Below are 144,179 nucleotides of genomic sequence, written 5' to 3'. Positions count from 1 at the left end.
AGCTCTATTTACAATAGCCCAGAGATGGAAACAACCTAAGTGTCCATCATTGGATGAATGGATAAAGAAAATGTGGCACATATATACAATGGAATATTACTCAGCCATAAAAAGAAACGAAATTGAGCTATTTGTAATGAGGTGGATGGACCTAGAGTCTGTCATACAGAGTGAAGTAAGTCAGAAAGAGAAAGACTAATACTGTATGCTAACACATATATATGGAATTTAAGAAAAAAAAATGTCATGAAGAACCTAGGGGTAAGACAGGAATAAAGACACAAACTTACTAGAGAATGGACTTGAGGATGTGGGGAGGGGGAAGGGTAAGCTGTGACAAAGCGAGAGAGAGGCATGGACATATATACACTACCAAACATAAGGTAGATAGCTAGTGGGAAGCAGCCGCATAGCACAGGGATATGCATAGCACAGGGATATCAGATCGGTGCTTTGTGACCGCCTGGAGGGGTGAGATAGGGAGGGTGGGAGGGAGGCAGATGCAAGAGAGAAGAGATATGGGAATATATGTATATGTATAACTGATTCACTTTGTTATAAAGCAGAAACTACCACACCATTGTAAAGCAATTATACTGCAATAAAGATGTAAAAAAAAAAAAAAGAATGAAACTAGAAGGCTCCCTAACACCATACACAAAAATAAATTCAAAATGGATTAAAGACCTTAATGTAAGACCAGATATTATAAAACTCTTAGAGGAAAACATAGGCAGAACACTCTTAGACATAAATCGCAGCAGCAATATCTTTTTCAATCCGTCTCTTAGAGTAATGGAAATAAAACCAAAAACAATCAAATGGGACCTAATTAGGGGACCTAATTAGGGGACCTAATCAAATGGGACCATTAGATCCTAATGGGACCTAACTCAAAAGCTTTTGCACAGCAAAAGAAACCATAAACAAAACAAAAAGGCAACCCACAGAATGGGAGAAAATATTTGCAAACGATGTGACCAACAAGGGATTAATCTCCAAAATTTACAAACAGCTCATACAGCTCAATATCAAAAAAACAAAAAAAAACAATCAAAAAATGGGCAGAATGGATGGGAGGGGCGTCTGGGGGAGAATGGATACATGTACATGTATGGTTGAGTCACTTTGTTGTGCACCTGAAACTATCACAACATTGTTAATCAGCTATACTCCAATATAAAATAAAAAGTTTAAAAAAATGTGCAGAAGACCTAGATATTTCTCCAAAGAAGACATACAGATAGCCAAGAGGCACATGAAAAGATGCTCGACATGGCTAATTATTAGAGAAATGCAAATCAAAACTGCAATGAGGTATCACCTCACACCAGTCAGAATGGCCATCATCAAAAAGTCTACAAATAATAAATGCTGGAGAGGGTGTGGAGAAAAGGGAACCCTCTTGCACTGTTGGTGAGAATGTAAACTGGTATAGCCATTATGAAGAACAGTATGGAGGTTCCTTAAAAAACTAAAAATAAAGCTACCATATGATCCAGCAATCCCACTCCTGGGCATATATCCGGTGAATAACATGGTTCGAAAGGATACATGCACTCCAATGTCCATTGCAGCGTTGTTTCCTGAAGCCAAGATATGGAAGCAATCTAAATGTCCATTGACAGATGAATGGATAAAGAAGATGTGGTACATATATACAATGGACTATTACTCAGCCATTAAAAGGAATGAAATAATGCCATTTGCAGCAACATGGATGGACCTGGAGATTATCATACTAAGTGAAGTCAGAAAGAGAAAGACAAATATCATATGACATCACTTATATGTGGAATCTAAAAAAAGTGATACAAATGAACTTATTTACAAAATAGAAATAGACTCAGAGACTTAGAAAACAAACTTATGGTTACCTAAAGGAGAGGGATAAATTGGGAGTTTGGGATTGACATATACACACTAGTATATTTAAAACAGATTAACAAAAAGGACATATTGTATAGCACAGGGAACTCTGCTCAATATTCTGTAATAATATTCTGTTATTCTTTTCCCTAAATGGGAAAAGAATCTGAAAAAGAATAGATATATGTATATGTATAACTGATTCACTCTGCTGTACACCTGAAACTAACACAGCACTGTAAATCAACTATAGTCCAATATAAAATAAAAATTTTTTAAAAATAAAAATTTTGGGAATTCCGTGGCAGCCCAGTGGTTAGGACTCCATGCTTCCACTGCAGGAGGCACAGGTTTGATCCCTGGTTGGGGAACTAAGATCCCGCATGCCGCATGGCATGACCAAAAACTAAAAAAATAATAAATAAATTAAATAAAAATTAAAAATAAATTTAATTTAAAAAAAAAGAGTAGGTAGTTCAGCTGCCCCAGGCTTTCCTTTTCCAGCCTAACAGAGACTTATGCTGATTTCTCCACTGTGGGCTCCTAAGACAGAGTCTCTGGGACTCATTTCTGTGCCCCTCTGGAGTCAGCATAACACTACGAACACACCAGGTGCTTTCTCAGCGTTGATGTGAATTGTCAGATGGCTCTAAATGTTGGGAAATTAGTCTTTATACTCAGCCCAAATCAGCCTGTCCTTAAAGCAAGTGGCCTATTCAATTCAGGACACCACCTCACCCACTTAAGACCCTGGCATGATTACAGTTCAGGACTCCCCAGATGAGAACTCTCTGCGTGCCCTTTGCACCTTCTCTGTCACTTGGCCTAGCTGCCTTCTCCTCCTCAGATCATGGAAGCACTCTAGAGCATTAGCCAGTGGAGATCCTTTGTAAGAGTGGTGGGCTTTCAGGAGGGATCAATTTTGGCCAATTTCAGGGATAGTCTTGCCTGGCACTGCTCATGGTAGGCTCAGTACAGCGTGGAGGGGAACCAAACAGGCTTGGGAGTCACCTGTGTTCACATTTCTGCTGTGTTCCTTCTTATGTGAACTTGGGCAAGTAACTTGGGCCTCACTTACTCAACTGAAAACTAGAGTCAGTAATGGCACTGAACTCAGAGCGCTGTTACTATTCATGACATATAATAAATGCTCAATATATATTAGCTACTTCTGAGCACTGGATACTTGATACTGTACAGAGTGTCATTTGCTACCCTGTCATTTAAACCTTTGCGTGCCTTGTGACTGGGTATATCACCCGCCTTTTACAGATGAAGACACTGAATGTGAAGTGGCCACATAGACAAAAAGAGGCAGTGCCAGGGTTTTTGAACCCAGAGTGATTTCTGAATGTCTTCCAGATATTCATGTAGATGAAAAAGCTTTCTAGGGCTTCCGTGGTAGTGCAGTGATTGAGAGTCTGCCTGCCGATGCAGGGGATACAGGTTCGTGCCCCGGTCCGGGAAGATCCCACATGCCGCGGAGCGGCTGGGCCCGTGAGCCATAGCCGCTGAGCCTGCGCGTCCGGAGCCTGTGCTCCGCAACGGGAGAGGCCACAGCAGTGAGAGGCCCGCGTACCACAAAAAAAAAAAAAGCTTTCTATAAATAATGTTGTATAAAAATAACATGAAGTCTTTTTTGCACAACTGAAAAATACACTGAATTTTTCCAGAAGGTGAATACCATGTAAAATAAGAAATGAATGTCCTTGCTTCATTTGGGACAATACAAAGATTTGGTCAGCATTTCAGAAGAGTGTATCTTGCAGCAGTGCCACCAAAACAATGGCCTGAATTCTGCTTTCACAAGGATTCTGCAGAAGGGGTGAGCATCCCACTAGTTATGTCTTCCAGTTTAACTGAACTTGAGCGTCTATTGAAACATACGTCATTTTATTGCAAATTTTTTCTTTCACTCTTTTTCAGATTTATAATTAGAACATTAAATGCAATATTTTGATTACCTATGAATTTCATTCCAGAATAGTAAACAGATATTATAAAATATTGGTTATAAAAAAGAAATTCAAGTTCTAATTGGATTGGGAACTCCACTGCATTACAGTATACACTTTCTAAAGCCTGGTAGGATTTAACTAATTAAGTTTCCACTCACCCTGTGTCTGGGACCATGCAAGATTGTCCATTTGTTCATCTCTAAGCCACACCTCTGTTCCAGTAAAAGAAACTGTGTCCCTTGATTCAACACATATGCACTAAGTGCCTACACCCAAAAAAGAGCAGGTAGCAACTACCTCTAAGATAGGTATTATTATTCCTTTCTTTATAAATGAGAAAACGGAATCTCCCACAAGTAAGAAACAACTTAGGTACAACTTCTTAGAAGGAAATCATATTTTAAAGAAAAGCATTTTCAGAGGGAAAACTTGTTGAGGTTTGCACAGCTGGAGGAACATGCTACGCAGACCCCAGAGCTCTGATTCTGCTACGTGATTCCCAGGGAGGCAAGGCCTCAAAGGGGTAGGGAGAATATGAAAATGGAGAAGCCTCAGTCCCTACCTCAAAGGATCTCACTGTCCACGGGGAGAGAGCCAGCCACACAGACAGCTCCAAAATGTGTGAAAAGTGCTCTACTAAAGGTATCAAATTATAGGGAGCAATGAATGGGGGCGTCACCCACGTTGCCCAGGAGAATCCCGAGAGGGACTATTTCAGCTTTTGAAAAATGAATAGATTGGGACTTCCCTGGTGGCACAGTGGTAAGAATCCACCTGCCAATGCAGGGGACACAGGTTCCAGCCCTTGTCCAGGAAGATCCCACATGCCGCGGAGCAATTAAGCCCGTGTGCCACAACTATTGAGCCTGTGCTCTAGAGCCCGCGAGCCACAACTACTGAGCCCGTGTGCCACAACTACTGAAGCCCATGCACCTAGTGCCTGTGCTCCGCAACAGGAGAAGCCACCGCAATGAGAAGCCCATCCATGGCAACAAAGAGTAGCCCCCACTTGCCACAACTAGAGAAAGCCCACATGCAGCAACGAAGACCCAACGCAGCCAAAAATAAATAAAATAAAATAAATTTATTTAAAAAAAAAAAGAATAGATCAGCAGGTGGAGAGGAAGAAGGAAGCCATTCTAAGCCCACAAGTCCCATCTTGAGGATTTTATTCTCTCTTGGCCCTACCTATGTCCATTCTTCCCAGGCAGGCTGTCTCTGAAAACCACATTTTGCAACACTTCCTGTTTTCAGTTTCAGTCATTTTCTTTAAATTGTGAGCACCTACATTTCTTGCGTTAGTCTCCTTCCTCCATCCTGGTCTTTGCTGGCAGTTTTATCACGGACAGGCTGCCATGCTCAAATTTACCCTTAATACAAGCATGATACCAAAACCCAATTTGTTAAAGAATATCTATGAAAAACCCAAAGTTAATATCATACTTAATGGTGAAATATTAAATGCTCTCCTCCTAAGATCAGAAACAAGGCAAAGGATGTCCACTCTCACCATTCTATTCCACATTTTACTGATGGTCTCAGCCAAAGCAATAAGGAAAGAAAAATAAGTAAAATATGTACATATTGGAAAGGAAGAAATAAATCATCTTTCCTTGCAGATAACGTGATTGCTTATGGAAAAAATCTTAAGAAACTCTTCAAAACCAGTATTGGAATTAATAAGTGAATTTAGCAAGATCACACAATACATGGTCAACATTTAAGTTCCGCTCTATTCTTACAAAGTAAGAGCAAGTAATTGGAAAATGAAAATTTGAAAACAGTTCTATTTACAATAGCATTAAAAAATGTAAATGAAAACCGATTTAAAAAAGGCAGACGCTTTCTTCATTCTAAACTACAAAACATTGCTGACAGAAATTAAAGAAGACCTAAAAAAACGGCAAGCTATGCCACGTTCATGGGTTGGTATTCAATATTGTTAAGGTATCAGCTTTACCCAATTTAATCTATAGTCATTAAAATTCCAATTATAATTCAAGAAGGACATTTTTTTTTAAAAGAAATGAGTTGATTTTTTGGGCTTCCCTGGTGGCGCAGTGGTTGAGAATCTGCCTGCCAATGCAGGGGACATGGGTTCGAGCCCTGGTCTGGGAAGATCCCACATGCCGCGGAGCAACTGGGCCCGTGAGCCACAATTACTGAGCCTGTGCGTCTGGAGCCTGTGCTCCGCAACAAGAGAGGCCGTGATAGTGAGAGGCCCGCGCACCGCGATGAAGAGTGGCTCCCGCTTGCCACAACTAGAGAAAGCCCTCGCACAGAAACGAAGACCCAACACAGCCATAAATAAATAAATTAATTTAAAAATTTAAAAAAAAACTCAAAGAAATGAGTTGATTTTTTAAATTTACATGGAAAAGAAAAAGATCTAAGAGTCAAAACAAATTTGAAAAAGAAAAACAAAATTGGGGGACTATGACTGCCTGAATTGAAGACTTACTATCAAGCTATGGTAATCAAACTTAATCAAACACAAACTTTACCAAACTTAACTGTTCCAATTACCTGTCACTGTGTAACAGATCACCCTAAAACAGTAGCTTAAAACAATAACAATCATTTATTTTGCCCATAAATCTGGAGGTTGACTGAACTCAGCTGACCAATTCTCACTCAGGGGCTCTCTGAATGAAGATGTAGTCAGTTGACGGCTGGGGCTGGAGTCAACTCCAAGGTTGCTTCACTCATGTGTCTGGTACCCAGACTAGGACCACTCAACAATGAGGTTCCTCAAGCATCTCTTTCTATGTGGTCTTTCCACATGGGGGACTCAGGGGACCAGACTTCCTACAGGGCAGCTGAAGACTCTACAGTGAATGTCCAGAGAACCAGGTGGAAGCAGTAGGAATTTAATAATCTAGACTTGGAAGTTAACCAGAGTTGCCTGCTCCACCTTCTACCCATTAGAAGTCAGTCCCCGAGGCCAGCCCATATTCATGGGGAGAGGAATTAGACTCCATTCCTTGATGACAGGAGTGCTCAAAAAAATTGCAGACATGTTTTAAAACCACCACATGAACTAAACAAGTGAAGAAAAAATCACTCTTGGCCTAGAAGAAAGTATGGTAGAAACACAAAAGCATCTGACAAAATGATGGGAAATACCATCCGGGACTTTTTGAGCTTCCTGAAGCTCCTGATGAGCTTTATCAGCATGACAGGCAGGTAGAAGACAAGAACCCAGGTTGGGAGAGGGACCTGTCCCCACCTCATACAAAGTATTGGCCTCAACTAGATGAGGTCTCCAAATTTCTTGGGCCTTCTCTTTCATTGCCAGGCCTTTCCAACATGCTGTTCCACTGACTAGCATGCCCTTCCTCTTTCCTATGACTACCTCCTACTCATTCTTCAGGTTCAGTTTAGGAATTTGTCCCTGCAGGAAGCCCTCCTTGACCCCCAAGCCTGGGTCAAGGCTCCTCCCATGGGGTGCCATAACTTCCTATACTTTGCCCCTTCTCAAGGCTCATTAGTGTCTTGTGGCTACTTATTTACTTATTGATCCCTCTACCACTTACTAGAGTTGAAGTTCCCTGAGGGCACAAGGCAGTACTTTGTACTCTGGGAAGGCTGATGAATGACTTAAGTGAGGGTGTGGAATATTCCTGATCTAAAATAGGACTCAAAGCTACACAAGGAAGTGGCTGCGAGATCTCTTGCATCACCTCCCTGCATAGGCAAACTAGAACTGGGCAGAGCAGATCTGACAAGAGTGACTAGCTCCCTCAGTGTGAACAGCTGACACTGCAATCTGCTCAACCATGGCCTCCCCTCCAGCCTCCCCAAATCAGCAACTCCCCTTCCCAGCTCCTCTCTGAGAGTAGATCGACCTGCTTCCCACTAAAACCATAGATGCGATAATAGGAGGAAAAAAAGAGGGTCGAGGTTAGGACAATTGGTGGCAACGAGATGAACACAGATTAATGACGAGGACCTCGCCCTGGCCACCCACCCCAGCCTGGGCTGGCGAAGGTTCATAGTTGATACCCATTAAAGGGCTTAATTAAATAATTATAATTCACACCCCAGAGCATCAAAGAATCAATACCGGGGAACTTTGGGCCACTCTGGGGGTGGCATCCCACTGGCTTCACAGTTCAGCACAGCAGGCAGAGCTGGTGGAAGTAAATGCAGTTGACACGGAAGTTGCATTAAAAGAGGGCAATAACAGATTAAAAGCTGCCAGGATCCTGGCGACTGGCCATCAATATCCTTTATTCCCTACCTCGCCCCAATTCTGCCCCCTCCACACACTATTAGCCCAAATCGATGGGCTGTCAATTGACAACACCAGCTCCAGCATTAATGCGAGCTCACAAAAGAAGCCCGGCCCCATATTATCACTTCTCTTGCTTCCAAATTACCACATAATGCAGGCCGCGGGCAGCTTGTGACATATTAACACCATACACGATTTGTTGGGATTGGACTAAATATTTCATGGCTAAAGATTTCATCAGAGACTTGATGACAGAAATAAACTGCTGCCCACAGGGAAATCACTGGAAATAACAGAATTAGGCATTGTTGGAAAATCCAGAGGAACCAAGGGCTGGTAAAGGGATAGAGAGGAACACTGCCCACAGCTGGTGACCTGCGGTTCAGGGAAAGAGACTGCAATGAAAAAGCCTTTTTATTGGTCCCACAAAAGAACAGGTATTTCGATTTCGTCTCGTTTACTTTCTATTCTTGTGCAAAAGCTGGGGAGGAGATTCCTCTTCTTGATAACAGGGAATGTGATTGTTATGGGTTGAACTATGTACCCCCCTCCATTAAAAAAAAAAAGTTAAAGTCTTCATCCCCACAACCTCAGAATGTAACCTTATTTGCAAAGTCTTTACAGGGTAATCTAGTTAAAATGAGGTCACTAGCGTGGGCCCTAACCTAGTACGACTGGTGTCCTCATAAAAAAAGGAAATTTGGACACAGACGTGCACCGAGGGAAGACAATGTGAAGACACACAGGGAGAAGACAGTCATGTGACTGGAGTGCTGCATCCTTAAGCCCAAGGACACAGGAGGCCACCCGAAGCCAGAAGGGAGGCACAGGGCAGCTCCCTCCCTGAGCATGCAGGGAGCATGGCTCTGCCAACACCGTGATTTCCGGCTGCTGGCCTCCAGAACCACAGCACGATACACTTCTGTTGTTTAAGTTTTTGGTACCTTGTTATGGCAGCCTTAGGAAATGTTAATATTATCACTTAATTCATTTAATTAATAGTTAGTAACCCTTACTAGCACGTACTCTATGCGTCAGGCACAGAGCTAAACTCTCCACATACCCTGGCTCACTTAATCCTCATAACACACCTAATGGCTGATTATTATAATCCTCATTTCATAGGTAAAGATAATCAGCTTCAGAAAGAATAATTCACTGAAGGTCACACAGGTAGTAAACAACACAGCAGGTCCCAGACACACGAAAAACACTGAATCAACAAATAAATAAGGTTTCTGATGAATATTTGCAATGTCTGTTTTGGTTTTTTTAATGTGGCTTGATCTAATTTTTTTTTAAATTTAGTTACTTTTGTTTGCGCTGGGTCTTCATTGCTGTGCGCGGGCTTTATGCGGTGAGCGGGGCCTACTCTTCGTTTCGGTGCGCCTTATTCTCATTGCGGTGGCTTCTCTTGTTGCGGAACACAGGCTCTAGGTGCACAGGCTTCAGTAGTTGTGGTACGCAGGCTCACTAGTTGTGGCGCACGGGCTTAGTTGCTCTGCGGCATGTGGGATCTTCCCAGACCAGGGCTTGAACCCGTGTCCCTTGTGTTGGCGGGCGGATTCTTAATCACTGTGCCACCAGGGAAGTCCGTTCAATGTATTTTCAAGTGGTTACTTGCCTGCAGCCTGCTTTCTTTTCAGCCCAATCTAATTTTTTCAACTCTTGGGTTTGGAAGCTGTATCAGCTTGGTTTGAGAGTCCACAGTCTCAAAGGGATGTGTAGACATTAGAAGGCAACAGCATAGGGCAGTGGAGAAATGGGAGGATTTGGTGAAAGGGTACACACTTCCAGTCACAAGATGAGTAAGTTTGGGGGATCTAATAATGTACAGCCTGGTGACTATATTTAACAACACTGCATTATATACTTGGAAGTTGCTGAGAGTAGATTTTAAATGTTCTCACCACAAAAATAAAACAGTAATTATGTGAGATGATGGAGATACTAATTAACCTCATTGTTTCTTTAATTGGAGTATAATTGCTTTACAATGCTGTTACTTTCTGCTGTGCAACAGGAAGTGAATCAGCTATATGTATACATATATACCCTCCCTTTTGGATCTCCCTCCCACTCCCCCACCCCATCCCACCCATCTAGATCATCACAGAGCACCGAGCTGAGCTCCCTGTGCTATACAGCAGGTTCCCACTAGCTACCTATTTTTTATATGGTAGTGTATATATGTCAATCCTAATCTCCCAATTCATCCCACCCTCCCCTTCCTTCACTGTGTCCACATGTCCGTTCTCTATGTCTGCATCTTTATTCCTGCCCTGGAAATAGGTTCATCTGCACCATTTTTTCTAGATTCCATATATATGCGTTAATATACGGTATTTGTTAAGTCAGAAAAACTAACCTTATTGTTGTAATCACTTCACAAAATGTATCAAATCAACACTTTGTACACCTTAAACTTATACCATGTTTTATGACAATTATGTCAATAAAGCTGGGGGATAAAACGGAAAACCACCGCACAGCCAATGTTATTACTTACTTCCTTGAGAGTAAGAATATGGTTTCATATTCACATACATTCTCTCTCCCCCCACTTTGGGGAAGCCAGCTCTGCAGCCTCCTTCTTTTCTAACTCAAAAAAGATTTTTAAGCGCTTTGTTGAAATACTATTCATATACCACACTATTCATTTTCATCTATTTAAAGTATGCAATTCAATATTTTTAGTATATTCACAGAACTATGCAACCATTGCCACAACCACTTTAGAATGATTTCACCATCCCAAAACCCCATACCTGTTTGCAATAACTGCATTTTCCCCCAACTGGCCTTTCCCCCAGCCCTAGGAAACCACCTCTATCTCAAAGGATGTGCCTACTCTGGACATTCCACATAATCATACAATATGTGGGCTCTTGTCATTGCCCTGTTTTCAAGGATCATCCATGTTGTAGCATGTATCAGTACTTCATTCCCCTTTACTGCTGAATACTATTCCATTGTATGGACATGCCATGTTTTATTCATCCATTTGCTGATGGACATTTGGGTTATTGCCACTTTCCGGTTATTATAATCCTGCTGTGAACATTTGTGTATAAATGTTTGTGTGGATTTATGTTTTAATTTCTCTTGGGTACATAACTATGAGTAGAATGCCTGGGTCATATGTTAATTCTAACTTTTGAGGAACTGCAGACTGTTTTCCAGACCGGCTGCAGCATTTTACATGCGCACCAGCGGTGTATGAGGGTTCCAATTCCTGCACATCCTTGCCAACTTGTTCTTGTCTAGGCATCCTAGTGGATATCAAGTTCTGCCTCACTGTGGATTTGATTTGCATTTCTCTGATGGCTATTGATGTTGAGCTTCTTTCCATATGATTATTAGCTATTTCTGTATCTTCTTTTGTCCATTATAAACATTGGTTTCTCTTTTTTGAGTTTTAAGAGTTTTTGTAATACATGCTGGATAGTACTACTTTGTTAGATCTATGACATGCAAATATCTTCCCCAATGCTGTAGGTTGTCTTTCTTCACTTTCTTGATGGTATCCTTTGAAGCACATTTTTAATTTTTATGAAGCCCAATGTTTTCTTTTGCTGCTTGTGTTTTTGGTGTCTAATGCAAGGTCAAGATTGGCAGCCTTTTTCTTAGGGTCCTGGGGCTGGCTGCATCCTGAGTGTTCTGTGGCCCAGCTTTAGGCTTCAGTTCTCCTGGCAAGCCCTGACTGTCGTCTCATATTGCAGAGACTATGTACACTACTTCTGCTCATCCCACTCACGCCACACACTGCCCAGATCTCAGGGGCAATCTGAAGACTGCAGGTGCTCCTTTAGGTCAAAGACTTGGACAGTTCTGTTACTGCCAACTTTCATTTGGCTAGAGCTGCTCTGGGCTTGATCGTTTCCTCATCTCATGCAGCTCTAATGTTGGCTCCCCCACCCTGCAAGGAGGAACTGTAGTGGAGATCTGCAGGGAGCCTGAACTCAGCCAGCCAGCCAGCCTGCCTCTCACCACTCCAAGAGCCATGACCATAGCATCATAAAGCCCAAAGGGAACACATTCGATCACTAACTTCTGGGGTGCCTGCTCCATCCCTTCTCGTTCATTCACTTGACATTGTATGTTTACAATGGGCCAGACACTGGCTGGAACTGTAGGAGTGCGTGGATATTCTTGCACTCATGAGTTTCAGTTTGGTGAGGAATTCAAACATTTCATACAAGTCATGAGTCTCAGGAGTCGGAGTCAAGGGTGATGAGGGAAATAACAGCGTTTTAAACTAGAAAGAGCGGATCAGGAAAGACTGTTTTCTCTTCCCGGGGAGACTCATCTTTTTTTCCTGCGTATTTCAAAGCTCTGTCTGTATTTAACCTGTCTGTCCCAAGTACCCTAAAAATCTCTCCTCAAACCCATACCCCACAGTCAAGACACTTGCTCAACTTATTCAGCCGGGAATGATTTGCCTGGAACGTGAACATTCGGAGCTTTCTTTCCTCAGCATTTACTGTGCTTCTAGTTAGGCAACTTGTGAAACAAAAAGCACAAACCTTAGTGAAAATGTTCCAGCAGCCTCTCTCAGCGACCCAAGTAGTTTTCTAAATAGCTTACTGCCATCTAGTGGATAAAGATGTCCTTACAGCCATATACACCAAAGAAAAGAAAATCCTCAGCCTTTCCTATTTATGTCCCACCAATCACCCATTTCACCTTAACAGAACCCAAAAGGCTATTTTTCCTAAGAAAGTATATTGTAGGTACTCAATATTGTTTCAGCAAAGAATTGTTTGCAGGCATCGTTTTCTTTACAGTACATTTTAAGTACATAAATAACTGCAGTAATGTTACTGGGAGTAAATGTACTGCTGTGGCTTCTAAGACGAAAATTATTCCCTTAGTAGTTTAAAAATTACAATTACTGTCTCTCCACAAAAATACATTTTTAAACATAACCATGTTATTGCTAAGTCCAGCTGAAACCAGCATGTAACTCTTAAAATTGGGCATGGAGATTGAGGGCCACTGAACTTCTTTGCTCTCACTTTCTGCTCCAATGGTGCCCTGTGCAAAATTTAAATGCCAGGCATCCCAGGGCCATGACCTTAGATTTATAACAATTCATTATAATAATCCACACAAAAGTGAAATTGCTTTTGTCATCACCCTATACAGACTTACACATGCACAGCCAGACGATCCAACCATCACTCTCAAGGTTGTTAGGATAATCAAATAGAGTAAGACAACTGAAAACCATTAAACTATCTAGACTGAATGGAGAACTGTAAATGCTGTTCTTATGGCCACCTTCTCCACATCTTCTTCTAGGCTGTAATAAACAATCTAACTTACACTTACTGCCATTGTTTCCCCGCAAAAAGAGTGCCATTTTGTAACTGTCTTCATCTTGTGAATGTCAGTCTCTCCTATAAGGCTGGAACACATCTTCCCCAGCTTCTGTATCTACTCCTGCAGTCAGGGCTTAGCCCACAGCAGGAACTAAAAAATAAGGCAAAGTGAAAGACAAAAATTGACTTTGAGTCATTGGGTTCAAATCCCCAGACTGTTTAGACTTCTCGCAAAAGGTAAGTCTCCAAGTTTGAACACCCAAAGGACTGATGGGGGGAAAGAAAAACGGAATTATCTGAAGGACACTGGGACCAAGTTCTTAAGTACGTAATTGCAAGTGTTTTCAGAAGCAAGATTACAAATTCCCTTGGTTTAAAGAAATCCCTTCCAGTACACATGAACCCCAGGCTCTGCATTGAGATGAGCCAGTACTTCATAATTCACTACACTGGGATGCAGGAGGAAACATACAGGTCTTGGAATAAGTCTACCCCAAATTCGAATGCTTGGCTGGCTCCCCCCCCTCCACTGTATAATTAAACCTAGCAAATTGTTAACCTAATCCGTAGCTCCTCCCTGACCCCACTTATTTTCTACTATACAGGCCCAGCAATGCATTGTTTCTCCCACCTGTGTAAAGGAAAGTTTTATTTCACTGATGAAACTTACAACTTATGTAACTGTTGAAATTCAACAACTTCCAGTAATGGCTACTACTGATAACCTTCCACTAGGCCTTGTGCTAATCTTCACCATCACACTTGATCTTCAATTTTCTTACCAAGATCCCATGGTTCATGCACGAGACATGTTACTTCCTTGAGAGTGGTCTCAAAAAACCACCACACATGGTTTGCTCCAGGTTCACAAACAATGCAGTAAATACTAAAACACAGGTCAGATTCCCACTCGCTTGAAAACAGGTGGAAAACAAGAGTATATCAACTATGCTTTCATTTGTAACCCTTGGAGAAAAATCGGGTGCAGTGCTATAAACTCCTGGAGAGTTGCCAAACATTAACACACACCTAAGGCACTAAACTTAGTCAATTTGATGTATTTTTAGAAGAAACATCAGCTGTTTTACGAATTATAGCCTTTAGCTATACCCACTAACCTGAACAAGGGAGGGTCAACGCTAGGTAGTTATTGGGGAAACTCTTGTGAAGCTCAACTGTCATCTGCATTATGCTAGTTGGGTCATCCAAGAACTGCTACAGAAAGGTGAAGGAAAGCTAAAGCAGAAACTAAGATTGGGTCATTCTGCTGAGAATGAACTGTGACCCAAGACATCCCACCATACCAAAACTGAGAATCTTCCCAAGTGACCACTAGGTGGCTGGTTGGCACTAAGCAGGCCCATCTCACACAAACATGACTTTACAGGATTCACTCTCAGGTGCAATACCTTCTGGCCCGTCAACTCAAGCTAACATACCAATGGCCCAATGAACAAAGAACCAATGAGAAGGCCTTTGCTCCTAAGCAAGCTTACCTAAAGACAGTCCAGCGTAATTAGGCTTGGTAAACACAATTGTTCTGCCTGAAGTTGCTGAGTTACGGTTGGCTATGATTTAAGATGAGATCAGAATTAGACAATTTCCTTAAAGTCTGTTTCAAAGGGGTCAAGGGACATAACTATGCCAACCTTACAGCTAGCTCCATTAATTCCCAGCCCTTAATACTCAGGTGAGAAAACAGAAAAGCCTCTGCCCACAGATTAAAGGATTTCAAATGGACACTCTACCTGAAGTCACCTGTGTATACCACATGTTGTTACTTCTGACAGGATATTTCCTTGTCCTAATTTTGGCCTCAAATTTATCCTCTTTTGAACCCTGAGATGGTTTCAAGTATACCACATGGAATACTCAAAAATATCTGGGATGCCCCTTTCCAGTCTAACAAACACTGGAAAGCACGATGACCTGCAGTTCAAACTACACTAACACTTATGTAGACTTAGTACTAAATGAGCCTAGCTAGCAAAAGGTCTACACATTTTCCCATTTTTTATACCTTAATTTAAAAGGTTCAGGCAGTTGCCTAGACGTAACAATTTGTCATTGACAACCCAGATGCTGTTGTAATACTTACTAGGCCAGAAAGCTGTTCAACCCCCAAACCCGAACACTACCTTACTGCCCTTGTAAACAGAATCAAAACGATTTTATGGTGCCAATTTTAAATACAGTTTTATTTAAGACATTGCATTTTCCACTTACAATACAGTGCTTGTAAAGTGCAATGTTATTTGCTTTCCCTGTGCACACGTTCCATGTTCAAGTATCAAGAATGCCCAGTTTACTACAGCAGCTCAACTTTAAAACTGCCATGGAATTTGCTACAAATTTAGGTCCTTCAATGTTGTGTGGAACAATGCTAAACCTATGCTAAGCTGGCTTAATCAACCTCTTCAATGGTGGGCCCAGAGGAGGCACCACCAGACGGAGGCGCTCCACCACCAGGGAAGCCCCCGGGCATTCCTCCTGGCATGCCTCCTGGCATGCCTCCTGCGCTCTGGTACAGCTTGGTAATGATGGGGTTGCAGACTTTTTCCAGCTCCTTCTGCTGATGTTCAAATTCTTCCTTCTCTGCAGTCTGAGGAAAATAAAAATATTTTATTACAAGTTCTTCAAATAGAAGACTCTAAGCCTGATGTAATCAATCTGACACACTAGACACACAACAGCACATGAAGTTACGTTTAAGATCTTGGGTCACTCAGACATCCAAGGAAGGAAGTTGCCAACATCTGTAGTTCTGGTGGAAACCGCGAATGTTTTGAACCATTCTCATCATCGTGACCCTACAAATTTGTAAAACCCACCCCCCCACCTAAGCTTTTGCTAAAGCCCTTTACACCCAACCCCGCACCCTCAAATCTTTGGCAACAGAAATTACAAACCTGGTTCTTATCAAGCCAGTTGATTATTTCATTACACTTATCAAGAATCTTCTGTTTGTCCTCATCATTAATCTTGCCTTGAAGTTTCTCATCCTCAACAGTAGCTTTCATGTTGAAAGCATAGGATTCAAGAGAATTCTTCGAAGACACCTTATCCCGCTGCTTCTCATCTTCAGCTTTATACTTCTCTGCTTCCTGAACCATGCGTTCAATGTCTTCCTTGCTCAAACGGCCTGTAAAATTAACCAACCTTTTAGGCACGACAATCACCTGCAGTTCTGCACCATCACCCTGCAACTCCATTTAGCAGCTAAGTATGATCTCCGCTAAATGCCCTTGGAGTAGGAGTAGAAACACTTGGAAAATAAAACCATTATGAACCAAATTCTGCCTCTAAAAAGCAGGTAAGAGTGCCACAGGGTCCAGGGTGCCACAGAACAAGTCAGCATTTGATTCTTCAAATCAGGTATGGATGACAGATACAGAAATCGATTCCCTCTACGAAGGAGTCAATCTCAATACTGGCCTGGGTGCTCAAGAGTGCGCACTTAGCACACTCACAGAATACTGCCCAAACTTACCCTTGTCATTAGTGATGGTAATCTTGTTCTCTTTTCCTGTGCTCTTATCCACAGCAGAGACATTGAGGATGCCGTTGGCATCAATATCAAAAGTGACTTCAATCTGAGGAACACCACGGGGAGCAGGAGGTATGCCTGTGAGTTCAAACTTGCCAAGCAGGTTGTTATCCTTGGTCATGGCACGCTCACCTTCATAAACCTTGTTATGAAACAGAAATAAATTCAAAATTACAATAAAAACACAAAGACAAGAAAGAAAAATCACAAATATCTGTGCTACTTCAGATTTGTATTAGCTTGATTAGGAAAGACTGATCGCTCAGACATCCAAGGAAGGAATTGGCCAACACAGGATTTCTGGTGGAAACTACGAATGGTTTTGGAATCCATCATCACAGCGGAACAAGTCTTCCCCAGTTTTACAGGACCTCAAGTAATCTAGGCCACAGAGAAACATACCTGAATGAGTACACCGGGCTGGTTGTCCGAGTAGGTTGTGAAGGTCTGCGTCTGCTTGGTGGGAATGGTGGTGTTGCGCTTGATGAGGACAGTCATGACTCCACCAGCAGTTTCAATTCCAAGGGAAAGAGGAGTGACATCCAACAGCAGCAAGTCTTGAACATTTTCAGATTTGTCTCCAGATAAAATGGCTGCCTGGACAGCTATATGATTAAAAAAAATTTAAATAAAGCACAGTACTAAAATAACTCATTATGTAACTAACCGTTCTCAATCACTCAGACATCCAACAGTTTTGCCATCATTAGCTACAGCTTTTGGTGGAAACCACAAATGTTTAAATATCATTCATCAGTTAGCTAAGGCCTAACAGGCTGCCTGTTAAACTGTTTAACTAGAATAGAAAGATTACCTGCACCATAAGCAACAGCCTCATCAGGGTTGATGCTCTTATTCAGTTCTTTCCCGTTGAAAAAGTCTTGTAGAAGTTTCTGAATCTTGGGGATGCGGGTTGAACCACCCACCAGGACAATATCATGGATCTGAGACTTGTCTAGCTTGGCATCCCGAAGGGCTTTCTCCACAGGGTCTAGTGTGCCACGGAACAGGTCAGCATTCAGTTCTTCAAATCGGGCACGGGTAATTGAGGTATAGAAGTCGATTCCTTCATAGAGGGAATCAATCTCAATACTGGCCTGGGTGCTGGAAGAGAGAGTGCGCTTAGCACGCTCACAAGCAGTACGAAGGCGACGGACAGCCCTCTTGTTCTCACTGATGTCCTTCTTGTGCTTGCGCTTGAATTCTGCAATAAAATGGTTGACCATCCGGTTGTCAAAGTCTTCTCCACCTAAGTGGGTATCTCCAGCTGTAGATTTGACCTCAAAGATTCCATCCTCAATAGTGAGGATTGACACATCAAAAGTGCCACCACCTAAATCAAAGATCAGCACATTTCTTTCTGCTCCAACCTGCAATTACAACACAAATTATTCTCATATCTATTGTGGTGACTCAAACTAATCTCGAGTGACACATACATAAAACATGGTACTTACCTTTTTGTCTAAGCCATAGGCAATAGCAGCAGCAGTTGGCTCATTGATAATTCTAAGTACATTGAGCCCAGCAATAGTTCCAGCATCTTTGGTAGCCTGACGCTGAGAATCATTAAAGTAAGCGGGTACTGTGACAACAGCATTGGTAACAGTCTAGGAAAAAAAAGATTAAAACTTAACCACTATATCATCTACTTGGACACACAAAGATACATCCTCAAACAACGTTCTGGTTTTACCACCCATTTTGATAGATTTATCTACAGCTCACTCTTACGCCGCCATTATCAGGACACCTGGTAATCCCCATCTATATCCTCCCCTGCAGTACTGTGCACTACTCACCTTCCCAAGATAGGCTTCTGCTATTTCCTTCATCTTTGTCAAAACCATGGATGACACCTCCTCTGGATAAAAACTTTTTGTCTCTCCCTTGTATTCTACTTGAACCTTAGGCCTGCCTGCATCATTCACCACCATGAAAGGCCAATGCTTCATATCAGACTGGACAACAGCATCATCAAATCTTCGTCCAATGAGGCGTTTGGCATCTGCAAAAAGTATCAATACAAACGTTACCTTGAATTTCATTACACTACACCCGTTCCAAGACCAGATGCCTATGGATTCAAATTCTGAATGACCAAGATGCCGCAAACCTTAAGCCTTAAAAGGATAATCACTGAAGTTCCCTACAGAAAACTTTTCCTATCCTTAGGGCTTTCGTGGCCGCCTCACATTTAACAACCTTCTGAGACAACTTCTCAGATTACACACTGCCGAAATCACTTAAATTCATACCATGAAGATTTGCTGGCTTACCAAAAACCGTGTTGGTGGGATTCATCGCAACTTGGTTCTTTGCAGCATCACCGATCAATCGTTCGGTATCAGTAAAGGCGACATAGCTTGGGGTAGTTCGGTTCCCCTGATCATTGGCAATTATTTCCACCTTTCCGTGCTGGAAGACACCCACACAAGAATAGGTGGTGCCAAGATCAATGCCAACTGCAGGTCCCTTAGACATGGTTGCTGGGAAGAGAAAAAAAAAAAAGTCCATGGTTTGAAAGGCGGCTCAAGCACTTAGAAAACGTTTACCAAGTCAACGCGACCAGATACGACCACTCCGCAAATTAGGCTTAGAACCTCGCCCCAGAAACTGCTCTTGTCGGAAATAACCACGCGGGAAGGTCAGAGCAGGCATGGCGTGCTGCAGTAAGGTTGCCGTCCGAACCGCAGAGCCCGCCGCAGACGGAAGCACGCACCTGCCAAGAGGGTCTGCGCCACACCTGAGCACGTGGTCCCATGCCCCGGGCTGAACCTTAGCCCTCCCCTCCCCCCCCCGCGCCGTGCTCAACACAGCAAGGCCTGCAAGGGTCCGAAGCCCCCTCCCCCACTTTGGGCGCGTGCCAATTATGACTTCCTCCTTTAAGAAAAATGGGTCCTGAAACAAGGAAATAGGGCACGACAAGCTCTAAGGCGCCGGTTCCACGCCCCGCAAACAGGCGCGGCCTCTTCTCCCTCCGGGCGGCCCGACCTCCGCAGCCCACGCCTCCGTCCCGACTGCACCCCAAGGAGGCTGCCTCCCCTCGGAAACAAAGGTCCCCAGCCGGGCAAAGGAATCGCCACACGCACCCTGCCTGACACACTCAGAAGGCCCCCGGCCGCTGCAAAGCCATGCAGCCTGAGCAAGGCGATAGACTCCCGAAGGGCCGCCAAAAGCCTTGGAAGACAGAAACCTTAACTTACCTGGAGCGCAGGCCCGGGTCCACTGGAGGAGAATACAGCAACCAACAGAGCTGCCGCCGCGTTCAACGAGACCGGTTTCCGTCCTCCGCCCCGTCTCTTATACCCTGCCTCAGAACCTTCCAGAAGGGGCCCGCCCCTGTCAGGGCCCATCACGGCTCTCTCGGCCAATGGGCGCGCGGCCACCTCCGCAAGCCCCAATGACGAACCCGGCTCTACCTTTCGGGCCTCCCCTCTCCCGCCCCAGCCCGCCCCGCCTAGCGATGACGCACTCACCGCAGCGTTCTGGAACTTTCATTCTCGCCCCCGCTGTCCGAAAGGCCCAGGGGAAAGGGAGGGTGGGGCCGACGGAGCCCGCGCGCGGGAGTCCTCAGTCACCCCGGGCGCGGGGGAAGGGCTCGTCTGCCTCTGCGCATGCGCCCCAGAAATCGCAGGCAGGAGGGACGAAGGAGGGGGAGGAAGAGGGGCGGGCCAACTTGGAACCAACCAATGACAGCAGCGCGATCGGCGATCTGGCTCCTGCGGAACCCCCGGAGCGAGAGCGCAGGGCCTGCAGGGAGGGGTCCGGCGCCTGCAGCCCTGGGGAGAAGGCGGAAGTGGAGCGAGGACAAGATGGCCGCGAAGGTGGTTGCGCCCCTCCCCCACCATCCTCTTTCCCCTACTCCCACCCCGGCCTTGTAGATGGTCTTCTAGGCCCTCCGGGATTCCACACACCCACATAGCCAGCGTGGCTCTGTCCTAGGGCTGACCCCGAGCGACGGGGCCGAAGTTTCCGACCCCAGGGCGCTGCGAGGGTAACTTGCCCAGTGGCACCCAGATCTGGGGATGGAAGGAGCCGGCCGGCCGCCGCGGCGTCTCGCTTCTGCGCGGGATACGACAGGTTAGCCGGGCAGGCCCCCGGGACCCTCCGTTCATTGTGGTAGCTGGAGGCCGGCTGACCCCGACGCAGAGTGCGGAGAGGCCCAACTTCTCAACCTCCAGGGTCCCGATGCTGTGTCTGTATCCTTAGCGAAATAGATGGCTAAACTCGCTTCTTGGAGCCCGGATGCCTCCGTCACCCCCCCAGCGCCCACCGAGAACAGACTCGGCTTCTTGGCTCGGCCCCTTCTCCACCCGCCCGGCCCCCCTCACTTCTCAGTTATTTGTTTAAAAAAAAAGAAAAGCTAGGGAGCTCTTTCCTTGTAAGTGAACCAGGCGTAAGGAACCTGGGTTCCGGTAGCCCAGTGTCCTTGATTGAGACTTCCTGAACCTCTTACTTTCAGTAATTTGAGGTAATATCTTTACTGCCTTGACTTTCGGCAAAAACTAAGCGAGAAACCAGGCAGAAGCGCCTTGAGAATATTACTGAACGAGTGGAGTGCACAAAACAGTACCTAGAATTTCAAATTGCGGCGCATGATGCGATGTTTGGGGCCTTGTCATTCTAAGCCTTTCTCAGCACGTTGAATGCTTTCTAGTGAGCGCTTTCAAACAGGCTGGGCAGGTAGTATTCCTATTGAGTAGATGAGTGGGCACAAATAGGGGAAAAGATTTTTTTTAAGACCACCTAGCAGAATTTTTAGTGGCGTGGCTGGAATTAGAAAGGTCTCCAGACTTCGAGAAGGGCCGTCAGACGAGAGATGCCTTGTCCTTGTCCAAGCCAGTAAAGCCTAGAGACAGATTCGAATATTGGATCAAAGGATGTCCTTTCTGTATTTGCCTTCTGGAGGAAAATGTGAGCTTGAGTCCTTGGAGGTATGTACCTAACTTCTCCCCACTTCCCAAGGAGTTCGTTTTATATGATGCTTTCACAGGGTACAAAGTGCTTTCATTTGTTATTTCATTTAATCATCAAAACGATTCTCTGAGAGAGAGATCATTCATTCCTGTGTTAGGAGAGAAATGAGGTTCAGAGATGTTATTTGTGGGAAGTTAAACATCTGGCTGAGCTACAGTAGAACCCAGCTCTTGATTCCAGAATCTTTGGTCTTTTTTTATTAGTAATTTCCTTCCTGAAAACACGTGTAACACGTGTAACTCGAACTGCCGAGAAAGATGTATACTTCTTGCAGTTTTCTTTAGCATCTGCAGACTTCTCTCCCCACCCAGTTTATCGAGTACAATCTCTGAACCACACCCTACATTTTGCAGCTTTTTAAACTAACCTCTGAACTACCTACAAGATTTGAACCGGTGGAAAATAGAACGGGTGCCTAAATCCACGGGTTTGGGGTATCCCACCTAGTAGCAGTATTTACAGAAAGCTAAACAGATAACCTTCTCTTCTGGTCACTTTCAAAACGCGTTCTAGGATTTGAACTATCTTCTTATCGACTAGAATGAGAGTTTATGTGTTATGTATAAAGTTCAGATAATGATAAATGTCTTGTCTCCACCTCTTTAAATGCACAGGGTTTCAAACCCACTCAGGATCTAAAGTTAAAGTTTGGGTGCCTGGGGCTCCAATCCGAGGCCTAGAGTTTCTGACTAGGGAAGAGGGTCATGATTAACATTTTTTGAGTGCTTGTCACAGGCCAAGCACTGTTCTAAGTGCTTTGCATATTATTACCTCATTTAATTCTGTGAAATTTTTTTCAGATTTATTTAAATCTCATAGTGTTTACTTTTCAGATTTCTTTGAACCCCTTAGTGTGTACTTTTTTACTGGCACTTCACCTTGATATAAAATACTGACTTAGTAAATATTTGTTATTTTGATAAAGTCCTTAAGGTCGGAAACTGTCATGAACTTTGTCGTCACTTGGTTTGTCCAGGACTACTTAGTACCTCGCCTTGTGAGAAAAAAGTGCTTGGTATATTTGTGACTGGAATCAATAAATAATAGATCATATTCAGTCTGAGTTCTTCTGTTCTTCAGTTGGCTGCAAGCTAATAAATAAATTTCCAATGCAGGTTATATGAGCTTCAGCCTCTCCTACAGTATCACCTTTACTTATTTATTTTTAAATTGCCGACACAGATGCACCTGTAATAAATACTTGGTTTTTGTGATCAAACACAGTCCCATTTACAAGGCAACTTAGAAGTTAAAATTGAAATATAAACAGCTTAACACGAGAAATGAAGCAGAATTATATATGTCTTTTTCGCAACGGCAGTTTTGAAATTGTTCTTATACAGGGTAACAACAAAGGCATTACTTCATTCTTTTACAGTTCTAAGTTTAGTGTGTGCATTTTATTGAAATGGTTATTTTCTAAACATCCGCATCATTCCATCTGTATCTTCTTCCTACACTTTTTCTTCCACCATCTATTTTATCCTTTTTTGTTTCATATTAAAGAATCAAATTTGTTTGACTTGCAAGGTTAATGGAATATGGTTTGAAACCAGTAGTGGCTCAAACTTTATCTTAAACCCAGAGCCTGTCATATCTGAACCCAAAAGCCTGACTGAAAGAGAAGCACACTATCACTAAGACTTCAGCACCTTATCTCTCAGAATCTTCAATTCCTAGAATTTCTCAGATTTCAGGTAATAATTTGTTTTGTGACATTTTTTGTAGATATCCAGTATGAATGGACTTCCAAAATAATATGGATATTCAATTGGTATTTTAGTCTTCTAATAACTAACCTGTTTAAATAATCAAAACCTTTTCACGCAAAGGGGACTGATTCCTGCTTGCAGAGGCATAGACAGGAAACCTTAGGTTCAAAGGTAATAAATAATGATAAGAGCAAATTTCTAGTGATGGTAGAGCTGCAGCTGCCACAGCATACTCATTTGGCTCAAGTACTCTAGGAATGAGAATTCTCAGAATTACAGAGCAGATGTGTTATGTTGCCTGGACACCATACTACCAGAAGAATAAGGAAGTGGAGGAAGGAGTTCATGTCTTACAATGAGGCAGTGTTAGTATAAGAAGCATTCCAAATGTGCTAGCCCTCTTAAACTAATGGCAGGCATTTTTTACATTACTTCCTCAATGTCTCTTATGTCCCAACTTTTTTTGGGGGGGGGGGCCAGGGGCCACGCCGCGTGGCTTGCGGGATCTTAGTTTCTTGACCAGAGATTGAACCCATGCCCTCAGCAGTGAAAGCATGATGTCCTAACCACTGGACTAACAGGGAATTACCCCCAGTTTTTTTTAGAGGAAGACAAAACTCAAGATGAAACTTTCACTCAAGGATAAAACCCTATTTCTTAAAGGATTTTGGAAGGAAATGCATTTGTACTATGTGAGAATTAGATGTAAAAATGAAAATCAGAAATAGGACAAAATCCCAGATCAACTTTAAGGGCCTGATTCCCATTTTAGGAACAGGGCTTTTATCACCACATTCAGCACTACTTTTTCTTTCCTATAGCCTGCTGCCTTTTTTTTTAAAGACTTTATTTTAATTTATCTATTTATTTGTTTATTTTTACTTTTGCAGGGCCTTAGTTCCCTGACCAGGGCTTGAACCCTCACCCTCGGCAGTGAAAGCGCAGAGTCCTAACCACTGGCCTGCCAGGGAATTCCATGTCCTTTTAATAATAAAAAATATTTTGCTCTACCACTGGTGATCTGTTGACACTTGCTTCAGAGTCTTTGAAGGGCTATTTCAGGTTTAGCATTCTTGCCATAGGATGAATTTGACTAGCAGAGTCATGAAAACTATTAAAAAGACAAGTTGTATTGGAGGCTGCTTTCTTTTTATTTCTCAGACACCTGTCTTCTCCCATGTGTCAGCTCTTCTGAGAGCTATCCTGGTAAATCATTTCTGCTAATTCTTTCCAAGATGCCAACAGTATTTAACAGGCACTAACCTAGATCCCTCCTGCCACCCACTAGTTATCCTCACCATCTCTTCCCTAAATGTTAATATCCTATTCCTTCCAGCCCAGAGCTAGGCTTCCTGAGAGGCTAAACTGGGAAAATACTGAATTTCCTCTGTCTCCACCTCTCAGGAGGGAATGGTGTGGTGTCCATGCAGTGCCATCAGGAAAGGCGGTCAAGTCCCTGAACTTTTTGATAATTTAAGGCCTAGAATCAACAAAAGTCCCAGGTTCACATCTTTCTCCGAAAATGAAAGCAATGGAGGAAGCTCCAAGTTTGGTGCAATGCTGAACTTCTGATGCCACTCCTTGACATATTAAGAGAAAGCTGATCTAATCTCCCTTTTTAGTCTAGTCAGTCTTGAAATCCTGATTTCATATGTTCACTGAAAGAAGAGACTGTGGTTGGATGATCTTCCAGCATTCTGAAAAGCTCTCTTTCTCTAGAAGACTTCTTTCTAAGGAGATTGTTAAATGACACCTAATGATTGTTTTCTTGCTCCAGAGATATCCAGCAGGGAAGTCCTTAGAGACATCCAATTTGAGGGAAAATCCACAATTATTCCAGCATTATATTTCTGATATTTGTCAGTGGCCCTCTGAACATCAAGATGGAAAGCTTTTCAGTCCCTTGTTACACATTTTGGACTCCCTTTTTTTTTAGTTCAATATAAGTAGGAAGATTAGTAATGAACAGAGTGGGAAAATCTCAGTCATTCTCCATCTCCCACTATTTCTCAACTCCTCTTGAAATTAATATCCAAACTTTCTGGTAAATAAAGTCAGGTCAGGATGGAAGAGACTTGTTTCCTTTTTTGGAGTTTTTCATGGTGCAGATAAGTGTGATATAAGGCTGTGGGTTCTGCTTGACTCTGAATAATCATAGCAATCCAGTAGGTTTGCAGAAATGCATAGAAAATTTATGAACAACACCTCATTTCTTAACAGTGGTGGGTCAAAGTGTTGACACGAAACAGCCCAAGTGAGGAATTCTAAGTGTGTTCACTTCCCCTCTCCCCAGCCTTTCTCACCACAGGTCCTGGTCCCCAAATGCACAGATTTGGCCCCCGCTCTGGTCTAAAGGCACAGTGAGATGCCTTTTTGGAGACCATCAGCTTACATCCTTTTCCTTGTTTGGTGTCATATGAGGAAAGTGTTCATTTGAATCTCTCCCATGCAATGGCCACTGCTACTTAAACGACCTCTCGTTTGGTCCGAGGCGGTTGTGTGGCTGGTGACTGGGCATCAATGACGAGAAGAGTCCTGACTCCTGGGAAAGGATGGGAGTCAAGTCCGCTCGAACTCAGACAGTTTGGAAGGCTCTGCTCTGGCTGGGGATCGTGCCAGGAGTGCTCTCTGCTTTGGTCAGGGTAGCGTGGTGGACTTTCTTTGGTTCAGACCCTCTTGCCTCCGGCCCCACGGGACCGTAGGTGTGGGTAGCCAGCCCTGGCCGGGGCGCCGCTTCCGAGGACGGTGTCCGCTGGCTGCGGGAGCCGCTGTTAGCCGTGGAGCGCGTGGAGGAGGAGCCCGAGCGTGAGCTCCGAGAGCCCGAGGAGGAGGAGCTGGGCTTCACAAGGCGGGCTTTCGGGGCTTCGGCATCTTCTCTGAAGAGGAAAAAGAGCAAAGATAGATTTTAGGGCCGCAGGACTGTGAGAGCTTCCGCTGCGCTGCTGCTTTCTGAGGTTGCCCGATCAACTCCTCAAGGTGGAAACCTCGAGCTACCACGTAGGGAAACAGGGACTCCCCCTGCGTCCTGAGCCCTTCCGGCGGGCTTGGGCGGGTGTGCGGCCCCTTGGCCGGGAGGTCCACCCTGTTACTCTGGGGGAATGGGCACCCCCTACTGGATGTCTAGACAGCAGTCCCCTTGACTGGGAGTTTGTCTGCAGAAGCCCTTTCATGGCCCGTAGGCTAGGCCCATTCTCTATTGCATGGCCTTTACAAGTGGAAGGCAATGAGAAGGAACGCAGAGTTTAGCTATTAAGTCCCTGTTGCGGATAGTTTCACAAGAAAGCCAAGGTAAACCAGTCTTCCTGCCCCTAGGCTGGAGCTCCTTACCCACCAGAATAATCCTTTTAACAGATTTAAGGTTAAGAGGAAATGGGACATTTTTGTTGTCACTAGGGAGCTGGGGAGCTGGCAGTAGAAAGGCAGCCTAGGTGAGGAAGGGGATTTTGTGGGAGGTTTACCGGATTTCATTCGGTCTCTCTTCCTCCTCGTATCTCTCTTTGTCTTTCCGTCGGATTAGCAGCCACACCAGGAGGAAAATCAGCAGGGCTCCAGCCACCATACCTGTCACCGCTCCTGCAATCATGCCGATGCTTTGTACATCTGTTTTCTCAGAAACAAAAGCAAAAGTAAAACCAAACATAAGCTAAGCAACACATAGACTTAAAAAACATAAGCTCTGGACAAGATGAGTATTTCCAGATCTTTGTATCTATCTTCCTGAGTTCCCCATATACCCTTTCTTGGTGTATGACTGTCCCTCTTGATATTGAAGGGGAGCAGAATACGACACCCCAAAATATGCCTCGTTGACATTAGGATTATTTTTAGCTGATTATTTTTGAGAAGCAGCAGACACAAGAGAAGCTCTGAAAAGAGTAGACGTCGCCCTTTGTAAGGGTATATCCATAAAGGAAACCTCCATTTGGTTTTGGCCCCTCCTGGACATAATAAATTTCTTTAGGGGGCTGGAAAACTCACACATACTGTAAATACAGAGTTAGCTACAACTGTTGAACAGTCCTTGGTAACTACTGAATTTATTTCAGTGATAGCCATGTTCTTCTGTAGATAAAGATGTTGACCTTACTCTTACTTGTGATTAAAAACATTTTACGCTGAACCACTGCAGAGACAAAACCAAACCAACCCTTTGCGTACTTACACTGAACAGTCACTCGCACCACACAGCTCTCCTTCCCGGCCTCATTGCCCGCTGTGCACTGGTAGAGCCCAGAGGAGGACATGGTGAGATTCTGCAGCAGGACGCGTCCAGGGTGGTTGTAGTCTACACAAGCAGAAAGGTGACTGTAATCCCCTAGTGACAAGGTCTATATTTATCGTTTATTGTGTCACTGACCTAAGATTCTATCAATATAATACAGTTTGGTAAGGATGAGGTGAGAGAATCGATCCCTTTTTGGAATGTGGGAAGAAAGGTGAACATTCCTTTAAACTGCAGTGCATCCTCAAAAGTTACAAAAGATTCTGAACATTTAAGGGATACTAAACACAATAATTAGATATAATGAATTTACAGAGTACATTTATTCCTAATCTCCTTACCACTTTTATTTTTGCCATTTGAGAAAAGAAAAGACAGATTTTTCTGTCCCCGTTTAGGGATGAAAAATGGAAGTTCAAAGAGGTCCAGCAGTGTGTTCAAAGTCACCTTGTGAGTTGCTGACAAAACCAGATTTAGAATTCATGGAGAGAGTACTGTCCTGCTATCTCAATAGACCGGTAGAAAGGTGACTTACCAATCCTAGATTTGGGAGGCAAACGTTCATCCTCTCCCTCCTTTTCCCGGATTCGCTGCCAGTAATACACAATGGGCTTTGTGCCAGAGGATGACTCACACTGTAAAGTCAGGTCACTTCCTTCTGTCAACTCTCCTTCCAATTCACACTTGGGTTTTGATGGTCTCACTGGCAAAAAAAAAAAAAAAAAATCCCCAAACACCCGATTCAGTGGAAGAACTACATCCTGTTGACTTGTTTTTCCACCCATATGGTCAACTTTTGAGTGTGGATTCAATAGTACTTTTTTACCTCGCCATGCTTTACACCACTCTCCAAAATATACCCACTTCCATCCCCTGCACACATATACACCCAACTCCAGCTGTTTCCAGTGGTGCTGTTGTAACTTTTAGAGACTGCCTCAGAAACTCTCTCATCACTTCTCAAAGAAGAGAAACTTATAATTGGAAATTTTAAGAAAGTTGAGTGTGATTTTACTAATACTGAAACAGGGACAGAAGTTCATTAACTTGTAAGCAATTAAGAACTTAGTAGTTCTTGCTATCACAAAACAGAGAAATGGACTTGAAGCAGATCTGAGAGATTTGTTAAGTATGAGGATACTATTTAAACATTAGAGGATATTTAAATTTTGTAATGGGCTACCGTGGAAAACTGTGATTATTTTTTCTTCTTTCATTACGACTAAAATACAAAACATACACACTTCTTCCCAGGGAACTGGACTAGGTGACGTCTGTATAATACGAAGGATTGAACAAGAAGTTTTGTACCAGTGTGACACATTTGCCTATCCGTCACCAAGACCTTATTAATAAGATGTAGGCATTTACGAGGGCACTCTGTCTTACCTAAGACTTTTAAGATGACGTGGCTCCACACATAGCGCCCTGAATTCTTCACCTTGCAGGTGTACCGGCCCTCATCGCTGGGCTTCAGAGGCTCAATCTGCAGGGAAGCATCTCCTGCCAGGAAATTGGAAGCAAAGGCCACTCGGCCCTTCTGTTCCTCAGTCAAGTTATTGTAAACATGACGACTGGAGTAAGTGATCACCTGTGGGACAGACGGAGGCAGACTCAAGTTGTGTGGCTCTCAGCCTTGCCCTCTAGCTGAGGTCAAGATGAAGAAAGGATGGGAATTCCTGGTGGTCCAGTGGTTGGGGCTCTGTGCTTCCACTGCAGGGGGCGCGGGTTCATTGGGGAACTAAGACCCTGCATGCAGCCACGTGGTGCGGCCAAAAAAAAAAAAGACGAGCAAAGGAAAGGAAATGGAACAAAGCAGTCAAGCCTGGGGGTGATTCTAAGAGTCCAAGAGATCTGTTCTAAACAAACCTAAATACACTATGTTTGTCTAGGCCTTCCTTTTTCTAAGAATACGAACACCTCATATTTGTGTAGCATTTTAACTATAAAGTAGTAATTGTTGCATTAAATGCTCAGAACTTTTCTATTTTACAGGTAAGGAATTTTATTAAAAAATTTTTTATATGTGTATTTTTTTATTGAAGTATAGTTGATTTAGAATATCATGTTAGTTTCAGGTGCACAGCACAGCAATTCAGTGATATATATATGTGTATATATATTTATGTATGTGTATATATATACACATATATATACACATATATACATATATGTGTGTATATACACGCATACACACATATACACACATATGCATATGTATACATATACGCATATATACACACATATACATAATACATACATGCACACACATATATGCATATATATACATATACGCATATATACACATATATACATAATACATATATACATACACACATAGATATATACACACATACATGCACACACATATATACATACATACATATATGAATATACATACATACATACACATATATACATACATATATATATACATATATATATAAAATCCTTTTCAGATTCTCTTCCCTTATAGGTTATTACAAAATAGAGTATAGTTCCCTGTGTTATAAGGAATTTTAAATTTGAGTTACAGACTCAGGTTCTCACAGCTGAGTCCAGGAAAGAAGTAAATGCACAGAACGGTCCCCAGAGTTGACTCTGAGGGGAATTGAGAGAATGGAGGCTAAGGAGGGGAGAAGACTTACCTTTCCCCTGCATACCTTCCTCACTTTTGCATTTCCTACCACTTGCACATGATCTGGTCAAAGTACATACACTCCTTGTGTTAAGTGCTTTTACATCTAGTTTATTTCTCACAGTTTTTCCAAGTAGGCGTTATCTATCCCCATTTCACAGGCACATAGCAGAACCAGGATTTGAACACGGCAGTCTAAAGCCATCCAGTTCATTGTTTTGCTTACCACAGTTACCTCTCCTTGTCCCACCTGCACTCATTTCGCTGCTCAGAAACTGCTGTTCCAGAAAGTTTGGAAATGAAGGAGAAAATGTGAAATGAAAAAATGTGTTTTGTTTTTACAAAAGTTTCGAGCCCAGCTGAAGTTAAGGAGTAGAAGTTTATGGTTAAAATCTAGGTTTGATACTGAGGGATTCATTGTTGGCTTTCCTTCTTTGTCTGGCTTCGCTGTGAAGTAGTAAGTTAGGTGGGAAAACATTGTGTCCTTTCCTTCCATAAAATACACGTGAGCTTCATGTCTTTGTTTTCCCTGGTAGGGAGACCAAACTTCAGATTTCCCCAACAGGAAAAAACAATCATGATTTTTACTGGATTTTCATCTGCCTGCAACACCACCTCTAGTTCTTGAAGCTTTTCCTGGTTCTCTTAGTCCATCACCTCCTGGTAATCACGAAAACCATGCTGATCTTGTCTACCAAGACCTCAAGCCATATAACTTCAGTTCTGTCCTCCCCGCCACTTAGCAATCATATTCCTAAAATTACTTGATTTAAACATCAGCAAACATTTATGGAATGACTGCTCCCCATCAGGTCAGGAGGAGGCTATACAGATGAAGTAAAACCCCCTTCTTATCATCGAGTAATTTATAATCTAGCAGGATTAACAAGGAGAGAAATGTAAACATAGAAAAAGGAATGACTAACTTGAAAGAGTATCAAGAGACAATGTCCCAGAAGAGTTGGTGGCATTTGAGTTAGGCTTTGAAAGATGAGTAGACTAAATAAGAGATTAGAGAGGCAGGGAGAAGCCTGCTGGAGGGGGCATGCCAGATACACAGAACAGCACTAAAAAAAGGCCGCAAGCATATGGGAATCCCCCAAGCACATTTCTGGCTGCAGCTGTTCCAAATTGTTTCACTCTACTTTAAGCCCTTAACCCTACTGTCAATCACGTGATGCTCTGCAGCAAGGAAATGCTTTCCTGAAAAGATACGAAGCCATCCAATAAAATGGCCATAAATGCTCTCACCATTATATCAAAACTTTTCAGTATCATCCATTTTGCCCTTACCACCTCTCTGAAAAAAAGTGCTTTCTCCTTTTTCTGCATGTTCTTTTTCTTCAGCAAATATTTATTGAACGCATCTGCCGGGTGCTTTGCTGGGCACTGGAAAACAAGCAGGAAGAAGACACAGTTCCTACCCTGGGGCCTCACAGTTTTGTGGGGGAAAAAAATGGGGGAGCAGCAAGTAAGAAAATTAAGGTAAACACTGTAATCGATAATACACTTAAAACGTTTTCAGTATTCAATTTTGTCCCCTCACTTCAACCAACACCACAGTTGTGATAATTCTGACATCTTTGTCACTATCGCCAACATATTTTTGAGCTCCAGTTTTATATTTCCAGCTACCTGGCCCCTATAGATGTCTGTCTTCTCCAGTCTACCTTACATAATAACGTAAGTTAATGCCAAGTTAATATTAATGTAAAACTCATGCTAGCTCTTTCCCAGATCAAAAGCCTTTCATGGCTCCGCGCCACCTCTGAATGATGACCAGATTCAGACCAGGGCCATCAAAATGATCTCTGCATTACCTTCCCAACCTCGTTTCCTATTTAGTCCCCCTCACATTCTTGAGTGTAGTCGCGGTACATTTCCCTTGCTTTCACGGGAGGTGCGCTTTCTTTATGCTCACATGCCTTTGCCCACTGCATTTTTCCACTTAGAAACTCCCCTTTCTCCATCTCTCCACATAAAGAATCCCTATTCATTCTTTTAAACCCCAAATCAATGTTAATTGCTTATGAAACCTTCCCTGATAGGACACTCAGACTAAGAATGCTGTCATCCATAGCATGTCTTGGCACCATTTTTTTTTTTTTTTTTTTTTTTGCGGTACGCGGACCTCTCACTGTTGTGGCCTCTCCCGTTACGGAGCACAGGCTCTGGATGCGCAGGCCCAGCGGCCATGGCTCAGGGGCCCAGCCGCTCCGCGGCATGTGGGATCCTCCCGGACCGGGGCACGAACCCGCGTCCCCTGCATCGGCAGGCGGACTCTCAACCACTGCGCCACCACGGAAGCCCCCTTGGCAGCATTTTTATGTGAGGAGAAAGTGTGAAAGACAAGACATTGGGCAAACAGGTTGCTGGATCCTCTTTCTATAATTCTGGGCATTGTCTGGGAGATCCTTCAGGCCACTGTGATTTTATGTATGTCTGTTGCCCTCGACTGTCTTTGGCTAGGCAATTTTGCAACCCGGCAATCGTTTATTTAATAAACACTAATTGAAAACATACTCTACACTTGGCACTCTTCTAGAGATGATAACAATACAGAGAAATGAATTTTATAAGTGTTGTCAGGGACCAGGACATGCCACCCCCAAACATGCCACTTTGCATATGCATAAGGATAAGTTTCAGCAGAAGTCACTTAAGCTCCTGAAATCCCTTCTCTGCCCAAAAGCAGAGCCTCGCCAAAGAATCTGTGTCCATAAATCCCCTTTCCCAGGGCAACTCTAACCTTCCCTTCTGGGAGATCAGAGGTGGGCATCACACCCAGACATTGTCACAAACTACCACATCTCCCATCTATTCTTCTAAGGGCCCATTTATCTTTCCAAAAGGTCATTTGCTTTACCATAGGTGCCCTTTCCACCCCTCCCTTCCCACACTAAATTAGGTGTACTCTAACCACCTCTTTGAGTTACTCATTGCTGGGTACTCCCAGGTGTTACTTACACAATGCATGGGTTAATAAAATGTTTGCTTTTTTTCTTATTAACCTGTCTTTTGTCAATCTAACTGACAGTGCCCCAGCCTGAACACCTAGGAGGGTAGAGGAAAAAATATTTTTTTTTTCCTCCCTTACAGTTTTAAAGAACAACTTTTTTTTAAAAAAAAAGGTGAAAAAAAAAAAAGGTGAAATCGCGACTCTCATATACGTAGAAAATAAACACGTATCAAAGATTTTACTTAACTCGTTAATTAATGATGGAACCAGAAAGCTGTTACAACAGGTTCACAGGAGAATTGGACTAAAGAGTTTATATTCTCCTTTGGACAAAAATTCATTTGCATCTCTATGAACAGGAACCATTTCCATCCTATGGATAGGAAGCTTGGCATCACCATCAGCATTCCCCAAGTTAACTTCCATTTCTGCAGAAGTTAATACGTGAGGAAAATTAGACCCTAATTCATCTCCAGAAAACTTGGACTCTAAGCATAAAGCTGATGTTCAGGAGGCACCTCCCTATGGTGTATTGCAGGGAAGGGCCAAGTCTTCAGGCTCGAGTATGGAGAAAGCCACTTTGGTATGACAATGAGGGGAATTAGATCCCTTGAAGGCCATTTCCCGTGCGTTCCCGCTCCCCTACAGCTGCCTCCCTTAGGGCGTGGTCTCCAGGTTCAACTCGCTGAGTCTTTACATTAGAGAACCTGAAAGGTTACTGGGAACAGCACTATGGGGGTGTCTCCTTCTTACTGGGATGAGGGTGGAGGGGGAATTGGGGCAGCTTCGCTAGGACAGCACCATCAGGCTGCTCCCTAAGACTAAGGTGAACTCTTCAAAGACATCTTAAAGCAAATTGGGGGAGTCCCCTAACCACGTGGTCCAGTGGTTAGGACTCTGTGCTTCACTGCAGGGGGCACGGGTTTGATCCCTGGACAGGGAACTAAGATCCCACGTGCCACGTGGCACGGCCAAAAAAATAAAACAAATTGGCAAGCATGGCCAGTTAGAGCATATTTAGGAGAGCGAAGAGAGGGTAGGAGGGAGAGTCATCCATAGGTAAGGCTGGACATGTGACCAAAGGCTGGACTTGAATCTTAAGCTGAAGAGATCCAAGATGACAGTCATTCATTCAACACATTTTGAGCCTCCACTGTGCCAGCACCTTTTTAGGCACTGGGGAAATATCAGGGAACTCAACATGTAAAAATCCAGCCCTTGAGAAGCATATATTCTAGTGATGGAAAACAGACATAGAAGAACATTATATGGGAGACCTGACAGCGTGAAATACTATGACAATACAGAGCGGGGGAGGGGGGTTGTGGGCCAGGAAGACAGACTGCAATTTAAATAAGGTCATCAAGGTAGACCTCACTGGAAGGTGAAATTAGAGCACACACTTGAAGGAGACACAGACTTAGCCTTGGAGTTATCTCGGGGCAGAGAGGCCTAGGCAGAGGAAAGAGCCAGTGCAAAGGCCCTCAGGTGGGAGGGCGCCTGGCATGTTTGAGGAACAGCAGGGAGGCCAGGTAGCTGGAGGACAGCAGATGAAGTCAGGCACTGGGGCCTCATCATGTAGGGCCTCATGGGCCACTGTAAAGATGGCTTTTACTCTGAGGGAAATGGGGGGCCACTAGAGGGCTCTGAGCAGAGGAGTATCAAGACCGATTAATGTTTTGAGAATAGGCTGTAGGAGGCCAAGGGTGGATACAGGAAAACCAGTCAGGAGGCTATTGTAGTGAAGATCCAGGCAAGAGATACGCTGCCTGGAAGGGAAGCAATGGAAGTGATAAGTCATCAGATTCTGAATGGACTTTGAGATAGAACCTACTAGATTTCCCAATAGACTGACTGAGCAACTTATTGAAATGTTTGTGGCATGAGAGTGTGAACTAAAATTCGTATTTATGGCAAGACAAGAACGATTTAAACATAAAGATTCTTCTTTGCCCTTTGCCCCCACCCCGCACCCCGCTCCACATCGTGTGTCTGCATTTTGCATTGACCACACCCCCCATCAGCAGGAATGCCTGCTCAGCTGTAAAAAGCAATTCTCCTAGCCTCAGCAAGACAGCTCCTTAGAGATAATATTCCTTCTTGATCTTATAAAGGGTCACATGACCCACCACGATGGTGCTTAAATCTGAATTATGTAACCTGTTGATCATATGTCATTTAATGTACAGCCCTCTGGCTCAAAAAATGTATATAGGGCTTCCCTGGTGGCATAGTGGTTAAGAATCAGCCTGCCAATGCAGGGGACGCGGGTTCGAGCCCTGGTCCGGGAGGATCCCACATGCTGCGGAGCAACTAAGCCCGTGCGCCACAACTACTGAGCCTGTGCTCTAGAGCCCGCGAGCCACAACTACTGAGCCCGTGTGCCACAACTACTGAAGCCCGCGTGTCTAGAGCCTGTGCTCCGCAACAAGAGAAGCCAGCGCAATGAGAAGCCCGTGCACCACAAGGAAGAGTAGCCTCCGCTCGCTGCGACTAGAGGAAGCCCGTGTGCAGCAACGAAGACCCAACGCAGACAAAAAATAAATAAAAATAAAATAAATAAATACATAAAAAACATTATAAAATGTGTCTTGACTTCTAAGGGGCAGAACAGTTCTCAGAGCTTTCTGAGACGCTCTTCCCGGGTTACAGTCCTCAAACTGGGCTCAAATAAAATTTTCCAATTCTTTCTTAGATTGACTGATTAATTTTTCATCGGCAAGAGAAAGAGGAGTCCAGGACTACTCCCAGGTTTTTGGCATGAGTCCATGCAGGGAGAGAACTGCCCTCGACCAAGAGAGGGAAGACTGCACAGAGCAGGTTTGGGGTCAGAGCATGAGGAGTGGGGAGGGGTCAGGAGTTTAGTTTTGGACTTACTCCATTTGAGGTACCTGCTGGACACCCAAAGGAGGTGTGGAGGAAGCAGCTGCATACTTGTGAGTCTTCTGTGCCGGGGTGAGGCCTGGACCGGAAATAGGCATTTAGGAATGACAAGCATGTGGTTGGTGTTTAAAGCCAGGAGACTGGGTAGGATCGCTGAAAGCATGAATAAGAGACCAGGAACACAGAAGGGAGAATGAGGCTATTCATATAGTGGATATGGAAACACAAGAACGAGAACTCCAGTAAAATACCAACAACCTCAGAGTAAAACGAATGACTGTCATCTTGGATTGCTTAATATACAAGTCCCGCCTCACCTCTGGATGACAGCTCGTCTTCCTCCCACCCTCTCTTCCTAGAGGCTCTCTGAGTCACTGGTGAAGTCTCAGTGAGACCACAGACCAGGAGGAGGCCTTGGAGGCATGGGGGCGGGGAAACAGCCAACTGGAGAGCTAATTCTCCTCATTGTCATACCAGTAGAGGCTCTCTCCCTACTCCAGCCTGAAAACTGCCACCTGCACAACTTACCCTCTAGGGAGGTGCCTCCTGAACACCGTCTTCAAGCTGAGGAACATTCCAGAAAGTACAGGAAATGCATGGGGAGGGGCAGAGGGCTTTAACTCTAGGAACCTTGGGTTCAGATCCGAGCCCTGAAATCTATCGGGCAAGTCCTTCATGTTTGCAAGTCCGAAAGGTTTAGAGTCCAAGTTTTCTGGAGATGAAGTAAGGTCTCATGTTCCTCACATATTAAAAGAAAACTACTGTAACAATCCTTACCCTACCGACTTCACAGGCTTATAGGAAGAATTAAATTTAAGATGGGAGTTCCCTGGTGGCCGAGTGGTTAGGATTCTGGGCTTTCACTGCCATGGCCCAGGTTCAATCCCTAGTCGGGGAACTGAGATCCCGCAAGCCATGTGGCGTGGACAAAAAAAAAAAAAAAAAAAGTTTAAGAGACGACGTTTGAGAATGGGCACAATTCCTTCCCTCGATAACCATTTAGCAACTCCTCTGCCAGCACAGTGCTTGGCTCTGAGATCAAGCATGTGAATTAGATGTAGACACGAAAATCCACCAACACAATGCAATACACCCACTCAGGGTTTTTTGTTTTTATTTAACAAACACGTATGTGGTATTTATTTTGTGCTGGGCACTGTTCTAAACACTTAACAAATATTAACTCCTTGCATTCAAGAAAAATTAAAAAAAGGCAGCAATATACAGTGAAAAGTTTAAGACAAGATGAAGGAGATTAAGGAAGTAGGCTCTCCCGTACACTGCTTAGATTTAAGGCCTTTCTTTTGTTTAATAAATATCTGTAGAGTGCCTTCCATGGGGTGGGTACATATATCTTTAACCCGAAACTGGGGCCCTGCAGTTGAATCCTGCTAGAATGGGGTAGTTCTTTTGGGCCCTCCTGTAGTTGCTAATTAATAACTGCATTTCCCACTGAGGCTGGGCATCCCAGGGAGGAGTTCTTAGGACCCGGGAGAGGTTTCTATCCTATTCTTATCCCTTAAAAGGCAACCAGCCTCATGTGCCAGGAGGTGGCCAGCAACATTTCTGAATCATTTCTTCATCCCACCTCACTACTTTTTGTTTTTCTCCCAATCAGATAAAACCTATGAACTCTGACCCAGAAAAATGTACATGACATCTTATTTTGCAGATAATTCCTTAGGGTTCCTGGTGTTCAACTTAAAGCCCTGTGCCTTAGACCCAGACCAGGAGGAGCTAGGACCACATCCTCCCCATATTGTACTTGTTCGTTTTAAATGTTCGCAGGGTTTTCTTGCCTCACCTCCTGTTGCGCTCCATGGGAAGAACAGGTTTCTTACAGGGCAGAGGAGCTGCCATAGAAATGCCAAACCAGTGGGACAGTGGGGAGAGGATGAAACACATTAGCAACAGGAAAAAAGTGGAAGCTTTAGCGCTCACCTCCTCTCTAAGAGGGAGTAGCGGGGGCTGATGTTTGGAGATAGAACAAGTAAGCGTGGAACACTTACTAGGCACTCGATGTTATTTTCTCTCTTTCTGACTTTTTCATATTTGTGTACATTTATGTAGGTGCACATCACCTATGTGCTTCCTAAGAAGAACAAAGAGACTCTAAACCTAGAAATCAGTACGGAGCTGGGTGATTTTTAGGGACTTTTGGGTTTTGTGGGCTGTGGGAGGTTGGTGACCCTTTGTGGTCTAGGGAATTTCTTCCTTGTTCATTTTAGTATCTGGACTAATATCAGGAGATACATTTGTCTCAAAAGGTACTTTTGACTTCGGAGAGCCTTAGGAGGTGTGGTCCAGAGTTGAATCTGACTGCTTTGGACTGTCAGAAGTTCACTACCGTAGGAGCTTTGTAACGTTTTGAACAGGCGCACACTAAGAAATACATTTTTCTTCCTGACCCAGCACACACAGAGCGTATGCACATATAACTGAAACATAAGTTTCATGAAACAGTGTACGTGCCACATGCCCTGATACTTTCTAGTCTGTGTTAAAACAAAATGTCTTGTTGCTTAGGATCCACTACTGAGTCCTAATTTTGAGAAACGCTACTGGCTGGGAAGTCGGTAGTCCTCTATTCCAATGAGAGTTCCTCCACCTACAGCTGTGTGCCTGGGCTCAACTAATGAACTTCTCTAAACCTTAAGGTCCTCAACTGTCACACAGGGACAAGCCACTTCATAGGACTTTTGTGGGATGAGACAGTAAGCGTTCATGATCACTTTTATTAGGCAGATTCTGGGTTCAAGGAAGCCCCTAAGGTTTCCAAACTGTTCAGCCCATTCATTCCATTCATTTCTATAGTGAAGCTCTCCTGGCTAAAAGCCTCCGTTGTTTCCCATCACCTGTGAATGCTGTGGTCTAGGGTTTGACCCTCTGAATGTGGCCCCTAAGGCTAGTGCAGCCTGGACCACACCTCAGCTTTGACCCCTGCCCTCACATCTCTGAATAGCCTAGTCCCCAAACTTGAGTCCCTTGATTCCGAACAACGTCCTCTGTTGTGTCTTTGTCTTGAAGCATACAGTCTTCTCCTTCTGAAATGCCTCTCCTTTTATTTTTACCTAAACAACACCTACACAGGTCTCAGGATCAAGCTGAGGGTCACCTTCTTGTATACAGGCTTTCCCGGTATATTGCTTTTCCCTCCCTTTCCCCCAAATCCCGTCCTAATATTAAATGAAGAAAAAAGAGATAACTACAGGTAAGTATTTAACATCTTTGGGAAGCAGAGATTATGCAACTTCAAAATAATTTTTTTTTTGGCCACGCCACCCAGCTTGCAGGATCTTAGTTCCCAGATCAGGGATCGAACCGTTTCCTCAGCAGTGAAAGCGCAGAGTCCTAACCACTGGACAGCCAGGGAATTCCCCCAAAATAATATTAATAGGGACTTTTCCGGTGGCTCAGTGGTTAAGAGTCTGCCTGCCAATGCCTGCCTGGTCCGGGAAGATCCCACATGCCGCAGAGCAACTAAACCCATGAGCCACAACTACTGAGCCTGTGTTCTAGAGCCCGCGAGTCACAACTACTAAGCCCGTGTGCCAAGCCCGTGTGCCACAACTACGGAAGCCCGCGTGCCTAGAGCCCGTGCTCTGCAATAAGAGAAGCCACAGCAATGAGAAGCCCACGCACCTCAACGAAGCGTAGCGCCCACTCGCCGCAGCCAGAGAAAGCCCACGTGCAGCAAGGAAGACCCAACGCAGCCAAAAATAAATAAATTTATTAAAAAAAAATCTTAATATAATTAAATAACCCTTATTTAATATGAGAATTTCACAACACTTCTGACATGGGTTGGGGCTCAGTTACAGCCTTGCAATTTGACTCTTTTTTTTTTGTTCAGACACACACTGAATCTCAGATGCTTGTGTGCCTCTCCGTTTCATTTTGTTTTTTAATTCTAGGGGATGTAGTGCTGAGACTAAGCCATGGATCAATAGGGGTGTGATGGGAGAACAGTGAATAAATTTAATCCTTCTGCAAACAAACAAATTAAATATATGAATCGCAGCTGTTGTAGGGCTGTTTGTCTTATGACATTCCTGGTGGACCTGCTCCGGATGCATTTTTAGGGAAAGAAGGCAGGACAATTTGTTAGGACTCCAGTGGAACAGCGCAACTTTCTGGCAGTTGCTCTGCTGTGCCAGGCCCTATGTAGCAGTTGCGAAACTGCCTTGAAGGAGATGGACGTAGACCCCTCTCTCTATGTTTTAGATCAGGATTTTTCTTGCTTAAAGCCAAAGAGAAAGGGGAAAGGGTGAAAGAGTGGCCAAGAGGGTTGGCATGGGAATTGGAACACTTCTGTCCTGATTTCTCCAACTGAAAAATAGAGGGGAAATGTTGTGAGTTCCTGACTGACCTTGGGGGAGGTGAGCACTCTTACTTTGGAAATTCTACCGTGTTTCCATCCTAGAACCAGGAGGAAAGCTCCAGGTTTCTAGTGGCCACGCTCTCTAGGTTGAAATTCAAATATTCCTAAATGTTCCCTGCACATCTGAGAATCCTAGACAAGAGGGATGAAAGTGTTTCTGCTCAGATTGAAAGGCAAAGCTAAGCTTGGGATATAGGTCATTGGTTAGCCTCACATCCGGGAATTCCCTGGTGGTCCAGTGGTTAGGTCTCTGAACTTCCACTGCAGGGGGCACCGGTTCAATCCCTGGTTGGGGAACTAAGATCCTGCAAGCCGTGCAGTGCGGCCAAAAAAAAAAAAAAAGAAAAAGAAGCACTGCGTCTGTTCCAACCCTTCCTGTATTTTCTTCCTTGGTCCCCCTTACTCTCACTCCCAACCCCCTGGCAATTAACCAGCTCTGGCAACGGCACCCACTGCTTGGTATCCCAACTCTCCATGACTGTAGTTTAAGCCCTTATCGTATAGCTGGAAACTGTTCAACTGACCTTGTTTCTACTGGAGTCCCGCTTAGATCAGCCTCACAGAGCCAGAATGCATACTCTAAAATGCAAAGATGCCCTTTTCACTCTTAAAAGCCTTCAAGAACGCCATGACCTTGTAGGGAAAATTCTCAGCTCCCTGGTATGCGAGACAAGACCTTTCAGTTTCTGGTCCTGCAACCCCACAGGCTCACACTTGCACTCCTTGAGAAGCACACCTTGACCTCTCCCCTCCTTCAAAGGCTCTCAGCCAGCGGCTCCTCCTTTGTTTTCCTCTAGAACACTCTGCTTATCTCTATCATGATATGTATCTCTTGAAGTAGCTCCTTTATGAGAGAGGGTATGTGTGTTTAGTGGGAATCCAATATTTATTATATTTAAGTAAACTGATTTTTGATATTTCAGAACTTCCAATAGTGCTCAGCTTTTTCCAGCAACAGAGTCTCTGCATAATTAATTCTGTCTGGAATAATTTTCTCCCCATATTCTCCTTATTTCCTATATAGCAGCACATTTTCTAATTTCAAATTATTTATGAAGGTGACATAGCTAGTGGTTAAGAGCCCAGGTACCGATGTCAGCGTGCCCAATTTCAAAAATGGTGACTTTAAGCAATTTTCTCACTTTGTATGTGTATATGCACGTGCCTTAGTTCCTTATTTGTGAAATGGCACCAATAATCCTGGTTATGAGGAATAAGTTAAGTGAGATAGTATGCGCTAAACATCTGTGCCTGGCATGTAGCTAATATTTATTGCTCGGTCTTTAAAAAAAATTTCTTGGGGGAGATTGGGACTGACATATATACACTAATATGTATAAAATAGATAACTAATAAGACCCTGCTGTATAAAAAAATAAAATAAAATAAATTTTAAAAAATGTTTTTAAATTATTGGATGACATTTCGCTTTAAGCTCCAAGAAGGCAGGGATGCTGCTGTCTTCTTCACTATTGTACCCCAGTGCCTACCGTAGCATACAGTAAGTGCAAAATAAATTCATGCCATGTGAATGACTGAATAAATGGCAATCCTTACTTCAGAGCATTCACTGAAGATAAGTAGGGAACTGTGCCTGCTTATCAGAGTGATAACAGAAGCCGTATCAGTGGCCTTCTTTAATCAACCCTTATGTTCACTTGGCTAGATAACCAAGCAACTCTTTTTTTCTTTAGTTTAAATGAAATCCCTTGGGTGAAAGTTAGATGAGTGGTGTCATTCTTGGATTTTTATTAGAGGAACATGGCCTCTTATTTACTTCCTTCAGAACTGAGAGTATCATGTCTAGGGTTGATTATGAAATTGTTGGAATAAACATGCACAGGTTAAGGTGACCTTGCTCTCGAGAGAACAGAGTGAGTCTTGGGATGATGTACTGTGAGAACAAAATGACAAGCAGTATCAAAATAACGAGGTAATGTAGGCAGCTCTGTAAGCAAGTTAAACTCCGACCGTGATCCTGGATTTTCTTTTCAGCGAAAACCTTTGCTTCTCCCTGCATAAACCACCTTATGAAATTAGTAGTATAGACAGAGGAGAGGAAAGGACAACTTTGCACTTTTTGTAGGGAAAGAAGTAAAGTTCTGAAAACGAAGCAAAGTCTAAAGTCAGCTTCCTAGGTTACAGTTTTTTGTTTGCCTGTTTGTTTTTTTAAAATCACAAGACTTTCAACAAAAAGATTTTTAAAAATAAGCCAATGGGTAAAGGGAGTAAGAATAGTTATGCTAGAAAACCTAGGTTGAGGCAAGGTACAGTGGCTGAGTGCAGCCAAGGCAGAAAGGATGGTAACAACAGGATACCTACTTCTCATTCTCTAATGAAGACCAGACCAGGGGGTCACCAGGAGCAGAGAGTGACAAGTTCTGTTCACACCGCCAGAAGTTTGTAGAAACCAATGGACCACCCTGGTGGTCCTACAGAACCTGAGCACTGCAGACCCAGGGCCAGCTCCTTTGTTTTCCAACTCTAGAACCAGTACCAGTTCTTTTGCTAACCAGTTATACATGTGTTAAACATTTCCATTTATGTCCTGTACTTGTTCCTCTGTATCCTATATTGTTTATCATATTACACAATCTTAGAGTTCAGAAGGCATGAGTGCGCAAAGCTTAAGCATCGGCAGGTGGGGACGGTTTCAGAGGAGAAAGAGGAGCAAGATTCCCAGTGCAGGTGTGGCTCTGGCCCATCAACCAGGCAATCAAGCTACTTCATCCTAGCCCCCTTCATAGGAAAGACCCTACTAGGGCAGCTTCCCTCCTTCGGCAAATGATAGATGGCTTTCTCGTAGTTCTTGCTTGCCCAGGAAACATAGAATCTCTTATCCTCACAACCCAGTACCCTTTCTTGTTTATAGTTTTGCATCTGGAAGACTCTAGCCTTTTTCTAGCTAGAAAAGCAGTTCTAGCCCTTTCTGACACAAGGAGAAAGGCCAGGGAGGATGGGGGAGAGGAGGCGGGGCTCTAGCCGGCGCACACTCACCACTTTTTGGTTCCCTTCATGATCGGTGAGCAGCCATTCGATATCCAGGGTGTCTTTTTCTGGGAGCCCCAGTTGATGGTGACAGGGCAAAGTGACCTTTTCCTCTGCCACTCTCTTGATCTCAGTGTGAGTCCCCAAGGTTCCAACATAGTAGGAAACTGGAAGAGGAAAACCTCTGATGAATCACGCAGAAACTGGATGGCAACGTGCAGGAAGCAAATATTACAACTAATAGTTATTGGATGTTTCTGTGGGCAAGGGGCGAGTCAAAGTGTTGGAAGAATCCTGGACCAGAAGTAATGGAAGTCCTGGGTCTCACACTGGCTCCTCCATATTAATTGAATTCATCATATCTTCCTTAACCCCCCAAATTACAGTCCAACTAATGCCCACCTTTCCTACCTTACTGGGTTTTTAGGAACAATGAAATAACTCAGGTCAACAACAGCTTTGTCTTTTGACCTTTCTCTCCTCTACTAGCAAAGGCCTCCAAAAGAACGGAACTTAAAAGGGAAGGCAGGGTTGGCCTCCTCCCAGAACAGGCTCCAGATACCGGTTCACTCCTGAGAATCTTCTTAAGGTCAGGCTGCCCTCACAGAACTCTGAGTAAGTGCAGCATTGCCTCTGGGAACAAGTGGGCTCTTACAGGCAGTCCCTGCTCCCTTGATGGACACACATTCTCCTACCTTGCCACCCCCGCCAACTTCTCTCTTTCATTCTCTGTAGTTTCTTTCTTTTTTTTAAATTGAGTTATAATTGATATAATATTCTACATAAGTTACAGGTGTTCAATATAGTGATTCACAATTTTTAAATGTTATACTTCATTTATAGTTATTATAAAATATTGGCTATATTCCCCACGTTGTACAGTATGTCCTTGTAGTTTATTTTATACATGATGGTTTATACCTCTTAGTCCCCTACCCTTTTATTTTCTCTGTAGTTTCGTATCATAGGGCTTCAAAATATCAAGCAGCACTTTCTATCCAAAGCAGAATTCCAAGTTACCACATTTGGATCCTGTCCCTTCATCCATCCAATATTCCTCTGGCCAACAGGAATTCAGTTCCACTTTTGCTTTCTTTAACTGTCATCTTTTTCCAGGAATGGTATGGTGTCAGCAACTTTACAGCCCAAGTTCACCTTCTCTCCTTCCTATTCATCTCTTAGTACCTGAGTTTTTTTTTTTTTAACTTTTTGGCTGCACCACACGGCATGTGGGATCTTAGCTCCCCAACCAGGGATCGAACCTGCGCCCCCCTGCAGTGGAAGCTCGGAGTCTTAACTGCTGGACCTCCAGGGACGTCTCTCTTAGTACATGACTATTAAATCTACAGTATTGATGACCGATAAATTGATATGATGAAACCTCACCTGATTCTAGGTATGTGTCTGGCATTCAAGGTGTGCTTTAGCTCTGATCCTCCTTTATCTCCTTACACAGTGATAAAGCAGCTCAGTGTCAAAAATGACCTCTTTCAAGCCATTCACGATGGAACAGAATCACACAGCCTCTAAGATGGAACAGCCCCCAGTGCCAGGGCTTGTGTGAAGCCCTCTCGCTGGCAGAGAACTCACTTTGTCACTTTAGAAGGGTGTTAAGCACTAAAGACCAAGAGTCGTGACCAACAGAAGCATATAAACTACCTCTCTCATTCCCTGTTCATTTCCCCAAATTGATTAGCAGCAAATCTGTAGGAAGGAGAAGGGCCTGTCTTCTTGCCTGCAGGGAAGTGAAACAAGGAAGAAGGGAGCAGAGGAGACTGTGGTTCTCGCTCGGGGGGCTGACGAGCTGAAATGCAGGGGCCCTCGGAGGTAGACCCCAAGAGAAGCGGCAGGTGGATTCCCAAGCTCCATGGCCAAGAAAGGAGACTAGAGAAATCTGCTGAGCATAAGGAGGGGCCTCAGAACCAAAAGACAAGCCCCTCGTGGGGTCTAACAGACATTCTCAAGAAGCTTTCCGTTATCTGTTTAGAACTTGACACTGCAGTGGGCGTGGCCGCCATGTAGTGAGCACTTCCAATGGTGTGGCTCTGCACGGAGCAGCCACTCTATAAAGAAAGGGTTATTGTCCAAAATCACTGAGGAAATGTAAAGAGGGGGTTAGCAACTTGCCCAATATCATACAGCTAGCGCAGTGTGGCGGTGCTGGGCTCCACCCAGATCTGTCTCACTGCGAAGCTCACACTGACAACCATGCTATGCTGCACATGCCCTTTGCTTTTTTTTTTTTTTTTTTTACAGTTTGTTGGTATTTTCATTTTCAACATCTGAGTGTTTTATTGGGTCTCTACACAGGTGACCATTTGTGTTTGATCTCTACACAAATGACCATTTCTCCAGTGCTTTTTCTGGAGAGACGACAGAGACAGCAAGGTCTCAGTTACCTGGCAGACACAGGGCAGTACTTGATGAACTGGGGGAAGAACTCTCCAGGGCTTCTTCATCCTCCTCTGTCTGATTTTCATTCTTTTTTTTTATTCTGCTGGTGGTAGAAGACTAGTATCATTGACTTCTTCCCTTTCTTACATTTTTCCACACTCTGCCAAAGGGTTGATCTTACCTTCACGACTATCTTCCGTACCTTCTCACTTTCATAGTCCTGGAGTTGATCTCTGAATCCGAGTTAGGCTCCTGTGGTTTCTCAGTGACCTCTGCCATGTTGTAGCAACAGTGTGATCTCGTGCCCTTTGTTTTATGTGGCTTCCTGGATGTCTGGTTCTCCCATTAGCCTCTAAACTCCTTGAGATCAAGTTCTGTTCACCACCGCATGCCCAGAGCACTCAGCCTGGGTCTCACACGCTGCAGGTGCTCAATAAATATGTGTTGGACGGATTTGAATCTAACCCACACAATGATTTTACCAATGAGCAACCTGAGGTCTGGGAATAAAGGAGTCGGCCCAAGGTCCTACTGTTAGGGGAACCACTGACCAAAAGTGCCCTTCCTGGTCAGACACGACAGTAACCACTTGCATGAGTTATCTTACAACAGGAGGTCCTGGTAAGGAACTCGGAACTGACAAGCTACCACCAGTCGGAAGAATTCAGGAAAGGTCAAAAGGAGAGAGGCGACGCCAGTCCGTATGTCCTACCAACCTCCCAGAATCCTTCTCGCTGGAATCCATCTTGGCTGAGCGATGCACATGTCACCAGGAAGGACCCTGAGTCAGAATGATTGGCCAGAGCCAACCCGGACACTAAAACCCGAGACTGTGAGCCACGTGGCAGAGCCTTTCTCCTGGGTTCCCTTACCCTGCTGCTCTCCCCCCGGGGACCCCTTCCCCATAAAGTCTCTTGCTTTGTCAGCACGTGTGTCTCCTCAGACAATTCATTTCCTCGTGTTAGACAACAGCCCACTCTCGGGCCCTGGAAGGGGTCCCCCTTCCTGCAACACTACAACTCATTTAGTGGCAGAAATAACCCATAGAAAACCCATCCTCCCTCAGTCCCCACAAAGCAGAGGCGGTTTGCACTGTACTAAGCTAAGCTTGTAAGAAGGAGCTCTGGCTTCCATCCCTGATCATTCCACTGGACACGACAATGTTCAAATGAAGCACTCCTGGCAAAGCTAGAGAACCCAGTACCAATTTGGTGCATACAGCAGGCACTCTATACCTTGAATAAATTGCAAAGAATCAGCTATGTAAGTTGCCGATTTTAGCCACTAGAGGGAATCAAAGGCTCAGATTTGGTTGCTGTCCCACAAGGAAAGGAACGTAGTGGTGGGCGGCGTGCTTTACCAGAGCCCCAAGTTCTATTCATACCACACCCAGAATTAAACACAGCAGTGCAGGGAATGGCCACTCAGTGAATACAAACGGCTTTACCAAGGCAGGGGGCCTCAAGATCAGGGTGCACGCACCTTGAGTCTTCCCTGAACCTCAGTTCCCCAGGACCCCTGGAGATTTCTCAGGTCCTTCTGTGCTTTTAAACCCACACTCATGTTCTACCGTGCAAATGCAGTCATGGATGCTGCGGCCGCTCCCTAAGTTGAAGCCTTTGCCTACAGCTCCAGCACTTAACAAAGGACCCCTGTGAGCTTGGGAGAATTACCCTCTCTGAGCCTTAGTGTTCTCATCTGCAAAATGGGAATTAAGCTGGACCACCTGGTGATGGCACATAGGGGTCTCCCCCTAAAATGTTCTTCTCTAGTACAGAAAGGAGCTTCTCCTCAGATGACGGCTGCCTACATTCGTTAAGATTAGTTTAAGGTTTTATTCTCTAAAGGGCATTTACATTTATTAAAGATTCTCTTGAACCTTCAAGACCTCCTTCAAAGAGAAGGGGCAGGGGTAACTTTATTTTTTCAACATGAATACTTGTATATGACTGAGGGAAAATAAGCCACATATTTTGAAGATGAATCCACTGAGGAGATGAGTCAGTTTTTATTAATTAATTAATTTATTTTTGCTGTGTTGGGTCTTCATTTCTGTGCGAGGGCTTTCTCCAGTTGTGGCAAGTGGGGGCTAGTCTTCATCGCGGTGCGCGGGCCTCTTACTATCGCGGCCTCTCTTGTTGGGGAGCACAGGCTCCAGATGCGCAGGCTCAGTACTTGTGGCTCACGGGCCCAGTTGCTCCGCAGCATGTGGGATCCTCCCAGACCAGGGCTCGAACCCGTGTCCCCTGCATTAGCAGGCAGACTCTCAACCACTGCGCCACCAGGGAAGCCCGATGAGTCAGTTTTTAAAAGGCGATTTCTATAACCAATTGACTATTCACATTAAAACACTCATAGTTGACTATTCTACTCACATAAAACATTCACTCTCAAATCGCCTTTCTAAAAATGTTATATATGAAGAGCTGGCATTGTTTCAGTGGTCAGGTAGACGCCTTGGACAACCCTTTCAAGGAAGCTCACTTAGGCCAAGTAAGTGAAGCCTATAGTCTTCAAGCCCTGACAAAAACACTGTTTCCCCTCATATACTGAGGCCCTATTTCTGGATCAGACTGTATGGGTTCGAGAGATGTGGCAGGAGTGAGAACCCTGGCTGAATTTTCTCAGATGGCTCTCCTAGGGCTGCCAGTGACCCATCTTGCTTTCACAGATGCAAAAAGACAAATGGCCAGGGGTAAATTTTAATAGAAACCAGGATGCTGCATATAAAATATCTATTTCTCTTTTCTTTCCCTAACAGAGAAATTTTCTACTTCTCAAATACTTACTGAATGCCTACGGGGTACAAGTTGCCCAGGGTCTGCTTGCTACTCTCTCCAAAGAATGGATCCTCTATGCTGCCCTCATCCACACAGGTCATGCACACTATTTAGTGTACAGCAGGGCACCTGCTAACAGGCTATGGAGGGGTGCAAGCACCCGCTTCCCCTCGGTGATTACACTCTTTTCAATGGACCTGTTCTCTTACCTGAAGAGGAGGAGAATTTTCTTGTGTTTTGCTTTACATGGAATATTTGAGAAAGCCTCAAGAAAATCAAAATCATCGAACGTCATTTAGCAAAATTAAAAGGATTTTGGAAATTTAAAAATAGACTTCTCTTAATTTATAGATCAAGAAATCGAGGCTTAGAGAGAAGTGACTCACCCAAATTCCTTCTGATTTCTAAGACTAATATATATATATTATATATATATAAAAATTCTGTAGGGGTGTGTGTGTGTGTGTGTGTGTGTGTGTGTGTGTGTGTGTGTGTGAAGGCGTGTACCTTCCAGACTGTATGGAACACTGTATGCAATTCAAGTTACAGCAGGATGCAACAGAAAGAGCATGAGTTTGGAGTCAGACAGATGTGGACTTAATTGGCTCTAAGACCAGTTAATTCCCTGACTGCTCTTTTTTCCTTCTCTGTAAAATGAGCATAAAAACATCAACCATGAAAGGTGATTTTAAGGGTTACATTTGATGTATGTAAAGTGTCTGGCACTGGCACATGGTATACAGTACATACTCAACATGTGTTCACTGTTATTATTAATAGTTGTACACGCCATGCTTTGAAAGACAAGGAAAACCAGAAAAACATGCTGAGGAGGTGAAGAAGAATTGTGAGGAGTCTGAAAGTCATTTTGCTAGATAACTGTTAATATTTGCCATATTTGCTCTCTCTCTCCATATATATATATGTATCTGTGTATATATGTATGCATATGTGTATATATATACATATATGTATGTATACATGTATATTTTGCTGCATATTTTTGCTGCTATGTTTCAACATCTTGATTACACCTAGGAAAAGTGATCATATTGTATGGAAGATCAATCATTTCCGACAAGAGTGGTTAAGGAAGACGCCAAAGAGTAAGTGGGATTAAGCTGGTTCTGGAGACGACAGGCTTTTCCTGCACAGACCCCAGGGAAGGCAGAGAACATTCCTGGTGGAGAAGTAGCTTGAGCAGAGGCAGCCTCTCTCCTCTCATCAGCCTCTCAGGCGCCCTTGCTGTGAACCAGGCAAGTTTCTCTTCTCTCTATTTTGCTTTCCCAGTCCAAACCCAGCATCTCTCCAACCAGCTGCCTTTATGAAGTGTTCGGAAAAGGAAAACCAATTCACTCTGAGCTGCTAGATTCATCTCAATGTCTTCTCAGAGACAAACGTATAATTGATATTTAGAGAAAGCCTGGAGCTGAAGGAACGCAGCTGTGGTTATCAGTGGAATTTCAGGCATCTGGGAATCAGTGTGGTGCCTTGTTTTTTTCCCCCAGGAGGTGAGCATTTGTTCCTGTAATCCTAAAATTAATGTGGGTGCAAGGACCAAGATGGCAGCCTTGGGCTTCAGTGGCGAGGTGGGAGGTGGGAGTGTATAGAGCTTCCTCTGGGTTCCCAGCCTGGGGGTTGGTTTCAGAGGAGGAGAAGGAAGGCAGAAGGAAGTGGGGAGGAAGATGGAATAAAGGAGGAGGGAGGGAGGGAAGGAGCAGGGCTAGATGTAGGGGGGAGAGGAGAGGGGAAAAGGGAGAGCCTTATGCTGCTAGAAGATAGTTGAAGAAGTTTCCAGACTAAACACAGGCTGATTAAAAATTATCAACTCATGGGCTTCCCTGGTGGCACAGTGGTTAAGAATCCGCCTGCCAATGCAGGGGACACGGGTTCGAGCCCTGGTTCGGGAAGATCCCACATGCCGCGGAGCAACTAAGCCCGTGCGCCACAACTACTGAGCCTGCGCTCTAGAGCCTGCGAGCCACAACTACTGTGCCCGCGTGCCACAACTACTGAAGCCCGTGCGCCTAGAGCCCGTGCTCCGCAACAAGAGAAGCCACCGCAATGAGAAGCCGGCGCACTGCAACAAAGAGTAGCCTCCGCTCACTGCAGCTAGAGAAAGCCCACACACAGCAACAAAGACCTAATGCAGCCACAAATAAATAAATTAATTTTAAAAAATTATCAACTCACCTTCCTTCCCCTCTGTGAAAAACTGTCTCAATATGTACTTTGTGTGTATTTATCCACATTAAAAAATTGTACGGAGATTTTCACCTATCAGGTATAAAGGGAACACATAAGATAACAGTTTCTCCTCCCTCCTCAAACCATTTGAAAGCTAATGATTAACAATACTATACATTTATTTAGCAATTAACAATTAACTCAGCCTATTCAAATGCATCATCTCACGTGGCCCTATGAGCACACGATGAGCTCATGTTATCACCTCTGTTTCAGAGAAGAGAAAACAGAGGACCACACAGCTGAGGCCACACGGCTGATGGTTGGGACTGTGGGGACATGGGCCCACCTCCAGTGTTTATTCTAATCTCTTTCCCACACCAGAGGTCATTGCCTTTGCCTTGAAATTGGTTGGAAACACGGAGGTCATGTTTATTAAATATGGGTGGCACAGAGCTAGGTAGCTGAGCTAATCTGAGTGAACACATTTAAGATATATAATTATCTTGCTAGCTGAGATTCTGAGCCAAAGGCTAGATGAAATTTAACAGAGACAATTGTTAGAAGTTATAGCTAGGCACAAGTACAGGGTGGGAAAGACCTGGAGGACCTGGGGGGCTACAAGATTTACACTGACCAGTAGTATGATATAACTGCTGAAAACGCACGGAGTTTGGGTTGCAAAACCGCTCTGAGGAATAACTGCTTCATTGTCCTCTATCCTAGACAAATGAGCACACCCAGAACGTCTGTGGTCAGTTCTAGAAGCTGCACATGAGAGGGACATTGACAAAAAAGTTGGTATCCAGGGTTGTAACTGGGAGATGATGGGATCTAAAAACATGTCATATGAGGAATAGTTGACACAATTATTGGTGAAAAGGTAGCAAGACGGAAGACTAAGGGGCAACATGGTAGTTCCTTTCCAACATTTAAAAGCCTACAAAACAAGTAATAGGCTTATTGAGTGTTGTTCCAGAGAGTAGAATTAGGTCCAGATGGTGTAATAGATTCAATCATAAAAGGATAAACTGGGAGATCTCCAACACCTCTTTCCAGTTCTGAAATGATATGATTCTCTTACAAAGGATCTATTCCATTTGGGCTTAATATCTTTTTTAACTGAATTATAGTTGAATTACAATGTTGTGTTAATTATTGCTGTACAGCAAAGCGACTCAGTTATACATATATATATTCTTTTTCAAATTCTTTTCCATTATGGTTTATCACAGGATACTGAATATAGTGCCCTGTGCTATACAGTAGGACCTTGTTGTTTATCCACATCTGGGCTTAATATGTCGATAGACTTCCTAACAGTTAGTCCCTGCCTGATCGGAGAATGCACTGAATCATTTAGTGAATTTTCCATTCCTGGAGTCACTCAAGTGTGGGTATGTCAGGGGCTGTGAAAGGGATCCTTATGTGTGGATGTTAAACTCAATATTTCATGTCCTTCCTAACATTCTATGAAATATTTTTCCAACGCTTGATATAGTCAAGGCATGGTCCTCGCATACAAAGTGTGAGATACAGATGTATACTATTAGCTGTCAATGTATTTTGTCATCACCTATCAGCTCTTACACAATTTATACAAATAGTCTAGTTTTGTTCCATTGTAACATTACTTTTCAAGATCACTGACGGGCTCTTTGATAGAACTAAAAGGAACTGGCCCCATGCAACTGTAGCATTTCTTTCCCAGCTGTGGATATTTTAATCCACAAGGGGGCAGAATTTGCTTAGCGAGATTAGCCAAGCCTCACCTTATGTTTTTATAATAGTACAAAGGATTAAAATTGACAAAGAATTATAGACGATCTTGGATTTAAGCTTGAAAAGCACTTTGTTGCCATTTGTGGTTATATGCTAAATTTCAAACTGTATGCATTTAGTTTCCAAGGGCCATGGAAAAAATGGAAATCTTAGAAAATATGATCAGGCATCTGAGAATAACGTCATTCAAGAAATAGAAACACACACTTTTAAAAAATAACTTAAGGTCACTGGTTTAACTTTTTCCAACTGAAATAGGTGTTTACTTTGTCTAAGACCAAAAAAACTTATTTTCATTGCAGAACTTTTATGAAACAAATCAATTACTCAGGTGCTGTGAAGTACCATCTTCAGAGAGTCGGTGAGGGAAGGAACAAAAATCCATCCCAGGTGGCTTAGAGGGGAGAAATCAGCAGAAGAACCCTCAGGGTCCTTTACATCTTGATGTTTAGCCTTTGTTTTAGGTTGGTAATTTACTGAATTACAAAACCCTAGAATGCTCTGGTTCTCTGTAATCTAGAATCTCAAGCTTGGGAAGGCCCCGAAGGTCATCTTGGTCATTATCCTGCCTTCAGGTCAATTTCACATTTAAAACTAATCTGCTAAAACATACGAAGTTGTTCATAGTCTCTCATTATCACTGAGGATCTGAAATCACAGGAAAACTTTTATAAGTTGACAGGTCTGTTAGTATCAAATTGTTTATTATTGTATTATCATAAGATATTCAGGAATACTGATTTCTATAGCATTTCCTTAAACATCTTATCCACCATGCTTCAGATTCTGGGTGCCACAAACTAACGGGAACATTGACAAAATAGTTGGCAGCCAGAGCTGGGTAACCAGGAGTGCGCAGTTGTTCAAGCAATATGAGTAGCACTCCTGTCACCACCCTAGATGGTGCCGGGCTACAGAGATGAACGACATTGTCTTTTGTCTATGAAGACGTCCCAATAATAGAGAAACAAAAGAGGCACCCAACAGATCCAGTTCAAGGCAGTGTGTGTGATAAATATGAATGTGAGGGTCAGAACATGCTCTAGGATTTAGAAGAGGAAGATCACCAAGGCGATCAGGGATGACTTCATACAAAAGGAAGTATTTAACCTGGGCCTGAAGAATAGGTTGGACTTTTAGCAGCTCTAATTCATAGGTGATGACATTCCAAAGACTGGGAATGGCGGCCTGACTGCTTAGGAAATGAGTTGTCAAGCTGACCTCAGTGTTTGGCAGATTAGAACATCACTGTGGACCCTCGATCCTGGTGAGGTCTCACAGACTGGTCTGTAGTATTACAAAATCAGCATGTAAGCTCTACCTACCACTGTCCTACACCTGGGGGTTGGCCATCTGGGAGTAATGGTGTACCCTGATTTCTCCAGTACTAATTGTCAGGGTAAGGCTACCAATCTAGTCTACAGGGATCACTCTGCTACTAAAAAACATACCAGTTATCCCTCAGAATTCTGTTCTCAGTAGTAGGATTGTACATGTTCTGTGCATGTATTCATGTCCACATATGCAGCACCACACACACACACACACACACACACACCTGTCTAGAGACCCCTACAAGCATGCCCGTGTCAGTATGCAGATCAGACAAGAATGTATGCCTTTGATGCTGAGATTCCAAGAGCTAACCTGTTTCATTGACATGCCTATTTATAGCCTCTATCGCATTCCAAATGCTAAGTCGCTTTCTAAATCTAAATCTTTTATTACCTTCAGCAGAGATTTGACCAGAGGGAGGAAATTAAAAATAGACACAGACTGGCTACTGAGAAAGCAGTAGTCAATTTTTAGGGATTCACAGCAATGGAGACTTGAGATTATGCTTATAATTAAAATTTATTGATAAGTTAAAGCCTCATTTCAGCCTTTAACTTTATCCTTCCTCCTCCACCTTCCCATCAAAGCTAATTACAAAGAGAAGATGCCCAGTCTGAACTTCATCTGTTTCCCTCTCCATCACCCACTCTAGGGACAGACAGAAGAGCCAAGAAACAAAATGACAGTACAAATTGGTCACCCAATATATGTTTTAAAAACTCCCGATGGAGGGCTTCCCTGGTGGCACAGTGGTTGAAAGTCCGCCTGCCGATGCAGGGGACACGGGTTCGTGCCCCGGTCTGGGAGGATCCCACGTGCCGCGGAGCGGCTGGGCCCGTGAGCCATGGCCGCTGAGCCTGCGTGTCCAGAGCCTGTGCTCCGCAACGGGAGAGGCCACAGCAGTGAGAGGCCCGTGTACCGCAAAACAAACAAACAAAAATACCAAAAAACTCCCTATGGAAACATTTATCAATAATAGCTAACAATTTTTGAATGCTCATTTTGTGCAAAGCATTGCACTACTCTATTTATATTTATTTATTTATTTTTAATTTAAAAAAATTTTTGGCTCCGTTGAGTCTTCATTGCTGTGCGCGGGCCTTCTCTATTTGCAGTGAGCGGGGGCTTCTCTTCGTTGCAGTGCACGGCACGGGCTTCTCATTGCAGTGGCTTCCCTTGTTGTGGAGCACAGGCTCTAGGTGCACGGGCTTCAGTAGTTGTGGTACGTGGGCTCAGTAGTTGTGGCTCACGGGCTCTAGAGTGCAGGCTCAGTAGCTGTGGTGCACGGGCTTAGTTGCTCCGTGGCATGTGGGATCTTCCTGGACCAGGGCTTGAACCCATGTTCCCTACATTGGCAGGCGGATTCTTAACCACTGAGCCACCAGGGAAGCCCTCAATTTATATTTATTTCCATTTTTAAACTTCTCAACAATCCTGTGAGGCAAGCACTAGTATTATTCTCATTCTATAGACAAAGATGCTGAGGCACAGAGAGATTAATTTGCCCAGATCACACAGTTAGTAAGGAGTAGAGCCATGATTCTAATCCAGGCATGTTATCTGCAACACCCATACTCTTAACAGTGTATTATACTGCCTGTCAGTATATATATATTTAACAAACATTTTATTGCTCTAGAGTTCTGCTGGAATTCTTGTGAATTCCTGCAGACCTTCTCATCATCTTCTTTTCTACTCTTGGTCATATACAGAGATGCTTCTCAATCTTTCTCTATTATGCTCCCATTTTTACATATATATCAACTCACACTCTTCTTTACTACTATTTGGAATAGATTAAATACTGTAATTAAACAATGGCATTTTAGAGCAGGCCTTTAAAAACTAGACAAGGGGAATGTACTGCTGACCCAAAGAAGGTAGACACAAAAGAGTACATGCTACGTGCTTCTGTTTATACAAGGTACAGGAACAGAAAATTCATCTATTCTGTTAGAAGTCCAGATGGTGGTTACCCTTTGAAGAAGGAGGAATGGGTTGATGGGAACATGGGGAGGCATCCAAGGGGCTGACTAAGTTCTATTTCTAGATTTGGGTGCTTGTTAACTCGGGAGTGTTCATTTGTGAAATTCATCAAACTGCACACTTATGATTGTGCATTTTAGGTATGTATCTTATACTTCTTTACTAATTTTACTTCTTTCTGCATAACAAATCGAACTTATTCCAAAACTTAGCAGTTAAGAGTTTCAAACTCATTCCAAAATTTAGCAGCTTAAAACAACAAACATATTTCATAGTTTCTGTGGGTCAGGAATCTGGGCACAGCTCGGCTGGGTAGCTTTGGCTTAGGGTCTCCCATGAGGTGCAGTAAAACTGTTGGCTGGGGCTGTGGTCTCATCTGAAGGTTTGACTGAGGTAGGGCGACTCCATTTCTAAGCTTACGCACGTGGCTGTTGGAAGGTCTCAATCCCTCACTACATGGGCCTCTCCAAAGGGCTGCCTCATCCCATGGCAGCTGGCTTCTCCCAGGGTAAGTGACCCAAAAGAAAGCACAAGAAAGTGTCGAAGATGGAAACGCAGAGAAGACACCTGTTGCCATATTCTTTTGATATTTGTTATAAGTGATTACATTATTCCTGCCCACAATCAGGCAGAAGGAATACTAGGAGGGAGGAATTCTGGAGACAATCTTAGAGGCTGCCTACCACATCCTTTAATAAATGCTTAAAAAATTATGCATTAGCTTCCTCTACCTCCCCATTGACAATGATAATCACCGTCTCATAGAATTAAAAATGTTTTAACTATTCACAAGTTTTTTGGTAACCACAACAGTCCTAGGAGTAGGTTATGACATGAATTCTTCATTCTGTTTTATAAAAATGTAATGATAAGCTTGATATTACCACTTTTATGTCTGCATAGCACTTTTTAGATTTCACAGTTCTTTCCCATATATTTTGAGTTTTGTTATGCAGAGTAGGTGGGAATTGTAGTTTAGTGTTAGTTTATCTGAAAGTACTCTGCAATCATAAAAATGCTTTATAATATTAACAATATCTAACATTCATTGAGTGCTTACTATATGCCAGTTACCGTATGCTGAGGAATACATACATATATATACATTTTATATATATAAATTCATTTAATCACTTAACCCTATGAAGCACGGTTTACCTCATCTTACAAAGCAAAACCTAAGACTCAGAGAGGTTAAGTAATTTGCTAAGATCTCAAAGTTAATAATTTCAACTCAGTCTGACTTCAGACCTCCCATGCTCTACACATGATATAAACTATACTCTTCACGTCATTCCGGTAACACATTTTCCTGGACTATGTCATGGGGAGATGTTTACAGAAGCTGTGCCATCCTAGTATCATGGGGGCAAAAAGAAATCATCTTCAAAGGTTACGGCAGGTAGAATGTGGAAGACAGTAATTCCCCCAAATGGCCTTTGTATCCAAGATTCAAGAATATAATCCTCCTGCCAATGCAGGGGACATGGGCTTGATCCCTGATCCGGTAAAAGCCTGCGTGCTGCAGAGCAACTAAACCCGTGTGTCACATCTACTGAGCCCATGCACCACAACTACTGAGCCCACGCGCCTAAGGCCCAGGCTTCACAACAAGAGAAGCCACCACAATGAGAAGCCCATGCACCGCAACAAAGAGTAGCCTCTGCTCGCCACAACTAGAGAAAAACGCGAGCGCAGCAACAAAGACCCAACGCAGCCAAAAATAAAATTAATTAATTAAAAAAAAAGGATATGGTCTTTCTCCAAGAGGCTGATGCTACTGACCTATTATCATTTGGCTAAAGTGCTGGAATATATTCTTACTAATATGCTCATGAAAAGGTGACCATTCATTACCATTTAACACAGATTCTTATTTATTTTCTTACGTGGCTTAGTGTTATTTTTTTTAACATCTTTATTGGCACATAATTGCTTTACAATGGTGTGTTAGTTTCTGCTTTATAACAAAGTGAATCAGCTATACATATACATATATCCCCATATCTCCTCCCTCTTGTGTTTGCCTCCCACCCTCCCCATCCCACCCCTCTAGGTGGTCACAAAGCACCGAGCTGATCTCCCTGTGCTATGCGGCTGCTTCCCACTAGCTAGCTATTTTACATTTGGTAGTATACATAAGTCCATGCCACTCTCTCACTTTGTCCCAGCTTACCCTTCCCCCTCCCTGTGTCCTCAAGTCCATTCCCTACATGTGTAACACAGACTCTTCTAAAAGGGCTTATAAATCACTACTGAATTAGGTAAGTTCTTAAGGACTGCAATAAGCTTTCATATGCTTCCTACATCAAGTACGTGAGCAGAACTATAATCAGACTTAGCTCATGCTTCACAAGAAACATCTCAGAGCTTCTCTTCTCCCAGAGACAGAGAATGGCAATTAAAAATCTGGACCTTGATCTGTGTGCTACGTAATGATGGTATACAGCTAAATCAGCTAACCCAGACTTCAACTTCTCATGTTGAGGTGGCAAGAAGAGACCTAGCGTTGCAGTCTGGCTCCCTACACCCAATATACATCCCTGCAGAAAATGTCAGGTCTCAGCAAGGGAGGATTTACAGTGCCAAACAATTTCCCCTAGCTTTACTTCCTTCCTCTCACTCACCCACACCCAAATGACTCAAATGGCTGCTTCATGCTCATTTATCCTTTCATTCACTCCTGTATTTATTCAAATGACCTAATGATGAGTCTTGGCTTTGGCTCGCCAGAGGATTGACTTCCAGAAGATCTTTGCATTTTCACCAGTGCAGCAAACAGGTTCTGGCTGACCTCCCTTTCTCCCTGCCTACTCCATGCTTACAAGAGAGGAGTGGAGAACTGGTAATCATCCAAGGGCTTTTGGTGGCTTCCAAATTTAATTAACTATTGGCATCACTTAAAAGTGATTTCTTGATTCTAAACTTTTTGGAATAATGTGATAAGCATATGGTAAACATTCACACAGAACAAAATGGTCCACAGTGACAGGTAAGTCTGTTACCCACACCTAGCCCTCAGTTTCCCTCCTACAGGTGACACTTGTTACCAGTTCCTGTGCATTCAGTGTCTCACACTTAACTCCTGGCTTGGTTGCTATGGAATATTAGGTTGGATACAGTTTTCTCAATTCCAGAAGGCATTGCTCCATTCACTTCTGGCTTCCAGAGTCACTGTTAAGAAGTCTGATGCCAGTTTTAATTCCAATCTTTCATAAGTGACCTCTTTTTTCTCTCTGAAAGTTTTTAGGGTTTTATCTTCATCCTTGGAGTTGTCAAATTTTGCTAAGATGGGTTTTGGATTGTACGTCTTTTTTTTTTTTTCCCATTCATTTATTGTTAGTAATCTGAAAGCTCATTTAAATGTAAGGCAATGTTATTATACTATTTAAAAATAATTCCTTCCATTTTCACTTCTTCCTCTTTGTATACATATGTGTTAGACGTTGGACCTCCTGGGTTGATCCTCTCATTTTCTTACCTTTTTCTCATGTTGTCTGAGTTGTTCCGAGAGTTCTTTTCAAAGGATCTCTTAGAGGTCATTAAAATCAGCAACTCAAATACATTTAGTACATACTCCTTTCTGGTTATATAACCTCTGACAAGTTTCTTACCTTCTCTGTGCCTCAGTTTTCTCATCTATAAAATAGGGGAAATAATTGTACCCAACTCATGGGCATTTAATGAGGATTGTTGATTTATACACACTACTATATATAAGATAGATAACTAATAAGAACCTACTGTATAGCACAGGGAACTCCACTCAATATTCTGTAATGGCCTATATGGGAAAAGAATCTAAGAAGAATAGATATATGTATATGTATAACTGATTCACTTTGCTGTACACCCGAAAGTAACACAACATTGTAAATCAACTATACTCCAATAAATTTTTTTTAAAAAGATGTGGTATATATATATACACAATGGAATACTACTCCCTATTAAAAAAAACCATAAAAAAAGAATGAAATTTTGCCATCTGCAGCAACATGGATGGACTTGGAGAGCATTATGCTATGTGAAATAAATCAGACAGAGAAAGATAAATACTATATGATACTGCTCATAAATGGAATCTAAAAAATACAACAAGCTAGTGAATATAACATAAAAGAAGCAGACTGACAAATATGGAGAACAAATCAGTGGTTACCAGTGGCGAGGGAAGGGCATTATAGAGGTGGGGGAGTGGGAGGTACAAACTGTTGGGTAGAAGATAGGCTCAAGGATGTACTGTACCACATGGGGAATATAGCCATTATTTTGTAATAACTGTAAATGGAAAGTAACCTTTAAAATTGTATAAATTTTTTTTAAATTTTAAATTAAAAAAATGAGGATTAAAGCATGTAATGAGGATTAAGTTAAATACATGCCTGGTACATAGTAAATGTTCAATAAATATTGTTATTATCATTATTAATCTGTTCCTTTTGCATAACATTCTACAATTTCTTCTCTTATGTCCCTTAGGATATTGATCATAGCGCTCCTTGCACAGTCTCTGTTTCTATTTGTTTTCCTCTTACTTTTCTCAAATGTCTCATGTTAGGGAGAGAGACACCAAAAAGCTCTTTGGAAGTGCTGTGAGCCAACAGGGCTTTTTGTGCCACGGATTTCTCTGTAGGCTTTTTCACTGCGGGATTCCCAAATGTCAGCATCCGGAGGCTTTTTCTTTGAAGCTGTTCTCTTTCTCCAGAGAATTCTCAAGTCACCCATCTGTCAGTGGGAGGTGAGTAATGGCTGCCAGTGATCTCTGAGCTGGGTGGCCAGGGGGTCGGAGGGAGAGTCCTGTTCAGAAATCCAACAGCCTCAAAGAAAAGGCCTCCAGACCTTGACTTTGGGAAGCCCCATGTTTGCAGTTTGGCCCTTTGCTCTTTGCTGTGTCTGATGTCTCTGTTTCTCCAAACTCCCTTCTCCTGTAGGGTGGGGGAGGAGTTGGGGCTTCTCTGTGGAGGGTGCGGAAGGAGAAACTTAGATCTTTTTAAACAGACTGTCACCTGATCCCCCAGCGTTAAGAACATGCCTTCAGCTCATCTTTTTGCTCCAGGAGCCGGCTGCCCTCTACAAGCAGCAGGTTTCAGCCACGGGGACCTGGTGAGTCAGTTCTTCCCTTCATCCAAATGTTTGCCGACATTTCTCTTGCCCCTCAATTTCCTCCCCTATTCTCTTGACCTTGGTGGATTTACAGCCGTTTTATTCCTTTACTTTCATCTTAATGGGATTTGGGGAGGACACAGAGAAAAACACCTGTGTTTAACCCAATAGGGGATTGGGGGCGGGGAGCAAGCATTGTCTTGCCCTAGACATTTTCTCTGCTCCATGTTTGAGACCAACTAACAACTTGATAACACCTGTGGCTTTTTATCCTCCCACTTCTCCCGTTCAACAGATAGGCATCTTTGCAGGGTGTGTCCCTCGACTGTGACACTGATATCTAACCCTGTGCCCGATGGGACAGTCCTTTGGGAACAGAGCTGCGTGTCCTTTTCCTCAGGCCGCTCACGTTGGTGTTGGCGACAGGATGGTCACACCCCTGCTGGAAAGTATTTCTGCTGCAACCTCCTTTGTTCAGCCTGATAGGAAAGGAGAAAGGACGCTTCTGTCTTCTCCATTGGACCTTGCCTGAAGAGCAGGGTACCAGAACAATGTGAAAGCAAGTCTTATCTTGTTTTTTCTTTCCTCCCTCCCTCCCTCTCTTCCTCCCTTCCTACCTTCCTTCCCTCCTTCCTGTTCACCGGGCATGTTGTATTTCAACTATTTTGGTTCAGAGTGGGGAAAAATGAATCAAGGTTTTCAGAACGCATTGAAGCAGTTCAGAAACCCTGGGGATAAAGCCATCCTGCCCAACATAAAAGCAGCCCTGTTCTGCCCAGCACCCTCCTTCCTCTGCCCTCACCTCTTTTGCTGCGTTTGCAGCTTAGAAACCCTAGGAGAGGCCGAGGCCCTCCCAGGAAAAATATTTGTTTAAAGTTCTCATTTTCTCTGTGGTCTTTGAAAGCCACTGTGGTTCTTAGTCCCGGAATCAGCTTTTCTGGGCATATCACACTGGTCTCCATCTGTGACCTTTCTAGGGGCATGAACTCTACAGAACTCTAGCAGAGATCTGAAGGTTTTTGTTCAGGAGAAATTGGTGGCGAGCCCTGCAAGGAGCTGCTTGGTACATGCAAGCAGATTTCCTTGACCACTAGCTCCTGTGTCAACCAACAGCGTGAGCATGTATTATGTCCCCACTGTGCACAGGGATTTTGTGAGAGATACGGGAGTAGGATTAACACAGGATTCCTGATTCCTGCTCTCAAGGAGCATCCAATATAGTTGTAAGTGGTGTGCAAGAATCAGAATGCCATGAGACAGTACAAAACGGGCAAATCCTGGGACTTCCCTGGCAGTCCAGTGGTTAGGACTCCACATTCTCATTGCTGAGGGCCCAGGTTCAATCCCTGGTTGGGGAACTAGGATCCCACAAGCCGTGCGGCGAGGCCAAAAAGAAAAACCAAAAGACGAAACAAACAAACAAAACCCCCCAAATGGGCAAATCCTGCAAAGTCTCAGGAGCTCCGAGGAAACAGTAACCCAGGGATGGTGACAATCAGTAGAGGAAGTAACGCCTGTGGTCTGAAGGATCGCAGCATTTCAGTGGGTAGGACGGGTGACAGGTAGAGGGGCACTTTGCCAGGTAGAGAGTTGGGAGTAGAGTAGTGCTGGATGTTTGGGTGGGAGTGACATGATCACTCAAAGTTGGGTTGCAAGGGAAAGAGAAGAGGAGGGCGCAAGTCATTGGGCGGCGAGATTCAGGATATGGAAGCTTCTAGAGAAATACTACTTAAATTGGCCCGCAGAGCACAGCTCTAATTTTTCTTTTGATTGTTTTTAGTTTAACAGTGGTCTCAGGTTTTTATCAACAGTTTTCCGCCTGACCTGGTTTACTGTTCTCTGAGGTTAATCCAGAAGCAGATGGAGACTTAATTTTGCCCGCTCTCCACCCCGTGAACCCCTCTTAAATCTCCAGGCTTTTGCTGGGCTGAAGTGTCACAGGTGAGTAAATTGAGATAAAAAGGAATTTAGATACATTTCATTCAGCACCACAGGCCTATCTGGCAGCAGAGGCCTGAAGTGTCCCAACCCCACTTTTCTGGATCGTGCCTCTGAAATAACCTAGCAGGCATCTGCCCATATCGTTTTTAGGATATCTGGGGGTCTGAACATGACAAAACCCACCCCTTTCCATGACCCACAAGAAGTTGCTCACTCTCTATTGCCTCACCTTCCCCGCCTGGAAAATCTCTCTCCCTCTCTCATGGAAACAGCCCAGGTAGGTGGCTTTGCCTAAACAACATGGCTTTCTCTTATCCCCTTTCCCACAGTACTCAACAGACACCTATTAGAGTCTTTATATTTTGTTGTGCCTGAATATTTGTTCGTCTTTTCTCCCACTAGACATTAAGCTTCCCAGGCAGGGACAGTTTTGTACCCATCTTTGTAGTTATACAATGCTTGTCACAAAACAGGCCTTCAGTGAAACGGAGCTAATTTTTCAGAGGGACATGCAAATTCTCTGGGAAGCTCATCTGAAAGCATTAATTTATTCATCATCTCTCCATTCATTCATTAAATACTTGCCAGCTTTCTACAACTGAGCCAGGTTTGTGAAGATAATAGTAAGGAAAACAGAATTGGTCTCTTCCCTCATGAAGCTTATATTTGTGTGATAAAGACTCACAGGAATAAAAGAAAAATACTTAATCGTAAGTATTAAGTTATATTAAATGTGATCAATTAAATAGAATTAAATAAAATCTGTAGAAGTAAAAAATGTTTTAAAGGAAAAGTACAGGAAGCTATGAACATATATAATTCCTTTTTTTTTTTGCGGTACGTGGGCCTCTCACTGTTGTGGCCTCTCCCGTTGCGGAGCACAGGCTCCGGACGCGCAGGCTCAGCGGCCATGGCTCACGGGCCCAGCCGCTCCGCGGCATGTGGGATCTTTCCGGACCGGGGCACGAACCTGCGTCCCCTGCATCGGCAGGCGGACTCTCAACCACTGTGCCACCAGGGAAACCCTATAATTCCATTTTGAAATATACTTTGAGTTCTTAATATTCCACACAATTATATTGTTTGGATTATAGTAGAATTCTTCTTCCTTTTAAAACCTTTCCTTAATTTGTTCAAGCACTTTTTGAACTGTATTTATAGACTGTTCTACCCCTTGAGATAATGACTTCTCTTCCATTTTGGTAAATAAGACTCTTGTGTAGGGAAGGGGAGGGTTGAGAGGAACATTTAAAAATCAGAGCTAAACCTTCCTGGAGAGAAGGAGTGAGAGTAATTCTACACAAACTCTTTTAGAAAACAGAGAAGGAGGGAACACTTCCCAAAACATGTTATCAGTATTACTCTGGTCCGGAAAACCAGATAAAGATATTATACACACGCAAAAGAAAATCAGACCAATATCCCTCATGAACATAGATGCAGTCAGCTCTTAACAAAATCAGATCATGCAATATATACAGAGAATAATGCATCAGATCAAGTGGGTTTTATCCTCAGAATGTAAGATTGATTTAACATTAAAAAATCAATCATAGTGGGCTTCCCTGGTGGCCCAGTGGTTGAGAGTCCACCTGCCGATGTAGGGGACACGGGTTCGTGCCCCTGTCCGGGAGGATCCCACATGCCACGGAGCGGCTGGGCCCGTGAGCCACGGCCGCTGAGCCTGCGCGTCCGGAGCCTGTGCTCCGCAACGGGAGAGGCTACAACAGTGACAGGCCCACATACCGCAAAAAAGAAAAAAAAAAAAAAATCAATCATAGTAATCTTCCATATTTATAGAAAAGGAGAAAAGAAATGTCATTTCAGTAGATGAAGAAAAAGAATTTAACAAGTTCGACACCCACTTATGATAAAAGAAAAAAATTATTGGCAAACCAGGAAAAAAGGAACTTCTTAAAAAACGAAAAAACAAAAACAAAATAGAACTACAGTGGGAAGTCTGCAGCCCGAAAGAGGGTCCTCACCTGACCATGCTGGCACCCTGATATCAGACTTTCAGCCTTCAGAGTTGTTAGAAATAAATTTCGGTTGTTTTTTTAAAATATAGAACTACAAGTAAAAAAGTGAACATTACTTAAAAATTTAATCATCAATGACCTTTTTTGCAAACTGAGTCATAAAATGTAGAGGTGAGAGGAGCCTTGTGGGAATTCTATGCTAATAGCTCTTTTTTTTTTTTTCCCCGACCAGGGATTGACCCCTCAGGAGTGAAAGCGCGGAGTCCTAGCCACTGGACCCCCAGGGAGTTCCCACTAATAACTCATTTTATTGATCACTTCCTAAGAACCCTACGAACATTATCTTATTTAATCCTGAAAACCACTCTATAAAATAGTTTCAATTTTTATTCCCATTTTACAGATGATGAAACTGAGGCTTGGAGAAATCAAATAAAGTGCCTAAGGAAATGCAACTAGTAAATGGCACAGCCAGTATTTGAACCATGGGTCTGTCATTTGGCATTCGTGGTCAGCACTCATTTAGCCACTTTACCTTATAAATTAAGCAACTGAGTGTTGGGTCACACTGATGCAGGTTACTGGCAAATTTAGGACTAGAACCCAGGCCTTCTGACTCCAGGGGCACTATGTGTTACTTTCACATCTAATCCTCCCACTCCTTCCTTTTCAACAAAACACACGTTATTCCTCCTTGGAAACTCCAGGCCCAAAATACTAGAGAAATAAATATAATTTAGAGAGCCAAGAATTGCATTTCATCTCCCGCTTTGTTTAGCATTCAAAACCACTAAGCCACATAGAAGATTCTGCCCACGGTCAGAAAAGAGCAACTTAAAGCAGGATCGAGTGGAATCCTCCCTTCATAGGAATGCAGATGGTGAGAAAGGAAATGTATTAAAGGGAAAAGGAGGTAAAGAAAGTTAGGGGTGAGGGTAGAGAATGCTCATGGTTTTCATCTCTCAGAGATTTGAGACTCTGTCCCCCACCCCCGCCCCAAGAACAGAGGAATGCAGACTGTGTAAGTGCCCCAGGAGACCTCAAACTGGCCCTTCTGTGACAAAGATCAGTTCCCATCTTCCTACTCACAGCCCCCAGGACTCCTTAGAACCATCTGAGAGGTGCTGGGAAGTGGTCCCAAGGGCATCAAGTCTCTGGAGCTTTGCTCTGCCCTCTGGAAAGGTTTGGCAAAGATAAAAAGGTTTGGCAAAGATAAAAAGAAAGGAAAAATTCTTTGCAATTCAAGAAATGTGAATTAAGAAGAGAAATGGTATGGGCTGGATGGTGTTGAAGCAGGTCAGGAGGGAGAAGAACAATGTCAGCATCCTTCCTTTTAGATGGGCTGAAGTTCCCTAAATGATGCTCTCATCCGGACAGAAAGGAGCCCACCTTCCCTGTCTGGCACCACCCATCGTGACCAGCATCATTCCTGTGTCCTGCACTACATAGAGGAATGTGGAGCAAGCATTTTGAATGATGAGCACTGAGCTGTTGAAAATGGTTGCAGATTTCTTTCCAAATTATAGCATATTTTCAATATAGAGGAAATTAGAATGAAGGAAGTAAAAACCACCCATTTCTTATATCATCCAGAGACAACCACCGAATTCGTCCAGAATTTTATTTTTACTTTTGTTAAAACTTTTTATTTTTAAATAAAATAATAGTGCATCTATAATCCTCATAAATATAAGTGATCTCCCCCTCCACACTTGACTTCCCAATTTTTGTTCCCCAGGGGCAATCACTCTGAATTATTCTAGCTATTTCTCTGTCATATCCCTTTATTAAAAAAAAAAAGTTAGATATTATCTGCTGACTTTCTCCTACGGAAGATGAAAGTTTATACTCTTTTTTTCCTTCCCACTCCTTGCCTCTCAAATACACACTTCCCCTCCAGCAATGATCACAATGGAGTTATATCACATTTCAATATGTGTATTCAGCATATATATTATTGTGACTGTGCAAATAATACAACTGAGCCACGCAATTAATTCTGATTACATTTTCTTTATTGTATGATTTTTTAGTATTGAATGCTGTTAATATTGAAAAAAAGAAAAGAAAATGGTTGCAGAAAAAAAAAGTAGTTCAGGAGTCAGAAAATATTCACAAATCTAAAACTTGGTTGAAAGTTGTTTCTAAACACATCATGGTACACATGTGCATATGATCTTCACTCAGAGCAGAAAAAGTGTGCCTAAGATCTACAAAATCTTTGTTATTCTTCCCCAGGTGGATTTCAAAACTAATGTACATCATTCCAAAGTAGGATGGATGTACGAGATTGTTCTTCCTTCCCCCAAAATAGTTTGATCATTTAGTTTTTGTTCCTTGTTCTCCTTCCTCAAACGCAAAGGAATAGGGGCTTCCCTGGTGGCGCAGTGGTTAAGAATCTGTCTGCTAATGCAGGGGATATGGGTTCGAGCCCTGGTCTGGGAGGATCCCACATGCTGTGGAGCAACTGAGTCCGTGCGCCACAACTACTGAGCCTGCGCTCTAGGGCCCACGAGCCACAACTACTGAGCCCACGTGCCTAGAGCCCCATGCTCCGCAACAAGAGAAGCCCCTGCTCGTCGCAACTAGAGAAAGCCCGCGCAAAGAAATGAAGAGCAGAAAAAGTGTGCCTAAGATCTGCAAAATCTTTGTTATTCTTCCCCAGGTGGATTTCAAAACTAATGTACATCATTCCAAAGTAGGATGGATGTACGAGATTGTTCTTCCTTCCCCCAAAATAGTTTGATCATTTAGTTTTTGTTCCTTGTTCTCCTTCCTCAAACGCAAAGGAAGAGGGGCTTCCCTGGTGGCGCAGTGGTTAAGAATCCGTCTGCTAATGCAGGGGATATGGGTTCGAGCCCTGGTCTGGGAGGATCCCACATGCTGTGGAGCAACTGAGTCCGTGCGCCACAACTACTGAGCCTGCGCTCTAGGGCCCACGAGCCACAACTACTGAGCCCACGTGCCTAGAGCCCCATGCTCCGCAACAAGAGAAGCCCCTGCTCGCCGCAACTAGAGAAAGCCCGCACAAAGAAATGAAGACCCAACACAGCCAAAAATAAATAAATAAAATATCACTTTAAAAAAACATAAAGGGATAGAAATTTCACTTGCCCATCAGTTGCATTAAGAAATATTTCCTGGTAGCCACAGAGGTTAGAAAATAAATATGGAAAAGAATATTTTGAGTCTTGGAGGGAATTCTTAACTTCTCTTAATTTTATGTATTTAAGATTAGAAGCAAAACAAAACAAACAAAGGACAGTAACAATAAAACAAGCCCCCACTTACTTCCTCCAAAGTCTTAAAATAGTAATTTTAAACACAGCGTGGAGAGTGGTCACCCAAGCGGGCTTGGGTCAGGCTGAGTCCTGATCCTGCCTTTCACTGGCCAATACCATGTGGCCTTAAGATCCTTAAACTTGTCTAGACCTGATTTTATTATCTGTAAATTATATAGTAGTAGTCCCTTTTCCACAGGGCTTTTGTAAGGATTAAACAAAGGAACGCTTGTTTTAAAGCACATGAATGCTTTAAAATATGAAATATGTCTTCGCTGCTATTATAAATAGTACAAAAGTGGAAAGAAAGTAGTCATTCTAGGGAGAGGGAGGACATATATGTAAGAAACTTCTGAGGAAGGAGCAAAATTGACCCTAGGTACTGAGGCAGGGCCTCTGCTAGGACAAACAGCACCTTTTTTGAGCAAATGGCAGAAAGACGATTTATATCTTTCTGTGGGCTGATTTGTTCTGATGCCAGGGCACATGGCTGGTGAGTGGGCAGCAGCTCTTATTAAGGGATTCAGCAAAGGAATGATTACTCTGGGGAATTGTCGAAGACAAATACATCACGATCCCACTTATTTGTGGGATAGGGAAAGCTTTTTGGAGCGTTGCTGTGGAGAAGGCTATTTCCTAAATAACAGCTTCTCCAATATTTCCTATTTCTCTGTGGGCTCTCAGGTTATAATTGCGGACTAAGGAATTCCAGAGTTGTTGGGATGACCTGGAAATATGTTCAGGGTAAGATGAGAAATTTCCAGGAACTTCAGCATAGAGTTGACGGGACCTAATGACTGGATATGAGCTGCAAAAGCAGGATAGGGCCAGGCCAGGAAAACTCTGCCTGACATACTAAGAAGACTGGAGTTTATCCTTGATGCATAGGTAATGGGAAGCCATAAGAGTTTTTAAGCAGGAGTGTTTCATGCTAAATTTATACTCTAGCATGAGAACTCTGTTTACCTGTGTGACAAATGGACCCTGCACGGGGAGGGCTTGGTTCATGGAGACTGGGTGCCATAAATCCATGAGCAGCAATAAATAAATTAACAGCTTTTGACCTTGTGAAAATTCTCCTTTCTCCTTATTCGCCTTGAGGACAACAGAATACCTGAGAAACTTGTCAAACATCCTTGTAATGTTTGTACTGACAGTCTCCAGAGTAAAGTATTTCTATGAAAATGACAATCCTGACTTATAATATCTGTAAACTACATGCATGTAAGGTCAAGGCTAAGGACTGAAAGTTAATGTCCCAAGAGGGAAGAACAGTGAAAAAAAAAAAACAAAAAACCTGAATGAGGTGTCTGTCATAGATGTTTTTCAGGAATGTGGGATGGGTATTGAACTGTTTGAAGCAAGATGATTACCCATAGGTTTTCATTTCCAGTGTAACAGTTCATGGCTGGAACCTAGCTTATTACTTTTAAACAATACATCTGAAATGTAGGCCCGAAATGTAACTTTAATAACTTGCCATAAGTGGAATCTTACTTATGGGCTGGCTAACAGCCTCTGGTTTTAGGTGTTACAGGCTGCCAACACAGACGGACAGGGTTTATCCTCATTCCAAATTGGGTAAGTAGACCTCCGGTGCTCAGTTGCCTGAGCCCCAGAGAAGTTTCCAGCCACTCTTCTTTACTGGAGAACCAAATTAACTTCCCATGTTGGAATGCTGAATTTTCCTTGCAGTCCTCTGTTTTAAAGTTCACCCAGTGGTATCAAATTCAGAGGAAAGCATCTCAGAGGGAGGGAGGGGGAGGAAGTGAGAGAGGAGGAAGGCTGGCCGAGCCCGCAGGGTCCCAGAGGGGAGATGGCCATCTCCTAAGAATAAACTGTTTCACCAGAGGCTGCGCTGGGGACATCTGCTGGCTGTTTGCTTTGGACAGAGCCGGCCAAGAGGTCTCAGGGTTAGTGGTCCCCAGAGATCCCGAGTGGCCCCAACCTAGCAGCCCGGCTCCCTGAGCAGCTGCCCGAGCCTGCAGCCTGTTGCCTGAGGCTGCCCTGCGATTTCCGGAATTTTACAGAAGGGGGAAGGCCGAGCCCCAAGACGGCTCTGAGGGCAGCCACCCTCGCGGGGTCCAGCTCCTAGCAAACAAAGAAGTCAGATGGGCGCCCGGAGCTGGAGCTGCCGGGCTTCTGCTCTGTGATTGAAGCCACGTGGGCTGCAGGTTTTCGCGCCCCGGCCCAGATGCCGGGGAGCCTGCGGCCTCCTTCTCTCTGTTTCCACAGTCAGATGCTCTAAGGGCTCTAGACCCCCAGTATCCCAGCAGAAAGAGCAGTAAGTTGCTTCCTCTTTTTCTTTTTTTTTTTTAAATGTAATGAACGTAATGTAATTCCACCCCCTTCCCCACCCCCAAATGACTAGAAACCCCCAGGGGCCCACGGGCCTCTGCCTCGAAGCACTCTCCTAGATTTCCCTACCTACAGGAGACCTCAATTCCCTCGCATAAACCAGCAAGGAGGGGTGGATTTCTGTTTCTGTTGTTGTTGATGGTGTGGGAGGGGGTGGTGAGGCATATTTATCAAAATAGCATAAGATACACAATAACCTTTTTTTTTGCGGTGTGTGGGCCTCTCACTGTTGTGGCCTCTCCCACAATAACCTTTTTAAAGTTTAAAACTTTATGAAGTTCTAAGACTAATACATAACTGTAGTCTCACTATAAAAAAAAAAAAAAAAGGAAACACTTCAAGGCTTCCCCCCGACCCATTCTTTTTAATCCTCCTCCTCTCCCCCAGGTAATTCATAAAAGCTATTACTTTGGGAATTCCCTGGCGGTCCCATGGTTAAGGCTCCATGCTTCCACTGCAGGGGGCACAGCAGGTTCGAGGCCTGGTTGGGGAACTAAGATCCTGCATGCCATGCGGCGCGGGCAAAAATATATATATATTACTAATTTTATGAATATTCTAGATTTCTTCTTTCCAGGTTGAAGTCCCACATTTCACCTTTGGGGTCTCCATAGATCCAGGAAGGGGCATGTCAAGAAGCCAGTAGAGGCTCCTGGCAACCTATTTCCTGTGTGGGAGCACGGCTGAGTTCTAGGTGGTCTTATTTCTAGCTCCTACTCCCCAATTTTTTTGCAAGCTGCCTAAATGTTAGGGAACCATTGACTGAAACTGCCTGCCATGGCCAGGCAGGATAATATAGTAACCACTTGCATGAGTTATCTCACAACAGGAGGTCCCTGACAAGCCAGAAGAATTCGGGAGGGGCCAAAAGGAGGCAGGAGATGCCAGCCCATAATATGCCCTGCCAACCTCCCAGAAACCCTTACGATGGAAACCATCTTGACTGAGAGATGCGCACGCCACCAGGAATCGGACCAAATATGGGCACAGGCAAGATGACTGGCCAGAGACAACCTGGAAAGCTAACCCCATTACCATAAAACCTGAGACTGAGAGCCACACAGCTGAGGAGTTCTTCTGGGTTCCCTTACCATGCTGTTCTCCACCCGGGCATCCCTTCCCAATAAAGTCTTTTGCTTTGTCAGTATGCATCTCCTCAGACAATTCATTTCTGAGTGTTAGACAAGAGCCCACTCTTGGAACCTGGAAGGGATCCCCCTTCCAGTAACAAAAGGGCAGGACCCATGTCTCACTGTACCTATGTGGAAGAAGGGATACTGGCCATGGAATCAGAACACATGGACCTTAGTTCCCTACAACCTAGTCATTCTCCCCAACCCTCACTGCCCACCTCTGTGAAATGGGGATAATACCACTGTAGTGACAGAGCTGAAGGTGGCCCGCATGCCCCCACCTCCTGGTGTTCATGTTTTTGTGTAATCACTAGCCCTTGAGTGTAAGTGAGACCTGTGACTTGCTTCTAACCAATAAACATGGCCAAGGTGATGACGGGCTGTCACTCATGATTATGTTAAATTACAAAGAACTCCCTCCTAGTGGACTGGAGTTAGAAGTACTCCTGCTGGCCTTGAAGAACAAGCTGCCATGTCGTAAGCTGCCTATGGAGAACGGCCCATGATAGGGACCTGGGGCTGGTCTCTGACCCATAGCCAGTAAAAAATGGAAACTCTCAGTCCTCCAACCACCAATAAACTGCATGCTGCCAACAACCATGTGAACAGGTACATACGTCCTTCCCCAGGTGAGCCTTCAGATGAAAACCTAGCCCTGGTTGACACCTTGACTGCAGCCTTGAGAAACTAAGCAGAGGGTCCAGCTAAGATGTGTCTGGCCTCCTGACCTGCAGAAATTGTGAGATAATAAATGTGTGTTCCTGTAAGCAGCTAAGTTTAGGCTAATTTGTTACATAGCAATAGATAATAAATACACCTCTCCCTTTGGTTTGTGTGTGAAGAGCTCTGTAATCTGCTGGGCACTGTACGTGCGTAAGGCTTTACTGGATCCAATATCTAGCAAGTTTCAGGCACGCTGTACTCGCAGTAACTACTTGTGCATGATGACATTAAAATGGAAACCAAGGTGAGCATCATGACAGAAAAGAAGTCGTACAGAGCAACAGACTGAGTTTTTTTCAGGGCAGGGAGTCCTCCACCTTGCAGATTTATGGGCTGATTGCACATGGCCCTGAGGTTACCAGCTGGTGGGTCCCCCTCGACCCCATCTCTCTGGCTCTGTGGGGTCTGTCCCCATTCCACTGCCTGACTGGAGCCTGGAGGGACCCTGACCGTCTCTGCTGTCCCAGCCCCTCACACTTACAAAGGCTCTAGAGCTATGCCAGCCACCCAACCACACTGGGCACTTGAAATGTGGCTAATTGGAATTGAGAGGCACCTTTGTATAAAATACACACAGATTTTGAAAACTTAGTGCAAATAAAAAGAGTGTAAAATATCTTGCTAGTAATTTTTTATATTGATCACAAGCTGAAATAATCATATTCTATACATTTAGGGCTAAATAGAATATATTATTAAAATTAATTTCACCTATTTCTCATTGCTTCTTTTTGACGTGACTACTAGAAAATGTTAAATTACAAGTGGGTTTGCGTTTTATTTCTGAATTTTTTATTGGGCAGCGTTGCTCTAGAGCAGGGGTCCCCAGCCCCAGGGCCATGGCCCAGAAGCGGTCCATGGCCTGTTAGGAACTGGGCTGCACAGCGGGAGGTGAGAGGCGGGCCAGCGTGGGAAGCTTCATCTATATTTACAGCCTCAGGTTTACCGCCTGAGCTCCGCCTCCTGTCAGTATTATGGTGAGTTGTACAATTATTTCATTATATATTACAATGTAATAATAATAGAAATAAAGTGCACAATAAATGTAATGCGCTTGAATCATCCCGAAACCATCCCCTCCACTGCCGCCCCATCTGTGGAAAAATTGTCTTCTGCGAAACTGGTCCCTGGTGCCAAAAAGGTTGGGCACCGCTGCTCTAGGGTAACATTAAAGGTTAACTTTGTGCTCTGATCTAGACTGGCTGGTGGAGAGCTGCTGCCCAAGGTAAGGGCTGTCTTAGGTCTGGGCCAGGGAAACCCAAGTTAGAGGACACCCTTTCCCTTGTGCACCTCGCGCTGCTCCGGGAGTGGGTTCAGCTCCGCTAATGGTGTGAATGTGCTGAGTGAGCTGTGCTCCTGACCGGGTAATGCAGGGACGACACAGCGTTTCCGCCTCCGAGCCCTAGTGAGCCTGATGAATGCACTGAGAAGCAGCAGCTACTGCATCGCCATCGTTACTCGGCATATCCGCTCCTGCCCGTCAACTCACACCTATAGCCCTCCCAGGGGGAGAAGATTCACGGCCCCAGCAAGCCCGGTTCTGGGCCAAGCGCAGGGAGCTCCCAGCTGCCTTAGTTTCTCCCACTCGTTAAATGCACGCTCACCACGCCTAGGGGAGGCTCTCGGGCAAAACCCCAGCATTATTTCCTCTCAGTTCTAATAGACTTATAATTCTAGCCATTCTTAAAGGTTTAAAGATTTCTTTTCCCCTGGGAGGGGTAATGGATTCAGCTTTTGTCGATGGGCAGCATCACATAGTGGTTAAAAGCAGGGACACTGGAGTTAGACTGCCTGGGCTTGAAATCAAGCCCCACTGCTTAATAGCTGTGTGACTTTGAACATGTTTCCTAACTTCTCTGTGCTTCACTTTTCTCACCTATAAATGCAGATAAGAAGGTAATGTACCTTTTTTTTTATTGTGGTAAGAACACTTAACATGAGATCTACCCTTTTAAACTTTAAAATGTTAAAAAAACAAGGTCCTACTCTATAGCACAGGGAACTATATTCGTTATCCTGTAACAGATCATAATGAAAAAGAATATACATATATTCAGTTACATATATATATTCAGTTATATATATGTATACATATATATACGTGAATCACTTTGCTGTACACCAGAAACTAACACAATGTTGTAAATCAACTATGCTTCAATTAAAATAAAATAAAACATACAATAAAGTCCTCAACAATTGGCACAACATTGTACAGCAGGTCACCAGGATTTATTCATCTTGCATGACTGAAATGATGACTGTTGATTAGCAACTCCCATCTCCCCCACCCCCAGTCCCTGGCAAGCACCGTCGCACTCTTGGATTCTAGGAATCCGACCATTTGAGATCCTCATGGAAGTGGAATCATGCAGTGTTTGTCCTTCAGTGACTGGTTTATTTCACTTAGTATAATGTCCTCAAGGTTTGTCCATGTTGTCTCACATTGCAGAATTTCCTTCCTTTTTTAAGGCTGAATAATAGCCCATAGTGAGAGAGAGAGAGAGAGAGAGAGAGAGAGAGAGAGAGAGGGAGAGAGAGAAGAGCATGTACCTAACAGCACAGATGTGAGGATTAAATCAGATTACCCACGCAAAGTGTTTAGTGCTTGGCACATGTGTACACAGCAAGCGCTGGCTCTTCTCACTTCCTTACTCCTCGTGTATTAAGTGCTTGCTATTTTGGGGAAACAGAGATGAAACAGGCCCAACCCTGTTCTCAGGTCACAGCCTTGGTGGGGAGGTGATGTGTAAATAAGAAGTCGGCCCACCCCTCGTGGGTGACATGTGCTCATTTCTAGAACTCTGCCTTTAGCTTGTGTGACACGCCGTCTCTGGGTTTCCTCCTTCCTTGTCCCATCATTGGGTCTTCCTCTTGGGGATGTCCCATGAATGCAGGCACTGCCCCAAGGCCCCTCCTTCAGCTCTCTTTCGTCTCTCCCTGTGCGCTCCCCTGGTCTTCGGGGGCTTCCACGCACCTAAGTGCTGATGACTTAACTTCCTATCCAGCCCTACCATCCAGACCTCTTCCCCAGGGCCTGCAGATGCAGGGAAAAGAGCTCTCCTTGCATGTCTCACAGGCTCCTTGAACTCAGAGGGAGGGTCCCAAACTCAGAGGGAGGGTCCCAAACTCAGCGCTGTGCCTCCCATTTTCCTTATTTGATTGAATGGCCCCTTACTTCCAGAGCCAGAACCGGGAGTCACGCTGACCCCTTGCTCCTCCTTTACTTGACGTTCACCCCACGCCCGTCCTGTGCATTCTGCCTCCTGACACCTTTGACTCTGACCCCTCTCCATCCTCGCTGCCCTGCTGTAGTGCAGCTGCCCAGGATCTTCACTGAGTTACCTCCAAAATGAACCCCTTGCTTGCAGTTTTATACTTTCCAATTCATTCACTACTGTTTTCTGAAATGCTATTTTTTTCTCTCAGGTTCAACCTCAAATTCAGTACAGTAAAAGACCCTTGGAGATCTGACTTTGCTCTCCAACATCCTCCCTTGTAACCGGTCCACCCCCGGTTCCAGCCACATGCGACGTTCCAGCCACAGCGAACTGCTTCCTATTCTGCACGTGAACTGTTATACCTTGGTCTTTGTTGCACCTTTGTCGCGGCTTCCTTCATCTAGAGGGCCTTCCCTACCCTTCCAGCCTGCCTGTGGCCTCGCGGTCTACCCTCCACTGGTCCCTTGAGACTTAGGGGGTCACATCTTCCTCTCTTGATTGCTCCTCCTCTTGGTCCCCTAGTGCTGTCTGCACACCTCTGACCCAGCCCGCTGAGTCACGACATCTCCCCCTCTAGATTGTCAGTGCCTGGAGGGTCAAGGCTGTATCCTTCCTCACTGCATCTTCAACACCTTGTGCAGAGCTGGACAGAGATGGCGCTCAGGAAGTGGCTGCTGAAGAAATAAATGAAGACAATGTACCTGGTGGCAATGTCAACTGGTGCAGCCACTGTGGAAAACAGTACGGAAGCTCCTCAAAAAACTAAAAATAGAGCTGCCACATGATCCAGCAATTCCACTCTTGATTTAAATTACAGTTATACCCCAGGGGAACATAAGAAGGAAGGTCATGTGATTCCAACCCACCTGGGACCTCTCGATAGACGCTGAAAGGAGAAAAAGTCACGCTGATGTATTTGGTTCCTTCCCTCTTATCGCCCCACCTTTTTCTTTTTATCCTTCTTTTTTTTTTTTTACTGAAATGTAGTTGACATACAATATTATTAGTGTCAGGTTGCTACATAGTGATTTGACATTTGCATGCCTTATGAAATGATCACAAGTCTAGTAACCATCTGTCCCCACACAACGTTATTACAATATTATTGAACCTATTCCTTACACTGCATATTACATCCCTGTGGCTTATTTATTATGTAAATGAAGGTTTGTACCTCTCACCACCTTTCTTTTACAGGTGGACTTGTTCATTCAGCATGTGTTTTGGGGGCCCCGCTGATACGCAGCAGGGGTGGCAGCAGCAGGGAGGACAGGAGGTCAGCCAGGAGCTTGCGGGGAAGGACCCTGGAGCACTGACGGGCTGAGGCCATGGAGAGGAAACCACTGGCTTCTGCCCATAAATCTGTTCTTTGAAATAAGTTATTTCACGTCATTGGTGCCATCTCCCTAGCAATTCTGTACAATAAAGTCCATATGTGAAAAAGTCTGCTGCCTGCAGTGAGCTGGTGGGCAAAACCACTTCCTTGAAGTTTCTCGGTCTTAAGAGAGATGTCTGTTAGGTCCATTACCTGACTGCAGAGGAGGCTGTCCTGGGGACCCCTGTGAAGTTACTGACACTTGCCCTCAAGGTCCTCTGCCTCTGCTTTTTATGCTCTTTCCCTCCTCTGTGTCGGTGTCCACCTGCTCACTCTCATTCATTCATTCAAAAAGTGTTTATTCAGCTTCTAACTACGGAAATGTTTTACTAGGTACTGGGTATGCAAAGATGAATAAAATACTGTCACTTTCCTAGCGGAACTCATGGGCCAGTGAGGGAGCAGACATATGAATATAATTACAGTGCAATATACTAAGTGCCTGTAAGAGACACACAGGAGCACAGCTGCACTGGCGTCCTCCCTGCCCCTGCTCACCAGTCAGGGAGGAATCTGATCAACTAATTCATGCTGGGAAACAGAAGCCTGATGAAAACCAAATGTGTTACCCTTCCCAGGGGCATTTTTGCTAATCTCGTAGCAGCTTCGTTCTTAGCATGTTTATTAATCAGAACCAACATAGTATGTCTGTTTAAATTATCCCACTTCTGGTACCAGAATTCCCCTAATTCAGGCTTTCATCACTTCACTCCTGTTCTGATTTCTAACAGCTCCCTGCCCCTGCCTCTTCGCACCCCAAAGCCTTCTTCACAGCCTGTCAGATTAATGTGCCGACAGCACAGTTCTGATCGCAGCCCTTACATCTGCTGGTCAAGCAATTTAAACTCTCGCCACCTCAATCTCCTCATTTATAGGATGGTTATAAAGATGCCCTGCTGATTTCGTTAAATATCTGTGGTGAGGAAATGGGATAATGTATATGAAAAATCTTAATAATTGTAAGAGGCTGTTCACATGTGTTATTATTGTTCTCGTTTTACTACCAGTTTAAAAGCCCTCAGTGGGAAACAGTCTCTCTGCAGCCTAGCCCTCCACGCTTGAGTTTCAGCTTATGTCCTCAAGCTCTTCTCCTCTCCTTTCCTATAAAATGGATGCTCCAATCTTACAGGACCAGTGTAGTCAACATCCTCTGAGCACGTCTTCTTAGAGCCCCACCTAGACCATTTCCCATGCTATTCCACCTGGAATGCGCTCTCCTCCATCCAACTCCCTTCCTCCACTCTCATCCAAGCCTTACTTTCCTCTCTAGCTAGTTCAGTCCCATCGACACATGAATGGATAAAAAAGATGTGGCGCACACACACACACACACACACACACACACACACACACACACACACACAATGGAATATTACTCAGCCATTAAAAAGGATGAAATAATGCCATTTGCAGCAACATGGATGGACCTAGAGATTGCCATGCTGAGTGAAGTTAAATACCATATGATATTGCTTATATGAGGAATCTAAAAAAAATGATACAAATGAACTTATTCACAAAACAGAAGCAGACTCACATAGAGAACACTTATGGTTACCGGGGCAGGGGTGGGGGATGGGTTGGGGGGAGGGATAGTTAGGGAGGTTGGGATTGACATGCACACACTGCTATGTTTAAATGTTTAAAGTGGATAACCAACAAGGACCTACTGTATAGCACAGGGAACTCTGCTCAATGTTATGTAACAACCTAAATGGGAAAAGAATTTGAAAAAGAATAGCTACATGTATATGTATAACAATCACTTTACTGTACACCTGAAACTAATGCAACATTGTTAATCACCTATGCTCCAGTATAAAATAAAAAGTTAAAAAAAATAAAAATGAAGGCCTCCTCAAACCACTCAGGCTCATGGCAATTCCTCCATCTCCTGAGCTCCTTCGTAGTAGCACACACCTGGCAGGTAGCACAGCCGCCTAATTGATAGATTAACATAACTTTTCACATGGTTATGAGTTGTTTCTTCCTCTAACCTAAACATCCCTTGTTATGGACTGAATTCTGTCCCACCCAATTCATATGTTGAGGCCCTAACCCTCAGTACCTCAGAATGTGAAGGTATTTGGAGAGAGGGTCTTTACAGAGGTAACTGAGTTAAAATGAGGTCATTAGGATGGGCCTTAATCCAATATGACTGATGTCTTTACAAGAAGAGGAGGTTAGGACCTAGACAGGCACAGAGGGAGGACCACGTGAGGACATAGGGAGAAGACAGCCATCTGTAAGTTAAGGAGAGATGCTTCAGAAGAAACCAACCCTGCTGACACCTGAATCCTGGGCCCCTAGTTATCCAGAACTGTGAGAAAATCAATTCCTGTTGTTTCCATCACCCAGTCTGTGGTACTTTGTTACGACAGCCCTAGCACACTAGTACTCCCATGAAGGAGCCCCTGAAGGGCAGCCACTTTTGCTTTTCTCCAAAGCTCAAATTAGGGAAATATTTGCCAAGTACCTTGTCATCTTCCTTTGACTCCATCTTTCCCTCTGTATCCTTGCATGTTGTATATCATGTATGTCCCAACCAGACTGTACATTCCGAAAGCTCGGGGCCACGTCTTTTATTGTACATACTCAGTAGGGCCCAATAAGGGACTTGGAGCACAGAGGTTTTGTAAGAAATGCCTGAAGGGGAAGCATGTTAAAAGTATTTCACCACTGGGCTGATACAGACTGCCCTCAAAGGAAGTTGATTGAGGACATTTGTTCTTTTTTCTAAAGGTTTTCTCTAGGAAACGAAATCTCTTGCCTTGAAACGCATCTGGCTGAGAGAGTCCAGAGCAATGACATTAACCGTAATTGACATTAAAGCATCTCCCTGGACCGCTGTTGAAGGGGCTCCCAAGGTTTCAGGGCTCGTGTTGCAGGAAGCACTGACATTCAAGCTTGCCCATCGTCTGGAACACTGAACTCCTCTCCTCTCCCCAGGCACAGAGCAGCCTCCAGGGTTTGAGCAAATAAGAGCTTCAGCTATTTTCTCTTTATGGAGGAAGGCACAACTGAAAACTTTTATCTGATCTTTTTCTCTGAAGTTCCTTTTTTCTTCTGCCAGCTTTTCTCCTTTGAGTCCTATTGCCATGACCACATCTGTCCCCAGAGATTTACCTCTCCCGCTTAAAATTTTGGCCCAAGTATGGAAAATAGAACATCTTCTCTCTTCATGTCCACTAATAAAGCGGAGGCAGGCAGGAACATTCAAAAGGAACTTTACTGTGAACTAACAGGGGAGTGAACATATGTGTTTATATGTAATACATACATGCAATAACATACGTGTGCATATGAGCATAACAACATTTATGAAGTATTTGTTTTTAAACAATTGGCCCACTTAACATGCTCATAGGCATTATTCTTTCCACCTCTAGGCTGAGGAAATTCCTCTGTAATTCTTTGGCTTTTCTTCCTTTGGTTCTTTTCTTTTCCCTTTCAGAGAAGGTACTGGAATTAAACAGTTGTCATATACTGACCTGCTGGTCAAAAAGTGGGTCGCAGGAATTCCCTGGCAGTCCAGTGGTTACAACTCCACGCTTCCACTGCCGAGGGTCCGGGTTCCATCCCTGGTCGGGGAATTAAGATCCTGAAAGCCGCATGGTGTTGTAGTGGGTCGCAGGCCCACCCCAGATGAATGCGGAACCCTCCACTTCTCAGCTCTCATTCTCCACAGCAAGACAGAGGGCATGCAGAACCGCGCCCTCCCACCGCCTCCTCCATGCAGATATTGTAAGGGATGACGTCACTGCCCCATCCTGACTTCTTTTTTTAAAATATTTTATTTATTTTTTATTATATTTGGCTGCGCGGGGTCTTAGTTGCGGCGCGTGGGCTCTTCGTTGCGGCGCGTGGGCTTCTCTCTAGTTGTGGTGGGCAGGTTTTCTCTCTCTAGTTGTGGTGCGTGGGCTCCAGAGCACGTGGGCTCTATAGCTTGCAGCACGCAGGCTTTCTAGTTGAGGCGCACGGGCTTAGTTGCCCCGCAGCATGTGGGATCTTAGTTCCCCTACCAGGGAATCGAACCCGCGTCCCCTGCATTGGAAGGAGGATTCTTTACCATTGGACCACCAGGAGAGTCCCCCTGACTTGACTTCTATTTGTCAGTGAGAAGCTAGTTTCTCTTTGTGATTGGAGCGTATCAGAAAACTTGAAGACACAAAACTAGCTCCCTATCCAAAAGCTCTGATTAAATAGCCTGAGAACTTACAGGCATATCGGCTAGTGAGGCAGCCTTCCATGGAGGCCACACAGGCAGTAGCCTGTTCTGGGGTATTTACGGGCCCACAGTGGTAGGTTTGGAGGTCTTGTTCATTTGTGCTATTCATTCAACCTGAGCCCCGAGAAGGATTTTTTATCCTGGATTTTTATGTTAGACTGAAAAACACCATAGATCTCTTATCATGTCAGATATAATGAACTATAGCACAGCACATCAAATAAATAAGGTGACAATTTAGAATTAGGGGACGATCATTGGTTTGGAATTAGGAGGTCCAGGTTTGAGTCCTAGTTATATCATTAACTAATACAAATGACCTTTCATCTCTCTGGGCCTCTAAGATGATAATTGCTTTGCTTTTCACTGAAATTTTATCACAACTCAGTGTGGAAACACTGATGGTCTCTCACTGATCAGAAGTTCTGATGGGCAGTTATATATGCCTTTGATGAATTTAATGGGAAATGAAATGTGTAGTTAATGTAATTTAGGGATCAAAAGTATTTCAAACTATGGGTCTCACTGGGAGAAAAAAAAATACAACCTTGGCAGTTAAAAAAATTGGGATTATTAGACTAGATTATACAGAAGTCCTTCTAACTCTGACAATCTAGAATTCTTGTCTGTGTTGCCATTGTACAGGAAAAGTATGTGACGCCTGGGAGAGCGCTGGAAGTGGGAAGAGCAAGGTGGTGAGAGACGAGAGAAGGCTGGGGAGGGAAAGAGTATTTACTTGATAACCACAGTTTGTGACTCAGCACATCTATTCTCTCCCTTAAGACAACCATCCTATGAGGAAAGGTATCATTAGCCTATGGTGGAGAAACAGGCTCAGAGAGCTTTAGTGTTAGCATAGCCCTCAAGTGGTGGAGCTGGGATTTGACTTCGGCTCCAGGTCTGCTTGCTGTACTTGGAGATGAAACCTAAGGTTAAGTGAGGTCATACAGGCAGGGCCCTGATCTGACACAAGCAGTGTCCTTATAGAAGAGGCACCAGAGCACTCACACCATCTCTCTCTCCCTCTCCCTCCCTCCCTCTCCCTGCACCCATGAGGTCACAGTAAGGAGGTCCACCTGCAAGCCAGGAAGAGAGCCCTCAGAAGCAACCAATTTGCCGGCACCTTGATCATGAAATTTCCAGCCTCCAGAACTGCGAAAAAATATATGTCTGTTTCTTAAGCCACCCAGTCTGTGACATTTTGCTATCACATTAGCCTGAGCACGCTAATACCAAAGAAACAGATCCTTCTGTCTCAGCCAAGCCTTCGGATGACGGTAGCCCCAACGTGACTGCAAACTCAGGATCCCAGGCCAGAACCACCTGGCCAAGCCTCTTCGGAATTCCTAACCCACAGAAACTGTGAAATAATAAATGCTTCTTGCTTAAGCCACTTAACTGGAGGGCGGGATAATTTTGTATGCAGCAATAGACAACTGACGCAAAAGTGAGGGAGAGGGCTGTTGATGGCAAGGCAGTACCCGTAGGGCATTTTGCATAGCCAAGGAAGGAAGCATCATTTGTGAGACTTTACCTGTGGGACAGAGCCCAGCTATGCTTTGTCCCACAGGCAAAGTCTCAGACGATGCTTCCTCCTGTGGCTATGCAAAGCGGTGGAGAGATGTGGGAGAGAGGTGGCCAGCTATGCACCACCCCACAAATAACATCTCCCAAATGACGCTTCCTTCCTCTCAGAAACATTTGCTGAGCATCCCCAGCAGCAGTGCATACAGCTCCAGGGAAAAATCTCCCCAAATGTCACTACTTGGACACTTGCTTTCCTGGACACTGTCTTTTATTTTGCTAATAAATTATTTTGGTTAATATTTCTATTGAATGCTGAAGCTTATGACCAAATTAATGTTTAAGAGTTTTAGGAGCAGATACACTGAGGGATACAGTTACAGTACTTCCAGGAGAACACTGGAATCATGGATGGTAAATACCTGGGAACAAATTAGCAGCTGGCTCTGTATTCCAAAATAAAATTCAGAGGAACTGGGAGAGGTCACAGTGGCGGAATATTCTGAGAAGGTTTAGGATATCAGGCCTAACCTTAAATCATCCCAGTTCAGGAGAATCTGAGAATTTCAGAGCTAAAATATCTTAAAAATCACCCAAGATAAGCTCTCTATTTCACGATAAAGGAGAAATGAAGGCCCAGCAGCTGAGTCACTTGCCCAAGCGTACGTGATGTGCGTGTAAATAATGGAGCAGAGCCTGGAGCTCTGGCCTTTGGATTTTAGTGCAGGCTGTTCTGTCCCAGGGTTGGGAGGAGAGCGCCAAACCACTGCTTCTTCTAAGGGGGATCTTGACCACTTCCCTCCCTGCAGCCATTTCCTCATTAGATGATTTTTTTCCTGCTCCTTCCTGCGTGATCCCTTCTACACAACCCCCCCAGGTCTGCTCTCGCAGGTTTCCACACATAGATCACTCAGCCTACCTCAAAGTACCCTCTGCTGCTTTGCTAGAACTCTGATAGCCAGCAAGCCTTTGTCAGGTAGGAAGGTAGGGGGAAGGGAACGTGCCCCGGACGGCAGGGTGAGGGACTGGGGCTCCAGTATCGATCGGCCACCAAAGATCGGCCCTGGAATCTTAGGCAAGTCACGTACTGCTTCTCAGCCTTGAAGTGCCCTTCCAATTATAGCCCGCCGCCCCATCAGTCAGAGAGAGCCATCCTTTTTAATGAGCTAGCCAGCTCTCAGTGTGCCTACATAATGGAATGCTGCAGTCCTGATGAAATGCCTCTCTCCTGGAGAAGACTAAGAGAGAGAACAAAGGTGGAGAATTCAGACATTGTGCAAGCTGCTAGAAATCAGCCTCGGGGAACCCAGGGACAGTGCTGCCTCAGCCTGCCTGCTTTGGACGGACCCGGGCACCTAGCTGGGCCTCATCGTCTCCCCCTTGAAAAGGCACTGCTCATTATTTTCTCATACATGTTATGCCGTCGCGTATATGATTCTAGTTTTGCAATAAATCACAAAACCAGTAGCGTAGTTGAATATTTCAGTCCCTAAAATCAGAGTCAGTTCAACTCTAGTCCTCATTTGTGCAGTATCAAACACACGGGCTTTGGAAATAGACAGACGTGGATTCAAAATTGGCTTTACCACTTCCTGGCTGTTGGACTTGGGCAAGTTACTTCCCCTCTCTGAGCCCCATGCTGTTTCCTTCTACCACGTGTGGGGCTAGTAATCCACAGCCCACCAGGTGGTTGTGAGGGTCACACTAAGATCCTCACATAAAGGTCTTCACGGTGTGGCACCGAGAAAATGCTCAGTGAGCTTTAGCTATGACTCTTGCTGTTCTGTGCCTAATTCTCTGAGCTCCTTTATGTGCCAGGAATTATACTAATCACTGGGGATTCAAGTAAAAAAGACAGTCGTTCCCTCAAGAAGTTCATGAAGTAGCTGCCTTGCGTGCCTGGTTCTAAGACATTTGGAAAATGTGGAAAGCCCAAAGATCTGTCAAAGCATTAAAAAAATGAATGTGCTTAAATATGGATGGGTGTGTGTTATTTAAACAAATGGTTACAACAGTGTCTGGAAAGCCCAGCAAAAACCCAGTCTCTCCAGGGAACCATTTAACCTCTATTTTGAATGAGAAGATAAGTATCAGGCTATGAACCTTCCAGAAAGTGCCCCTATCAGATTCCCCATGGGCCACTGTGCAAACAGAGCTGCGTGGCCCCCCATGGGGCGAGCCTGGGCAGGGGAGGGAGGTGCAGGGAGACACCAAGACCCAGTGGTGAGACGGGTGAATGGTGTCCCTGGTGTCTCCTTTGGGTCCCCACTCCGCAGGCAACAGATGCTATGGGGATCACCTGAGTGTGTGTTGCATCTGGATGAGAACATGAGAACGTGGAGCATGCTGGATGCTGAAACAGATGCTGAAAATCTGTGGGCTGCATCAAGTTTAATTTACATTAGCTTCTCTACTGCTTCAATCTTGAGATAACTGTCTCAAGCATAACAGAATAGGGGCTGGTCAGCTGACGTGACGAGGCAGTGAGGCAAGTGCTATCATGGTGGCAAGAGGCTGGGCTGTGCTGCGGGCACAAGGTAGGGGGTCACAGCGTGCGGACCCCAGAGGACGGCTGGGATGCCTGCCCCGAGTCTCCGTGGAGGTGTACCCATAATTCTCCGCAAATCCTCTGGATTAAGAATTGCTGTTCTAAAAAATTATTTTAAATTTCTAGCCCTAAAGGGAAAAAATGAGGAATTCATCCATTTTTTGCTTAAATTTGCCACGTTTGTTTGTTAGTAACACCTCCTGCCTAATGGTGATGATGGTGATTTTATAACAAGTTATTAAATGTTCTGAGAACCACAAAACAGACCCTGGTGATAAGAATTTATCTCAACAATCCAGGTATACCCTCATGAACTTATTTTTTTTCCTGAGGAGGTAAATAAATACTGACATTTTAGGAAGGACAGTCCTTAGAAGCATGTTTTCCTGAGCGGCTTCTCTACGTGTTTTAATGATTTCCTAAATGCTGGCTCACATGAACACTGTTTATTTTAAGGAAAATCAGAAAGCAGATATGCAGCACCACAACCATTGGAAGAGGGGCTGAATCGTGCTGAATTAGTTGGGATGGTTTGGGTTAGAGACATGTCTCTGATGTGCTGATTTCCTCAGACGCAGAGGATGCGTGGGCCTGCTGTAGTCCTCTTGTTTAGAAACCTCCACCCCTGTAAACATCTTAGGCATGGGCGCTTCAAAGAAGTTGACAAGGAACATGCCCTCCTCCTATTCATTGATTGAAATGGGGAATTTGAGGTTTCCTTGGCTTTCCTGTGACAGCAATACTGAAAAGGAACAGGAAAGGCTGCTATTCATTCAAAGGTATGTATTGAGTGCAAACTTGGGGCCTAGCCCTGGGCTCTGCCTGATGGAATTTGCAAGAGAAGTAGTTGAAGACTTGGTCTCTAACTGCAAGTTACTTATATAATCTATTTGGGGAGGTAGGACCAAGGTAGATGGAGCAAAGAATTTGATCCACTAAATAGTTATGAAGTCCCTACCGTGTGGTAAGCCCGTCACAGTCAGCCCATGAAAAGCTCTGTGGCTTCTTTTCTTTCTTTCTTTTTTTTTTTCTTTTGCAGGATCTTAGCTCCCTGACCAGGGATCGAACCTGCACCCCCTGCAGTGGAAGTGCATCTTAGCCTCTGGACCGCCAGGGAAGTCCCTGTGGTTTCTTTTCTTTAGATACAGAATGGCTGGGCCTCACCCCCAGAGCAGTGGTCCAAGAGTCATTTTCAGAGCAGCATCAGTCATCTGGGGACTTGTTACAAATGCAAATTCTTGGTCCCATCCCACAGTCTCCAGGGTAGGGCCCAGCCAGTGACGTTTTAACAAGCCCTCCAGGTGCTTATGACACACACACACACACACACACGCATATCTGAGAACCATCTGATTCAACAGGCTTGGTGTGGGGTGTGGGGCTCTGGGCTCCTGAATATTTCCAAAGCTGCACAGAGATGCTGATGTGAGGCCAGGATTGGGAACCACTGGGCTGGTGATATGAGAGACACAGGGATGCTGAGAGCACGGCCCCTGATGTGAAGGAGCTCACAGTTCAGTGGACGGTATTAAACTAGATGCTACTGGAGGCCACGGAACAGCTCCATCTTGGGTCGGGGGGAATTCCTGGAGGAGCTGGAGCTCACCCTGCACCTTAAAGTTGAACAGGATTCCAAAGAGCTGCAGGGGGACCTTTTAGAGGGACAGATGAGCAAAAGGTCCAGAGGCAGGAAGGAGTGGGAAGGGCAACAGCAACCTGCTCTTTACTCGGCCCTGAAGCAAGCATCCATTTATTCATTTTACAAACATTTCCTGAATGTCTACTCTTATGGCTGATTATTTACGATCTCTAGCTCGCCAATTTCCAAACAGGATTTGAGGTGGTTTACAATGTTAAAACACATCTCACACAGGATCATAAATAAATGCAAATGGAACAGAGTCCCATTAAAAGGAACTGGGAAACAGATCTTTCAGGCACTAGGATGTATTAATCGAGGGCTGGCTGGGAGCAAAGCCCCGTGAGAGGTGCTATGGGGTTTGCTGAGAGAGATGAAGGACCCCACCAGGGAAGATGAAAGTGCACATAAGTGACCATATTTTAGCCAAGAGCTGTGGCACTTTCGAGATCATTCTGAGCTGGGGAAGGGGGTGTCCGTGCTTGAAGGAGGGAGAGGATTTGGGTGCTGAGATCAGGGCCACAGTTGGAAGCGGGAAGGGGCATCAGTGGGAGGAAGAGAATCCACAAGGCCCCTGAGGCAAAGAAGTGCTGGAGAGAAAGAGTAGGGTAAATCAATGGGAATCGTGAGGCCTCTCACACTACAGAGGCGGAGGCTGAATTCGAGAAGGTCTTGACTGCAGCCGGAGGGATCCGTGTCCCGTGTCCTAGTTAGTGGGGAGTCGCGGGAGGCGTTTTACAGGGGAGCAACCTGGGGGCACTTATGTAGGATGGAGTGGAAGTAGAATGTGTAGGTGGGGAGGCCACTGAGGAGGCTGGGTCTAACCTAGAGGAGGGAGGATGGCCTGAGCTGGGGGTGGCAGCAGCAAGAGAAAGGCAGGTGGTTGAAAGAGAGGCGTGGAGCTACAATGGACAGCTCGCTACTCCTGGGACTTGCAGTACCAGCTTCACCCGGGAGCTTGGTGAAAATGCGACCTTAGGCCCCTCGCCCGACCTCTACTGAGTCAGAATCTGCATTTTAACAAGAGCCCCAGGTGATCTGTATGCACAGCAATATTAGAGAAGCAAGGGTTACCAGGACCAGGCAAGTTCCTTAATGCAGGGAGTAGGGGAAGGAGAAGATTCGAAGATATCATCAGATTTTTTTTCCTTTTTTTTTTTTTTTGCGGTACGCGGGCCTCTCACTATTGTGGCCTCTCCCGTTGCGGAGCACAGGCTCAGGACACACAGGCTCAGCGGCCACGGCTCACGGGCCCAGCCGCTCCGCGGCATGTGGGATCTTCCAGAACCGGGGCACGAACCCGTGTCCCCTGCATCGGCAGGCGGACTCTCAACCACTGCGCCACCAGGGAAGCCCCATCAGATGTTTTGAGGACTGGACCACAAGGGGTTGGGGGTCGGGTCAGAGTAAGTTTGACTTGAGGCTGAGAGGACCAGACTACTGACCGGCTGTGGGTTCAAGGGCCTGTAGCTGGAGGCATGTGTCGGGAGCCAGAGTATTTGCTTAATTTGTTTACTCCAAATCATTGTATGGTGGAGTCACTTGAATCATATTTTGTAAAATTTTCTCTGTAAAATGGAGAAATAACAATATCGTCCAGCTTCTATAAATTATGTAGGAAAAGATCCACATTAATTCGCCAAATGTTTGCTAACAACAATAATAGTGATGATAATAACAGCAACATATACTACCATTTATTAAGTGCTTGCTCTGTTCCAGGGAAAATACTAAAGCATTTACTACTACGCAAATCAATAGTAATATGCCTACCAAATGTTGCCCTTGATTGTTATAGATTTTTACCTCCTTTGCTCCATATAATTTATCTATTTATCTATTTATTCATCTGTCTCCCCCATTCAACTCTTCTTAATTTTTCTAGTACTTAATATAGCGCCTTACAGTGAACTCATTGGGGTTTTTTAATGAATGAAAAACCAGTCGAGTGAGACTAGCTATGTGTACGATGCTTTAAACATCTTGATGTTTAGTCACACGTTACATTGCACTTGATAATGCATCTGCCTCATACAGGAAGAGACAAACTTAGTCATTCTCCTGTTCCCAGTATTGAACCACTGTCAGGCACACAGCAAGTACTCGATAGATCTGGATGAATGAATGAATTTGTAGTTTGCACTAAAAGGTTTTTAACATGTGACAACAAACCCCTAAAGTTAATAAAAACAGGACCTCAGAATCCTCGGATTTGAAACTAACCAAAGAATGTTGTAACATAACCAAGTAGGTTTTCATTTAGCCGAGGAAGAAAGGATGTCATCAGAGAAAGGTCATGATCTTTACAAAGTTCTAGAAAAATGAACCAGAAAAATGAGATTGTGACAGTGTCATTCCACACTGCGCAGGGGACAGACTGTTCTGATAAAAACAGACACCTCTTCAGACTGGAGACAGTGTCTCAGCTCCTTCAGCCTGATGGAAGGATCCTCGTATCCACTACAGCAACTTCTGGTCTGTCCTCTGGCCTCCCGAGCACGTGTAACTCCCACTCCCCCTATGGGAGTGTCCTGAACAAGTAACTAACCTTCAGCTGCTGAAAAGGCCTGACAGAGTAGAAAGAAGTTGGAATCCCAGCTCCATCACAGGCTAAGTCTGAAACCTTGAGCAATTTACTTGGCCTCTATGAGACTTTAGTTTCTTCATCTGTAAAATAGATTGAAACTGACCTCTCAAGATAATGAACATTAAAAAATAAATTAGTGTATGTAAAGCACCCAACCCAGTATCTGGTACCTAGGACAATAATATCAATGCTCCTGTCCATCCCCTGCCTCTGCCCATCCCTCACCCCTGCTCCCCCCATATCCCTATCATGGTGAACAAGGACATTATTACTATTTTGCATTCCTACACATGCACGCAGGCCCGTGGTGACCACCTCAAAGTGCTGTTTTCCTGTGGTCTCGGCCCCCAGTAAGCCTTCCCCTTTTATCACCATTACCTGGAGTTTCCCGTCTTGCTAGCAATTCACCCAGCTGGCTTTGAGGACAGTGTCCTTTTTACCCAACCCTGACTCCGCAGGACTGTTTCTAAACGCACCTCTTCATCTTTCATCATCATAGGCACCAAGAGAGCGCAGGGTCTACCTAGGACCCATGTAATCTAGTGCCGTCCCCGAAGCTGATGCCACGGAAGTCACAGTAATAGCAACCACAGCTCACTGTCCAGACTGAACTGTGGATGCTGTCAAGCCGTCTTTCCCTTTCCCAAGCTTCGTTAAAGGTGTGCTACTTCCAGTAAAAGGGTCTTGAATTACATTTAAGGGAAAAATCAAAGAAAACTTCAAGGGGCACAGGGACTGGATTCCCTGCCACAAAACCATACGGGCTTGTCCTGCATTAAAACTCGTGTGGCCACGCTCCTTCGATCCTTCGGTCCCTTCCACCGTCCGACCTCCCTTCAGCACTGGCCTGCTCTTACATCTGAGGCCTGAAGAAGGAACAGCAGAGCACGGGCTCTGGGAAACGTGTAGCATGTGGAGGTAGGGAGGTGTTTGTAGTGACCCCCAGCCTCCCCACGGCCAGGTGCCTCTCCTCCAGCTTCATCATTTTCGCCCAAGCCCAGGGCTACATTCGCTTCAGAGGGATTGACTATAAATGGTCATCAGGGGGAAGCGGCCAGTATGCCAAGAGCTACAAGCCTGACAGAACTTGTGTATCAGCCTGACAGCTTCAATAGCCCAGAGCCTACATGGAATCCCAAACAGCCCTTGTTTCTTCCTCCCCAGCCACAGGCCTCCTGCCTGCCTCCCTGGCTTTATTTAAACAAGATGAGAGCAGGCTGAGTCTGGACCAGAAGACCAGAGACCTTCCCCCAGCACCAGAGGGCAGGTCAGCGAGTCAGGGCTCAGACTTTAAGGCGAACTGCTCTCCTGCCTTTAGGTCCTCTGACTCGTATAAACTGGAGACCATAGGAACTCCATCATCTCAGAATCAAAGGTGAGGCATGTCCGTGACCAGTGCCGATGGCTGGGGTCTGCGTGTGGTAACAATTACGGCGCCGGGCTCAGGGCGGGGTGGGGCGGGGCTGTGGTAATGCCTGTCCAGTGCTCAGCACGGCACATATGGTATACAGTAAGTAGTCAGTAAGTGAGAGCTCTTACTATCAATAATCAATAATCTTACAGATCATCCTACGAAGACGTATTGTTATTCATTATTACCCTTTTTTCTTTTTTTTCTCTTTTGTTTTTTGGCAGCTGCGGAAACAGACCCTCAGAGACGTTCAATAACTTATTCCTGGTTTCATCGCATTCAGGTCAGGGTGTAAAGCCAGACATGGTACTGTAGCCTCTGTTCTGTGTCACTTCTCACCGTGGGGACAAGACGACCACGTATTATACTCCAGCTCTGAAGAAGTCACCTCCTCACTCTGGGCTTGACGTATGAGTTGAAATTAATGACCCCTAAGGATCCTTCCCGTGTTACCTGCTGTGACTTCAAGTTGAAGATCTCAGGGGCAGGGGAACTCCTCCCTAGCTGAGAAGTCTGTCTCCTTCCCCATCCAAGAGAGGCTGCAGTGATGGGAAGGGTGACTGCGGTCCATGAGAAGCAGATGCAGAGCCTGGGCTCTTTTAGGCCCAAGGAAGAAAGATGGAGAGAAAACTAGGGTGAAGGATGCTTCAGAAAGCAGGATGCTTGTTCTTAGCCTCACTGAGGGACACCAGGTCAGCAGAGGAAGTGGGACTGGAGAAACCTTGTCCAAAGAATCTGAGCTAAAAATGCTGTCAGAGGTTGGAAATCTGCCACCATAATTTCCTCCTTCCACTTCATCCACTGCCCTCTTCTAGTCCTCTAAGGGACACATGTGTTTTCTTTGCAGAGCAAGCTGTAGAGGGAGAGTCATGTATCTGGCCAGGGCAGAGCTGTGACACCACATCCCACAGCTGGGGCTAGAAAACACCGAGGCACCCACACCGGGCTCTCCCATACATATCGGGATTCCACTGGCTTCACTTCATGGCTTTTCTCTGCAAGCCCTTCTTTCCTTCCAGACTTGGAAACAATTGAGGTAGCTGGGCTAGTTACCTTGGAATGAGACGGGGCTGTTTTTGGGAGTCTGCGAACCTCCGGAGCTGCTGTCTCTCTGCCGATTGCCCTTCCGCACCCCTGGGTGGGTGAAGGGCAGCCGATCAGCTGTCCCTGCCCAGTAGTCAGTACCCTTCCCAACTCCATCCTTTTCCTGTCAAAATTCACCTCCTCCAAGAAGCTCTGAGGTTGGATGGAGCCAGACTTCCTTCCTGCCCTGCCCCCTCCTGGGAGTTTACAGGCTTCACACACTGCTGATTACCTTCTCATTTACATCTCCCTGCGGCTGGTACTATGTCTCAGGTTTCCACTTTTTGATTTTCCTTCTCTGTTTTGTATATTCCATTAGACTGGGGGCTGTTTAAGCACAAAAAGCCCAGAGTGTCCTTACTCCCTCAGCTCTGCATTTTACAGCACCAAGTCAGGGCTCTGCCCGGGGCTGTGCTGCATCCATGCTGTGGGTTCACTCTGCCTTCTGGTGTCCAGGATCTGGGCTGTGAGACGGACAGCAGGGAAACCCCTGGTCTTCAGAGACCTTGGACCACCACAAGGGGGGGTGGGGCAGAACAGAGCTGGTCTCCCAAAGGGCCAAGTGTCTATTTTTGCACCCCGAAAATGAGCTGTTGGGCCCCTGGGCCAGGGAATAGCCGCACAACACTGGGCTCCCCGGAGGCAACTGGGCTCAGAAAGCCCAGGAGGAGGTGCAAAGCGGGAGAGATGTTACTTTGGCTGTGAGGGCCTCTGGGACTCCTGGGTGAATCCACAGGCCTCATATATATTTATGTGAACTTAAGATGCTAATGAATGGTGTGGAGCCAAGGGCCCTGCTGGGCTCTGTGAGCAACTGGCTTCACTCTTAGCAGTCTTCTTTGTCTGCGGGCCTTCAGGTTCAAATTGCAGATCTGGGTTTGGAAGTACAGCTGACATGGAAACCTGCCCGGGGCTTAGAGCAGAATCACAGCGGGCTGGGGAGAAGCGGGGGAGCCTCCCACCCAGCTTCTTCGGACAATTCGCTGAAGCCTGGGTCTGGCTGAAGTCCCCTTGTCCACCTTGCAATCACAACCCCTCTTACACAGGGAGGTTTCTACCCTCTTCTGAAGGCATCTCCTTACCCCAAACATTCATCTATTCCAGTGATGGCAAACTGTGCAACTTTTTTGGCTAACTTAAATCTGTTTGGCTGCAGTGGAATGAAGGTCAGTTCACCGCCATATTACACAGATGACCTCCTTGGCTTTAGAACCCCCTGCTGCCTCCTCTGGTCCAGCTCAGTCACCGGTTTTCTTACCTATCCATCCCTGGACTCTGTGCCAGTCACCGGGCATACCAAGATGAATGAGTCTCAAAATTGACCCTCACAATCATATGGTCTTACATAGGGAGGAAGTTGAGGGGGAGCAGGATATATTAAAATACATTTATTATGATAAATTATATTTGCTAACACAGAGCTATAGGCAAAGTCTTTGGGGACAGAGCCAATAGCAACCAGCTCTGCTTGGGACTGATGGGTAAGATTTCATAGAGGGGCTCACCTCTGAGCTTGGCCTTCGTGGCAAGTAAGGCTTTCCCAGGTGGAGAAGGAAGGAAAAGGGTGTTCTAAGCAGAGGGAAGACCATGCATGAGGCCAGAAGATCTGAGAGTCTGGTCTGTGTGGCTGAACAGCAAATCATACAAAGGAGTTTGAACCCTACCTTCTAGTCTAAAGGCAACAGGTAGTCAGAGTCTGTATTAGACCAACGGTATTAAACCTGATCAGCTTGGAGTCACAGAAGACGACCCTGGAGACAGTACAGGCTGGGCTGGGAAGCGGGTAGGATGGGAGGAAGGGGTGGCGGTTGGGAGGCTGCTGTACTTATTCAAGCAAAAGAGAAAGCCACTTAAGGACAGCACTTAGAGATTTCAGCAATTCTAAAAATAACATTTAAAAAAACAGAAGTTATATGTACTTATTATACAAAAACTGGAAAACAGGGACAAAAATAACAGAAAATAACAAACACCTATAAAATTTCCTTCCAGTCTTTTTTCTATGCATACATACACACACACACACACACACACACACACACTACAGATTTTACTATATACATAGTTCTGACGTCTTTTTATTGCTTTTTATATCATGAACATTTATACAAGTCATGAAAGTTCTTGGTTACCCGTTTCACTAACAGCATTATATTCAATTGTATGGATTCATGAATTGTAATTTACTTAGTCACTTTCCTATTCTGGGACACTTAGTCTGTGCCAGTGTTTTTACTGCAGTGCACATTCTATTCAATTATCTCTTTAGCATAGGTTCCTAACAATGGAAGTATTGGTCCAAGGCTATGACTGGCTTTAAAATTCCTGAAGCAGACTTTTAAACTGCTCTTTAAAATGGTTTGTGTTATTAGCACCCCACTAATTATGCATGAGCATTGCACCCTTGGGTGCAGACCAGGAGTTCACTCCCTCTTTATCATTTCCTCAAAGTCCACACTCTTTTTCCCAGACTTCCCCAGAAGAGTGATCAGTCAGAGCAGATATGGTGTTTGCTTTAACCTCTTAGAAAGAGCTCATTTCTGAGGTGGGACGAGGCTCATCCCAGAGCAAGGGGAGTGTCACTCATGCTGGGAAGATCAGAACTGGCATTAGAGCGCGAGCAATCGTCTGTGACCCAGGATTGCTTTTCCTGTGGCTGGAGCCACCGCCAAGCCTGGATTTCTGGGACAGTCCCTGGGTTTGCCCATTTATTCTTAAAGTATACTCATGCTGGTCAGAGCACGAAATGGCTTCTGTTTGTAAAGCACAGTCTGACATGAATGTCTTCGTGGACACATGTAGAAGTGGGCTGACATGTCTGTTTGCACATGCCAGGTGGAAGTCTGTGCCTAATAGCCACCAGGGATGATTGCACAGTACCTGACTCATTGCAAACATTTCAGTGCCTATGATCTCATCTTGGTGTGGTTAGGGAAAAGAGCACAGGTTTTGCAATAAGATACCTACTGGGCTGTGACTTTGGCCAAGTTTATGAATCTCTAAGGTCCTTACCTTCCTCCTTTGTGAGATGGGAATGCGTATCCTCATTCTGCAGATAAGGAAACTGAGGCTCATGGGTAAGTGACTTACCTAAGGTCACAGAGCTGATAGAAAATGGAGCTATCACTATCCGGGGCTATCCCCAGCTCCCACCAGATTTTAAAAATTCCAGCCCTATGAGTCTAAACTTCCGTGACATGGAGGCTAGGACTCGCCCTTCAGATTAAGTTCTTCTTACACTTACTTAAATGTCCTTTCTACTACATTATGCTTCCTCACGTTTCCCTCCAAATCTAGTTCTTCGGGAATAAGAAGTAGTTTGAAAATTTTTTGTTGCGTTCTATCTATAATAGGAAGTTCCAACTGTGTCTTTCTTTCTTATTGGGAAGCAAGATGGTTAAGGGGAAGGGATGAAACAAGCAAAGATCATCTGGACTTAAACCACTTTCTATCCTGAACCTGGCTCCCTTTCCATCTGGATATTAAAGCACTGTCTCCGGAAATGGAATATTTCACATCTAGGTCTGACACTGGGTCTCCTTGAGCTGATGTGTTAAGCACTGGAAAAATAAATAAAAGTGCCTCCCACTTGCTTCCTCCTTTTGAAGGTGTGTCTGGTCTCCGGGGAGACTTAGCAATGGATGACCTTGCTGGCCTGCCCATCTCCTGAAGAAGGCCCTTAAGTCTAGAGGCAGCATCTTAAGGGCCTTTGTATTCTCTTTCTATTTCAGGCCTCCATGAATTTCCTTAATCCAGAAATTAGGAAACACTTCGGAATTTTTTTTTACATGGCTGTTTAAGGGTTGTTTAACTCATACCCTGTTACTCAACCTAGCCTTTTTTCCCTTGGCTTTAGCCATCTGGTTTGTATTCACTGTGAAACATGATAGCGGGATATTTTTTTCAAAGTACAGGCAAGGAAAGGGGAAAAAGGCTCTGTCTTGCAAAAGTGGTAGCTTTTCCTTCATCTCTCATGACCCAAAAATGTAGTTGGAAGCATTTTATCTTTGGCTGGGTTGTGATTTACTTGGGTCATTGCATTTGTAGATAAAAGCTGCAAGCTTGAGTCTCCGCTGCAACTGGGAACGGAACTCGCTGGGTCCCACATCTCAAAGAAAACTTCAGAGGAAGATCTTTGTCATCTGGATCCCGCATCAAGCGCTCACCCTGAAGGGTCACGTCCTGGCCTCTGCACCAGGCAGAAACTTTAAGGTTCATGGGAGTTTGATTCCTAGGGCTGTGAGTGACCTCTAAAAATTCTCTCAGCTAGTGATTCCCTAACTCTCGGGTATAAACTGGTACCATTGGTCCATGATGAAATTTTCATGGTTTCACAGGGAAGGAAAAATGTAGATGATATAATATGTATGGAGTAAGATGATAAAAGTAAAATACTTAGAATGGCGCCTCGCATACTGTTAGCACTCAGTAAATGTTAGCGGAGACAGACAGCTGTCTGTGTACGGCTGTCAACTGCCTTTTTGTTTCTATTATTGTTTTTTGCTGTTGAAATGCCATTTCTTTTTAGGAATAATTGTAACAGGATGGTAGTTTACATTTTTGTCTAACGTCAATAGTCAGCAATATTTAAAAAGTGGGCACCTGATTTCGTATCCAAATTTATTTTTGAACTTTCACTGGTCTCTGAAATCTAAAAGTCTGAGAAAAGGTAATCTAGGCGCACCTATACTTCGAATCAAATTTTGTCTAAAACATGAATGGATTCCTTTCCCAGCGACCTAAGGCAACTAATCTCTTGGGCCTTGCCCCGTCTGTCCACAAGGAACGGCTGTCTCTGGACGGGGAATTGGACTGGCAGCCCACAGGTACCAGGAAGCTGTAGACTTCTTTCCAAACGGGACCCTAGTTGCTGAGCCCCCCACCCCGCCTTGCTCAGAACTACTCTCTCCCGCTTCAACCACCTGCCTTCCCCTGGCTCATCAGTACCAGCTGGAAGCACTGGAGGCGGGAGCCACGTCTCCCTCGGAGACAGCCTCACCAGCGACGGCAGGCTGACCAGTTATCAGCAGCCCGTTTCCTTCCGTGAGCCAAGCCTAGCAAGCTAAGCCTCACCTTTGCTGAGAATTAACAGTGTGTGCAAAGATGGTGGATGCATCTTTCTGGCTCTGTTTATGTCACCCGAGTGAGAATCACATTTTGTGTGCAAAGGTGTACGCATCTTTCTGGCTCTATTTGTATCACCCGAGTGAGAATCACATTTTGGGTGTAATATACCACTACTCCATGTGTGACATCTGATGTGCGAGACACTGGGATAATGCTAGGCTCAGCTCTGAGTCCTGCCTAAGCAAAGCGACACGGCTCTTCCCTGAGGTTTAGGACAAGGTGGGTCATTCATTCCTTTGTTCAACGAGTAGCATGTGTACTATGTGTTAGACACTGCAGGGGATGCAAAGACGGATCAAACCAGGATCATGCCTGAGAAAGCGTACAGTCCAGAAAGTGAATAATTATATTCTAAGGGTAGAAGGTGATTGGTGACACAATGATAGTTTTGGGAGTTTAGAGCAGACAAAGGTTACTTCAACTGAGGGAAATGAGGACGGCCTTAGAGTGAAGAGGGTATTTAGGCCATTGAGCTATCCCAGAGCAAGCCTCTGTCTTTGCATTCAGAGTCCTTCCCTGGAAGGACTTAGGGTGTCTTTGCTCCCTTTAATGCAGTGTGTATTTGGGGACGGGGTTTCAGGAGGCAGGGGTGAGGTAAGAGGGGCAGCAGGGAGATAGGAATTGGACATTGACCCGGTGCCTCCTATCTCCTGGAGACTCGGATGGGCCATCTCGTCATTACTGAATCTAGAACCCTGAAAAGACGGGCCCCTGAACTGGAGGACCAGCCCCATTGGGTTCCATTTTACTTAATTTTTCAACCCCAAGAACTTGATAGTTAACTTATTCCTGAAAGGTTCACGGGAATCCAGAGAAGCCAAACAGGGCTGGAGATGTGGGCTCTGGCCTCAAGGTCAAAATAAGTTGGAACACTGCCAAGTAGTATGAACATCTAGAAGCAAAGGGAGCTGGAGGCTCCTGCAGATCTGGACTACCGCTGACCTCAGGTCTAAACCTTCCACAAGGCTTTCCAGGGATTGGAGATGGTTTGCGTCCTTCCTGGGTCCTTATACTAGACCCTCCATGAAGATCAGAACCCCCCAAATTCATAAGTAGGCATGTCATCCTTCTGGATTTATGACATATATTTAAAATATCTTGATGGTGGTGATGGTTTCGTGGGTGTATATATATATATGCCAAAACCTAACAAATTATATACCTTAAATATATGCAGTTTATTGTACATCTCAATAAAGCCGTTGGGTTTTTTTTTGAAGTACTTAGAATGGGTGTGAAGTAACCTTCTCAATAACAAAGCCCTCAATAACTCTCAACCTGCACAGATGCGGCTCCCCTGAAGGCCCAGCTTAGTACGTGGTTGTTGTGTAAGGGAGGCCATGCCTGCCAACACAATAAAGATAGTTATGATGGGAGAATGTCCAAGTTTGCATCATTTCTCACCCGAATCCCACTGTCCTCATTCCCTCCCTTCACCCAGCATTCTTCTCATTTTTACAGCCTACGAGGCCCAGGCTCAAATCCTCGCTTTCTGTCACTTATTAATTAAGTGACATTGGACAAATTACTTTTCTGAGTTTCAGCACTTTGCTCATCTACAAAATGGAGATGTCTTAAGGTTCTTGTGGAGATAGATTCAGTCTACATACTGGGTCCCTGGCTCATAGCATGGCTTCAGTTAATGATGGTTGTAATAACTGGGGAGTAAGGTTAAAGGAAATAGGAGTGTTTAGTTTGTAAAAGGAGAGAGCAGGATAGGAGACAAACATGAAAGAACGTTCTTCAACTATTTATAAGGAGGATGGGCAGCTATGATGCAGTAGAAATGACATCGGCCGTCTGTCTTGAGACGAGTCACTGAATCCCTCCCTCAGTGTCCATATGTCAAAGGGGGATTGATCACTACATACTTCAGGGTGTGCTTGTAGTATTACATGAGGTGACGTGTGTATGAAAATGACTAGCACAGTACCCATCACAGATAAATGCTCTTAAAACATCACTTTACAAATTGGAGGGCCCTTTACTTGTAAGATTATGGCAGTCCTAATCTTTGTAGCCTTGGGAGGTGGCAGTTTCAAGCATCTCCAACTGAGAGCGGAAAGTCCCTCCCCGGGTTAAGAGCTGTCCTGGAGCGGATGGGGCTCTGCAGTTTCTGAGTACCCTGCAGCGTGTTCCACTGGAGGATGGACGGTCATCTTCCAGAGGGACTTCTGCTGGGTGGGAGGAGGAACAGACCGATGTGTAAAAGTGTTCAGAAATTGAATCTTCTGTGTCAGGAGGGCAGGAACTGGGAAGGCTGGGGAAGGGTGGAGGCGGCTCAAATGAGCTGATGCTCCCTGTAATAAACACTATTGACATATGCGCAAACCTTAGAGCAGCCAGTGGGAGCTCGGTAAACTGGAGATAATGGCACGTTCCGTCCTGGGCATGACGGTTTTTGTTTTGAGAGACATGAATGGTTCCCCAGAATTTCCAGACCTCCTCCAAGCACACGCACTCAGCCGCCAACGTGTGTGATCTCCGCGTACCCCCTCCCATGCCCTCTGCCTCGGGGACGGAAAGAAGCCCAGCAGCAACCAGGTGTCCTGGTCATGATGAGCAGGGGGCACGGGCCAGCATCTTGGGCCCCTTTGCAATCTCTAATTCAGGTGGCTGTATTCCTGCAAACGGTCTCTGAAGATGTGTACATGCTTTAAAATCCTTGGGGTTGCTGAGCCATTGAAAGAGCTTTAGGCTAGGAGCCAGGACACCAGGCTGGCCATGAACTAGCTACATGATCTAAGGAAAGCCACCTGGCCTGTCTGAGGCCAGTTTCTCTCCCTCCGTCTCTCCCTTCCCTCCTGAGAGGTATTTTCCATGGACCAGCAGCCATAGCTGGAAACTTGTTGGAAACGGAATCTCAGGCTCCACCCCAGACGTACTAAATCAGATCTCGCATTTTAAGAAGGTCCCCAGCTGATTCATAAGCACCTTAAAGTCTGAGAAGCGCTGGCTTAGGTGACCTGAATAGCACGTGAACTTACGGCACCAGCTCTGCAGTCAGACTGCAGTCAGACTGCCTGCAGCGTGAAGTCAAACCCAGACTTCACAGCTCACTAGCTGTGTAACTAGCTGTGTAACTCTGGCAAGGACTTCACCTCCTCTGTAAAAGGGGATCCTAATGGTACCTACATGGTAGAGTTGTTATGAGGATTAAATGAGATAACATATACAAAGAGCTCTGCACAAAGAAGGGCTCATTAAATAACTTTTTTCATTTATAAAATGTCTCGGTTGCTATGCACACCATAGAGAAAAAAAGCAGATGTTTATTTGTCGTCTCTTTACTGAGTACTTATCTCTGTGTCAAGCACTGTGGGGATACAGAAGTCAGTGATACGAAGTCCAGACTCTTGTAGAAAGAGACAAGAGACAAGAGACAAGTGCATGAGCAGAGGTAAAAAGAAGACTTCAGACTGTGATAAATGTTAGGGGGAAAATAGAGCAGGGTAATGTGAGGTGATCAGGCCAAGGCTCTGGTTAGAGGGGAGGCTGAGTGGAGCTCAGGGAGGGTCTCACGGAGGAAATATTTGCACTGAAACCTGTAAGGTAAGAGCCAGCCTTGCAAAGACCAGGAAGAGAGCGCTCCAGGCGAGGGACAGATGTGCAGAAGCCCTGGGATGCGAGCATTTTCAGAGGCAGAGGCCTGGGCAGGTCAGACTGTATGTGGGTCTATTCTAGTGCCAGGGAAAGCACTGGGGGCAGAGCCAGGGAGCTGGGGGAGCAGGGAGACCTGGTGGGGGCACAGGTGAAGCATCAGCTCACAATGCCTGCACGGGGAGGATGGCGAGGGATCGTTGGGGTCTGAAGCCTCCCGCTAAGGAGTACAGCTGAGTCCTCCTGCTGCAGAGTGGGAAGGACCTAGAAATTCTCCCCTCCAATCTCTCCTGGTGCACAGTGACAACTGAGACCCAGAGAGGGAGTTGCCCAAGGTCCTTCTCCACACTGCCTGAGGTAGGTCCCCAAACTGGCCTGTAAACTATGACTGTGTGTTACTTCCAGAGTGAGGCTGAATGACTGTTTCACAACTACTCCCCACCCCCCGCCGTGTCCTCCCTGCCCCCTCTGTGCCCCCAGCTGCGCGTCTCCAGGCTCCTGACCCCTCACCCACCCCCCGACGCAATATCTTCATCTCACGTGACACGTACTCTCGCTCCACTGTTTGCTGAAGATCTTACACCTTAATGACTCTCCTTTTCCAAATCCCTCATTTCACTTCCTGTCTGTACCAAACATTCTGGCCTTCAACTACATCCGCCTGACACCGTTCACCATTTCCTTTTTCCCCTGTCAGCCCGGTCCCCTGACAGGACTTGGATGAGCAAGTGTCCAGCACACCACACAGGAGGTGCTTCACAATGGACATCTGCACCTTCTGATAAAATCCACCCACAGCCAAGCCCTTGGAGCTCCCGGGGAAACAACACGCACAGACGAAACTGTTACAAAACCAACCTAGGTCAGAGGCATCTCTCCCTATTATGAGAAAAGCGATGGTTTGATTTCTCGGTGTCAGGGTGGGATTAAAATCACAGCAGAGGGCTTCCCTGGTGGCGCAGTGGTTGGGAGTCCGCCTGCCGACGCAGGGGACGCGGGTGCGTGCCCCGGTCCGGGAAGATCCCACGTGCCGCGGAGCGGCTGGGCCCGTGAGCCACGGCCGCTGAGCCTGCGCGTCCGGAGGCTGTGCTCCGCGGCGGGAGAGGCCACGACAGTGAGAGGCCCGCGTACCGCAAAAACAAACAAACAAACAAACAAAAATCACAGCAGAAATCGGCTTTGTCTGAAACGGCTCTAACTGAGCAGATGAACACATCCATCTCCAGGCCTGCCTGTCATCCCCTCCCTTGAGCTGCCCTTCTTTCAGAGTCCCTACTGAGCATGTGACTTGGAACAGAGAGAAAGTGGACCAATGTGGGTTATGCTTCATTTAGTATGAGGCTGCTCCGCCACCCCAGCCTTACAAATGTCTTTTCCTACCTTGCCTGGTACCTGTGGTTTTCACATGTGACAGTCAGGTTTGAGAGCAAAGAAACTAACAGAAGATGACACACCACCACCATCACTCAAAGGACGGAACACCTGCTTTGACCCAGGTTTACTCTAAGATGAGCCAAGGCCTGGAGGAGCCTGTGAAGCGTGTGAGGAGCTGGCCAACCACCTCCTCGCTGGAGCACAGGTTCAGTGATAACTTCTATTTACGTCCCAGTGAAGTGCTCGCCGTGGGGAAGGAAGGGCCAGGTAGCCGCTGCCGGCTTGCTTGCAAAGCTAGGTTAGGATCCTGTGACGAGGAGCCAGGCGTCGCACAGGAAATCCTGTAGGCGTGGAGCGCTGCTTGAATAGCCTACTATTCCTTCCATAACTAACTTGGAGAGTTTGCTCTTCGGCGAGCATGGCTCAGTTAGGTGCTTTGCCCTCTGTGCTCTCATTTCCCGAGTCTCCAGGCCCCAGGGGCATAGGCTGCTGCTGGCCCCAGGCAGACCCTGGGTAATTTGCTGTCGGCCACTGCCCGCTCCGGCCTCGCCCCAGTAAAAGGAAAGGAGAATCCAGGAAACTTCAGAACCTTTATAACGTCATCATTCCAAGGACAGACAGAAAAGCTTAACCACGCATCACTCATGCCCACACAGCACCAAGACACCCTCCAGCCTTCTCACCCCCATGTGCTCAACTCTGGGACCTTTAACTCTTTTCCTCTCAGCCTATAAGCCCAAGTCTTGAGTGTCGATGGACATCACCTGAGGTTACAGCAGGTGATGGTCCCAGGTCAGGGAACTCAGGTGCACATCTTCCATGTCCCCAACTCCTGCCAAAGGTGCCCGAGGTCCTGCTCTGGAGCTTCTCAGATGCTTCTTATGTTCTGCAGGGAGCCTGCAGATCCTGGTTCAGTGGGTCTGGGTGGGACCTGAGATGCTACATTTCTGGCAAGCTCCCTGTGCTACCCCTGCCACTCATCTGAGCATCACACTTTGAGTGGCCTACTGCTTGGGTGACCAACCAGATGGTTTTCTCAGGACTGTCCTTGTTTTATCACTGAAAGTCCTGTGTTCCACGTCCTGAGAAACCTCCCAGTCCTGGGCAGATCAGAACGGTTGATCACTCGAGACAAATCTCAAGCCTTCCCAGAGCTGAAGGCAGCCATATCTGGTGACAAAGCTTATGCACTGCCCCCTCCAGCAGCTGGTAATGAGACACTGCAGGATGAGAGCCAGTGAGGCGTCCTGCTGTGGGATGTTGCTGCCATGCACAGGGAGGCTCATGGTCCAGTGGAGGAAGGGGATGAGCAATGGTTTGGGAGCCAGAAGACCTGACTTCTCCTTTTGATTCTGCTACTAATTAGCTGTATAACACCAGGAAAATGTCTTAACCTCTCTGATCCTTTTCGATAAAATGGAGGCTGACAATACCTGTCTCACAAAGCTGTCGTGAAGATTAAATGCGCTAACAAACACATAAGCACTGAGCTGGGAAATAATATTTTTTGAATCCCACCAACACTTTCTGTAATCATTGACTTGTGTTTCCTCTGTTTGCCCTACCTCGGATACCCTAGTGGAGTTAGTGATGTGCAGGGCGAATCCACCAAGACAAAGGAGAAAGAGGGAGGAAGAGGACCTTTGACTCCACGTGCCGGGCAACACAGGAAAGACGAGATGTACAGAGTTCACACTTGCCTGTGCTGCATGTATGTGTGTGTGTGTGTCTGTGTCTCACTCTGTCCCTCTCTCTCTCTTTCTCTCTCTCTCTGTCTCTATCTCTTTGTGTGTCTTTGTCTCTGTGTGTGCATGTCTGTTTCTCTGTCTTTCTTTGTCTCTTTCTGTCTCTTTCTCTGTTTTTTCTGTCTCTCTCTGTCTTGCTCTCTTATCTCTCTCTCTCTCTCTCTGCTTCTCTGTCTCTCTCTCATTAAGTACCAGATCCGAGAGCAGCCACACTGGGTCCAGAGAGAGAGAGGGGAAGAGCAAGGGGAAGGTCAGGCTCAGGTGCCAGGCATATGAGGACGGTCACCTGGATTCCTCAGGGCTTGGGAAGCTACAGGACTCCGGGAACAGGGAGGGAGAGGCAGTGGAGCAGAGACGGTGGCTACGGAGAGGTGGCCCCATTTCCGGCTCGCCTCCTTTGAGGATGGAGAGGCCGCAAGGCGGGAGCCTGAACTTTGCTATTGGCTGGAGGGATGGGGGATGGACCTCCAGCCAAGGAAAGCAGATGGAGACCAGGCCTCGGCTAGAAACCCAGACTCTACCCGCCTGGGCCAGGAATCCATTCTAAGTGGGAATTCTAGGTCTGCGGAAATCTGGGACACACAGTTTAGCCCACACTCTTTGTTGTTCAGGTCAGTGGAAAAAATCAGACATTTTTCTTCCCACCTTGAGGTTTGCCTTTCCTCCCAAATTGAAACAGGAAATACAATTCAACATGTCTCGAATGTGGGTATTGGGCTCACTGGATCTAATTTTGGTCAGGACAAAAGTAGAGGATGCAGAGCCTTGCAGCTCCACCTTGGGCCAAATCCTCAAAGACCACATGGTGGCCTCCCATCCATGTGTCCCCATAGGTATGTCATCCATCTGCCTCTCCACTCCTGTCTTCCCCAGATCATTACTGAAGCAGAAAGCAAGCTCAGCTCCAGTCTGTACAGCTGTACAGCCTACGACAGAACACCTGACCTCTTCAGTCTAACTTTTCTGACCCAAAATAGGGATGACAATAATACTGGCCTTGCAGTGGACTTCCCTGGTGGCGCAGTGGTTAAGACTCCACGTTCCCAATGCAGGGGCCCTGGGTTCGATCCCTGGTCAGGTAACTAGATCCCATATGCATGCCACAACTAAGAGTTTGCATGCCACAACTGGGGAGCCGGCGAGCCACAACTAAAGAGCCGCAACTAAGACCAGTGCAACCAAATAAATAAAATAAATATTAAAAAAAAATAATACCGGCCTCACAGATTGTTGTGAGGATACCAGAAATTTCTGGTATGAAAGTCCCTAGCATGATGCCTGCTACATAATAGGTGCTCAATAAAACACTACCTGACAGCAAAGGCAGAAATTAACCAGCCTGTGTTTGCCCAGGCTGGACAGCCCAAGCGGGCACAGGCCTTGGGGAGCGTGTGATGGAGAGGGCAGAGTGGGGAACATAAGTCTGGCCCCCTGTGATTCAGCTTCAGCAACCTGCAGACAGTATGCAGGGCAGCATAAGGAAGGGCGCCTCTTGCCTGGAGCTGAATAACACAAAAAGTTACTCTCCTAGAGCAGTTACAGACAACTGGGGCACAGACAGGGTTTATGCACCTCTTGGGATCCTGGAGCAGGGTGACATTCCCCGAAGGACATCTGGGAACTCATCTGCAGGATGGAGGGGCAGTGGTGACCGGAGCCCTGAAGGCTGGCCCTGCTGGCCTGGTATCTACTGGCTTCAAGCAGACCCTCCAAATACCTCTGGGCTGAGCCTCCCCCAGCAAGGACAGTCATGGGAATCAGGACAGCCATTTATTAGCTTATTATGTACCAAGCAGGATGCTAAAATTCTTTGTATGCATTGCCTCATTTAATTCTCACAACAAACCTATGAACTGTTAATAGATGTGAGTACTGGTGAGAAAACTAAGGTCAGGAAGGTGAAGTGCCCAAGGTCACACGGTTATAAAGTGGCCCAGCCAGGAGCCCGGGGCGGAGCTCTTACAGAAGTGGCTACGCGGCACATCCACATGGCCGCCTATGTGCCTTCCCCCACTCTTCCCTTGAAGAGTGATTGGAAATAAGTGGAACTGTCACTGGAAGTAATGAGCAGTGACAGAGGCTGGGTTGGAAGGCTCATTGCTCCAAGTCAAAATGATCTCCACAAACCCAAGCCTAAATTTAAACAGTGAAGCCGCAAACCACTTTCCCTCTCCAGGATTTGACACCCCCTCACCCCCAACCCTCCTAACAAGAGAAGAAGTAAGGTTATGTCAGGGGCTGAGTCTGTTCAATACACCAGATTTCTTCTGGAGCAAAAAATTCCTTTTCGGCTTGATCCTATTCACTTTCCACATGGACAAATATTACTAAAACCTCAGGTGACCAGACCACCGTTCTTAATTAAGAGATCCAAATTCACTGATGTATTTCTTCCTCTTTTTCTTTTCTTTTCTTTTTTTAAACATCCCGTGAGGGACGAGGAACCAGAGGCAGCTATGTAACTGGCAGGTTGTGAGGGAGAACGAACCATAACTTTCAACAGGCAAGGATGTCGGGAGGTCCGATCCTTCCAGAAAGCACCTGGCTGAATGCCAGGACACACAGCACTGCATCCGTCCCTTCTGATGATGACGGGGGGGATCCATCAAGCCACCAGCTGTTTATTTAGCACCGGCCCCACTAATGTGCAAGTGCTGTGGATGACAGGGGAACATCAGCCACCGTCCTGAAGACGCACGTGGGAAGACACAGCCCATCTCCGTAAGACGGCACAGAATTGAGTTGCTACCTCCCCAGGACTCCTAAAAGCCCTGGTACTTGCCTTGATGACAGCGCTCTCATATATCTGCAATTCCCTGTTTATGACTATGTCGCCCCACTGGGCTGAGTTCTTAGATGGTGGAAACTGTGTTCCATATCAGTGGCACCTGAGAGCCTAGCACAGGGCCTGAACTACAGAAGGAGCCCCCCTTCTCTAGTTGTTTTGTGAGTGAGGGTGCATGAATGATGTCGAAAATGTTATGGGACACACATGAGAGTCCCTGGAAGCTCCTGAGAGCTGCTGCCGCTCTCCGTGAAATAGAAAGAGCTCAGAGAAGCTGCTCTGTAAATGCCAGCAGGGCCGAGCTTTTAGCTTTTGCGTCCTCGCTCTCTGTTTCTGTGTCTTCCTCTCTTCCTCTCACTCCTCTTTCTTCTCCCCTGTCGCCTTTCGTGACCTCAACTCTCCAGATCCCCTTGCTGCCTCGCTTCAGAAAAACCTCCCATATTCCACACCGACCTCGGAAGACAGCTGCCCATGTTCCCTTCTCAGTGTGGGCACAAAGGCAGCGGCTTTCTCCCCTGTGTCCCGTGGAAACAAAGTAGCCTTCAGTCTTATCACCAGCAGACTCTGGCCGAGGCTCCACACACAGTGATCCAACCACTGTCACTAACAAAATAAAGGTTGTCGGACTTCAGCATTCTTCCCCATTCTGGTCTATGTGTTGCCAAAGGAAATAAACTTATTTTCCCAGACTCTAGACAGTTAGGAAGCTCAGATAACCAGATTTTTTTTTTTTTTGGTACCAAATGCATTCTTCTTTGGAAAGAAGTCAAAACTGCTGAAAAGAGGAATTTAACTACAAAAGGCAACATATAGGGTGAGTTGTAGCCAATACACTCGCCACCCATAGCCTCAGGACTAATAAGGAGTTCACGCAACCAACCCCAAAGCAAGGCGAGGTCTCCACAACTACGAGAGTCTTCTGATTCGTTAGAAGGAACTAGTAACCCATGTACGACATCCATAGTAATTCTGGGTTATAAACAATAGACATTAACCCAAACGAACCATTTCTTAACAATTTGAATGGAGTGGGGGGGGAGGGGTGATAAATGTTCTAACCGAACTTTCCACTGTGGGATTTATCGTTTGGAATCCTGTAAATGAAGCCTTGCTTCAGCCTGATCCTCTCTTCTTGGTAACACAGAAGCCTTGATTTCAGAATAACTATGTGCCTCCTGATAATTGGAAAGCAAACAGTTTTTGGAATCCAAAATGTTGGGTCGGTGTCCTGGCTCAGCTATTTACTGAGAGGGTCATCTTGAGAAACTCACTTTATTTCTCTAGGCCTCAGTTTATTTACCTGTAAAGTGGCATAATAATGACATTTACTCTCAAAGAGTGATTTGAGAATGAGATAAGGTATGTTAATATATTTTGTAAACTGTGAAACTGTACAAACGTTAGCAATAAATTCTACTGCCGTCATAATCCTACCCACAAAGTTCTCGCTCAGGTACTACGAGTGAGCTAATAATACACGATTCATATTCCAAAACCCAACCACAAGTTCAAATCCATGCAGGGAAATCATTAAGCTACACACTTAGTGGGTGCACTTTACTGTATGTAAATTATGCCTTAATTTTAAAAACTGAAGGAAATGCTAATGCCTGCAAACAGTTTCATGCAACAGACCCTCTACTCAGAAGTCTACCCTGGGTGCCCATGCTTGGGGTTGTTCTGTAGGTAACTCTGCTCAGGATGAGGTCCTTTTGGTGAGTATTTCAGGTACTAAACTTCTAGGGCAGAGGTCTCTGGCCATCTACCCTGACCTTGAATGATGCTGCCTGGCTAACAGTGCCCCAGTGCAGACCCAGGATGGAGTCACTACTGCTCTCTTCACATTAGGCAGCCAGCCGTTCTGGATTCATAATCATATGCTACCTATTGCCATGAAGGCTCCGTGCCTGAAAAAAATCAGATGAGCGTGGTAACACCCATGTGTTCTGATCACAGCCACATCAGGACCAGCCAGAAAATTCTCAAAATTATTAAAAAAAACAGAGAATGTTAATGGTATAAGGAAACATAGAGATCACCTGAGTCTAGCAATCTCATTTCACAGAGAAAGAAACTGAGGCTTAGAATAGTAATGACTTGCCGAGAATAACCCAGCAAAATTGTGAAGAAGCTAGAGCTGTTGATTTCCCATGCTATTCCTTGTAGGCACACCTGCATCTTTAGGACTTTGCGTATAATCCCTTTTTCCTGAATATACCAGACATTATACAAGGCACTGCAGAAGTTTCCAGGATTTCTAGTTATGATGGCTAAACTGAAATGTTATGACATCGGCCCTATTTTTCAGACAATTTCTCAACATAAAACCAATGGCAATTATTCAGCACTGACTACATTTAACTGAAGCATCTGAAGAGCTTAACTACGTGAGCTGAAAAGGAGGGAGAGAGATTTTCCACTTCGAGGTGTGACAGGACAGACTATGGCGTTAGGGGGTCTTGTCTTGGCCCTTCTACCAAGCTACCTGTTTAACTTTAGCCAGATCTCTCTGAACTTTGGTGCTTTCTTCATCATAAAAGAAGGGGTAGGTTTAGATCAAGGATTTACTTGGGTTCCAAGGAACGGTATCAGGAGGTCAATGAACCCCTAGAAGTTATAGGAAAATCTGATGTATATGTGTCTTTTTCTAAGAAGTGGATTCAGGGTTTTCACTGGATTCTCAGAGGGGTCTGGGATTCAAAATTTTAAGAACCACTGATTTAGACAGTGTCTTAGCTTTTCCCCATGTCTGCTAATCTTTGATTCTACCTTTTAAAAATGTCTGTCTAGTTCATCATCATTAGGTACATTTATGAAATATACTCGTGCGTACTCTGCCCGGCTGAGCAAAAGATAAAAATTGAATGAGACAAGATATGAGCCTACCGGGAATGTATCTATATTATAACCATCACCATTAATGTGGGAAGACGAGGGAAGGACATGGAATCCTGCTGAGACCCGTCATTAAACCACAGGCCAGTGGACCAAGCATTCAAGCACTCCTCAAACTCATTTTTTTGGAAACAAAGCTCCTTCCCCATCCTGGCAAAAGTTTCCATGAATTCTATTGTTAATGTCTGGTACTAACGTACTTGATATATTAAGTTTGTATAACAAATGTATTATCTGGTCCTTGTCCATGTAATGTCCTATGTATAATTATTTTGAAAACAGTACTCATTGTGTTTGCATTAATGGACAAGGCAGCACAAAAGCAGACAGTTAAAACTGGGCTCCTCGCAATTGCATTGTTCCACAGTCAAAGAGTAATAACACTCCAGATCTTTCACCTCTCTTGACCTTAAATGTTCCAAATGTTTCAAATATCCAATTATTTTAACAGATACTTCGCAAGCTTTTAGTTTCTGCTAAGTACTAAAAGTGGTACCCAGATGAATGAGGCATGGACCTTACACCCTAACTGGAGTGTTAGGTAAGTATTCAGATCGCTGTAATACAAAGTAGCATAATAGAACGGCTACTGGGATTCAAAGGAAGGAAAAAAGTATATTCTGCTGGTGAGATCATGGACAGGTGTATGGAGGAAGTGGTATTTGAGGTGAGACTTGGAGAGTGAACATGATTTTGATCTGGAGGGTCAACGATCTGTAAGGGTGGAGAGTAAGAGGGCATTTTTGGTGGAGGGATTAGCATAAACAAAAGCATAGAGCCAGAAAGAAGCATGGGGCATGGTTTGAGTACAGGAAGTAATCCAGGTTTCTTGGAGAGCTGTTGGGCGGTGAGTTGTGAATGATATTGTGTAAAACCTTTAATATGAGAATGAAGTGTATATACTTGACACTATAGGCAATGGAGACTACTAAAAGTTTATGGAAGAGCAGAGGAAGATCATGGAATCAGAGAGAATGCGAATTCAAAATCCCTCCACCCCCATTCTGCAGTCAAGGAACCCAGAGAGCTTGCCAGATTCCTAATCCAAATTCTTTGCCTTATACCAGCTGTTTCACGAGGTTACTCGGGTAGCAGTATGTAGGAAGGGAAGAGAGAGCTTGGGCAGGAGACCACGTGGCAGCTATTACAGAAGTCCAGGAAGAAGTTCAGGTAGGATAATGAGACCTGAGCAACAGGGGAAGGGGAGAGGTGGTGGTCAGAGGAGGTGCTGGGGGAACCCATGAAGTCCCCCTTGTTTCTCCTCCGTGGGGCTCAGAGCATTCCTTTTCATTCACATCAGAAAGGCAGGACATTTGATTTCACTCACTGGCGGGTCCAGAAAGCAAGGAGTCAACTGGCCCATCCTTGTTCAGACTATGAACTCTTAGCCCTCCTGATTCCCCTTCAATACTGTGCTTTCTCTAGAAAAGAGGCCAGAAATCACGCTAGCAGTGGCCAGAAGCCACGCGGGATCTGTTCCTTTCAGGGAGCAGGAGATGATTTTAGGATTCAGGCAACACTGAGGGCTTTCTTTCTGGCTTTCCTAAAGAGTGCCCGTCCAGGCATCCCAGGGCTCAAAACCACTTTGCAAATAAGGCTAATCCAGCCCACAGGAGTGGTTCCCCAGGGGCTGCTGACCCATGCAGGGATTTCAGTTCCTTCAGTGTTGCTCCCCTCAAATGCTGGTCTCTGGCTCTCCAACCTCATCTCAGGTTTTCTGCCCTGTCCCTTGTCCTGACCCTTCAACTCATCTCCTCTGTGACTTCTTACTTGCACAGTTTATTCAATTCAGAGCTGGGATGTCATATGTCATGACAAGGGCATTGATGTGGCAAAAGCTTAATAGTAGGTGAACATCCTATTATTAGGTGAATAGTAGGTGAACATCCAGTTATGAAGAATTTCTAAGTCAGTGGTTCACTTTTTCTCTTCTACATGGCATTTGGTTTGTAACAATTTTATAAAGACAGAACCCTCCCAAAAAAGATATCACGAGAGACAACTTCTATGAGAAAGACATCAACCCAACAGATGATATTCTCACCAGAGGAATGATACACATAGTAGGCACTCAATAAAAAATGGCTAAGGAACCAATGACATCTTTTGATCCATGTCTTGGTCTGTTCCTCTTTCTCATGAACTAAGATGTTGACCATCATCAAAGCCAGCTGATTTCAACTGACCATGCGGGCCAAAGTCACTTTCCACCAGAAACTGTGCCCAAATGGGGCTGGTGTAGAGCAGGTGCTCAAACACTCTTAGCTTTGTTTCCCTTTCCCAGCCTCCTCCCACGGGGCAGGATCTCACTGACGTCTCCTGCTCCTTGAATAGGACTGAACTGGATCTCAATGCAGAGAACATCTTTAAGAGTCCTTCTGTGGTGCCGGAAGCCTATAACATGGCGGTTTAGCAAGCAACCTGCATTCAAATCCTATCTCTGCCAACGAGGAGCCTACAGCTTTGAGCAAGTTACCTGACCTCTTTACATCTTGTTTTCTTCACCTGTAAAATCGGGGTAATAACAGCAGGTGGCCAATAGGGTTGGCGTGAAGAATAAATGAGTCAACAAGATAACCCACATAACATGCTCAGCATAGTAAGTACTCAGTGAGTTCCAGCTGCCTTTAATAAGGCTGCTCTGCCGTTCGAGCCTACTGACATCGGGTGGTTGGTGGCTTAGGGGTAGAGGCCAGCAGAAGTACCATCCAGATATGCCATGTGCTCAGGAGCGGCGCTGCCATACTTGGCTGGTATTTACAAGAGCTTAGAAAATCGTGGCTCCTCACCTGCCCTACCTGAGCGATAGTTTAGGTTAATCCACCTCTTTTTTTCCTCTAACCTGGGTGAAGAGTTACTGTTGGCCTAAGGCTGGCCTAGGCAGGCATGCATACGGCCTAGTTGGTTTGTAAGGTTTCAAAAAGAGAGACAGAGAGCTCTAGACATCTAATTCAGAGGGAGTTTTTAGTGCCTCTTCACTTTTGTTTGGGGGCTTTTCCATCCATTAGGTCCCTGACAAACTCCTGGTGTTTAAGGCTGTCAGAGCCAGAAGGGACTTAGGAACCATCTCATTTGCTTGTTTTGGAGCGAAGGGAGCTGAAGGCCTGGTACTGGGTAAGTGGTCCAAGGTCACCCAGCGAGTCAGTTCGAAACCGGGACCAGTTCTCACCTGGCCTGGTCTCCAGGGCAGCGCTCACTTTACCACGCCTGCTGGCTCTTTGGTTTTCTGAACTCAGGCTCACATTTGGTCCTGGCTCTAGGTGTAGCCCTCGTTTCCCTGGTTCCTATCATGACTTTCCTTCAGCTCCCCAGTCGGCCTTCCCTGACCTGGTGCATCTCCCTCCTGTCAGCTCTTGCCCACACATCCTTGATGGGCACTGCCCTGCCCCGTCCTGTAAACTTGCCTGCTTCCAGCCCGGGTCAGTCTATGCCTTAGGGCCTCTGAGGCCTCAGGAGTCCCCAGAAGGGACACGCGGGGCAGCACTTCTCTTGGCCCCAGAGCCTGTTTCCCTCTATTCTCTCCTCCGCTCCATTTTTCTCTGTCTTGATCAGTCTCTCTCAAGCTTGCTGTTCTGCCTCACATCCCTCCTCCTCTTTCCTCTCTCCCTCCCAGCCCTTTCCCTTCCCCTCTTCGTCCCTCCCAGTCTGTCCGCACCTTCCTGGTCCTCCTGGGGCTCTGCCCTTTCCCCTCTCCTGCTTTCCTCTCCCCCTCTCTTCTCCCACTCCCTTTCGCTTACCCTCCAACACATCTGTTTCTAATCTGCGCCCTCCAGGCGCCTGTTTGAAACGAAAAAGCTCCCCCCACCCTCAGGAACCTGGCACAAAAATTCCTGAATAATACCTTCCCTCTCCCAATTCTCCAGTTTCCCCAGATACTCCTGAAACTAAACACCACCCCCAAAAGCACCCGCCACACCATGCGGTTCTCCGCCAAACTTAACCAGGAAACACCCCAACGCCCAAGGCTGCTCCAGGGCCCAGATGTGCGAGACGTTTTCGATGGCCGACTGGGCGGCCCTCCGCTGCCAGATGTGTTCCTCCCTGGCCGGGAGGCAGGGACACTGGCGTCCGGCTCACTCCGGGGGCCGCGGGGACAACCGTTCGGAGCCCGTATCGCGGCCCGGGTGCGGGACAGTGTGTGCCCGGGGCCACCCGCCCTCCCCAGGCACTCACCTAGCCCGAGCAGGACGAGGAGGATCATCCCGATGCCCGGGCGCGGGCTCCTCCCCGCTCAGTCGCTGCTTGGCTCCGGGGCGGGCGGGCTCAGCCGACGGACCTCGGGCGAGCTGGGCGCGGCGCCTCGGGGTGCGCGCGGGGCGGCTGCAGCCATGTGCCGGCGCGGGAGCGGCCCCACGCCTCGCGCCCCTCTCCGGGATCCCCGCAACGGGCGCAGAAGGGCTTCCAGCGCTCGCCCTGCCAGCTGGCACTCGGACGGGAGCGGGGACCCGGGTCAGCGAGGAAAAGGCGAGGCAGAAAGACCCTACCGCTTCGTGGAACACTTTTCCCTGTTTGGAAAGAAAAAGGAGTGAAGAAAGAGAGGGGGGGAAAAATAGAGTGAGCTGGAACCACATGGTTGCCTCCCACCGGCAGCCCCTCCCTCCCTCCCTCGCTCGCTCGCTCGCTCGCTCGCTGCTCCCTCCCTCCCAGCGCTCGGGGCGCGCAGGGCGCCGGCCGGGCAGCCGCGGGGGTCGGGCCCGCGGGGCTCCGCCGGCGGCGGGAGGGAGGAGAGGGGATGCGGCCGCTCCGAGGCCGGTGGTCGCGCCCGGCGCTCGGTGTGGGGTCGACCCTGTAGGAGAGAGCCGGGGACACTTGGCCACGAGCGAGGATGAGGCCTTGTCAGCCTCCTCGGTCTCCGTCCTCACTGCGTCCTTCTCTCCACTTCTCTCTCGCATCCTTTTCTCGCTCACACACACTCTGCTTCCGCACAAATCTGCGCTTTCTCCTCTTCCATCTCCTCTCTCCATTTCTCTCGCGTTTGCATTCTCCTTGCCTCTCCTCTCTCACCTCCTCCCTCCTCTCCTTTCCTTCCTCATTCCTCTTTTCTCCTCTCCTCCTCCCTCTCTGCCACGTTTAGTCGGGGTGAAACTCCAGACCCACCGTGCAGACTGCCCAGCCTGAAAGTGACAGTGGACTGTCAAGCAACGGGTCTGGTCGGGCGCTCCTGACTCCACGGCCTGTTTGGGCTCCACAGCCTTTCCGTCGGCCTTTCGCCCTCGCTGTTTCTCCCTCGGCGGTAATCACAGCAGCCCCCGCTCGGATCCGGCCGAGCTAAGCGAGCCATCCCCCCGGGGGTAGTGAGGTTCACAACTCTGTGGAAAGGAGTCCGTTAGGAAGCCCTGGAGCTGTCCTCCCTGCACGTGGCCCTGGACAAAACAGGCATCACCTCCTTTCAGAAAAGAAGGCAGAGGGCACGGATTCCCTCCTCCGCGCGAGGGACCCTGCCCAGGAGGCCCGCGGAGGGCCGCCCGCGAGCTCCCGGGCCGGCGCCTGGGGTTTTGTCTACCCGGACCCTGCTGCTCGGCGGTGGCGGGAGGGGACTAGAGAAGGAAAGGGCAGCGACGGCCACGCTCAGGTCTCAACCGTCCTGAGGCTCCGAGAAAGCCTGGACCTGCACTCTATGGTGCCCGGGCTCTGGACGTCCCTGGAGCGGGGGCTGCTGCTTCAGCCAGACGGAGGCACGACCTGACCCGTGCCCGCGAGGGGAGCTGGGGCCAGCCTTCAGCGGCGGGGCAGGCTGCTCATCACACTTTCAAGCCCGTTTGCCCAGTCCTCGCTCCAGGGGCCTTAGATGCCGGAGCTGTACGGTCCTTTCTAATTAGCTAGTCTTTTCCGGTGTGATGAAACCAACCCCATCTCATAAGTGAGGAAAGCACAGGCCTGGAGAGGTGACGGCGCTCTCACCAGGTCCTTCAGAGGGGTAACAAAAGCAAGGGCTGCTCTTCAGGCTTTGGGATCAGCTGTGAGAGTCGCTTGAGTAGAATTCTGGCATTTTTTCCCTCTCTCCTCGCCCCCCACCCTTTTTTCAATAGCTGTTTATTATGCATCTACTCTGTAGGTGTTGAGGACACAAAGTGAGTAGAACTTGGTTACTGACATTTCTTAAACATTTGGAACTAGGATATCTTGGCATCACCTATGGACCAGGAAGTGTATCAATTATTTAATATTTATCGTTTTATTAATTCTTATGATAATGCTAAGGGATAGGCAGTTTTGATTCCATTTTAAAGATGAGGAAACTATAACCTAGAGAGGTTAAATATCATGCCCCAGATCACAAAATATTAAAACTCTTCTATTCCAATATTAATATTCTAATGTATTCGTATTAATATTAAAAATAAAACATTTTAAAAGTCTGACTACTTTTTTCCATTTTATACTTCTTGTGTAATAGGAGAAATAGAAATATTCATAACTATAATTCACATATGAATGTGCTGAAAAAATGTCAATTCTCTTAGGCTGAGGAAGGTAGGAGGGAAACTACAGAGAAAGTGACTTTTTGTCATTTCTGTCTTAAAATTTTATTTAATATTGATATATTTTCAGACTTAGAGAAAAGTTGCAAAAATTGTACAAAAAATCCTTGTATACACTTCACCCCAGATTTCTACTTTTTATTTCTTTCTAAAAGAGATATTTCTGTAAACGTTTTAAAGCCCCATCTCTACTCCTCCATCGCTGGTGGCCTTTCTCATGAACCTGGTGACACCATGTATTGAGTGAGGGCTGGTGTGCACATGAAGACAGATGTATGCAGGTGTAAACAGACATGTGTTTAAACCCACGTTGCTCAGGCTGAAGATAACAAGATAGCTTCAGCTCCAAGTTGTTAGTCAGTCACCAGCATAGGAAATGCCAATTTCATATGATTTTTGCTGAGATTGGGTCATAAACACTCAGTTTCCCCAGGTCTGAAGTCTTATAGCCAGTATATATTGGGCATAAACTCCTTGGGGAGAGTCCTTGGGTCTCTGGAGATGACTGTCCCTGAATCTGAAGCCCCCTTTCTGTTACTAGGCATCTGTGAGCCAGAAGAGTGCCCCAGAGCCCCTGGGGATGGCTCACAACTCAGAAACACATCGCCTACCTACGCTGTGTCCCACACTGATTGGTCTGGGATCCAAAAAGGTACCGGCAGTCTTTACCCTAAATGGACCTCTCAGTCCAGTGAGAGAGAAAACATCAACATTCGAAATCTTTCCACAACAAACACGAAAAGTTACGTAATTAAGTGACAGAATAAATTATCCTGACAGTAAGAAACACTGGGAATTCCAGGAAGGGAGGGAGAACTGTAGGCTGGCGTGTCTGTGAAGGTTCTTTGGGAGAACACTTCTTGAGCCAGGCTTTGGGGAATGGAGAGAACTTCACTAGATGGGAGGACCTGGGGAGGACCACTGGAGGGGGGGCACTCCTGGACAAAGACATGGAGTTAGGAGTAGCTGTGGTGTATACAGGGGGTATTGAATGGAATGAAATCCATGAAATGAAAAATTGGTGTTGGTGCAAAATGCCTTGTAACAGTTAGCCTGCAGCAAAATTGTGAAGAGTCCTGAATGTGAGGCAAAGGATTCTGGAACTTGTTCTACACCTTCTGCAGACTCACTGAAAAAATTTTCACAAAATGGACCTTGATGAGAACCATACTTTAAGAGATATAAATTGGCAGTGCCCAGAGGTGACTCCAAGGGCTGGCCAAGGGTGGAGAGCTTTAGTACACTTTCTTATCCATCAAGCTCCCCGGCCCGGCCCCATGCTTTAATAGAAACAATTACATTTCCTCAACATTTTGTAAAGTGATATGAATATGCAGCTTCGAGACAAGTCCCTGATCCTCCCCACTCTGTGTGGAGTCAGAGAGCCACCCTAAACCTCTTCTCTATAGGAATTCCAGAGTCACCACGGGGTATGCGTGAAGCATGGGAAGAAAAATCTGAAGCAGAGAAACTGGCTAGAACCTACTGTGTTAAATGGGGAGATGAGGTGAGGGCGGTAAATCAAACATAGAAGATATCTGGGAGAAAGTTAAGCCAGGTTAAACATCCAGTGGTCATTGTGAGCGGAAGAGGGAGTGGAAGACAAGCGGCACCGAAGATAAGGATAAGTGATCTAATCTATTGTTATATATGCTAAGATTAAAGCTACAGTTTATAGACCTTCTAGTATATTCCAGGGATTATAAGTGTCATCAATAAGCCTCACTATACGACATTACAATGAGGACACTAAGGTTCAGAGAGTAAATAAATTGCGTATCATTCCATGGTTAGTAAGTGATTGAGCCAAGATTTAAAGTTAGAAGATTGAAAGCCCTCACTGTCTTTTGACAGTAATGCTTCCTAGGAAGTCAAGTAAGTTAACTTGTCAGGAAGGGAAAGATCAATTTCATTTGAGACACGGTAACTCGGAGACGATGATAAACCACATCTATCCATTCTCCATCCATCCATCCATTCACTTTTTTATTTTTAGTTTGAATCAATAATTCAGTAAATCTTGGTTAAGTACCTATGAGGTGCCCAGCACTGGAAGTCAATGATGAACAAAGCAAAAGTTGTCCTTGCTCTCTAGAAACGTATGGTGGGTTAAGGAAGATGGACAGCAAAGAAGCAATCACAAAGCAGAGTGAGAAATAGTCCGTAAGGGAAAGTGCAGAGTGCTACGGAGCTGACGGCAGGACCCTGTACTCAGCGCAGGGGACGTCAAGGAAGCTGCCCTGAGCAGGAGGGGAAGGAGATGTCTCATCTTACAGGACACCTGGGAACCACGGCCCACTTCTTTTCATCTCTTTGCATTCCGGTATCCACCTGTGCTCCATTCTCAGAGGAAGACACATTCCTGAGGGCATTTAGGACAAGAAGCTGTGGGATAATGGAAGGAGCTGTGGGCTGCGAGGCAGACAGTTTGGGTTCTGAGTGGCTTTGAATAGGTCACTTGACGTCACGGGGCCTTTTCCTCTTTTCCTGATGCTGTTATGAGGCAGAAATGAGATTCTGGTGAAGATGCCTAGCACAGCGTGTAACATATAGGAGACTCAGTAAATACCTGTTCCAACTAAAACTTAAGTCCACAGGACTACTTCCCTGCAGTAAAAAAAGAGCCAACTTCTGTCTCATTTCCTTTTTCTATTAAAACAGGGTTATCTTTACATATTCTCTCATGTCCCACAAGGACATCACTTCTTGCCTTGTCTGTTCAGCGCGCTGGTTCTGTGTACGGCTGGACAGTAAGAGGCTCCAGCCGGCTATCGGGGTCTTGACTGGACAACCCTTACTGAGGCTGTGTCTGAGGAGCCCTGTGTGTTGATGGAGGCTAAGGAATGAGGGGTTCTCACCGAGGAAGAGGAAGCAGCTGTTCTCCCCACCGACGGCCTGGGGGGTGGGTGGGGCAGAGGTGAGACCGGCTGGCCCTGCTCTACCCCAAACTGCGAGATGACAGTCCCCAGCTTTGATCTGTGTGGTCAGCTGAGGAGGCAGGGATTTGGTGGGGCTCAGGTTTCCTGTAGGACATTTGTCAGTGAAGAAGGGACCTATGCTTCCCTCTGCCTGCCAGGACGCAGGATGCATAGGTCTGTCCTTCGACCCCAGTCCGCTTTTCAGGTGCCAGTGGGAGAGTCAAGAGGCGAGATGAAAAACAGAGAAGGTTTATGGAGCTGCTGAGCCTAAGTTACAGTCTGAGTTTCTGCTCTACACACCGCCTTCTTCCCCGAGGTCAGCTAGGTCTGGGGTTTCCCAGCTCCTCCCCACATCCTACTTTCAATTCCTGCTAAAGTGATGCCCTCAGAGACGTAGTTCAAGCTTTGGAGAAAGACAGGCTGATTTTGAATTCGCGTGGCTCTCCTTGCCGTGTCTAATTTGGGCTCCCTCAGCCTCCGTTACTTCCGGTCATCTCTAAGAGTTCTCATGGGTGTTTGAGACGATTACCTGAAACTATATAGAGAAAGCACCTAGCACAGGCCCCCTGCTACTCAGCACACAGCAGCTCCCTCTGTTCCCCCTTAACTAATGCAACAGTGCATGCCTCCAGGATACCTTGTAACCAGGTCTGCAGAGGGTGCTTTCACCTCTCAGAGAAGGGGAGAGAGAACATCTCCTTCCTCTAAGGGTGAACTGAAGTCTGGTGACTTCCTTAGAAACACACAGCAGAAGGAGTAGCGAAAGTGTCCCTGTGCCATCTCCCTTTCTCATTCCCCATCTCTAAGTTAAGATGAAAATCAGAAGGCTTTTCCTTGGCTAATAATACTCAGAATGCCCACAAGACAAGCTGTCCTAAGGAAGCCTGTGAGAGAGGAAGAAGATGAAGCACTAAATTTCAGATCATTTGATAGAAAAGACTATCAGAGGCATCTAACATCCTTATTTCACTGAAAACAACTCAAGCTCAGAGAGGAGCAATGACTTGCCTAAAGCCACACAGCCAGCTGGTGGCACAGAACTGACCAGAGCCTTAGTCTGATGCCTAGTTCAGTGCTCTTGCCACCACCTCCTACGGGCCTGCTCTGATCACCAGCTAGGCAGGTGAGCAGACCCACGTCTGACTTCATTCTGCAGCCGGACAGACCTAAGTGATCTTCCTGAGAATCCAGCAGCATGTTTTCCTCTGTAACACATAAGCACATGGCAGAGAACACAAACGGCCAAACCAGAAGACAGAAATCATTCCTATCTTCCCAGCTTGGGATCGGCCACTTGCTGTCCCCAGCTGCATGAGTTCTCCTGTGCTTTCCATTCATTCAGCCTTAACAGAAGTGTTCCAGCCATGAGCCCTGCATTAGTTCCACCTCTGTGCAGCTGCTGTCTCCACTATCAAGCTGGATGGGTCTTAAGAGTTCCTTTTGGTCGAACTTCCTCACTTTGTTGACTGAGACCCAGCCAGGGAAGAGCTATCTCAGGGCCACACTCAAGTTAGAGGCAGAGCCAAGCTTGAGACCAGTTGCCTAGAGGCCAGCCCATTCTCTTTCCAGCAGGGTGGACGATTATCACAGAGAGTGGCTCTCCCTCTTCCTAAAAGGTTAAGAATGAGAACAGAAAACTACATGGTGTCTGCTGGCAGAAACAGGTGTGACAGGGCCCCAGGAAGAGCTGGGATTTTTTTTTTTTTCCTACTAATGGTTGAGGCCGTCAAGCCATTGAATAAAACTGAGGACAATATATCCAAAGCCTGAACATGCCACTGGTGTCCTGTGAGGAGCTCATACTTTTGTAGGCTGAGATACGGGGAGCTGTCAACAGCTGCTTGCAGCTGCTCAGTGACAAGGCTGGTGTCTGCAGTGGGCAGGCTGAGGAGCTGGCAGGGGACAAGGACCATCCCCCACCTTCCCGACCACAACTCGCACAACTGCGTGACACAAACCCGGACCACTGTCTTGTGTTGTCTTGCATCTCCCCTGACTACACTGTCCCCAGGAGGCGGGGTGAGGTACAAGACAGCTATGGCCTGAAACCACTGTCTGAGAGGCAGTGGAGAGTGGTGGACAGAGCACGAAATGTGACATCAGGAGACCAGGACTGAGCACTTCCTGGCACTGTCATTTCCTGAGTTATCTTGAACAAATTATTTAATGTCTCTGAGTCTCAGTTTTTCATCTGAAGAAAATAGGGATGCTACAACATTGTAAATTTTTAAGCTCTTTATGAATGTGAGGGAAGTATTATTAGGAGTATAAATTGCAGGAATTGACACAACCTGATTAGAGCTGGTCATTCTTTTCTGTTCCCGTTTCTCAGTTGGAATAGAGAATCTATGAATCTAGGAGTGTTTATAGTGTGTACCCATGGTAGACACAGCACAGCATGCAGAAGAAACAGACCGGGCATAGGACTCAGGGTGGGGCCCTCCCCTCTGACTTCCCAGAAGATGTGTTAAACTCAAAGACAGGGCTGGCAGCCCCCGTTCACTGGCTGCCCAGCCCATTCCCTACACACCTCCACCAAGGAGGCTAAAATATTAAAGCACCTGCCCAGCACCCCTTGCCCCAAGGAAGGCCATGTGACACAGGTCTAGCCAATGAGTCAGGCATAAGAGAAGTTTGCTGGGGAGCTTTTGGTAAACATCTGCTTTATACGATGTGCAACCCAGAATTGGATTTTCCCCCTAAGGGGCATCTAGTTTAAAGAGGGATATGTAATTTGCTCTTACATATCTTACATATCTTACATTTATGGTAAGTAACCATAAACCTAAGATAAAGCATAGCCATTGGCCTAAGAAAGGCACAGGTGAAGTGCTATTGAATTTAAAATATCCCTTCTTAATACAGTGATCGGGGACTGCTTCATGGAGAAGGTGGCACTTGAGGCGGGCAGGGCTTGAACAACACGAGGACGGGACATTGAGAAATAGACCCCAGTCCCAACCCACCAGCCCTGAGCTTCCCCACTATGCTGAGCCATGTTACAGGGAAGCCAACAGTTCTTTCTAGGTGAGGTAATTATAACTCTGGACATGATCAGATATAACTGCATCTTGTACACACAGAGCATTTCCTCTAAAGTCCTTTAAAGATACAATCTAACTTATCCCCCTGACATGGGCAGGGGTGGATAAAGAATAAAGAAGGAAGCTCACAGACATGAAGTGACGTCCTAAGGTTCTAGAGTTGTTTGGGAAGAGAGCCTGCCAATCCCTTTGGCCATCCCATCCTTCTTGGAACTCTGCACCTTCCCTTTCATCCATGTAGAGGCACACCCTTGCCTATGTGCACACACACACATCCTCTAGTCATGCAGGGAGGTGCCTTTGTCTAATGTGCATCATAGAAAAAATTCTCACTCATAGTGAAGATATAGGAAATCTCTATGAGGAGGGTCAGTATTTCAGTTCATTACCCTTAAGAGCATGGATGTGCTCGTTATTCAAGTGCTTTCCCTGGTGTCCAGTGGAATCAATGCTTCTGTGAATGCCCCTGGCTGGGCTCGGGGCTGGCATGTCAAGTGGAAGCTAGCCTGGTTTCACTAGGACCCTTCTTTAACTCCTCTGAATAAACTGCCCTGACAGCCACATGTTTAAAAATTATCCATCTACACACTCATTAAGATGACTAATATCAAAAAACCCAGAAAATACCAAGTGTTGGTAAAGATGTGGAGAGATAAAAACCCTTGTGCACTATTGCTGAGAATGTAAAATGGTACAGCTACTATGGAAAACAATATGACGACTCCTCAAAAAATTAAACATAGAATTGCCATATGACCCAGCAATTCCACTTCTAGGTATATACTCAAAGGAACGGAAGGCAGGGACTCAAGGGATATCTGTACACCCGTATTTATAGCAGCATCATTTACAATAGCCAAAAGGTAGAAACAACAAATGTCCATCCACAGATGAATAAATAAACAAAATATGACATACACTTACATGGAATATTATTTGGCCTTAAAATGGAAGGAAATTCTGACACGTGTTACAACATGGATAAACCTTGAAGACATTATGCTGAGTGACATAAACCAATCACAAAGGGATAAATACTGTTTGATTACACTTGCATGAAGTATATATAGACGTCAAAGTCACAGAGACTAAAAGTAACAGAATGGTGATTTCTGGGGGCGAGGGGGAATGAGGAGTTGGTGTTTGATGGATACAGAGTTTGTTTTGCGAGATGAAAAGAGTTCTAGAGATGGATGGTGGTGACGGTTGTACAACAATGTGAATGTACTTAATGCCACTGAACTGTACACTTCAACATGGTTAAGCTGATGAATTTCATGTTGTGTGTATTTTACCACAATTTAAAAAAGTCATTCATCTACAACATCACTTCCTTAAAAATAAATCTGGTCCTAAGCTGTCCAGATCAAACGTGACCTAGTTTACCTTTTGGAGATCATCGTGGTCTGATTCAAAGAGCTACATCTCGAATCAGAAAACTTAGATTCAAATCTCAATGCTGCTGCTTGTTAGCTGTTTGACCTTATACTTACTGAGCCTCAGTTTCCTTGTCTTTGGTCAAATATAATAACATCAGCTTTGACTCCTTCGCTGGGTAGATGTGAAGATGCAATGAGATAATTTATGTGAACGTGCTTAGCAAACCACAGAACACTAAACAAATAACAAAAGATTTTTTGAGAGAGTAATGAGGTTTTCTCTGGGACCTACTGTAATATTTTCCAACTTTTCTTGCCAAGAAGTTTCTTCAATCAGACCTAAATTCCTTCCAACAACAGCTTCGGCCAGGTTGGAAATAGCCTTTCCGTTAGGACATTTCCAAATTCCCGGTTTAGAGATCCTTCCATCTGGTAGGTGTCAAAGGGGACAGCAGGAACCACAAGCAGAACCACGTGGAACCACTAGCTCTTTGGGCCAAGGACAGAATTCTTCTTTAGGTCTGGTCTGGTTTGCAAATTCCTGGCTGTCATAGTAACCCCCAAAGTAAAGGAGGACTGTTCAGCGTCATCTTTGACTGCAGGCCGGGCTGGGAATGCACTCAGGTTGGCCCGAGTAAACAGTGTTCGCTGCTAACCACTCTGTGCCTCTCTCTCTGGGTCCAGGGATGGGCGAGGCAGGGAGCTCGCCAACCTCAAGCCCTTTGGCTGCAGAGCTTCCTGCTGGTGTCCCGTTGGCGCTGCCGGGTCCAAAGTGGGGAGGGAGTTTCCAGAAGAGGGGAGGCCCCTGGGAGATGGAATGAACGCCACCATGGAAGCAAAAGTCTGCAGCCTGTAAAGATGTATGTAGATGCCTTGGGGAGAGGACGACTGTTGGCACTTCCGTAGTACTTCGAGTGTCCCTGTTAAGTTCACAGTTGACCTCTGCTGACCCCTTCAGTCAGGGCTGTTTATCCCAATGCTAGCGCTGGAGACCTAAAAATGTTGAAGATCTAACAAATGTAGTCGGCTTCACAACACAAAAAGAACACAGCGAAAATGAAATTATTAGGCACCTCACTAAATCTATAAAGATGCTATGATGCCATTTTCTTCGTTACATTTATTATCATAAGATTTTTACCTATTTGAAAATAACTTGCTGGCTAGTTTTTCGTCATTGGCAGAATTCCTGATTATGTGCAGTGATCGCCAAGAAATCATTGCTAGGCCAAATTTCAAAAGTAAAATTATAAAAAAATATTGCGATATTTTCATAGTTTAAAAAGTTAAGAGTTTGAGTATATTTTAATATGCTTAATATGGTGCGGTGTGGGGCCAAAAGGCCTGGGAAGGCCCCCAAATGTTTCTGCTTCTCAGTTTGTCTCTCTCACTCTTTTTCTTTCCTCTCTCCTTCTTTCTTCTTCTCTCCCTCTCTCCTTCATCTCTCTCCCCCCTTCCTCCTGGCTTCCTTCCTTTTTTCCCTCCGCTCTCCTTCCCTCTTTCTCCCTTTCTTTCTTTCTTCCTTTTTTTCCTTCCTCTCTCTCTCTTTTTCCATTTCTCTCTCTCAGGGGCGTAGGATCATTGGTGCCCGATGCGGAAGCAGCATAAAACAGTGCAGAAGCTCCGTGCACTCAGACGGCATGTATTCTCACTACGGGAACATAGGCACGCTGCTATCTCTCTGGTCCTCTGGGACTATCTGTCCACTGGTAGAATGAGGTAATACCAGTTGCTTCCAGGAGTGCTGGTGAAAATTAAATTAGGTTAGTAAAAGTGTTTTGCTGAATCTGGTGGTTGTTATTACTGATAGTAATAGCCACCTGTGCTTCACTAGTCATCACGCACACATTAACATGCCCTCTATCCACTACAGAACATTACTACTCTAAGGTGTGCGGAAACCGTGTCTGTGTTTCTAGTTCTTCCTGTGCCCGGATGAGAACAGTGTCCTGCCTGAAAGTCAATTTCGTTAACCCCGTTAGATTACACTGTTGCTCCACCTCCCTGGGTGATATTCAAAATTACTGTGGAGGCGTCAACAACTCTGGAGACCTTCTGCTGTGTCGTGTCCCTTCTTTAGTTGCTGAGTCATACAGCGGGTTTAGAGACTCTTGGAGGAGGATTCAGGGCAGTTGGGGGGCAACTAGGGGCCCAGAGCTTAAACTCACTTAAACTCACCAGCCAGAATGGAAATACTGCAACATTTAATAATAATGAGCGTACCACCTGAACATGCCTTCTTTGCTCCGATGTAATGTTATTAATTTCTTCATTTATTCAGTCTGTCAATACTTAGAGTTTTTGAGCAGCTTTTTTGTGCAAAGTATTAGGTTAGACAAAGGGGAGGAGATTAAAAAGAGTGAAGAAACGTACCCCAAAGAAACACGTGGTCTCCTAAGAAAGCTATGGCAATAATCAAGTAAGCTCAGTAAGAACAGTGCATGAAAACTGTCCTAAGGAAACTGTGCTCGTCTTGGGAGTCAGGAGCATGATGTCGCATCTGGCTGGTGATCATGGAAGTCTTCGTGGAGAAGGTGACTTCTGAGTTCAGGCCTTGAAGGATGGGTAACATTTCAATACATGAGTAAGAAGTGGGTGGAAGCCCAGATAGAGGAAATGGCAAGGGCAGAGGCTCAGAGGTTAGGAATGGGAGTGATTTTGAAGGATCCATGAGTGGTAACATTTTGTGGGAGCATAAGAAACATGTGGTCGGATAAGGGTGGAGTTGGGCCAAATCACTGAAAAAATGTCTAGGCTATTCAGTAAGCAAAAGAAACGGTGGAAGGTTTTTGATCTGGAGAGCAACACAGTCTTTATGAAGAGTGGTCGGATTTTCTTGTGAACACCTTAAAGGAAGGACATGAGACTGGAAGTGGTGGAGGTGAGGGAGGGCATTGGAACCAACTAGAGGTGGAAAGTTAACCTGTAAGGCATTCAGTGTTCCAAGTGAGAGGTAAAGAGGGCTGAGCTGGGACAGAGGCCATGTGCCCTCAAGGAAGAGATGATGAATGTAAATTTTTGAATAGAGTAATGAGACTTGGTGACGGCTTAGAGAGAGTATGGAGGATGGGGAGGGATGGAAAGAAGTTAGTCATAGTGTGGATTTTGAGTCTGGGAGACAAGAAGAATTATGGTTCTAAGCCTAGAGAGAAACACAGAAGCCAGGAGAGGGAGCTGGTTGAGAAAAGAGAACCCAGTGAATTCATTTACGTTGTTTTTGAAAAACACATTCATTTATTTATTTGGTTGCGCAGGTGTTAGTTGCGGCAAGTGGCTCCTTAGTTGCAGCTCGCCAGCTTCTTAGTTGTGGCATGCAAACTCTTGGTTGTGGCATGCATGGGGGATCTAGTTCCCTGACCAGGGATCAAATCCGGGCCCCCTGCATTTGGAGTGCAGAGTCTTAACCACTGCGCCACCAGGGAAGTCCCCATTTATGTTGAGTTTGAGGAACCTACAGGACACCTCGTGAGATGGTCACTGGTGCTCTAGCTTGAATTTGGATTGTTAGTTATTTATATCAGGAAAGGGCCGCCAGGCAGAACCAGAGCTGCCCACTGGGAAAAGACTGCTAAAAGACAGTGAAAACGAATGAGCAAACAGCGTGGTTAAGGGGGTACTGAGATCTCCAGGGCAAACAGTAGGGCAACAGAGCGGTCCACAGTGTAACAGCAGGTCGAATCAAACTGTTAGATCTATCATCTTCTGGGTCACACTGGCAGCCTCACCAACGATGCTAAGTGCTGGCCTGGTGCACGGGTTCCCACATCCGGCGATGCAGAGTCACAGGGGAGCTTTTAAAATGACATATTCCTGCCTCCCCAACCCCAAGGTGACCGGAGGTGGTGCCTGGAAGTCTGTATTTTTAAGTTTCACTTTGGATTCTGGTTCTCAGGCATTAGTCTAGTGAGGAGTAGTAGCTCTCATCTCAGAATTGGTCTTAGTTGCTCACTGGCGGGGGGTGGGGGAGGGCTGATCCTGTAGGTGAGAACCTAGGGGTCCTAGTCTTCCCTCCCCCTCCCCCTTCCCTTTTCCCTGCCCCTCTCCTCCTCCTCCGCTCCCCATGTCAGGGAGAAGAGAGCTACTGGGAGAGGCTGCTCCTCAGACTGGCAAGAGTTCTGCAGAGAGGTGCAGGCAGACCCCTGCCAGGGAGCCCCTGCAGAGAAGGGCATCAGCCACCAAAGGATGGAGCGGAGAGTAAAACAAGCCAATATAAGCTCCACGAGGTCAGCGATTTCTTAAGGAAAATCTCCAACCTAAAAAGAAGGAGACAGGATAGTGTAAAGAACCCCCATGTTCCTGACACCCCACTCCAACAATTAGCCACAGCAGCTAATCCGTTTCACCTGTTTCGTCTACACCCAGCATTCCCTCCCCAGCCTCCACCATTCTGAAACGAATAAGGAAAGATATTTTACGTGCTCTTCTGATCTCCTATTTTTCAGTCCACCAGCCCCTTTGCTGGTAATAAAAACAAGCTCTGAGGGAAGAAGGGATCAAGGAAGAATCATCAGCTAACCCCTAATTCCTCTTTGAGACACAAAGAGGCACTCATTAATTTTGTCACCAAGTCGCTGAACAAAATATGCAGCCTCTAGCAAAGGGAAACACACAACACAGTAGCCAGTTAGAAAAGCTACACTCTGGGGACTTTTCTGGTGGCGCAGTGTTTAAGAATCCGCCTGCTAATGCAGGGGACAGGGGTTCGAGCCCTGGTCCGGGAAGATCCCACATGCCGCGGGGCAACTAAGCCCGTGCGCCACACTACTGAGCCTGCACTCTAGAACCCGCGAGCTACAACTACTGAAGCCCGCGCACCTAGAGCCCGAACTCTGAAGCAAGAGAAGCCACCACAATGAGAAGCCCACACACCGCAAGGAAGAGTAGGCCCCGCTCGCCGCAACTAGAGAAAGCCCGTGCACAGCAACGAAGACCCAACGCAGCCTAAATAAATAAATTTATTAAAAAAGAAGAAGAAGGGCTGCGGTCTGAATTTACTAGAGTCCTTTCTGTGTTCAGCAGTCTGGTCCTAATCATCAACAAATAATAATTCTGCCCCAGGGGGTGAGGCTCCAGAGAGCAGAAATGTGTGTGTGGTTCAAGGGGCCCCATGCAGTAGGTAGGAGCTGTGGAGTGTGGGTGGTCTCCAAGTCGCAGGTTTCAGACTGCTCTTCCCTCTCATGGAAGTAAATCTCTGTTCTGAGTCTACAGCACTGCCCTTCCCTGCCTTGCCCCCTTCTAGGGCTCCACTTCCACACCCAGTGATGGAGCAGAGAAACTAAAGGAGGCAAAAGAATGAGGAATTTGGACCAATTCAAGTAGTCATAAATCTCCCTAAAGAGTCAGTCCTCCAAGAATCAAGAAGGGCTTAGGCGGGGCTCATGGGTCATGGAAGTCTTTGCAAAGAGGAGGGCCTACAGAGAAGGCTGGAAGGAAGCATGGTTGTGGAGTGGAATTACTGCCTAGGGCATGCCCTCTTTTTGGCCCCTTTCCAAGTTCTGGCTCCTTGAGGGCTCAGAGGTCCTCAGTCAAGTGTGGACTCTTCTGTGTGGTAGCCTTGATCACTGAGATGTCATGAACAATATCATAGTAAGGTGCTAACAGTACAGTGCTTTCAGAGTAGGATACTTAAGCCTCTTGGGTTATGGGAACCTCAGAATAAATATGGAACATCTTGGTGGAATTCGGTTTTACCAAAGATTTTTATTTCTCGGCGGGGGGACTATTCTTCTTAATATTAAAATAATCTTGGGGGACTTCCCTGGTGGCACAGTGGTCAAGAATCCACCTGCCAATGCAGGGGACACAGGTTCGAGCCCTGGTCTGGGAAGATCCCATGTGCCGCGGAGCAACTAAGCCTGTGCGCCACAAATACTGACCCTGCGCTCTAGAGCCCGTGAGCCACAATTACTGAAGCCCATGTGCCTAGAGCCCGTGCTCTGCAAGGAGAAGCCACTGCAATGAGAGGCCCACACACCCCCAACGAAGAGTAGCCCCCGCTCGCTGCAACTAGAGAAAGCCTGCAAGCAGCAACGAAGACCCAACACAGCCAATAATAAATAAATAAATTTATTTATTTTAAAAAATAAAGTAAAATAATCTTGGGAATGTGATGGACTAGAACGTAAAATTTTCATGAATTTATGAAGAAAACACAGGAATTTTAAAGAAGTGTCCCAACTGCAGTGGCCTATTTGGAGAGTTATTTTCTTTCTTCTCTTTTTAGAGGTGTTTAGGAAATTTTGACAGGCGCCACCCTGATGTTTCTCGGGATAGGTGAGTTATTATGATGTTGCAGTGTCTGCCCATCAGACATGTCAGCTCGCATCTCCCATCAGCCTGTGAGGCTGGCAGTTTTGTGGTCTCTCGGGATAGGCTCACCCTTTCCTTCCTCTAAGTCTTTGTCCAAACTGTCACTTATGTCTGGGACAACCTCCCACCTCCTGACAGCCACATCACATCTCTTCCTCTCCTTATAATGCTGGTCAAGGTCATTTTTTCCAGAAAGCTTTCCCTAAGTTAAGAGAACTGACTCCCAAAACAGAACCTGAAAGAAGTCCAAGGTTGGGATGCCACAACTCCATCCTGATACTAAATATTTGTATAGTTTTGTATAGGACTTAGTGTATAAAACTGACACACACACATCTTATTTAGTCATCATCACAACCCTATTTTGTACGAGAATTGTGTTTTTAGAAGTTATACTTTGCCAGCTCCATATTCCAAGCTCTTTCCATCATAGGCCACCAAGGTCGCTCTGCTCCCCAGTCTGCCAGCTGAGAACGCCCACTAGGTCTGTTTGTGCACTGACATTTATGCCTTAGAGGCACATCTGTTAGTTTTTGTTTGTCTTGTTTTTCTTTGTATCCAGTAAATTCTTTTAAAATTATATTTCCTGATTTTTAAAAATAGACAATACATCTACTTGGTTCAACTTCAAAAAGTTAAAAGGGTATATATATCCTGAAGATTTTAGCTCTCACCACTATCCCAGACACCAGGTTTTCCTCCCCAAAGTCAACTTGTGTAACTTCCAGTGTTCTTCTCTCCATATACTATCAAGTACGTTTACATATCCTTTTTTTTAATAAATGGTAGAATATTCTACACCGTCTTGCAACTTGCTTTAAGGGCTCCCCACTGTTGTTCATGGCTATATACTATTCCACTGGATAAATCTACCATAATGATTTAACCATTCTCTTATTAATAGATATTTAGATTGTTTCCAATCATTTGTTATAACAGGCAATGACGTGTTGAATAACTAGGTGCATATATAATTTTGTATGACTATGAAGGATAAATTCCCAGAAGTGGAACTGGTTGGTCACAGGACATATGTATTTATAATTTTTGAAGTTTCTGAGGAATTACTCTCCTTATGGAGAGTTGTATCAATTTACACTCCTGCCAATGAGAGTGCTTGCCAACATGAAAGCAGGTTGCGAAAATTTTGAAATTTGATAGGAGAGATAGTATCTCATTGTAGTTGTTTTTACTTGTATTTCTTTTATTAATAATGAGGTGAAGCATTTTTTTCATATATTTGACAATAATGTATATACCTTTTGGGGGAACTGTGTGTTCATACCCTCTGTGAATTTTTTTATTGGTTTGTTAGTTTAATATATGTTATAAATATTTTCCCTAGGTTATCTTTTTTTAAACTTTGTTTATGGTGATTTTTCATACATGGACTTTTTATTTGATGTTATTGAATTTGTCAATATTTTATTCTATAGCTTCTAGTGTTGTATCATAGTCAGAAAGGTCTTCCTCAGTTGGGATTATAAAAGAACTCTCCAACGTTTCTTTTGGTAAGTTTACAGTCCCACGTTTCACATATAAATCTCTGATTCATTTGGAGTTTTCTCTGGTGTTAGGTATGAAGTATGGTTTCAGCTTAATCTTTTCCCCAAAATGGTTGTCATATCAACCCTAAGTCAGCTATTCAATAATCTCTTTCTCTACATAAACATCAGTGGACACTAGAATCCCAGCTCGATTATATACCAATTTGCCATATGTATTTGTGGTTTTTAAAAAAATTTTCTATTTCATGATCTGTCTATTCATTGCATGAATAGACAGATTAATTGTGCAATAAACGAGTAGACAGATTTATATTAATTGTGCATTAATATAAATTGTATTTAAATTAATGTAACTTTAGAATACATTTAGTATCTGTTAAAGCTTGCACTCCCATTATATTTCGTTGAAAACATTTTAAGGATATCCTTGTATATTTATTTTTCCATATCAAGTCTAGATTCAGTTTGACTGGTTAGAAAAAAACCTTGGTATTTCTTGAAAGCACATTAAATTTATAGATACGTAAGGGAGAACTGACTTCTTAATAATGCTCTGTCTGACTGCCAAAGAGTACAGTAAGCCTTTTCACTTAGACAAGTTTCCCAGTCAGTTTAGTTTCAGAATTTTGATGTTGTATTCATTTTGCATATTAAGTTTATTCTCAGGTATTTTATTTTTTTTAATCATTATAAAATAGGTCTCTTCTTTCATCATATCTTATGTTTGTTATTTGTATAGATGAAAGTTACTGACTTCTGTGTATAATTGTGTATGAGCCTGCCTGCTGAATTCCCTTAACTCTAACTCCTCACACCATGCTCCTAAGGTAGCTAGTTGGTGTCTGAGTGAACCCTCCTGTGCCTTCTTGGAAGTTGGGGCTTCTTAGGGTTTAGTGACAGTTGGTACTAGGAGAGAAAGAGAGTTGATTTCGTTTATCTTTCCAGGATGAACAGTGGATTGTTACTATTGGGTTGACCAAAAAGTTTGTTCGGGTTTTTCGTAAGATCTTAATGGAAAAACCCAAATGAACTTTTTGGCCAACCCAGTAATTTCTTCACAGACTGTTTCATTCTCAGGGACTTTTTTGAAAAAATGATGGTTAAAAGATTGAACGTTCGGGCTTCCCTGGTGGCGCAGTGGTTGAGAGTCTGCCTGCCAATGCAGGGGACACGGGTTCGTGCCCCGGTCGGGGAAGATCCCACACGTCGCGGAGCGGCTGGGCCTGTGAGCCATGGCCGCTGAGCCTGCGCGTCCGGAGCCTGTGCTCCGCAACGGGAGAGGCCACAACAGTGAGAGGCTCGCATACTGCAAAAAAAAAAAAAAGATTGAACGTTCTGCCTGTGCTCTGCCACCGCCACCAGGCTGCTGTCACACACAGTGCACACCTTCTATCATGCGTCAGGCTCAGCCACCTCCCAGGTAAAATGTCCCTGTGATTAATAACGTATTTTCCTAGAAGCCAGGGGTTCCCCTTGAACCATCTTGCTTTGTATATTTTAATTACAATTTAAGTGATTTCTCTACACTGACCATCCTTAGGAAGAAACCCCAGGAATTATCATCAACCACTTAACTTTGTTTCAATTCTGGTCTGCATTTTGTTTGTGTTGGTTTCCAGCTTTACTGAGACATTATTGACATACAACAATGCACATTTAAGGCGTACAGTGTGATGATTAGGTACACGTATATATTGCAAAATGACGACCACAGTAAGGTTAGTTAACACCTCCATCCCCTCATGTAATTAAGATCTGAGTGTGCAGGTGTGGGGATAACATTTAAGATCTACTCTTTTAACAACTTTTATATATATAATACAATAATGTTAATTACAATCACCATGCAGTGCATTAGATCCCCAGACCTTATCTTGTAGCTGGGAATTTGTATCCTTTGACCAACTTCTCCCCAATTCCCCCACCGTCCAGCTACTGGCAACCACCATTCTACTCTGTTTCTGAGTTTGGTTTCTTTGAAAGTTGTCTTTTAGTGCCAGGTTTAGGGCTTCCCAATGGCCTGCGGAGACCTGCCTGGGTAAAAAAGCTTGGAAGAGATGACTTTTCCTTTGTCTTAAAACCAGAAATAATTCTCTGGGGAGTAACCAAGCAAGGAAGGGAATCCTCCCCTATCAGGGAGCCAGCCTGGATTTAACCACAAATGGGAATGGAAGGAGTGGGGAGGGACGGGCCACTGCACAACATGACAGAAGTTTCCCACAGGGATCATTTTAGGAGGGCAGAAAGAGACACTGCAGCTCTAAGATCAGGTGGCTTTTAAAAACCCCACAATATTAGTGATTACTCTGTTAAGGTTCTAGTTTTAGGATCTCAATTTAGAATCTCTGGAATTTGGCTGGAATTCTAAAGGGTTAAAAAAAATCCTAGCATTTGACCTAAATACCCATAGGAACCCCTCTCTCTGGCATTGTTTAACACCTCAAAATGAAAATACATAAGCTCATTGGGGTTGCTAGAAAAGGGCACAGCAGTTTTTCACACTTCCTTTGCCAGCAAGGTAACACTTTAATTTGAGCCCCTTTTTCTTGCCCTAGAGGCAGAGGTGGGGTTACTTGCTGGGGCTCTAGGGCCTCCATTCTTCCTGCTTCTTTGGTGGATGAGAAAACACAGGAGTGCTTTGACTTCCTATTCTTTTTAAAAAATATTTATTTATTTTTCGCTGCTGTTGGGTCTTTGTTGCTGCACACGGGCTTTCTCTAGTTACAGTGAACGGGGGCTACTCTTTGTTGCGGTGCATGGGCTTCTCATTGTGGTGGCTTCTCTTGTTGTGGAGCACCAGCTCTAGGTGCACGGGCTTCAGTAGTTGTGGCTCGTAGGCTCAGTAGTTGTGGCTCGTGGGCTTCAGTAGTTGTGGCTCACGGGCTCTAGAGCGCAGGCTCAGCAGTTGTGGCGCATGGGCTTAGTTGCTCCGCAGCATGTGGGATCTTCCCGGACCAGGGATCGAACCCATGTCCCCTGCATTGGCAGGCAGATTCTTAACCACTGCACCACCAGGCAAGTCCCTATTCTTTTCTCAATGATGCTTTTAGAATCTGGGGTTCACACTGCAGCATCGGGGAGCAAAGTTGGATACAAGGTCTCAAGGCCTCTATCACTTTCTCTTACATCCTACTCTTTGTTACAAGTCTAAGAGAAAAAAAAAATCTAAGTTTAAAAGTTCAAGTAAAACTCCCTTATGTCTGTGACCTGATTTTCTTCAGCTTGAATCTTGTTAGCTCCTGGATATGGAGTTTTTAGTTCTTCTTTATGGTTTCTTGAACCACAGTGCTGTGACATGCCCAGGTGGGAACGTGTTTGCATCCACTGACTGCTGCAAAAAAAAACCCATGCCAACTAGTCCACCTGGCACCCTCCCACTTACTGTCGCAGCATAATCCCGGTCAAATTACCTAACAAAAGATTTCTGGCCCTCTCTTTTTTTCTGGGTTTATTTGCCTCAGCGCTCTGAGACATCCAAGTCACGCCTTTCCATTTATATTCTTCTGGACCAAAACGTTAGAATATGAAGCAAGAGGGAAGAAAGCCAGCTGGAGCAGCCGGAGTTCTGCAGTGTCTCTGGCCTGGAGCATCGGCACCCCTGTTCTTACTGCTTCTCAGGCCTGAGCCTGAGCCTCTTTGCTTTCCTGGCCACTCCTCTGGGTCAGCTTCGTTTAATCCACTTCCTCCTTGCCTGTCTGCTGCCCCACCCTCTGACCTTGTTGCCCGGCTTTGACCTCCAGCCAATCGGTACAACCGGACCTGTGGACCTTGATACTTAAAACTAGACTCACGACAGCTCTTCAAGGCGCCCTGAGAATACACAGCCACGAGGTGCAGGGTGCTGGGGAGACAAAGATGAAATGTGCACCCTGGCCATGAAACACTCAGAGCGCCTCTGCCCTCAGCTCAGTCTGGTCTTTATTGAAAGAGTAAACTCAATTTGGGGCTCCTGTCTCTGAAGGAACCTCACCAAGAATTTAAAGAAACCCCAGAAGAGAGGAGAGGAAGATGACTGACAGCTTATAAAGTGGCCTCTATGCAGAAGATGCAGAAAAACTAGATATACTTCATCAAAAAACAGCAACCTGAAGGAGAATTGACAGTTTCCTTCCCCTGACTTCTCTGGTTATAGAATCCTCTCAGCTCATTTCCTGATTCTCATTTACAATTATACAGAGGTGGTCTTGAAGTGCATTTGGGCACCATGCTGTGCAGAAAAGAGCCTGGTCCTAGGAAAAGGGAGCCTTGGGTTCTGCCCCAAGCCATTCTCTCATTGTGTGACCTCATACAAATGCCTCACCTGTCCTATGGGATTCATTTCTTTGGGAAATTTCCCTCCCTATCTCATCAGGATACTGTGAAAACTCGCTGCGCATCTATATGTATATGTGTAGATATATGTATATGAAAACACACACATACAATAAAATATAAGCAGCTTTAAAATTTCAAGCAATACATCCTTAGTTACTATTTACTGAGCACCCCTTATATATTAGCAACTGTTAAGTCTTTTATATATATTACCTTGTAGATCTTCACAGTATTCTTGCAAGGCGGCAACCTCTCCTAGGAAGGCAAGGTCACAGAGAATGTTTCCTGTGTCTAGCAGCCAGCTCTGTGCCATGTCCTCTGGATCATCTAATGGTGACTTCAACAGCAGTAATGATGCTCTCCTATCTGGGTGTGTCCTTCCTATATCTGGAGTATTGTCTCCAATTGCAACACGGGGTCAAGTCCCTGGATATCTTGAACCTACTGTGTGCTGCTCAAACTGCCTTGGGCTTCATTCCTATCTTGTAATGGGCGTGAGTGACGGGAAGGATCGCTGGTGGGAAGGAGAATCAGGGGGCAGTCTCCTCCCAAGGTGTTATGGACGCTCCTAACACTGTGTTAATGGAATCCTGGCATGCACCAGGCTAAGTAAGTGCAAAAGCCACTTATAATTATGATGTGGATTATATTTCCAGAAGTGAAAATCTGCTACAAGGTAGAAGTATCTGTTAGGAGGTGACTGATGTTAGAAAATACGCACCAGCCAATCCTCTGTTGCCAAGGGTCCTGTGAGGCCTTCATTGGTTGGTACAGAGATGGCACCCATGGGCTATGCCAATTAGGGGAAGTCTTCCAGTGGCTTGATGTCTTGAGCCTCTTTTGGATTGCTTCATCACCTGGCATTCACAAACATTTCCATCTCTACTTCTTACCCTTCCTCTCTCCCCACTCCATGCCCCAGCAAGTGAAATTTACTCTGTTCCAAGCACATGCCCCGGGCTTTCCCACTTTTTCACTTTTGCTCAAATTCTTTGCTCCATCTGGAATGCCCATCTGTCTCTTTCTTTGCCAAATTTCTAAATATTACTGATCCTTAAGGCCTTGTGCAAAGTCCTTTTTCTCCATGAAGTCTTCTCTACTCTGTTTGGCTGGGAATGGTCATAGTACATTCTCTGTTTCTTTTTGGTGGAACATTCCTTCTTTCTTCCTGTAGACATACTTCCTGAAAGCTAAGTTCCTATCGGTCTCATCTTTGTATTCTCAGTCTATAACATGTGACTTTGTATGTAATAGCCATTTATTCATTTACTCAATGAATGAATGAATGAACAAATCTTGAGAGAATGTTGAACTGCGTGTGGTGCTACATTGAAAGATGTGCCAGGGGAATTATATTCATTAATTTATTAAGCACCTACTAGATTTAAGGTCCTCTTCCAAGATTTATTACAAAATTTATTCTGTCTTAGAATTTGTAGTCTCTAACAAAGAAATATGAATAACAAAGAAAAGAGCTCATAGTCTCCCAAGAGAAACATACTAAACCAAAGTCAAAAATAAATGCATGGTATGTGTTGGATGGAGGAAAGGGTAACTGTGATGGAGTTGCAATTGGGGGAGAAGTTCCAAGGTCTAACAAAAAGGAGGGAAGAAGGAATGAGTAAAAGCAAGGTGAGCTGTGAGAATACAAATTGGCACCATACAGAACATGCACATGCTCTCTAAGACCCTTCCTGGTAACAGGATGCATTTCATAGACCATCCTCTGCAGCCTACAAACATCTACTGAGAAAATACCTTGAGCTACACGTTGGGATTACAAAGGTCAAAATGGCATTTCTCCTGACCCTGGGGAGCCACAGTACAAATAAAAGCTGTGATGAGGCTTCTACAAAAGTTTGGAGATGCTCTGGGAGGAGACAGGAAGGACAGGGAGGCAGGTGGGCAGGGGGGCTTCACGGAGGAGACAGCCCTCCAACAAGGTCTGAGGAAGCAGCATGTGAGGGTTCAGGATACAAACTCACAAGTCAGCCTGCCCAGGCAGGAATCAGACTGCTCCAACTGGAATCTGATCTCACCATGAACCACTTGTGTAATTCTGATATGTGACCAAGCCTCAGTTTCCCCATCGGTAAAATGGGATAATTATATTTCCTGTACCACCAGAGTCATGATGAAGGTTAAATAAGAAAGATCCCTAGGCCCAGACTGATTCTTTATTCAAGATTTAAGTGCAAGCGCCTGCTGGCTCACTAAGGAGTTGGTTTTTGCTCGGTTGTTTCTTAAACTTGTAGCCCCAGAAGTCAGCGTCCAATGGAAAGGTTGGCTGGTTAAGCACATAACTTTTCTCTAAAGAATATCAAAACTGGGTTAAGTGATTTTACAGCCTGCTAATCACAGATTCCCAAATTGGCACTCAACATGAAACGAAAGCTTATAGATGTATAAAGCAGCCCATGCCTTGCAATGAACAGGCTTATTTTCTAGCATGCTGTTGGATGAGGGAGGAGAGGGTGAGGGCCTTTGTCCAGCTGCAGGGGCTCTGGCAATTTGGCAGGTTGGTTCTGTGTTTGGAAGATAAGGGACTCCTGAGAGCATTCCTACCCCATGGCATTGTTTATCCGAGAGTGGGTGATTGTTTTCCTTGTATTGTTTTCTTTATAGAACTCACTGGCATCCTACTGCAATGAAAGTGTCTGGCTGTTTATTGCAGCCCTGACTCTGGGTTAAGTGAGCAGTGGACCATTAAAACTCGGGAGAATGCACGTACGTCTCTAATTGCTGCCTTCAGCAAAATTTCTTTGATGTAGACTTTATGATAGCAATTATGTCAAATTATGCCTGTGTAAACAGTAGGATTGAAAGCAGCTAGAGATTAGAGATTATTAAAGTTGTTTCTTAAAGGGGTGAGAATTGTCTTTTCGTCTAGTAATAAACCCTTGTCGCAAATGAACATTCTGCATTTCGTTGCTAAGTTTTTCTTCTTTCATCAAGATAAGAGGAGAGAGAAGTGATGAGAAAAGAGCAAGAAAAGAAGGAAGTGGGAAAAAGACAGGAGGGGCAGATTGGAAGGGAGGAGTGGAGAGAGAAAAAAAACATTCAGAAAGAGGGGCTGGGCCTCAAAGTAGCTATGATAGCTGAACAATGTTAAGCAGGACCAAAACATAAGCTGTCCATTCAAAAGTTTCCCTCAGTCATTTTGGGAGACCATTCTGGAAGAGCATTTGCGAGATCTTTATTTAGGTCAGGCATTCTTTACACTTAACCCAGTCTATCCCATCGCATATACAATCAGTACCAGACACTGGAGTCTGTGAGTTTTCACTAACTTTTTGCATTAAGTAAATCTCAGCTCTCAGGTAGACTGCGGTATCCTGCAGGCAAGGTCCAGGACCCTACATTGTGCTTGTATTCCCTCTGCAGTGCTTCACAACTCTGTCCACATGCGCTCAGACAATGGGGTAAATAGAGGAGGCATCACCTCAGCTGAAGGCGCCGCCCTCTGTACCCCACCAGCCACACCGGCCACACCACTCCCAGGGAAGCTCTCTGCCCATGATGCCCTGCATCCCGAGGGAATATTCAGCAAACACTTTGCCTGGCTTCACCTTCCCATTTCCTGCCAAGCTGTGGCCCTTATCTTCTTCCAAATGTGTAAAGCACTTTCTCTTGGAAACCCTCCCAGACATCGATATATATTAATAAAAATCCTATAGACTGTAATTAGCTTATTTTTAATTATATCTGCATGTTCTTACTGAATTGTCTGTGTTCCAATGAAATTTTATTTATGGACACTGAAATCTGAATCTCATATAACTTTCACATGTCACAAAATATTCATTTGATTTTTCCCAACTATTTAAAAATACAAAAACCATCCTAATCCTCAGGCTCAACAAAAATAGGTGATGAGCAGAATTTGTCCTGTAGCCTTAATTTGCTGAACCCTGGATTAAGTCATCAATCATGTTTACATTTCCTTCAAAGAAAGGATTAAATTTTATATTGCTTCAGAGCTACTGGAAGAACTCAGCATTGATTATTACTATTTCTCCTTTTTTGAGTTAATATTGTTTAAAGAGCTCAAAATCCCATGTAACTTGAAAGTCAAGGGTGTAAAATGTTGAAATGAGTCTGTCTCCATCGAGCAGTCAAGCGCTACCAGCAGGATGGAGAGTAAGTGGCGTCTGGTGCCTATTCAATTTTGAGTTGGCACTCTCTCATCAGGCTGCTTGCTCCCCTTACAGGTTGTGTCTTCCATGCTTCTTAGCCTCTCCGTTTCTGGCATGGGTATCGTCACAAAGACACAGGATCAGAACTCCCTCCACTTCACCTTGCATGTGTCCAGTTCTCCTTCCCCCATCTTGGGAGGAGGGCGCCTTTTCTCTGCCTCTACCTCTGCTCCCGGGCACCCCTTTCCTCGGGGACCTTGCTTTATGTGTTGTCTCCGCCTCTTCTACCTTCTACAGTCCCTCCTCCACTGGATCCTTCCCTCAGCATAGGTTTGTGCTGCTTTTGCTTCTCTTTTTTAGAAGAATTCCTCCCTCCCTCCTCAGAAAGCTCACCACTTCCTCCCCTTCTCTTCACATCCAAGCGTTTTGGAAGAAGTCGGCCCATCCTCAGTGGTTTGCTTCTCTGCTTCTGTAACTAGGGATCTTATTTGTCCTTGTTTTCATTTATTTATTTCAAGGTAAAAATTGTCTTATTGATTTTTCTTTGCTCATAAAAAAAGCAGTATATTTTCATTTAAAAGTTCATACAATATATAAAGAAACTCAAAAATAACAATAACCAATAACTCCAGAATTCAGAAACAGTGGCTGTATGCACTGCTGGGTTCTTCACCAACAGCTGTTTCCCTACATCTTCCTTCCTGGCAAAGTTTGGTGTCTACTTCACCTCACACCAGACCAGTGACATATCTGGTCTTGTTTAAACTTTTTGGTCTCAGGACTCCTTTACACTCTTAAAGATTATTGAAAACCCAAAGAGCTTTGGTTTGTGTAGGTTATGTCTGTTAATTTTACTGTATTAGATGTTAAAACAAATTTTTAAATATTTACTAATTCTCTTAAAAATAACAATAATAAATCTGTTGCATATAACATTTTTTTATGAAAAGTAATATATTTTCCAAAACAAAAAAATATTTGGTGAGAAATGTGGCATTATTTTACATTTTCGCAAATCTTTTTAATGTCTGGTTTAATAGACACCTGAACTTTCATATCTGTTTCTGCATTCAATCTGTTGTGATATGTTGTTTTGGTTAAAAAATGTATGAGAAAATGTGGTCTCACAGACAGGTGGTTAGAAAAAGGAAGGGTATTTTAATACTTTTTTTAGGTAATTGTTGATATTCTGATTTGGTACTATATCAAAACTCAAAAAGTGGAATATAGAGAACAAAATAGTGGTTACCAATGGTGAGGGGGAAGGAGGAAGGATAAGGGTAGGGAATTAAGAGGTACAAACTACTATGTATAAAATAAGCTACGAGGATATATTGTACAGCAGAGGGAATACAGCCAACATTTTATAATGACTATAAATGGAGTATAACATTTCAGAACTGTGAATCACTATGTTGTACACCTGAAACATATTATACTGTACATCAACTATACCACAATTAAAAAAGAAAAAAAAAACAGGAATAGAAAAAATACCCTCAAAAAGTGGTAGTTTCATATCTATAAACCTTTTGTATTTTCTGTACACTTGTGAGAGAATGAGAATGAAAAAGGAAAAAAAATCTTAGTATTATAATGAACATAGTTTTGACCTATGGAGGCCTCTGATACGGATCAGGGTCCCACAAGGGTCCCCGGAGCACACTTTGAGAATCGCTGGTCTAAACCAGTAATACTGTTCCCTTTACCAGTGGTTTAGGATGGACATGTGACCTGATTCAGACAAACGAGAAATGAAGGGAACTCTTCAATCACTTTGGAAAAGTTTCCTCAAAGATAAAAACGGTCCCCCAGGAAGACAGAGCTATGCTGCTTCTGCTGGTCAATGTCACGTTTTTGTGTTTGTCTTGGTTTTGCAAGGGGAGGTGCCTAAGGATGGCAGCACAGACACCACACAGCCAGAACTAGCCTTGACTAACTTTGACCCCGGTCTGAGAGTTTTGTGAAATTAATTTTACTTAAGGAAGGAAAACAGGAAGGAACCTTTGGGGGACATCCTTCCAGACTTTTTTCTAAATGTTTATACATGTACATTGCTATTAATCTCTGTATTCCTAGCACTTAACTCAGTGTATTGCCTGCTACATCTCAGTGCTCAGTAAATGTCCTTTGAAGGAATAAAGAAATGAGCATGTGGTGTTTATTGACTGACAATTACCTCTCACTCTGTTCTTTGTGAGGATGAAGAAAAGCAGATCCCTCTAAGAATGACATGTTTCCTGGGTGCAATGAGACATATTTAAACAGATATCTGCAAAGAAGGCTATTTTCTCCATTTCTGGATACTGAACACCCCACCTCCCCAGCATTCTGTATCCTGAAGGAATTCAGGCATTTGCCTAACACAGCCTGAAGATGTGGAACTTTGTGCTCATGTAGTGATTTATAGTTTACAAAGTGCTTTCATGGTTATTTCAGTTAGTCCTCAAAAGTCAGGTTATGATGGAGTGCTATTAACCCTCCTGCACTGTTGGTGGGAATGTAAATTGGTACAATCACTATGGAGAACAGTATGGAGGGTCCTTAAAAAACTAAAAATAGAACTACCATATGATGCAGCAATCCCACTCCTGGGCACATATCCAGAGAAAACCATAATTCGAAAAGATACATGCACCCCAATGTTCATTGCAGCACTATTTACAATAGCCAAGACATGGAAGCAACCTAAGTGTCCACCAACAGAGGAGTAGATAAAGAAGATGTGGTATATATACACAATGGAATATTACTCAGCCATAAAAAAGAAAGAAATAATGCCATTTGCAGCAACATGGATGAACCTTGAGATCATCATACTAAGTGAAATAAATCAGAAAAGACAAAAATCATGTTATTACTCATATGCAAAATCTAATTTTTTAAAAAAATGATACAAGTGAACTTATTTACAGAATAGAAAGAGACTCACAGATTTTGAAAACAAACTTATGGTTACCAGAGGGGAAACGTGGCGGGGAGGAAGGAAGGGATAAATTACGAACTTGGGATTAACATACACACACTACTATATATAAAACAGATAACCAGCAAGGACCCACCGTAGAGCACAGGGAACTCTACTCAACACTCTGTAATAAGCTATATGGGTAAAGAATCTGAAAAAGGATGAATATATGTATATGTATAACTGAATCACTTTGCTGTACACCTGAAACTAACACAACACTGTAAATCAACTCGACTCCAATAAAATTTTTAACAAAAAAATTTTAAAAAGTGGAAACTGGCAATTTACTATTTATATGAATAATGGTAAAGTGAAGAATGTACTGATTCTCTTCTCCCTCCTTCCTTATTAACAAAAGAGAATACATACAAAATTTATGTGAGGGTGGGAGGGAGGCGCAAGAGGGAGGGGATACGGGGATGTATGTATACGTATACCTGATTCACTTTGTTATACAGCAGCAACTAATACAATATTGTAAAGCAATTACACTCCAATAAAGATGTTAAAAAATTTTTATGTGATATAAAAAGACCAGCTTATAAGCAAAAAGAAAAAAAGAAAAAGATGAGGAAAGGGGGGGCCAAGAGAGGTTGAATGGTTCAAAGTCAGACTAGAATTGCAAGTCTAGTGTGCTTAGAGGTTGAGCTCCCAGAAACTCTGTCAACGGCTTTGTCATCATGGGCATCTGTCTGACCACCCCAGGGTGGGAAGGGAAGAGGTACAGAGAAAACTGGCCTTTGTCCCAAGCCCCACACCCTGGGAAGTTCAGTGAGGTGAGCGAGAGTGGCCCTGGGATCTGCCTCAGTTGAATGGCACTAAAATGACAAAGCTTTGTTTTGAATGCCTTTACCTGGAGGTGAAATCTTCCACTGGCTGGCTGGGATATTAAATATGGACGAGGCCAGGGACATTGCTCACCCAGAGCTCAATGGGAACTGGCAAGTGTCAGATTTGAAATTTATCACTGCAACTCCCAGGCCTCTGCTGACCTGGACTTGAAGGCTCCAGCCTGGAAACAATCCAGAATTAAATGCTGACGATTAACTCAGGGAGAGAAAGTATATAAACCGCCTGAGCAGTAGCAGAGGGACGACGGTCTTTACCTCCACTGTGGGCAAGTAGAAGACAGCCCAGCCGGCGCCCAAGACCGGCCTTCTCACCCTGCCCTGCCACTATTTTGTTATGCAGCTCTAGGAAGATGGCTGACCCTCTCCAGAACTAGGCTTCTGTATTTTTAAGAAGAATTAGATGGTCTCAAAGAACATAGCATCTGAAAGCATATAAACTACA

The 144,179-nt window shown here is 45.0% G+C and overlaps 2 protein-coding genes across 2 annotated transcripts; both read right to left on the bottom strand.

The window, feature by feature from the left end:
- Positions 1 to 15,547: 15,547 nt before the first annotated feature.
- HSPA8 (heat shock protein family A (Hsp70) member 8) lies at positions 15,548 to 20,231 on the bottom strand. The gene is made up of 9 exons (XM_082845706.1): positions 20,142 to 20,231; positions 19,215 to 19,424; positions 18,738 to 18,943; positions 18,393 to 18,545; positions 17,750 to 18,305; positions 17,338 to 17,540; positions 16,879 to 17,077; positions 16,298 to 16,530; positions 15,548 to 15,990 (listed from the first exon to the last, which is right to left on the bottom strand). Exons 2-9 carry the CDS (start codon positions 19,417 to 19,419, stop codon positions 15,793 to 15,795), a joined length of 1,953 nt encoding a protein of 650 aa, XP_082701832.1. The 5' UTR covers positions 19,420 to 19,424; positions 20,142 to 20,231; the 3' UTR covers positions 15,548 to 15,792.
- Positions 20,232 to 26,202: 5,971 nt separating this feature from the next.
- On the bottom strand, positions 26,203 to 114,078 carry CLMP (CXADR like cell adhesion molecule; the record flags this gene model as incomplete). The annotated part of the gene is made up of 7 exons (XM_082844669.1): positions 113,999 to 114,078; positions 43,708 to 43,865; positions 29,239 to 29,440; positions 28,385 to 28,552; positions 27,790 to 27,912; positions 27,086 to 27,227; positions 26,203 to 26,503 (listed from the first exon to the last, which is right to left on the bottom strand). The coding sequence occupies exons 1-7, from the start codon at positions 114,024 to 114,026 to the stop codon at positions 26,203 to 26,205; spliced, it is 1,122 nt and encodes a 373-aa protein (XP_082700795.1). The 5' UTR covers positions 114,027 to 114,078.
- Between the last annotated feature and the right edge of the window lie 30,101 nt (positions 114,079 to 144,179).

The sequence above is a fragment of the Leucopleurus acutus genome (genome assembly GCF_964270905.1).
Source record: "Leucopleurus acutus genome assembly, chromosome: 8".
NCBI classification, from domain to species: domain Eukaryota; kingdom Metazoa; phylum Chordata; class Mammalia; order Artiodactyla; family Delphinidae; genus Leucopleurus; species Leucopleurus acutus.
This window is presented reverse-complemented; position numbering and strand designations above follow the sequence as displayed.

Coding starts and splice junctions, on each gene's coding strand:
- HSPA8 (XM_082845706.1), bottom strand. CDS start 19,419: ATGTCTAAGGGACCTGCAGTTGGCATTGATCTTGGCACCACCTATTCT. Junction 18,944..19,214: donor TCCCACCAACACGGTTTTTG/GTAAGCCAGCAA, acceptor TACTTTTTGCAG/ATGCCAAACGCCTCATTGGA. Junction 16,531..16,878: donor TACCATCACTAATGACAAGG/GTAAGTTTGGGC, acceptor TTAATTTTACAG/GCCGTTTGAGCAAGGAAGAC.